At 48.4% G+C, this 144,179-nt stretch overlaps 1 protein-coding gene and 1 long non-coding RNA gene across 2 annotated transcripts; one reads left to right on the top strand and one right to left on the bottom strand.

Annotated features, from left to right (window-relative positions):
* The first annotated feature begins 33,034 nt into the window (after positions 1 to 33,034).
* On the top strand, positions 33,035 to 123,111 carry PARD6G (par-6 family cell polarity regulator gamma). Its single transcript, XM_019423574.2, has 3 exons — positions 33,035 to 33,313; positions 58,903 to 59,125; positions 121,981 to 123,111. The coding sequence occupies exons 1-3, from the start codon at positions 33,242 to 33,244 to the stop codon at positions 122,775 to 122,777; spliced, it is 1,092 nt and encodes a 363-aa protein (XP_019279119.1). The 5' UTR covers positions 33,035 to 33,241; the 3' UTR covers positions 122,778 to 123,111.
* Positions 100,847 to 142,140, bottom strand: LOC128777102 (uncharacterized). Its single transcript, XR_008422327.1, has 2 exons — positions 141,366 to 142,140; positions 100,847 to 102,684 (listed from the first exon to the last, which is right to left on the bottom strand). It is a non-coding gene; the product is annotated as an uncharacterized LOC128777102 (long non-coding RNA).
* Positions 142,141 to 144,179: the final 2,039 nt, after the last annotated feature.

Genomic DNA, 144,179 nt, shown 5'->3' with positions numbered 1-144,179 from the left:
CTGAGAGCTCAGAGCCTAGAGCCTGCCTCAGATTTGGTGTCTCCCACTCTCTCCCTCCTCCCCAGCTTGGGCTCTCTCAAAAAAGAAAAAAAGAAACATTAAAAATGAAAAATCGTTCCTCATTTAGAATCTGTGAAATTCCATTTATACCAGATTCTCTAACATGGCCATCTTGATGTTGAGAGCTTATCTGAAAAGTCACTAATAATATCTTTGATGACATATATGTGACAAGGTCAGAATGCAACTTACAGGGAGCTACACATCTGTTGTGAATTTACAGTATGTATCCTTGGCTAATATTTCCAACGAAATGTGCTTTGTGGATATGGATGGATGAAATAATGTCCATCAGTCATATAGGTCAATTTCCTATTGGACCATTATGCCTTCAATTAGTAATTGCCATCTCTTCAGAATTAAAAGAAAGCTGGAACAAGAAAATGTCTTTGAATTTGATGTAAGAGAAGACTATGGTGTTTTAAAGGGTTCACCTACCTTCTGGAATCCTCAGATTGGTTGTGGACAGGAGGATAGCAACCCACGATTTGGATGCACACCACTAGTCCCAGAGGGAGGATATGGACCTTATTGTCAAATATTTTTCTATCAATATCACTAGTCCACCTCTGCCAGGTCCAGACTGCAGGACCTGGGGGCAACACAATGCCTGATGCCTGGGTTCAGAACTTGAGGAAGGCCAGCTGGTGGGGGGAGGGGGCAAATCCAACAGGGCCTGGGTCAGTGAGGGAGATGGCCCCGGGACACCTCCCCACAGGGCAGGCTCTGGAGTTTACCTGCCAAAGAGCAACACACTCTCCCTCAAGACATCCCTCTGCATGACAGAACATGAGGCTGAGCCTCACAATTCTAGAAGAAATAAGGGATACCCATCTTTTCAATTGCAATGGCCTCTGCAGGGCTTGGACCCAGGGATGTTGGAGTCTTGGGGTCATGGAACTCCGATGCCCATGATACAAGCCCTTTCTGCCCCAGCACTCAGAGCCACTTCATACATCCCCTCTCCCCTGGCCCATCTAACCCTGTCCACATACCTGGACCAGGTCTCTACTTTCCTCCTTGTACTTCCTCTTTGTCTCTGTTTCTCTCTAACCACATCTCTCTCTGTTTCTTCCTTTCACTCTCTAGGGAGTGGTGTAACATACGGTGCTAAGCTTTATTCTTATACATGTGAATATCCAATTTTCCCAGCACCAGTTATTCAAGAGACTACTCTTCTCCACTGTGTATTCTTGACTCCCTTGTCAAATACTAGTTGACTGTGCATGCATTGGTTTCGTTTGGGCTCTCAATTTCTGTTCTATTGTCTTGTGTGTGTGCTTATGCCAGTGACATAACTGATTTCTTTGTGTTAGAATGAAGCTTGAAATCAAGAAGTGTGATGCCTCCTGTTTTGTTCTTTCTTGCGTTGGCTACTTGGGTTCTTTTTGTGGTTCCAAATACATTTTAGGATATGATTTTCTAATTGGATAAAAATTGCATCGGAGTCTTGATAGAGATTGCACTGAATCTCTAAATGGCTTTGGGTATTATGGACATTGTATCTATATTAATTCCTCCGAAAGATGGACATGGGATGGCTTTTCACTGACTTGTGTGTTCTCCTGTTTCTTTCTCCAAATTAAATTTCTTCCATTCCTGCACACAGGTTTCATAGTTTTCTGTAGGGAGATTTTTCACTTCCTTGGCGTTATTCCTATATATTTTATTGTTTTTGATGCTATTGTAAATGGGATTGTTTTCTTTACTTCTTCTTGGATAATTTGGTTAGTGTATAGGAAGGCTACAGAATTTGATATGGTGACTTTCTATTTTGGAACTTTACTGCATTTCTTGATTAGATATTAACAGTTTCTTTTACATTAAACTTTTTATTTCAGTCCTTTACCTTATTTTAAAAAAAAACATGTTATTTGGGAATAGCTGACACACTATGTTACATTAGTTTCAGATGAACAACATAGTGATTAGACAAGTGTATACATTCTGCTACGATAACACAGGTGTAGCTAATCATCTGTCACCATGCATCACTATTCCAGTACCACTCTCTATGTTCCCTATGCTATATCTTCTATCTGTGATTTATTCATTGCATAACCAGAAGCCTGCTTCACCCAATCCCCTTCACATATCTAGGGCATCCTTGTCTTGTGCCTGATTTTAGTGGAAAATCTTTCACAATTTCACTATTGAGTATGATATTAGCTGTGGGCTTCACATACATGGCCTTTCTTATGGTGAGATATATTCCTTCTACACTGAATTTTAAAGAATTTTTTAGCACAAATGGATACCAAATTTTCTCAAAACTTTTTTTCTGTGTCTATTGACATCGTCACATGAGCTTTCTTTTTATTTTTTAAAATGTATTTATTAGTTTAGTTTAAATTTATTTATGAATTTTTTAGTATTTATTTTTTCAACTTTCTTATAAATACCAGTTGGTTAACATACAGTGTAATGTTAGTTTCAGGTATAGAATGTAGTCACCCATCACTTACATACAACACCAAGTGATCCTCACTACTAGCGCCCTCCTTAGCCCATCACCCATTTAACCCATCCCCCTACCCACCTCCCTTCTAGTAACCCTCTGTTTGCTATTTATAGTTAAGAGTCTTGTTTCTGGTTGATTTTTCTTTCATTCAATTATGTGAGGGGTCACATTGATTGATTTGCATTTCTGAAACATCCTTCCTTTGCAGGGAAAAAACCCTTCATCACAGTCAATGATCCTTTTAATGTGCTGCTGAATTTGGTTTGCCTGTACATTATTGGGAATTATTCAACTACATTCATAATGGGGATACTGGCCTATAGATTTCTGTTCAGGTAGTATCCTTTCCCGGCTTCCTACCAGGATAATTCCAGTCTCATGAAATGAGTTTTGTGGTGTTCATTCCTTTTGAATCAGTGAGATGACTGCTATTAGTTCTACAAACTTTTGGTCAAATTCACCAGTGAATCCACCTGGTCCTGAGCTTTTCTTCCCTGGGAGAACTTCAATTACTGATGCAAATGACTTGCATTGGTTATCTTCTTGTATTGATACAGTCTTCCTTTAATGGGTCTGTGAAAACCTTCTACTTCTTCCTGATACAGTCTTGGTAGGTTGTGTGTTTCTAAGAACCTCTCCATTTCTTCTAGGTAGGCGGTTTGCTGGCATCTAATTTGGCCATAGTCACCACTTTGTCTCCTTTATGTTTCTTTGATATAAGGTGTAATGTCTTCTCTTTTATTTATAATTCTTTTGAGTTGGGTCCTCTCTCTGTCTTAGCGTAGTCTATGTATAGTCTTGACAATTTTGTTTCACTCTTCTGAAAACCCCTGTTGGTCTTCTTCATATTTTCTATTGACTTCATGGTCTCAGTTTCATTGGTTTGCACTCTCATATGGATTACTTTCTCCTTTTTGAGAACATTGGACATGGATTGTTGTTTTTTTTCTAGTTCTTTGAAGTTAAAGGTAGGTTGTTCATTTGAGTCCAAAATCTATCCTCCACGCATGCAAATCCAGTGGCTCATTAGAGAACCTTCAATAGGTCTTTTCTGTCCTATTTCTCATTCTCAGAACTCTGAGAAATAGAACCAGAAAATTTATTTGAAGACACGATAGATGAAAACTTCCCTAATGCGGGGAAGGAAACAGATCCAGAAGCAGGAGGCACAAAGAACCCCCAATATATTCAACAGAAGCAGATCCACACCAAGTCATATAGTAATTAAAACGCAAAATGTCGTGGGGCACCTGGGTGGCTCAGTCGGTTAAGCGGCTAACTTCGGCTCAGGTCATGATCTCGCGGTCCGTGAGTTCGAGCCCCGCATCGGGCTCTGTGCTGACAGCTCAGAGCCTGGAGCCTGTTGGATTCTGTGTCTCCCTCTCTCTGACCCTCCCCCATTCATGCTCTGTCTCTCTCTGTCCCCAAAATAAATAAACGTTAAAAAAAAATTTAAAAAAAAACAAAAAAACAAAAAAAAAAACGCAAAATGTCGTGATAAAGAAAAATTTTCACAGTAGGAAAACAAAAGATGACATTTACCTACAAGGGAAACCCCATAAGGTTATCACTGGATGTTTTTCAGAAGAAACTTTGAAACCGTAAGTGACCAGCATGGTATGGTAAAGGTGCTGAATGGAAAACATCTGCAGCCAAAGAGAGTCTATCCAACAAACTATCATTCAGATGGGAGGAGAGATCAAGAGGTTCCCAAATAAATACTCAGCGAGTTCACAACCAACAAACAATCCCTGCAAGAAATGTTAAAGGGGACTCTTTAAGTGGAAAAGAAACACCTAAAGTGACAATATTAAAGTGTGAAACGCAAAAGCAATAAAAATGAGTGTATCTGTAAAACATCAGTCCAGGTATTCACGATATGAAAGGTTTTGAAATAGGAACACTACATAGCTACAACACGGGGAGAAGAGGAGTAAAGAACTGGTTCAAACTTAAACAACTATCAACTTAATATAGACTTCTATATGCAGAAGTGGTTAGGTACAAACCTCATAATAACCACAAACCAAACACCACAAATACATATGCAGAGTATAAAGACAAGCAATTTCAACTGTGAAATTGTGATGAAACCCATCAAACCAAAAAAAGAGAAAGAGAAGAAAGGATCAGAAAAATTCAGAAACAACCAACCTCAAGTAATAATAGGACAAGTACATGTCTATCCATTACTTTGAATGGTAACATAATAAATGCTCAAATCAAAGGCACTGGGTGACAGATAGGGGCAACTGGATGGCTCAATCGCTTGAGATTTCAACTCTTGATTTCAGCTCGGGCTATGATCCCAGGATCATGGGATTTAGCCCCAGCTGGGCTCTGCACTGAGCATGGAACTTGTGAGGATTCATTCTCATTTTCATTCTCTCTCTCCCTCTCTCTCTCTTTGTCTCTCTCTTCCCCCATTCTCCCCACCCCGCCCTCCCATTCCTGTGCTCTCTCTCTTCATAATAAAAGGCACTGGGTGATAGAATGAATACAATATAGGACCCATCTATTTCCTACCTACAAAAGACTAGTTATAGAACTAAAGTATCAAAAGAAAACTGCAGTAGCCATACCTATATCAGACAAAATAGATTTAAAAATAAAACTGTAACAGGAGACAAAGAAGGACACTATACTAATAAAAGGTACAATCGAACAAAAAGATAGAACAATTGTAAACATATATACGCTCAACCTGAGAGCATCCTAATACACAAAACAGTCCAAAACTAAAGTAAAGAATTGATAGTCATACAATCATAGTAGGGCACTTTAACACCCCAATGACATCAATGGAGAGATCATTCCATCAGAAAATCAACAAGGAAGTAGTGACTTTGAATGATAGAGTAGATCAGATGGACTCAACCGATATATTTTAGACATTCCATCATAAAACAGAACAATACACATTCTTTTCACGTGCACATGGAACATTCCCCCACACTTGATAAAATATTAGGTCATAAAACAAGCCAAAACAAAATCAAACCGATTGACGTCATACCATGTGTCTTTTCAGACCACACTGCTATGAAAGTAGAACACTACAACAAGAAAAAAAATCTGGAAAAGGCACAAAAACATGGAAGGTAAATAACATGCTACTAAACAATCATGGCTCAACCAAGAAATCAAAGACAAAATCCAAAATGACATGGAAACAAATGAAAATGAAAACACAACAATCCAAACTTCTGTAAAGCAGGAAAACTGGTTTTAACAGTGAAGCTTATAGCAATACAGGTCTGCCTCAGGGGAAAAAATAAAACCCTGAAGTAAACTCCATAACCTTATAACTATAAAAGCCAAACAATGGACAACAAACAAAACCTCCAAACAGCATAATGAAGAAAATAAATAAAATCAGAGGAGAAATAAATTATATAAAGATTAACACCATGCATCCAATGGACCAAAAATGGATAAGGCTGTACGTGAAATCCTACCACACCGAAAGAAGCAGGGTGAGGGTATGAAACACTCTAGAGTCAAGCTGGAATGGGGCGGGGCGAAAACACCCCCCAGAGCAGAGAGACAGGAGCAATAAAATGAACGCAATCCTTCCGATATAGATGGCGGTGTCCACGCATGAATCTCCTCCTGCTCCAAGTGGAAGTGCAAACATGACCTACTTCGTACCCTAGCCCTAACCCTAACACTAAGCCGAATCCCAACACTTAAACTTAACAGCTAATGCTAACCATAACCCTGACACTAAACCCTGCCCCTATCCCTACATCTAAACCCAACCCTAACCCTACCGAACCATAATAGTAAACATAACCCGAACTAACACTACCTTGACCCTAACCCTCTAACCCTAACCCTATAACTTTATCCCTAAAACCCGAACCCTAATACTCTAACTCTACCCGCTAACCCTAAAATTATAAACCTAAAACTAACTCTACCCATAACCATAAAACTCTCACACTAACCCTAACGCTAACCGCTAATCCAATCCATTAACCCATAATACTACCAAAGTACTATACCTAGACCTCACCTTATGCCTAAACCTAATGCAAACCCTAACACTAACGCTAACAACTAACCCTAACCCTACCATCTAACCATAACCCTAACTCTCAAACCCAAACCATAACCCTAAACCTAAGCCTAACCCAAGCCCAAACCTGACGTCTAAACCTAACTCTAACTCCAGACCCTAACCCCTAACCATAACCCTAAACACTAACCATAACCCTAAACCCAACCCTAATGCATAAACCTAACTCTAACCCCTAACACTAACCCCTAACACCAACCCTAACCATAAACCTAACCACCAACACCAAACCCAATTCCAAACCCTAACCCAACGCACACAACACACAGGAACGGTGTCACCTCGGCACTGGTGAAGTCCCTGGGCAGAGCATTAACCCTAGTTAAGGATCTCTCTGGATGGGGACGCAATTCCTATCTCTGAGAACACCACAAACAACGGGCCCAAAGCAATGCAGGATTACTCGGCATAGAACACGGAACATCATTATGACATTTCCAATGCCCGCATGGAGCTGCACAAGGGGGTTGATGAGGCCCAGCTGAAGATGGCACACACACAAGGTTGGCCCTGGCTCACAAAGATTAAGCCTGAACATCCTGCTCCAATGAGGCCTACACTCAATCCTCTGAGGAGACCACTACCCTGCAAGATTTTCAGTGCTTGGAGGTTCCTGGGACCTAATCCCTCACCTTAACTGCAACACTCACATACCACTCAAACTAAACCTCACCCCAACTCTAAACCTAACCCTACACATGACCCACACCCATGCATGGACCCTCATACAGCCCTCCCAGGTGATCACGGCAAAGGTGTCGCTTCAGCCCAGGCAACGTCCCTGGACTGAAACTTAACCTTGGCTAAAGCTTTCTCCTAATGGGGACCAAAATCCTAAGTATGAGGACATGTATGTGTCAGTTGCCCATACACTTGTCTTCCCATGGAACCAAAAGACTAATCCTAATTGGCACCGTCCTTATGCGCTCAACTCAGCCCTTCCAGGAGACCACTGCCCTGCTGTGGGTTCAACGCCAGGAGCCTCCTTGGACGTAACCCTAACCCTAACACTCAAACTAACCCTAAACCTAAACCTAAACCTAACCTTAACCTTGACCCCTAACCCTAACCCCAACCCCTAAATCTGACCCTGACCCTGACCCTGACCCTGACCCTAACCCTAACCTCTAACCCTAACCCCAACCCTTACCCCAATCGTAACCCTAACCATAAAGTTCCACTGAATCCTAAACCTATCTCTAACTCTAAACTAACACTTGACTAGCACTCTCACATGGGCCCTCACTTCGGGCCTCGAGGTAGATCGTGAGACTAGAGTTGCTTTGGCCCTGGTGATGGCACTGGACAGAACCCCAACCATAGCTAAAGCTGTCTCCACATGGAAACCCAATACTAAAATCTGACAGCTCCAAGGACATGGGGTCCAGAAGCAATGCAGAATCACTAAGCATAGAACCTGGAACATCACTATGTCATTTCCAACTCCAGCTGCAAATGAACGAGAGGATTCCTGAGGCCTACACGAAAAGTGGCCCATACACTTCTCTTGCCTTGGAACCCAAAGACTAATCCAGACCAGCACACTCCCTTGTGCATGTCACTCAGCCCCTCGGGGATACAACTGCACTGCTGTGGGATCAGCTCCTGGAGCCTCCTGGGACCCATCCCTAACCCTAACCCTAACCCCTAACCCTAACCCTAACCCTAACCCTAACCCTTACCCTAACACACGAGGACATGTTCTGAGAGAAGGTGCACTGATTAGCTGTCATTACCTGTGGAAGTGGGTTTTGGCAACAGCAGGTGTGAGCTTGTTGCTTTTAATTTTACTGTGTATGCTTTGTATCATCTGAATGCTTTTTCAAATGAAGAATATCGCTTTTTCTCTGATGTCCGAAGCCTAGGTATTTAGATTGCTTGTCCTCCTGAGGACAGCTAGAAAGGATGAGAAAACATAAAAGGTAGGCTCGGGCAGCACAAACAAACAGGTTGGGGAGCATCTGGATGGAGCTAGGCCTCTAGAAAACTGCCTGCAGCGCTGGGCTCAGCTTTTCCACTAGGCTCTGTGGCCCCCGGAGGCAACATATCCCAGGTGGGCAAATATGGATGGGGAGCGGCATAGCCCAAATTTTGGATGGGACCCTCCTGGCCTGTCTGGTGCCCCTCTACACCTGTAGCCCAGCTCCCAGTACATCTCAGAGCCCCACAGATCATCCCGATCCCTGGAACTGAAATTACACCCGTAGTAGTAGTAGATACATCCTCTCTGCAGGAAACTGGTGTCATTCTCTTTGAGTTTGTTGGAAATAGAGTTTCCAAATGAACAATTCAGGCCACAGGCTCAGTAGGCATCAGGGGGAGGGAGGGAAAGTCCCCAAAGGAATGGGCAGGGGCTGTAGCACCAGGTGAGGCTGTGTGCCCACTGGACTCACAGGAGAACACTCTCCACGCTGGGCTGTGGAGTGTGGGGGGTCATGTAGGGTGGTTAGCTGGCCCAGGGCTTCCCAATGACTGGAAAACCTCCTTCCCAACTCCTAGTCAATCACGTGCCCCTTGCTTTCATCTGTACAGGTGACCAGAGGAAACCACTTTAGTCCACTAATGCATTAGCATCTTCAGGATGAGAAAAGTCAAGGGTTACAGTGAGAACAATAGCTGTGTTCCTACAAATCCTCAAGACAGTGTATTGATGAGCAAACACCTCACATGTGAGTGTGGTCAGTTCCTGCTGACCACACTGACTGTGAGCTGTCTCTAGAGCTGTGGGACAGGACTGAGGCTGTGCCCAGTGTCAGCCAGGCTCACAGTACCTAGGACACATTACTATATTAACTACTGGGAAGAAGAGGTGGGGGACCCTCCTTGCCAATGCAGGAGCAGGTGCCACAGCCTGCCCTTCCTGCTTCCTTCTCCCTCCAACGACCCCTGCCCTTCCTGCTTCCTTCTCCCTCCATCCCAGTCCCATCTCTCAGTCCCTCTCTGTAACACCTGTACTGGCTCTTGCCCTGGCATGCACAGAATGTATGGCCAGTCAAGTCTGTGCCTCATGTCAGAGGCAGTCAGTATTGTTAAGGAGACAATGCAGGGTGCAGGGTACACCCCTAAGTGGGCAGGGTCCTCCACTGTTTTTGCTTCCTGGCAATTTCTAACCCCTTGAGCAGTACCAGGCTCACAGTGAAGGCTTAAAGAATTTTGTCGAATAGGTGAATGAATTATTAGATCAATTTACCTGGGTCATCAGCTCAGATGACATAAATTTACTAATTTCCATTTATATTTACTAATTAAACATATTTGTTAATTAAAAATTACTACCCAAACCTTATTATCTCTTCACGTTGGTGTTTTAAACCCTCATGACATACTCCCAGTATTCAAAATAGTAACATCTGATTTGTGGACTTGAAATAGACTAGGAAATTCGATCCAATCTTTCTGCTGAAGACAAGTGGAAAAGCAGGGCCAATTATTTTTAAAGGTTGTCTGAAGGTATCAGAGAAGTGAGCAATTATGAGACAGATTCAAGAGGAAACAGACTGGCAGGTACGTGAGCTTGGATTGGGGCACTTGTGGCCCATACATGCTAAGTGGGTTAGCAGTGCCTTTGACGTCCTGGGGGATATGGGAGGAGAATGTGGGGTGCCATCACCCAGGGGCACCCATGGTGATCTCCTGCATTTGGATTGGAACCCTGGGAGTAACATGAATTAGAGGTAAATGGGGGGGAAAAGCAAAGACAACCGAGCAGACTGCAGCTGGTGCTGAGACATCTGGGGGCTTAGAGATTCACAGTTTCTGAAGATAGAATTAGGTAATTTCCATTGTTAGTCAGCAAGGAGCTTCAAATTATTTCTAGAGGTAATTTTTAAGGCAATGTGTAGCCTGACATTCAGATCTAGCCTGACATGGGAGGAGACCAGATAACATTAACAAGAACCAGTAGAAAGAACCAACAATAGAAATGGGCTCACAGGGGATCATAGATTAGAATTAGAATATGCAGGGATGCCTGGGTGGCTCAGTCAGTTAAATATGTGATTCTCGATTTTGGTTCAGGGCATGATCTAATGCTTGAGAGATCAAGACCCACAATTTTTACACAGTGAGTACACCATTGAATACACAATTTTTACACATTCAGTAACACACCCTAGCAGTGAGTGGTTGTGATAACCAGAAATTGTGCAGTGGGAATGAGCTGCCCGGTGTTTTTAGATGCAACATGAAGACATCTGTGATTCCTGTCAGGGGCAGGCCACAGGTCCTACTAATGTCACTGGGTTCTGTTGCCTGCACTGACACTTGAAGGAAATGCTTAATTTCAGTTAGAGGTTAGTGGGGGAGGGAGGGTAATATATAGCTCTTTCTCCCCCATCCATTATATCTGGATAGACACTCCAAAATCTCTCCAAATTAAGAATTACTATTTTAGGGATGCCTTGGTGGCTCAGTCAGTTAAGCATCTGAATCCTGATTTTGCCTCAAGATTGGCTCTTTATCATGGGATCAAGCCCCACATCAAGCTCTGTGCTGAGCATGGAACCTGCTTGGATTCTTTCCCTCCCTCTGAACCTCTCTCTGGCTCACACTCTCTCTTTCTCAAAATAAATAAATACACATTTTTAAAAAAGGAATTACCATTTTAAAGGGTATCTCCAGCCCTTATATACCCACTTAGCACAATGCTTATACAAAATCACTCCCAAACATGTTTGCTTTATTATTATTGAAGAAGATGGGACTCTTAGTTGCAGGTGACAGAAGTTCAGCTCACAATCTTGGATCACTTACATCTCAAGGTGCTGCAGGTACAGCTAGATCCAGGGGCGAGATGCCATTGTCAGGCTTCTTCCTCCCCTCTCTCTCTGATTGCCTCTGGTTCTGCTGGGGTGTTGGTCTCCCACTCCTGCCACAATCCACAATAATGACAAAAACTCTCTCTCACCATGCTGAGAGTCTCATGGAAGGACCACGGTTGGGTCTCATGCCCAACCCTTGAAATTATAACCCTGAACAAGATGGGGAGCCACAAACAGTCAGAACTGGGCCACCTAACTAAGCCTGTGGCAAGGTGTAGGAGCAGCACCCTGGCGAACAGATGGTTCCAGGCTGACAGAACCAGTACAGGTCCCACTGTGTTAAAGCCAGAGGATGAATGTTTAATCACAGTGCATTCCTTTAATGACATGGTAATAAAGAGACCTGAAATACAGTGGCTTAATGAAGCTGGACGTCTATTTATTTCTAATACAACGTTGCCAGAGGTGGACAGGCAGACCGTTGGAAGCATGGCATCTGCAGGGAATAAAGGCATGCTCACAGATTCAGTGGGACAGGAAGTGGCACGCATCAGCTCTGCCACATACCATTGACCAGAAGTTAGTCATGGGGCCACTTGCAGCTGCCAGGGAAGCTGGGACATTCAGTCATTAGCTGAGTGACCGGGAGCCCAGCTACAAGTAACGACACTAAGGAAGGGGAAATAGATCCGAGTGCACAATTAGGAACTGCCCCATACACACTTTAGTGTAATTAGTGCTGTAATAAACGTACATGGAAAACTATCGCCCACTAGAATTCTAGAGTTGACAATACCCCATGCTGGCGAGGATGTGGAGCAGCTGGTGGGGGCGTGAAACGGCACGGCTGCTTTGGAAATCATTTCAGCAGCACCATTCGAGGCAGACAGGCCCATGCCCTCTAACCTGGAAGTCCCTCTTCCAGGTGTTTACCCACAAAACTGAGGGCACATGTTCACCAAAAGGCGTGTGCAAGAATGCTCGTAGCAGCTTTATTGTAACCTCAAATTAAGAACCATCCAAGTGGACAACAGTAGAAAGACAAAGGAATCCCAGTGCATTCACATGGTGGAATACTACTCAGCAGCAGAAAAATGAAGGGCCCTGCAGATTGTGGAGGCTTCCTGCAAGCAGGAGAGGATCTGGCCAGGCAGCTGTGTCCTGGGACAGGGGTGGGGCTTTGACACAGCCAACCTCTTCTTGGGTCCCCCACAGCTCCCCAGATGGACTCTATGGTCCATGGGACTCCTAAGGCTCCCATGGAGGAGGCCATGCAGCTGTGCCCACTTCTCTTGGGACACCTGCTCAGGTAGTGTCCATGTGACAAGCTGGATTCTGAAGGCACCCAGCAGAGGGACCACACAGGGAGATGGAGATAGAGACAGAGACTGAGACTGAGAGAGAGAAACAGAGATAGGGCCTGACCTGAGTGCAGCAGGTTATTCAGAGGCCACGTTCCAGTCTCTGCAGCCTGGTCTTGGCCTATGGGCTGAGGGGCCTTGAGCTGAATCCCCGCAGAGTAGGGTGGCTGCCCCTGTTGACCAGGGACATTGTGTTGTGTCTCGGGGGTCTGTTGGGGTGGCTGCACAGAGAATCATCTCAGATTGCTGGGGGTCCAGGGGCTGGTGCAGCAAAGAGAGCAGACCCATTGCCCAGCCCTCCACCCTCAGTCTGACTTCCCAGCATCTAGAAGCTTCTCTAGGGAGGGCAGGGCTGGCAAGAGAGCCAGAGGGATGGATGCTGCCAAGGGCAGCTGAGCTCAACCACTGAACTGGACTCGGCTGGAATCACCCACCGCTGCATCCAAACCACCAAAATGCCCAGACGAAAGCAACAGGCATGTATTGTTTTGCATGATTTTATATGTGGTAAGTGGGATCTGCTTATTTCCCTGGGCCCCAGCAGGCCTGAGTGGGGATGTCAGGGGCTCAGAACATGTCAGGATGTCCCCAGGCTCTCCCTGCAAGGGGTCTTGAATTCCAAGCTTCTCCACCCACTGGGGTCTCAGGCAGGTTCCCCTGGGAGCCCATCTGAGGAGGTCAGTGTAGAGACCAGCACAAATGATGAACCTGCTGAGGCAGAATCTGCAACACATCTGGTTCACATCTTGTTTACCACAGGCAGATCCCCTGGATGGATGCGATGGGGGTACCCCTTCCTTCCCATCACCCACAGCTTAGCAGACAGAGGCTCACAGGTGGCTTCAGTCCTAGGAGGTGACAGTCCTGCCCCTTCTGTTGACCAACATCTACCTGGCTTGAAGTCCCTGGAGGGCAGGCAATAGCACATTCTGTACAGGACATCTTAAGTATAGAAGTGAGCACTGGAGACACATTCTCATGGGCCTGATGTTTGGACTTGGCACCTGTGCCCCTAAAATCTCCACAGAGATGGTTGTTTTATTTTACTTGTTTTTAATTTTTTTAATGTTTACTTATTTTTGAGAGAGAGAGAGAGAGAGAGAGAGAGAATGCAAGCAGAAGAGGGGCAGAGAGAGAGGAAGACACAGAATCTGAAGCAGGCTCCAGGCTCTGAGCTGTCAGCACAGAGCCCCATGCAGGGCTCAAAACCACAAACTAAGAGATCATGACCTGAGCCAAAGTCAGACGTTTAACTGACTGAGCCACCCAGGCACCCCTGTCTTATTTTACTTTTAAAACCTAAAACATTTTAGTTAGAAATGCATTTATTTAGGGTGCTGGCACAGTGATGTGAGGCACACATACCAGTGACGTGATGGCTGGAGTCAAGCTCCAGACCTACCTTCTCTCTACTTGGCTACCTTTTGTGTGGGGTGACAGCACCTGAGGTCACGCACACTCAGGATATGGCTGTCAGCTGGTTACCATACCAGGTGCCAGGTGTTTGGGCTTCCTCCTACATCACTGTCACCGTGTACCCTGAGATCCACATGTCCCCACCCCACACCATTCTGTGCTTGGCTTCTGCCTGTTCTTCAGATTCCACACTTACGTGACACCACATGGCCTTTTCTTTGTGTGTCTGGCTTATTTCACTCAGCATAACATCCTCCAGATCTGCCCGTTCTTTTTTACAGCTGAGCAATATTCCTTTGTATATGCATCACTCATTGGATGGACACTTAACCTGCTTCGATGACTGGCCATTGTGAACAATGCTGCCATGAACATGGATGTGCAGAGATCTCTTCCAGACAGTGATTTCCTTTCCTTTAGGTAAATCCCCAGGAGTGGGATTACTGGACCATAGGGTGGTTCTACTTTTAACTTTTTTGAGGAAACTCCATACTGTTTTCGACAGTGGCTGCACCAGTTTGCATTTCCGCCAAGAGCGCAGCGGGGTTCCTTTTTCTCCACATTCTCACCAATACTTGCTATTTTAAAACAGTGGAGATTTAAACAGTGCCCTCATTGCCAGCAAAGAGTCAGGATGCACCCAGGGAGCTGGGTAGTGTTTAGGCCTGGGGGGGGGGGGGGGGGAGCCAGAATGTCCTGAAATTCATTGAGTGTGGCAAGCCTCTCTTGGCCACCTGCTTTCCCCAGAACTGAAGAGCTGGCTTGTAGGAATACTCAGCAGGAAGTTAGGGACAGGGGATGGAAAGGCCAACGGAAAGGGAAGAGAGACACAGAGACAAGGAAGTTGCTGGAGACCAGGTGCTGTGCGGAGGGGGGGACAATCAGGCTGGAAATAGGTCCCTGCAAGCTAGGCTGCCCCCAGAAAGTGGGTCAGAGACATGCTATCACAGTGCATTGGGTAAGAGCAGCACCTTCCCAATCACTGTGAACCTTTATGGGCAGTGGGGCCATCTGACATGTTGGAGTGTCTCAGGAGGATCCGCTCCAGGCCCTGAAACTGCAGACACTGTGATTGTTAGTAATGATTCATGCCAACAGCCTTTTGGTGTCCATTGGCATTTCCTCTGGCCACATGCACAGTAGCAATCACGTGTCCATCAGGTCTGACAGTCCCGAGCACATAAGGGGATGCAGCCCTCTGCTTGTTTCATGGACACCAGGAGAAAGGAGGAGGGGATCAGATCAGGGACACCACTGAGGGCAGAGCAGCGCCTGCCTGGAGCCCCACAGCTGCCTACAGCCATGTGGAAGAATCATCTTGTCACCTATGCAGACCGTTCCTCCAGGGACATTAAGGGACAAGTCAGAAGTTCCACTCATGGGCTCTTCCCTGAGATAAACCTCCAGCAACGTTGGATCCGAATCCAGAAAGATCCCAAGGGAAACTCTCCTCTTCATGTTCAACTTGGATGAGAGCTTCCCTGGCTTCTGTCGTGCAATGCAACCTCTCCGGCACGTCAGGACCGCAGCCGCACCTGCTGCAGGCCTGGGTGCCCCTTCTTCCTCCCTGGGAGGGGGTGCCTGGGGTCCTTCCCTGAAAGAGCACTGTGTCTCCCCATGAGCACTAGGCTTGTCTCTTCCCTCCAACTGCAGCACCCTGTGACCGAGGACAAGGGGGTGCAAGACCACCCATCTCTAAGGGCCCCCAACAGACCGGGTGGGGCCACTCAATGATGACAGAATCCAAGGCAGAGAGAAGAGTGGAAGTGACACAAGAAAGTAATCCATTTCAGTGATGACAACACCAGGAAGATAGCAGACCAACATCTCAGAGACTATTTCCCAAGAGCTGAAAGCACATCCAGGTTGATGTAAGGAAAATATGAAACAGAGGCCCCAGGGTGCACGCAGGGGGTAGTGAAGGCAGGTGGGTATGTGCAAGGAAGCAGTGGGAACATGCAGAGGGACAAGTGAGTGCGTGCAGGGAAACCCATGGGTGTGTGCAGGAGGGCAGGGGGGTGTGTGCAGTGGGGCAGTTGGGTGCATGCAGGAGGACAGGGGGGTGCATGTAGGTGGAGTAAAGGCAGCAGAGTGCATGCAGGGAGTAAGGGGGGCATCAGGAAGACAGGGGGTGGGTGGGTCCATGCAAGGGGGCAGGGGGTGCATGCAAGAGGGCAGGTGAAGGCATGCAGGGTGGCAAGGGGGCTGGCTGGGGGATGCAGGCAGAGGGGTGAGTATGTACATGCAAAGGGACCGTGGAGCAAATGGATGCATGCAGGGGGACAAGTAGGTGCATGCAGAAAGTCAGGGGGCTGCGCGCAGGTGGCAGGTGGGTGTGTACATAGGGTCAGGGGAACAGGTGGGTGTGTGCAGGTGGGCAGGGGTCAAGTGGGTGCATTCAGGGGGCAGGTGGATGAAGGCAGAGGGGCAGGGGGCAAGTCAGTTCATGCAGGGGGCCAGTGGACATGTATAGGGAGGCAGGGGGCAGATGATTGTGTGCAGGGGTGCAGGGGCATGTGGCTGTGTGCAGGTGGAGTGAAGGCAGGTGAGTGCATGCAGGGGGAATGAGGGAAGGTGGGTTCCTACATGAAGAGTGAAGGTGGATGGGTGTGTGCTGGGAGACAGGTGGGTGTACGGTGGGGGGCAAGTGGGTGAATGCAGGGAGGCAGGGGGCCCGTGGGTGTGTGCAGAGGGGCATTTAGGTGCATGCAGGGGGGCAGGGGGCAGGGGTGTGCGTGCAGGTGGAGTGAAGGCAGGTGAGTGCATGCACAGGGTCAGGTGGGTATGTGCAGGGGGATAGGGAGGTGCATGCAGGGCATCAGTGGGTGCATGCACGGGAAGATGTGTGTGTGTGTACAGGGGGCACCAGGTGCGTGCAGGGGGCCAGTGAGGCTGGTGGGTGCATGTATTGGGGAGTGAAGCCTGGTGGGTGTGTGTAGGGGGGCACTGAGGTCAGGCCCATCATTGTCCTGGGGTCTGTCCCAGGTGGGGTCTTGCTGGCTCAGGGCAGTCCTTGCTGCTTGAGGGTGTAGTGTGGGTTCCAGCAGGGGATGCTTTGCCTGTGGGGTCTCTTGCCAGAGTTCAGAGGTGGCTGGGACAAACAATGAGTCAATTAGAGTACAGACCCCAGTCAGAGTGGAGGCAATAAAATCCTCTCTGTTCTTCTTGGCATCTTCACTGTTGACACTCTGCCCACCATGATGCCCCTTTGGGAAGGCAGTGTGGCAGTTTGTGTACCTGAATTGTGCGGGTGCAGGCCCGTGACTGAGCCTGTGTTGAATCATCCCTGAACATGCAAGGATCCTCACAGAATGTGCACAGCCACCGTGAGCCACGGAGAAATAAATAACAGTGGACATCTTCATGTGGTCCACAGGGACCAGTCCGCAGTGTGGCACCACCTCCCAGGGGCACACAAGCCTTTCAAGGAGAACAGTGCAAATGTGCCCAGACACAGGAAGACGCTGGCGTCAGTGATCCTGGCACATGACAACATTAAGGGGACTGAGCAGCTGGGAAAAAGGCACCTTTACTATCTCACAGTGTCCGTGGGTGGGAGTCCTGGTGAGGCTGAGCTGGGTACCCTGAGACAAAGACGTGAGCTGGGGCTGCTGTCCCATCTGAACCCCCCACCAAGAGGCAGAACCTGTCTCCTTATTTAGGATTTTTCCACCTCTTAGGTCTGAGGAAAGAATGGATTTGGGGCCCATGACCTGTGCAGAATAATTTATGAGGAACTCAGAAGTTCACCGTGATATTTTCAGGGCTGGGATGGTCCTGCAGAAGTGGATCCTGAGGACGAACCTAACCCTGGCCCACACAGTCATCTGACCCCTGAACCCAAACCCTAAGCATGACCTGTACCCTACCATGTGCCCACAACTCAGCTCTCCAGGGAGATCACTGCACTGCTGGTGGTTCTGTTCCTGCCACCGCCCGGGACTTACCCTTAACCCTAGCCATGATCCTGGCCCTAAGAGAGCCCACCTCCTAGATCTGAGGAAGGACCAGATTTGTGGTCCATGACTGGTACAGAAGTATTCAGCAAGCAACCCAGAAAATCGCCATGCATTTCCACAGCAGGGATGGAGATGCACAAGGGGATCCTGAGCCAAAACCTAATCCAGGCCCACACCATCAGCCGGCCCTTGAACCCAAAGCCTAAGCATGACCTGCACCCTAACAGGCGCCCTCAACACAACCCTTTGAGGAGATCACGGCACACTTGGCCATTGGCCCCTGCTGCCTTCCGGGACCTAACCCTAACCCCAGCCAAGGCTTGGCCCTAAGGGAGTTCCACCTCCTAGTTCTGGGGAAAGAATAGATTTGGGGACCATGACCTGCACAAAATTATTCAGTGAGGAACTCAGAAGTTTAACATATCATTTTAATGGCCAAAATGGAGGTGCAGAAGGGCATCCTGAGCCAAAACCAAACCCTGGTCCACAGAAGAGACCGGCCCCTGAACCCAATGCCTAAGCCCGACCCCCACCTTAACACCAAGTTCTAAACTTAATCCTCCAGGGAGATCATGGCACTACTGGTGGTTAGGCCCTTGCCACCTCCTGGGAACTAGCCCTAACCCTAGCCATGGCTCTTGTCCTACAGAGGCCCATCTTATAGATCTAAGAAGTGATTTGGGGCCAATTACAGGCACAGAATACTTCAGCAAGGAACGCAGGATTTAACCATGACACTTTGAAGGCCAGGATGGAGCTACAGTAGTGAATTCTGAGCCAAAACCCAACCCTAGCCCACAGGATTATCTGGCTCCTGAACCCAAACCATAAGCTTGACCTGCACACTGAAACCTACCTCAACTCAGCACTCCAAGGAGATCACTGCAGTACTGGTTGTTCCACCGCTGACACCTTCTAGAACCTAGCCCTAATCCTCACCTTGGCTCTGGCCCTAACGGGACCCACCTCCTAGGTCTGAGAAAAGAATGGATGTGGAGCCGGTGGCCAACCCTGCCTTATTCAGCAAGGAAGCCAGGAGGTTGACATGACATTTCCAGGTTTGGACTGGAGCTGCTGAAGGGGATCCTGAGTCAAAACCTCACCCTGGAACACACCATCACCCTGAACGCTAACCCTAACCCCTAACTCCTAACCCCTAAACCCTACCTAACCCCAACTCTATTCCTAACCCCAATCGAATCTTTAATCTTAACCCCTCACCTCTTAGTCTAACTCTAACCTTAAACCCTAATCCCTAGCCCTAACCCTTGCCCTAAACCTACATCACACTTCTTCAATCCTCAAGGCTCCCAAGTGTCTCTTATAAAAGGATCATAAGGCCAGTCAATCAAGCTGTATCCTGGCAAGGCTCTCCTCTGTCCTCCAACTCAGCCTTTAAGGGAAACATGTATATATTTGTGTTGGTTCAGGCTTGGAAATGGGTAGATTCCATGTATCCACAACAGCCTTCTCCTGAGACCAGTCTTCTCCTGAACTTTTCTCTGTACGGATTCCCTGGGTAAATCCAACTGTGTGGGGCGTGCGTGCACAGTACACACTGATCAGCCAGCCTTGTGCATCCAGGGCCCAACAAGCCAGTGGAGTTCAGGCTGTCCCCAACAAAGTGTATAAACATTTGAAAGGAGGGAGTTCACCCCCCAAAATCATTCCACAGTGGCAGATTTAAACTGACATCAGTCAGTCCATATCCAGACTGACTGCATGCTGGGGATTCTGACTTCCACAGCAATCAGTGCTCCCAGTGTTTTATCAGAAACCCCAGCAAGTCTGTGGAGCCTGACACTCACAAGGCAGTGTAGCTTCCTCCAGCTCTGCCTTCAGGGGGAATATGTGCATTTGAGTAGGATAAGTCTAGGAACTGGGCAGATAGCAGGTGCCCCAAATAGACTACTGGAACACAGCCTCTCCCTACAGCTGCCCTGTCCCAGGTCCCTAGCTCTTTGGATCTGCCCACCTTTCATATGCACACTATAAACTGTCTCAGCCCACTAAGGGCAGTCATAACCCTGTAGGTGTGTGGAACCAAGGCTAGTCTTGAACCACCTGCAGAGCCTCCTGGCTAAAGGTATACACCCCAGAATATTTTTCTCAGGCAGCAACTTTAGACAACAGTCAGACCCAATTTGGACTGGCTGCCTGATGGGGTTCCCAGCTGCTACAGCAATCAAGGACCCCAGGTGTCTCTTAGAAGAAAGCTAGGATTCCCTATCCCTAACCCTTAACCACATTTTGTTTATGCATTCACCATTGATGGGATTTTACACAGTTTCTACATTTTGGCTGTTATTAACATTGTTAAGTGCTCAAAGCTTGAGGCTTGGGTTCAAGGGTGGCATTGGGGGTTCTGGTTTCTGGTTCAAGGTTCAGGGCTAGGGGTTCAGATTGGGGTTTGGGTTCTGGATCCAGGGTTCAGGTTAGGGTCTAAATCTGAAATCTGTTTACTCTGTGTGCCATGAACTGGTTCAGAGTTAGGGTCCCAATAACTGCCCCCCTGACAGTGTTCTGATGCTAGAGTCAGTCAGCTGCACAGAGGCTACCCTTTGTCTCAAACACACCCTTTGCAGAGAGGGATGAACCAGTGGCAAATTCAGGATCATTGTGTGATTCATGAAGGTGTGAAACAAAAACCAGGACTCATGAAATATGAAACAAGAGACAATTCATGGACTCCATATTCTTCCACAGTAACAAAACTAAGTCTGTCTCCCAATAGAATCTGGTAATGTTCCCCAGGAAGGACTATGGAACTCACTACAGGTAGCAAAAGAGGGCCCCCTCCCCTGGTTTAAATGATCACTTTTATTTTGTTGTCAAGGATAAAATTTCATTGATAATTAATTGCATATGCCAATGTACAGTTTGTGGGGGAGTTGCCAACCTTCTTCATATGCAAATACTCATTAATATGCTGATAAAATGCAGGCAACATTGTAACACTTTGGAATACCTCTCATTGGAACACCAACTACAAGGAAGGCTAATAGAAGTAATAATAATATATCTACTATTAAACTCAACAAAGCACCCTTTATGGGCACTTTATGAGGATACCTATCCGTAAGACCTAACATCTCACCATAAGGAATCTACCCATTAAAATCTTCAGTGACAGGGCACCTGGGTGGCTCAGTTGGTTGAGGATCCCACTCTTGATCTCAGCTCAGGTCATGATCCCATAGTTGATGGGATCAAACCCCACATCTGGCTCTGTGCAGACAGCTTGAAGCCTGCTTAGGATTCTCTCTCCCTCTCTCTCTGCCCCTCCCCTGCTCATGCTCTCCCCTTTTCTCTCTCTTAAAATAAAGAAATAAACTTTAAAATTTTAAAATCATCAGTGACAACAGTCTGCTGGCCCCTGTAACCACCCTATCTCTTACCTAGAGGCTTGTAATACACATTCCAACCGCTAGAGACACACTTCCCAGAAACAGAAAGGGATTTGCCCACTCCCCAGGGCTGAACAGGGACCTATGTCTTACAATCAGGATCCTAGGAAATTAACAACCCTTAAAACAAAGTCACAGAAACCATGCCCATGCTTAATAAAACGGGCAGACATCTCATCAGTCAGATGCTGCAGATAACTACCACTCTCAAGAAGTAACTCAAACAGTGGACACTAGATCTGTCCTCTTCCCAAGGTTGCAAGGTACACCATAGTCCAATACTCCATCCTTAGAACAATTCCTTTTATTGTCCTAGTCAGTCCTGCCTGCAGGCTCAAAAAGTGAGCCCTGCAAAAGCCAGGCACCTTCCTGAGAGCACTCAGGCTGTCATGTCTATTGAGGTTCACAGATCCTTTCAGATGGACGGTGCCCTCTCCCTGACTTCTCTACCAGCAACAAAATACTTGGAACAAATCTGGCCATACTCCACTCAAGAGGCATATTCTTCATCTGTGAAATTATTTTTTATAATATATTTATTTATTTTTTTAAATTTACATCCAAGTTGGTTAGCATATAGTGCAATCATGATTTCAGGAGTAGAATCCAGGGATTCATCCCCTACATATAACACCCAGGGCTCATCCCAACAAGTGTCTTCCTTAATGCCCTATTTAGCTCATCCCTCCACCTACAAACCCTCCAGCAACCCTCAGCTTGTTCTCTATGTTTAAGAGTCTCTTATGTTGGTCCCCCTCCCTCTTTTTATATAATTTTCGCTTCCCTTCCTTCTGTTCATTTGTTTTGTATCTTAAATTCCTCATGAGTGAAGTCATATGGTATTTGTCCTTCTCTGACTAATTTCATTTAGCATAATATGTTCTATATGTTCTAGTTACAGCCATGCTGTTGCAAATGGCAAGACTTCATTCTTTTCGATTGCTGAGTAATACTCCAGTGTGTGTGTGTGTGTGTGTGTGTGTGTGTGTGTGTGTGTGTATCACATTTTATTTATCCATCATCCGTGAAATTGTTGACAGTGAAACACCACCGACCCCTCACACCTTCTGAATCTAGGTAAATTAGAGATCCAGGTTGGCCAGGGCTGTGAACCCCACCCCCTATTCTGCACAACCCTCTACCTGTGTGTTCCAGACGGGTTTCCACTTTTTCATTCTCAGCCATTATCTCTATAGAATAGTTAATACTAAGCCAGCACCTTGGACCTACTCAATACCACAAATTAATATGCATTTCATCAACTGTGATGTATCCCCAAGCCATTATCACCATGGCAATGGGAAATGCCATCCCCACCGGCAAAGGTTCCTCTGAACAAGAGCCCTGTGAAGGCGCGCTCTGTGCAGTGCAAAGGAAAAATGCTACTCCCAGATTCTCCTGACAGTTCTCAAGGAAAGGGTTTTTAGTGGTATTTCAACTCTGACTTGCCTTGTAATGGCACGTCCACATGTCTGCAACCCAATGGGAATTCACTTGCTTACACAGCGATGATGCTTAGAAATGGAGCCGTAAATGTGAATGTGTGAGTGTGAACATGTGTTTACTCTTTGTTAGCCACAGTATTCACATAGAATACAACACAATAGAACAACTTCTGTCTCACAGTAATGGCCACGTTATGTGGCTACATAATGAACATCAGAAGGAATCCACTTTCACAGAACAAACTTCATCTGGAAGAACTCCCAAATCCAAGACCCAGTGTCCAGGGCACTGAGGCTGAGGACACACAGAGAGACAGAGGCTCACCCTGCCCAGCAGGGTTTCCAAGTACACCTGCTATTCAGGAACAACAGATCCAGAATCCATTCATCCACCCATCATCCAGCCAGGCAGCCATGAAGGATATCTACCTGTACCAGAAAGAACAGAGAGACAACAAATGACAGCATGGTGTGGCATGTGTTACTACAGGGGACACTCAGGAGGACCAGGGTGTGCAGGGTCGGCCAGACCAGGGGTGGAGATTGGGAATGTTCCAGGAGGATGGGCAATGCATGGCTACATGTGGCACTGTGACTGCGCATTCACCAGAAGATGACCAGGCTGGGGTGGTGGGCTGAGGGGATGACCAGGCACCAGGAAAAAGCAGGTGCTGTCCCAGCCCAAGACATTCAGCCAGCACCTCAGGCTCACCCAGGCCTGTACTGGCCCTCTGTTCCCCCGTCCTACCATCTGCCGTGATGGCTCTGGGAAAACTGTCTCCTCATCTAACCCTCCTCCTCACCTCACCCACCTCAGACCTTGCTGGACCCAGAGCACCAGAGAAGCCCAGAGAAGTCTTTGCAGTCAGGAGACCAAAGGCTACAATCTGCTCCCAGAGCTGGCCAGCCCTCTGGGGCCCCCCAACACACCCCTGATGGTATTGACAGAGATGCAGCTGGTGTCTGAGCTGTAGAGTCTGTTCATCTCACCTTCACTGAGAAGGGCTCTACCCGCGATGCACACTTAGATTTATACTCTTTAAGAAACATTTTCCTAGAGACTTTTATCCCAAGGTGTCTTCAGTAAGTCAAAAGTTCAGTAATGAGACTTCTTTCAGCACAATTTCCTTTTACATGACTCCTTAGATGAGTCCTTAAAGCAGGTTGTGCATAAAACGAGGTGTGTAGTTTGCCATTTCTTTCAAGTTTGAGGCACCAAGGGCAGAGCACGCCTGATAGTTATTATTGTTGCTTTCACAGAATGCTGAGTTTTCCCGCCTTTATCTCCAGACCCAAGGAGCGAAAAAAGGCCGGATGAATCTGCACACTTTGAAATGTCTGCAGGAATCTGAAAACCCAGGTTCCCACAGAAGTGAGCTAAATAAAGTTTAGGGACCTGGGTGACCAAAATGGGGGGAAGATAGCAAGTAACCAAAACAAAGTGTCACGGTGTCTGCAACCTTCTCTACCTGTTCAGAGTGAGCCACAGCTGATAGGAGGAAGACACAGTGAGCCTGGCTCCTCTCTTTGGGCTGTGCTTAGGCATAGCAGAAGCAGTGCTGAGCCAGTACTGAGTCAAGGGGAGAGGGAGCAGCCAGCCATGGGCAACACCTGCCAAGTACCTGTGGGACCAACTCCCAGCCCTCACCTGTGGTTTAACAATAGTTACAATTATTTGTGTTTTTACTGTGACCAGTCGTGTGCTCAGTGCTTTGATTATATTCTCTCTTATTTGATTTTCTAAGCCACTTTATGGAGGTATGACTGACATACAAAAAGCGCTACGTAACAAATGTATGCAATAGACAAATACCATAAACATATCCATCACCTCCAAAAGTTTCCTCTTGCACTATTTATTTATCATCATCGTCTCCACCATCATCTTCATCATTTGTGTATGTGGTACGAACACTTAACATATGATCCATCCTCTGAGAAAATTTTAATTTTGCAACGCATCCTCGTTAACTACAGCAACCATGCGGTACAGATCTCCAGAACTCATTCATCTTGCACACCTGACAACTTTGACAGGCACCTCTCCCTTTCTGTGGGAGTCGGGGACTGGGGGTTGGGGGTGAGGCAGGGAATACTGTTTCAGGTCTTTACAGCTCCGATGTAGCAGAGGGTTGGTGTCTTCCTAGTCTGTACAGATCCTCTGCACCTGGCCACGCCCCCTTGATCACACACCCTAAATCTCAGCCTGTCCCCCAGGCCCACCCATGGGTTGCAGAAAACCTTATTTCATGGACCTAAGAATACCCTACATATTCTCTTCTCCCTTCTTCCAATGACCCTGCTTGCTTCCCCACTGAAAAAGAGCTGGTGGATCCATTTCTGGGTTCTCTATTCTGTTTCATTGATCTATGTGTCTGTTTTTGTGCCAATACTGTACTGGGCTCCCCTTTCTCCATATCCTTGTCAACATCTGTTGTTTCCTGAGTTGTTAATTTTAGCCACTCTGACCAGTGTGAGGTGGTATCTCAATGTGATTTTGATTTGTATTTCCCTGTTGATGAGTGATGTTGAGCATCTTTTCATGTGTCTGTTGGCCATCTGGATGTCTTCTTTTGAAAAGTGTCTCTTCATGTCTTTTGCCCGTTTCTTCACTGGATTTTTTTTTTCGGGTGTTAAGTTTGGCAAGTTCTTTACAGATTTTTTATACTAATGCTTTATCCAATGTCATTTGCAAATATCTTCTCCCATTCCGTCGGTTGCCTTTTAGTTTTGTTGATTATTTCCTTTGCTATACAGAAGCTTTTTATCTTGATGAGATCCCAATAGTTCATTTTTGCTTTTATTTCCCTTGCCTTTGGAGACATGTCAAGTAAGAAGTTGTTGCAGCTGAAGTCAAAGAGTTTGTTGCCTATGCTCTCCTCAAGGATTTTGATGGTTTCCTGTCTCATATTTAGGTCTTCCATCCATTTTGAATTTATTTTTGTGTATGGTGTAAGAAAATGGTCCAGTTTCATTCTTTTATATGTTGCTGTCCAGTTATCCCAGCACCATTTGCTAAAGAGACTGTCTTTTTTTCCACTGGATACTCTTTCCTGCTTTGTCAAAGATTAGTTGGCCATACATTTGTGGGTCCATTAACAACTCAGGGAATAACAGATGTTGGTGAGGATGTGGAGAAAGGGGAACCCTCTCGCACTGTTGGTGGGAAAGCAACTGGTGCAGCCACTCTGGAAAACAGTGTGGAGGTTCCTCAAAAAATTAAAAATAGCACCCTACTATCCAGCAATAGCACTACTAGGAATCTATCCAAAGGATACAGGAGTGACGATGTGTAGGGGCACATGTACCCCAATGTTTATAGCAGTGCTATCAACAATAGCCAAATTATGGAAACAGCCCAAATGTCCATCAACTGATTAATGGATCAAGAAGATGTGGTATATGTGTATGTGTACACACACACACACACACACACAACAGAATACTACTTGGTGATGAAAAAGAATGAAATGTTACGATTTGCAACAACGTGGATGGAACTGGAGGGTATTATGCTAAGTGAACTAAGTCAGTCAGAAGAAGACATATATCATATGTTTTCACTAGTATGTGGAATTTGAGGTACTTAACAGAAGACCATAGGGGAAGGGAAGGAAACATAAATTACAGAGAGGGAGGCAAACCGTAAGAGACTCCTAAATACAGAGAGCAAACTGAGGGTTGGTGGGATGGGGGCGGGGAGGTAGGGAAAATAGGAGATGGGCATTGAGGAGGGCACCTGTTGGGATGAGCACTGAGTGTTGTATGTCAGTGATGAATGACAGGAATCTACTCCTGAAGCCAAGACTACACTGTACACACGGTATGTTAGCTAACTTGACAATAAATTATTTAAAATTATTTAATTAATTAAATTTAGAAAGAAAGAAAGAGCTGGTGGAGAAAAGGTGAAGTCAGGCTATGCTAACAACGACACACATGTGGGGCCTCCTGCTTCAAGGAGGGCTGTTGAGAGTGCTTACTACTTCACACATTTATTTATTCCTCACAACAACCTCAGGTAAGCAAGGGTCGCTATTGCCTTCATTTCACACATGAGAGAGCCGAGGCAGAGTGCTGGACTAAAGTACCCAGCCCCACACACGATGAGTGGTCAGAGATGCAATACAACCCAGATGTTTTTAACCTGGGCCTCACCTAAAAGGAAGGTTCTGGTTCCAGCCCCCCATGAAATGTAGCCACATCCCACCTCAGGTTTTAGGAGACACTGCCGGATCCTCGTCTTAAATCCCCTCAAGATCAACAGGCTCTCAAATAATCTACGCTGCCAAGTTACTTCAACCTCAGGCTACAAATCTGAAACACTGAAGACAGATTGGGAGAGCCCAGGACACAGAAGAGGAGGAAGCAGCCACCCAGCTGGAGAAGGGGGAGGGCTTGGGGAAGTGGGACACATGTAGCCAGGAAGGAAGAGCTTCTGGACCCTCTCGCTGCCCTGCCTCCACTCAAGCACAGACTCTTACCAAGTCCAAGGCTGCATCAGGACTCTCCTCAACAAATGTCTGCGTAAGAAAAGCAACAAAATGCATAGTTCTGTTGTGAGTCACTGAGACTGAGCTATGAGAGGCAGACACAAGCATCACCTGCACTCTGTCCAGCACATGCACATGCCCAGAGGTAGGTTCTCCACAAGTCATTTCAGAGATTTGTGGACAGTATCTGCTCTTCCCCAAGCCGAGGAAACTGAGACTCACAGAACTCAAGTCTCTGGACCAGGATCACATGCAGTCTGCAGACAGAAGGTGGGAAACACCAGTGTTCTGGGAGGTCCCCATTAGTGATGGAGCCATGGCTGAACATGCTGGTCAAGAGCCAGACAGGATCCTTTTGCAAAGCTGCGAACCTGCACTGGGCTGCCACTCTATTAGGTGACTTATTACAGATATGCATACTCATGGCAGACGCTTCAAAAGTGCAAAAGAGAGAAAATAAAACTCCCCTGTGATTCCATCCCAAGATATACCCCACCATTAATCTACTGATGGGCCTCCTTCAGCCTCAGGCTGAGCTGCTCTGACCTGGAGTTTGGTCTGGAGTGGATGCCACACACCACACACTATTCCTGGATCTCTCGGTGCACAGCTGAACAACACGCTGAGAGCCTAAGGGTGGGTGCCTGTGGCTGGGAGAGCCTTCTGAGGGTGTTGACTGGGAAAGGTCCTGGGCTTGGAGCATGGGTGTGTGTGTCTTCATCAGACCTCTGCTACTCATCAGCCTCGCTGCTCAAGGATGGTCCACAGAGCAGCTGCTGCCTCACCGCTAATTGGCCTGATTTGTCTCTTTCTAGCCCAAACACCACAGCCCGCATTACCAGTGGGACTGACACCAAAGCTACCAACACTAAAGTCAACAGCCACCTGCCCCAGCTTTTTAGACCCTGCCCCAGGGCAGAGAAGGAAGGGGTGGGGTGGAGGTACTGGGGTGGTCACTCAGAGAGTTAGGGAACTAATGAGCCCTCTATTCCTGACTTCTAAGAATGGGCACCAGATCACTCATCATTGGTGGACAACAGAAGGTCCTCAAACTTGACCAAGCTAAAGGAGAGGATGGCCTGGGTTGGGGAATAGAAAAGGGATGGTCCAGGATCCTGACCTTCTCCTGGAGGCCAGCATTACCACACACCCATGTTTGTCACTTCAGCACCATTGACATTCTGGGAAGGATCACAGGATCACAGTGAGAGATTTGCAGTGGGGGCTGTTCTATGCGTTGTAGGGTGTTTAGCTGCATCCTGGCCTCTACCTGCCATCAGCACACCCTCCAGACATTGCCAAGTACCCTTGCAGAGAGAGAGGGTAGGAATTCTGTTTAGAAACCCCTGAACTTATCCTGCTGCACAAACGCAGGCTCTGGGCAGCTCTTACGCCAGCCATGCATGCAGGACTCCCCTCCTAGCCTGGCACTCCAGGAGGTAAAGCAGGGTGGGTGGCCCTGGCTGGTTCTCTACTGCTTCACAGACTCTTCTCCATCACACTTGGAATTGACAAGATGTGTGGACAGCTGATTCAGTGACTCACACAAGGTTGACATTTCTCTCTTTGTTATCAGGGCCTTAAAAATAATTTATCACTGTGTGTTCCACTATTAAATACTGATGATTTTTCTGATGATGGTACCTTTAGTCCTCAACTATTTAGAAGTTTGAGATTTGAGGGCCACCTGAGAGGCTCAGTTGTTTGAGCATCCAACTCTTGATTTCGGCTCAGGTCATGATCTCAGGGTTGTGAGATCGAGCCCCGCATCAGGCTCTGTGCTGAGTGTAGAGTCTACTTAAGATTCTCTCTCTCCTGGGGCACCTGGGTGGCTCAGTGGGTTAGGTGTCCAACTTCAGTTCAGGTCATGATCTCACAGCCCCTGAGTTTAAGCCCCACATCGAGGTCGCTGCTGTCAGTACAGAGCCCGCTTCGGATCTTCTGTCCCCCTCTCTCACTCTGCTCCTCCCCTGCTTGCACTCTCTCTCTCAAAAATAAATAAATCTTAAGAAAAAAAAAATTTTCTCTCCGCCCCCCCTTCTCCCTGGCTGGTGTCTCCCTCTCTCTCTCTAAAAAAAAAAAAGGAAGAAATTTGAGATTTTTTAACTTTATTACTCATTCCATTGTGGATGCTAATGCCTGCAAGGTCAGGCCTAGGGCTTTGGGGAACATATTTTCCTGGGTCTACAATGTTTCCTTTTTGATACTGGGGGACTTGGTCACCATTTTGGATGGATTGTCTGAAGCCAAACACATGAGGAGGATTAGGCCCCTAGCTCTCCCACTTTTCTTTCTCAGCCTCTGTCTGAAACCAGCTGCTCACCCTGTACAAATGGTAAGGGTGTATCTCTGTGATCCAGGCCTCTGCCTCGGCCATGAGCTTCTCTCAAGGCTGATACACTCACTCCTGGCACCGACTCTGCTCCAGGCCAGGCGGGAGACCCCTCGGAGCACTTCTATTGGCAGAGCACTTTTCGAGATTTCACAGTGGGACCCATCTGCCCCATTATGATACCAGGATACTGCCAGGAAGCTGCCAAGGCACCTGCTTCACATATAAAGAAACCTGAGGCCCAGGAAAGTGACATGCTCAAGTTCAGGTCCTTTGTGAGATGCCTGCACAACACACAGCGTAAAGACAAGGCCTACCGAAATTTCCAACACCTTTGCTGAGAGTCTCAATTAACTTCACCTAACTCTCTGAACACTTTACTGAGGCAGCTAGCTCCACGATCACAAACAGAACAGCAATTAGGAGTGTGCATCCGGCCTGTGACTGGGGCATAGCACGAACCGTTTGGAGCCCACCTGCCCCAGCTAGAGAGAGCCCAACAATAGGGCTGCCCGCTGCTCCTGGGCTCCTGTGGTTGTGTGTCAGGCCAGGACCTGTGGGGGAGATTTGCAATCATGCTGCTGGATTAAGAAGCTTTTCCATCTGAAGGTTCGGCCCAGCCACTTGGTTTTGACTATACCCGACCCACACACAGGCTTGAAGCCCAAAAGAATCACCTTCAAGTCCCCCCTGGAGACTCAGGCTCCGTCCACATACATGTCCTCCTGCTGACCATGCCCCTCAAGAACTGACAGAGCAATAGAAAACTACAAACAAGGACACACAAACCAGCAGGGGATCTTGTTCAAGTGCAGATTCTGCTTCAGTGGGGCTGAGGGGGGTATTGATGAGAAGCACCAGATGGGACAAATGTAGCTGGGCCACAGGCATGACAGAAATGATCTCACTTCCATCAAGGATGGAATTTTGTAGCTTCCAGCCCTCTCCCCATCTCCGAGCCCTGAGTAAGCCAGTTGGTGCCCTGCACCTGCCCACATCACCTAGAATGCTGCCCAACTCCTTCACCCCTTGTCCCCACTTCTTAAGAAATCTACAGGGTGCTCTCCCCCCAGCATGATCACTGTTTGCTGACAGTGATGACCATTCTCAACAATCAGCAATAGCCACAGACCCACATTGCCATTTAGGGGATTTCTCCTCTAAAGTCAGCACCTCTGCGCACAGTTTGCTCTCTCAGCTGGCAGAGTGTGTATCTCTTTGGAATTCAACTTGGAATTTATTAAAATTTGAATTGATAACAAACCATTGTATCAGGTCCTTTGTAGTTTTCACACCAGTGGACATCCTCAAACTTTTTTCTGGAATAGTCTTTTCCTCTTGTCATTTCTGCCTTGATTTGGAATCCTGTCTACATGACTGGACCCCTGGCCAGATTGGTGTCTTTTTTAAAAAGCAGGAACTATAACTCTATGCCTCTGCAATGCCCCTGGCATGTATGTAACAGGAGATCTTAGTGAAAGGAAGTAAAAATTAAATTCTAAGTGATACAGTTTGCCAATCTGTGTTAAAGGATTTAGATATATGTGTGCTCCGTGACATACTCATTCCATTTTTTTGTAGTCAATTCTAATGAAATAATTAGAAGTAAGTGAATTCAAGAAACACAGTATGTTATAAAAGCTAAACATTGAGAACATCTTGAATATCCAATAATGCAATGATTAAAAATTATGTCTATAGGGGCGCCTGGAAGGCTCAGTTGGTTAAGCATCTGAATCTTGATTTCGGCTCAGGTATTATCTCCCAGTTTATGGGATCGAGCCCCACTTCGGGCTCTGTGTTGGCAGCACTGAGCTTGCTTGGGATTCTCTCTCTCCCCCTCGCTCTGTCCCTCCCCTGCTCGAGCTCTCTCTCTCTCTCAAAAGAAATAAACATTTTTAAAAAATTATGTCTATATTTATACACGCAGCTCTTAAAAACCTTATTTAAGAACATTTAATGAATGTGTTTCTTACATAACATGAGGTGAAAAAAATAGGTTGCAAAACTGGTTAAACAGCATGATCACAATTTTATAAAATATATAAATATATATTCAGAAAAAAACCCATAAATAATATATACCAAAAGGTTAATAGAATTGATTGCTGACCAGTATAATTGTAGGTGACCGTATTTTTTTTTCTTTCAATTCTTTGTATTCTCCAGATTTCTTTTATAGTAATTTATAGTAATTTCATAATTGCATAACTTATAAATTACGATTATTTATGGTATACCATAATATAATAATATTTAACCTTACTTGTCCCGTCTTCTTAGCTCCATCACAAATTCCTGAAGGATGAGGATTTTGGTTTCCCGCTTCCAGAGGGAAGATTCCAGCTCCTCTTCCAGAGCCCTCTAGAAAATAAGTACACAGTGACGGTGCTAACAACCGATTCCGTCTTTCTCCTAAGATACCCTTTTTTCCACTGGCCTTACGGAAGACTTCCTTTCCATCGGATAGGCCTAGAGGTGCTTCTGACGCTCTCCTTGCTTCTACCTGTGCTAAGTACGCCTTAGGAGTTTGCCTCCTTGCAGAACTTTCGCCTGGACCCATCTACTACCTGGCAGCTAGTACCGACAGGTGTGGCCCGAGGGAGTCAGTCAAGCCTCCACTGGTTCGCGCATCACCCAAGAAAATGACAAAAACCAACCCAAATCAGCCCCTTTCCCTGGCCGCCCAGTGGAGGTAAACAGAATCATGGTGGAGGGGAGATGAGGGAGAAGTTGCGGGCGCCCAGGTGGGAGTGAGGCGCCCCGAGTTGGTCCAAGCTTCTTTTCCCTGCCTCCGGTCGCTGCCACCTCCCGCGGAGCAGCGGCTTTGGGGGCTGGCCGCGGGGGCAGGTTCTCGGGGCGCCGGGCGGGACCAGGTTCCTCCGGACTCGTGGGGCGGGTCCTCGGGGAATGGGGCGGGGATTGGGGGGCGGGCCCTCGGGGCTCGGGGCGGCACTAGGGTCCTTGAGAGTCGTGGGGCGGGTCTTCGGGGCGCGGGGTGGGCACGGGGGGGGCGGGTCCTCGCGGCGCGTGGCGGGACGTGGGTCCTCGGGACTCGCGGAACGGGCCCTCGGAGGCGGGTCCTCTGGGCGCGGGTGAGACTGGGGCCCCCGGAGCTTTGGGGGCGGGCCCTGGGTGGGCGTGGGGTGGGGGGGAGTTGGCGGCTCCACGGGAAGCGGGGCGGGCCCTCGGGGCTCGCGGGGCGGAGATTGGGGGCGGGTCCTCGGGGCGGCGCGCGCCGGCGTCCCCCCGCTCCTCCCGCGCGCGGCCCCTGGAGTCCCGAGGCGCGCGGCCAGCCCAGCTCCGGCCGCCGCACTGAGAGCGGCGGGGCGGCCGAGCGCGCGCGGGCCGGGGCCGGGGCCGGGGCCGGGGCCGGGGCCGGGGCGGGGGGCGCCGCCCCCAGCGTCCTCTGCAGCCCCGGGAGCGAGGAGCCGAGGCGAGGACGAGGCTGAGTGGGGCCGGAACCATGAACCGGAGCTTCCACAAGTCTCAGACCCTGCGCTTCTACGACTGCAGCGCCGTGGAAGTCAAGAGCAAGGTAAGCCGGGCCCCCCTGCGAATGAATGGGCGCCCCCGGGGGGGACTGGACGCTGCGGGAGCTACCGGGGCAGGCGACAACTTTGGAGTGCGGGGGTCCAGCCGCCTTTCCCGCCGCTGCAAGGACACAAAGCCCGGCCGCCCGGCGGGTGCAGCTGGAGCCCGGCGGTAGGAGGGCCGCGCGGGCTCCGGACCCCCGCGGGAGCGGCTCTTTTGTTCCACGAGCGGGAGGCGACCCGGCGCGCCACACGGTGGAGGGGCGGCGTTTCCGGGGCGACCCGGGGGCTGCTCGGAGTGGGGTCGTGGGGGGGGGGGAGGTGCTGGGGGGCCCGGGCCGGGGGAGGGCCTGGCCGCGCCGCCTCCTTCGCTGCGGAGGAGGCTCGGGTCTAGCGAGGGGAGAGCGGCAGCGGGCCGGGACCACCCCCCACCCCCCTCCCCTGGCCCAGGCTCTCTGGGCGCGCCCGGCCGGTGGCCCCTCCCGCTGTCCGCGCCCCGGCCCGAGCGTGCCCCAACTTGAGAGCTGCTGTGCGCGTTCGGGTAATTGGCTGATAGGATCTGGCGCTTCTGCCCTCTGCGGGGGCGGCTCATTCGCGGCTGACGCTTTTGTCTGCGAGGGTCCTGTTGCAGTTGCTCAGGGTCCCGGAGGAGGGGGCTCCTCGGGTCCTAAGCTGCCGCCGCCTGGGGGTTGGCCCTCTCGCCCTTCCTCCACGCCTCCCCCGTCCTGTAAAGCGAGGCGGAGCAGCTTGACCGGTGGGAGAGGGGCAGGGCCAGAGGGTGGGCTCGGACCCCCATCTCCACACGCACTTGGGCGCCGGGCGTTCGTGTCTAAGGAGCCGAGTCCAGTGCCCCCACTGTCCAGGCCGCCCCTGCCCGCCAAGGGCGGAGGGGGTCCTTTGGTAAAGGGTTTACAGGGCGTCCGCCGAGGATGGGGGGCGGCTTCTCCGCAGTGAGCCAATGGAGTTTCGGGATTTCGTTTTCATCTTGAGGAGACCGTCTTTTTATGAACCCCTCACTTCTGTTAAGGTCGCACCCTTCCCCCGAATGCTAACTCTGTGACCCTCGCCCGGAACTCATCCCCTCTTTAGCCCAGGAGTGCCCCCAGCCTCCCAAATCAAGTGTGCCCGCTGCGGGTTGTGTGAGGGAAGAACCCACAGGCATGAGTGGGAGCTCCAAACAGTTGTGGGTTTCTTTAACTGGGTGGAGACAGCTGATTGGAGCTCCTGGACCACTACCATAGGCATTGAGCACATGTAGTGGTTCCTTTTTTTTTTTTTAACTTTTTATTTTGAGATTATTTTGGATTCACAGGCAGTTGTGGGAGAGAATACAGACTCCCAAGAAGGTCACTTGTAGTGGCACAGTGTCTTATCCAGGACCTGGTCATGTACCTCTGCTGTGTGCACGTCCCTGGGATTACCAGCAAGCACAGACAAGCCACAGAACACTTCCATCAAGGGTCCCTCCGGCTGCCCTTTTAGGGTGTTTGATTTCAGGTGTAAACTGACTAACACTAAATGCTTTTCCTAAATCACACGAGCCACATTTCTCATGCTCAGTAGCCATGTGCGCCTCACAGCTGCCTGATGACAAGCACAGCTCCAGAGGACCGATCTAGAAGGACAGATCTGGAGGAGAGGCCCTCACCAGGCCTTATCACACAGTTCTGGACTGCTGGTACAGGGCAGGCTACTGGGGGCCTGCCTTTGCCTCTCCTCCAGGACAGGAGTGAGAGGCTGTGGGGGTTCTGGCTGCCCAGCCAGCTGTGTCAGACTGCCCTACCCCTTCTAGCTCCCCAGTTGCTGGCCCGTGCTCCAAGCTTGGGTTCAGGCTCAGATGCAGTGCATGTTCCCCTGGTGGTGAGTGGCAGAGCTGGAGTTTGGGTTGGATTTGGGAGCACCCCTGAAAGGGCCACACCAACCTGGGTGCAGGGAGTGCCTGCTGAGCTGGCTGTTGGACACACACACGTTCCATTTTGGATGACGGGGCTTGCCTTCTTGTCTGTCCAGAGAGTACACCTGGCTCTTCCTTCCGCATACACCCTCCCACTGCCCCCCTTAGTGGTTAATACTTGATACCATGGCGCCCATCTCCGCAGGGAGCCTTTACTCCAGCTGCTCTTGTCAAAATACAGGAAGCAAAACTTGATGACAATGATGTCCTTATTCAGGTTAAACGTAGCGCCATAGCATCTCGGTTTGCGTGTGGGGAAAATGGTGCCGGGGCCTGAGTCCAGCTAGGTCTGCTACGTACTTCTCTTTTGAACTTTCAGGAAAGTCATTTAAACTTTCAGAGCCTTGGTTATTTCATCTGTAAAATGGGCATTGTTCCTGTTCTGCTTACTTCCCAGGACAAAAATGAGGTAATCAATGTGAAAGCACTTTGAAGACTTGAGGAGTTCCTGCAGTTGTAAATGTCAGTTCCTGCAGTTCAGAATATTGGGTCTGAAATCGTGTGGCATTTCAGGATATTGGGTCTGAAATTCACCTCTCACCCTCTCAGAATTTTGGGCCATGTGCTACAGCTAGTCAATTCCCAAAGCCTTGACCTGGTGGCTCTCCCCCATCACAAACATTTCCACATACTTGTGATTGATCTGTTCCTCCCCAAACCAACAGAATGTACTTCTTACTCCCCAGCCCTGGGAGTGGGACTGCCTTTTTGCCACTTGCTTTGACTTTTGCCTCTCCTCCTATGAGACCTGCAGAGTGGAGGGAGGAACTGTGCACAGGTCTGGGGGAGCATGTTCAGGCCCAAGGGAGCACATCTTGGAGCCTCGTAGGGGTAGCAAGAAGGCCAGTGTCTAGGGGAGGTGTCTGCAAGGGGCAGAGGAGTTAGAGGATGTCTGAAGGAGCACAGTCACCCTCTGTCAGCAGTGTGCTCCCCCCGCACAAGCCCCTACCTTCTAGTTGAAGACCCTGGTGCTAAAGGAGGCCCGTCATTGTCCAGATACCCAGTCCCAGTCGGGCCTCATTCACATTCTCTTAACCTGGTGGCCTGTCTGCCATGGTTATGTAGCTTTCCCCCACCTGAAGTGCTCTCTGAGAATCCACCCTGTGCACCAGCCCTCTCCTACAAAGCCCATCCGATGCCTTCACCGGGCCAAGCCCCCTCCAACTCCTGACCCCTTCTCATCTTATGGCCCTTGTCACAGTGTGGCACAAGGCGGTTGTTCACAACAGAGACAAAGACTGTGTTTACAACTCAGGGGCATGTCATGTCCATTGTGTTTGGCGGAGATTCACTGCTAAGTGTTTTAATCCAGTGTTTGCTGCTTTGTTTAAATCATGTTGGAGATGGGGTGCCTGGGTGGCTCAGTCGGTTAAGCGTCCGACTTCAGCTCAGGTCACGATCTTGCGGTCTGTGAGTTCGAGCCCCGCATCGGGCTCTGGGCTGATGGCTCAGAGCCTGGAGCCTGCTTCCGATTCTGTGTCTCCCTCTCTCTCTGCCCCTCTCCCGTTCATGCTCTGTCTCTCTCTGTCTCAAAAATAAATAAACGTTAAAAAAAAATTTTTTTTAACAAATAAAAAATTAAAAAAAAAATCATGTTGGAGGCTTTTCTGGATTGTAAACAAATATGTTGTCATTATAGAAAATTTAAAAACTGTATCAGGCACAAAATGGGATCAGTCTCCCATCCAGAAATGACCACTGTTCAGTGTTGCCATGTGTCTTCTTGACCCTTTATAAGCATATGTAGCATCTTTATGCTACAGAATCAGGATCATATTTTACAGGCATGTTATTCTATAGCCTGCTTTCCCCCATCAGTTTAACAGTGTGTTTTCTCGTGTCATTAGAACTTCCTTAAAAACATTCTTAAAACATATTTTAAAATTACTACTTAGTATTTATTTTATGTGTAAACCATAATTAATTTAACCAGTATCCTATTTGGGTCATTTCCAGTTGTTTTCTGTAATAAACAATGCCGTGAATAACATTTATATTTAAAGTCTAAATAAACATTACCTACAGAGTATGTATAGATATGCTACATAAAAGGTATAAAGAACTGCTGATTTATTAAGTCTTATTGTTTCTTCAGGAAGATTCCTAGAGTGCAGCTGCTATGTTAAAAATATGCACATTTATAAGACTTTGAATATATATATATGTATATATTGCTAAATTTTCTTGCAGAAAGTCTCTTCTGCAGATTTATATACTGTTTCACATCTGCCCATCCATCTCTGTCACCCCTCCCTCCCTCTAGCACTGGTATTTCTTTCTTTCTTTCTTTCTTTCTTTCTTTCTTTCTTTCTTTCTTTCTTTCTTTTAGTTGATTTATTTATTTTGAGAGAGAGAGAGCACGAGTGGGAGAGGGAGACAGAGAGCTGAAATCCAGAGTTGGATACTTAACCGACTAAGCCACCCAGGTGCCCCTGCCCCTAGCACTGGGCATTATTCTTTCCCAGGTAGATAAGTGGAACCCCATCCCATTGTTTTAACTGGTATCTTTGAATTATTGGTGAATTGAACGGTTTTATATTTGTGGGCTATTTGCCTATTTTTAGCTGCCTCTTTCTTTCCTACATGCTTTTTTTTTTTTTTTCCCCTGTTAGTCCTTATTTTTTATTGAATTATGGGAGCTGCTTGACAACAGATTTTCCCACCTGTGCTGAGGTAACAGTGTTTCGGCCCACATGTTCCCTGGTCCCCAGACCTTATCTCTGGCTGAGGTTGTTGGCTGCCTGGTGCTGCAGGAACATGTCTTTCCATCTGGTGGGCTGGGGGCTGGGCCAGGCCCTCCCCATGGGGTGATTGGGCACTTGCCTGCAGCGAGCCAGTTAAGAACTGCCTGACACAGTTTGACTCACCTGTGTGTGTCAGCTACACCCTTTTAAGATTCCAGCTTTGTATGTGTGCACGTCTGTGTTCAAACAGGTTCGGTGACTTGATGTGGGAAGCTGCATCTGGAGGAGACTCTCACCAGGAACCCAGGTAGCAAATGTCAGTCTAGTGGGTGCCAGTGGTGTCCATGCCAACCTTTTGTGGGTCTCAGAGCCCTGTGAACTCTCCCAGAGGGTACTCCAACTAGTCAGGAGTTCGAGCCTTTTTCTAGGACCCATGGCATTTCAGATGGAGGGTTCTCCCAGTTTCAGGGAAGGAGTGTCAAGAATTGGAAGGTGCAGCTATTCAGGGTATCAGAAGCTCAAAGGTTTCTGGGTCATGTTTAAAATCAGTGAAAAAGGAGAGGCACCCCGACCCTTTCCCATGAAGGTGCCTCCCGGACCTTTAGAGGCAAGCAAGGAATGAGCTAGGAACGATGGCAGCAGAAGCCACCATGACAGTAGTCATTTAACAAGGGAGCATCAAGAGTTAGTGTAAGACTTGTTCAGCTGGCTAAGTACGTGTTTACTGGCTCACCACTTCCTCTTGGCAAATCTCTAGTCTTCTGTGAACCTGGGGAGTGATGGGAGATACTGTGAGCCTTTTTAGACCCTGCAGCTTTCCTCTGAAGCTACCCCTGGACACAGTAGGGCTATACAGATGGTCCAGGCTGGACACTCCCCTCTGTGTACAGGGTGCACTCAGAAGTATTTCTTCAAATTTGTTTAACTGCAGATACACACGCCAGACACTGTTCTAAATACACAGCAATTGCAAATAATAGTTCCTTAAGTCCCATCACAGCCCTGCAAGATGGGTTCCGTTATCACCACCAGTATATAAGAGAGAACACTGAGGCCCAGGGAGTTCCACGAAGCTGCCCAAGGTCAGAGACCCCCAGCAGTCTGGCTCCAGAGTGCATGCTCTTTGCCATGAACTGTCAGTGGCCACTGGGGGAAGAGGGCTCCTGATTTCTCTTCCTCTGACAAGCCCTGAAATCCAGGTCTGGGTATTGATGCAGGTGTTCTTAGCGTGCCCTGTGCAGAATGAGATAGACCCCCTTCGGCTGTCTGGATCTAGAGCTTGTAAGGGTAAGCTCTTGTGCTTTTGGGGCAAGAAGTTCTATTTTTCTTACATCACCATTACAGGTTCTTATGGGATGGTCTCAAGGGAAGTTTTCTACTCAGTAGTTGTTCTGGAAAGTCTGATTCCACAATGCGTTGATGTATTGTATTGTATTGTATTGTATTGTATTGTATTGTATTGTATTGTATTTACTGAGCAACCACTATGTGCCAAGCATAGGGCTCATGGTGGGCGTACAAAGATAGCTAAGACAAATGTTATCTCCTCCTTATAAAACTATGGTCCAGGGACGCCTGGGTGGCTCAGTAGGTTGAGCGTCCGACTTCGGCTCAGGTCATGATCTCACAGTTCGGGAGTTCGAGCCCTGCGTTGGGCTCTGTGCTGACAGCTCAGAGCCTGGAGCCTGCTTCAGATTCTGTCTCCCTCTCTCTCTGTTCCTCCCCCACTTGCACTCTGTCTCTCCCAAAAATAAAGATTAAAAAAGAAAGAAAGAAAGAAAACTATGGTCCAATGAAGGTTTGGTCTGGCACGTGGGAAGATTAGGGTGGGGGTGGGGGTGGGGTGGAGGTCCTTCATTCTGATATCCCAAGTGTCACCAAATCACCACTTCCCACTTCCTTGAGCTCAGAGGCTTCTGGCACATCCCAGCTGGCCTGTCAGCCCAGCAAGACCAGTCATGGTGGTCAGCCTCCAGGAACCACCCGCCTGCTTTCTAGCAGCAGCAGAGTCAAAGTCTGCTATGGTTGCTTTGAGATAAGTCAGACCACCTTCTCCCTTCATTGCTTCCAGAAGCAGCTGGGCTCTGGCCTCCACTTTTCCTCATCTGGGGGCTCTCCTCTGCACTAGACCAGGAGGCCAGCTCCGAAAACTAGCTACATTTCTCAGTGATCTGCTCCAAGGAGAAACTCGGCATCTAAAGTGTGAAAAGCAGTGTTTTGCACACAGGAGGTGCCCAAAAAATGTTGGCTGAGTTGAATTCAGATAAGGAACAGCTGGATTTTCCTGTTGGCTACTAGTCCAGAAGTTGTTAGGATACTTTAGAAAAGAACTACTTTTTGAGGAAGGTGACCAAAACTTGGCTCACTGATGGGATTATTCTCTGGGCACCTCTGAGAGGAGCCTTGTCCCCTCCCTGCCAGTGCTGCAGGGGACAGCATGGACAGAAGCGGGGAGAGGATGAGCTAAACAGAAAAGAGAAACTTTGAGAGTTGAAAGGAAATTGTTTTAAAAGTCCATGTTGATATTTCTGCTGTGTTGGTGTCTGCTAATTTCCTTAGTGTTTGATCACAGGCCGAGAGCACCAGGGGGTGCAGCCCGTGGGCCCCTTTTCAGAGCCAGCTCTGTGTGCGTCTCCAGGAGCCAAGCTCATAGCCCTTCCTTGCAAGCTCCATTGGCCCTACATGCTTCCTCCTCCGGAGCTGCCGCAGGCAGCCCCGAGTTACCTACAGGTAGGGGTAACAGGCCCAGGACACTCACTGTTACAGCTGTGACATCAGTTACCTTTGATGCCTTTTTTCCCTGTCCCCTCATTTCAGTTCTTCCCAGGTTCTCAGGGTCCAGGGATGTGTGTCCCACACCCCATCACCCATCGCTCTATCTCCTCCCAAGGCCGTGTTCCTCATTGGGGCTCTGAGCAGATGCTCGCCATATCCCCAACCAGAGCACCTGCTCTGTATTTTGGGGTATGTGTGTTGCATTTTACTTGGGGGTAGAAAAAAAGCTTTTGCTGCTCACAGAGTTTGAAAACCACCCAGAGCCTCATGCATGGCCCAGCCTTGTTAAATTCTTGGTTTGTCTCCTCCCCCTGCTCCACAGGCTGACCTTCTTACAACCCGATCCCTTCCCACTCTTGCCCAGGCTTGAGGCTGCAATAGCTGCCTTTTCAGTTGGCTGTTCCGGACCTACTTAATGCGGCAGGCTCTCTCCTTGTGACACTAAAGTACACTAATCTCGGGCGTGCAGCTTAATGAAAGCTTGCATGCTTACACACCCAGGTGACCACTATGCAGATCACAATGTGGAACATTCCAGTATCCAGGAAGCTTCCCTCATACCCTGTCTAGTCAGCACCCACCCCCAGTGTAACCACCATCAGGGGCGCGGTCACTAAAGATGAGTGTTCTGGTCCTCGGATGTGATGTAACGATACACTCCTGTGTCCATGCACACGTTGTGTGCATCAGTGGAGATTTTTTATGGGTGCCACGTGTTGTGCTTCTGCCTGTGTTGATGGTGCCCAGAGCCGCGTGCATGTCCTTTGGTGGCTGTGTGCATGAGTGCCTCTTCAGTGCACTCGTGCTCTCCACTGGCCTTCGTGATACTGCTGTGCTCGGTGCGGTGGGACACTGAGCTGCCCTGGTGGTCCTGCTGAGTCTAACCCACCACGCAGTGCGACTGTTCTCAGCTCTGGCCCTGGACTAGACTGGATTTAGGGGAGTGGCTGCTGTGGGACGTCTGAGCATTTGAGAGTCCCAAAGGCCTTGAACCACAACTTATTAAGTGTGTGTTGATTAATAAATTAAAATAAATCAGGAAGAGATTCTTTGTCGCAGAATTTATCTTTCCACCGCTGACGGGTGAAGGGACTCTGATACTTCTCCATGTGATTCTATGGTTCCTTTCCTTCAGTCCACACCAGCTTCCATGGGCCCCTCTGGTGGACCTGGCGTTGTGCAAGAAGCTGAGACCCTGGACGAACAAGGATGGGCCTGCGGGCTGCTCGACAGGTCACAGGGCATCTCATGCGTTGAGTGAGATGCGTTGTCTCCTTTTTGAATAGTGTCTGATCTTCATGTGTAGAATGAAAACCCCACAAGCAGCCTCAGCTTGGTGGGCTGTGGACACCTGTGCAGGTCAGAGCTTTCAGCCACCTTCACCCTGGGAGGTTTGCTGTGTTACCCGGAAGCTCTCCCTGATACACACCTGTGGATGTCGACAGATCACAGTGCAGCCACCGGTGGGGCTTTGTCTGCTCCTCCTTAAAGCCCAGTGAGCAGGTGTATCTGTTCTCCATGTTATCACATCGGTGTGCTTGCCGAAAGCTGGGTTAGGCATCAGTCTACCAGGCAGACCTCTCTTGGTATCTTTGCTTCTGAGACAAGGCGAGGACAGACAGGGCACCCCTTTTGGGGGACGTGTGCTTTGTGGAAGGACCCCAAGGTCCCTGGGTAAGGGCTGTGGAAGAGAGAATTGTGAGGGACAGCTGAGAAAGGTGCCATGCTGGAAGGATGTGGAGAATAAAGTAACATCCATATCCTGTTTTCCACGGCACGGGGGCCTGAGCCACTGGCTCCCCACCCACAAGTCCTGACCTGACTTCCCCTGTTGGCCTGAGATAATGATGGGGTGTTGCTATGGGACAAAACAAACTTCTGTGCCTGTAGGATGTTCCCTCACGTGGGGCCGCAGGTGGCCCCAGCCTCAGGCCCATCAGCAGCTGTCCAGACCCAGGGGCACAGGCCCAAACCTCATAGGAACATGCTCCTGTTGACGGCAGGTGAGGCAGGGGCTCTGCTTCTCTGGGCAGATGTTGGCAGCACTGTCAGGGAGACACTCCCGGGTGAAACAGCGTGTTGAGGAACACCCTTCGCTGTTCACGAGGTGCGGTGAGCTGCCCTGGGTTCCCCCTCACCATGCTTGGAGGCACCTGTCCCATCCCCCATCTCCCAGGGGCGTGGCCCCATTGCCAGTCTGTCAGTGGTGCCTCTTCCCAGCCAAGGTGGCCGAGGACTCTCGTCATGGCGTTGCCAGAGATGAGCACGTGGCCATGAGAGTGGCCAAGGCTGTGCCGTTGAGGGTGCCGTGCATGTCCCCTCAACTGGGTTTCTGGGAGGCACAGTCTCTGGGCCCCCTCCCTGCACCAGGAGCCTGGCCAGCCTGGTGGGAGCATCTGCTGCTCAGGTCACATCACCTGGAGAGTCTAGGTGGCTATGACCCTCTCTGTTCAGTTGTGGCTTCCTTTCTTGAAGCATCAGCTGTGTGCTGTGCTTTCTGCCAGGGCTCCCGCCAGGTCTTCGACATAGATGTTTTCCTCAAAGCTCGTGACACAGTGTGCATGAACTGTGGTGGGAAGCACCCTTGGGGCTTGACCAACCTATTAAGTCAACTAAGCAAGGCCCAGGTATAAGTGGCAAAACCAGATCCTAAACCCTCAGTTGCTTCCCATCTGTTTCACGTTGTTTCCTGATTCTGCCTGCTGGAAAATAGACAACAGCTACCTGCCTGGATGTGGTCTGCAGTCACATCCTCTATCTCTTCACCTCCTCCCCCCCCCCCCCCAGCACCTCCTGGACCCTGGCTCAGGGCTGTACTGCTTCCTGTGTGTCCCTCACGGGTCCTGTGAAACCCCCTTTCCCAACAGCCCCATGAGCTCCAGCCTGTGCATCGTCTGTTTGGTGCAGGGATGAACCTGATCCCACTTCCTCCTCTGGTACCCCATGGGATCTTCGCAGCTGTGGTCAGAGTAGTTGGTGACCACCCCTGTCCCTGGCGCACTTGAAGTGCCACAAAGCGGATGCCCCTTGAATTGCATGGCTAAGGGTGCACAGTGCCCACTGGGCTCTGAGCCTCCACCTGGAGCTGCGGGGTTCGGGTCATGCTCATGAGCACAGCTTTTCTCATACAGAATTATAAGGAGGGTGTTTCATCTGAAACATGGACCTGAGAGATAAGTGCCAGCCAGGGATGGAAGGGACGGGGCTGAGGAAGGTGGCTCCTCAGGAACCGGGAAGGTGGCTCAGCTGAGGAAGGATGTATTGCTTTCAGTGGCCCACAGCATGTTTGGGTCTCTGAGAAGGGCTCCCAGGATCAGCTGTGCGGGAACGCTGTGCACCTTCTCCAGGCAACCTGGCCAATAGCGGCCGTTGGCTGGGATCACACTCTCAGGACAGCCCATGTATTTGTATTTGAGTCTCACGAAAACCCTATGAAGAAGATATTTTTGTCCCTTTTTTACAAAGGAGGAAATATGCTCAGGGAAGTTTAAATTATCCAGAGTCACACAGCCAGGAAAGGTGAGTTGGGAATTTGAACCTGCAGAGCCTTGAAGTTAATGACTCTGCCATCCTGTCTGTTGTTGGACACCATGGCCCAGATCTGGTGCCATCGCAACCCATCCCCGTCCCTGGAAACTGCCCCTTTTTTGTACATCGTGAGTTCATGTTGGGCTATGACTCTGCTTCCCTAGGGGGCCAGGGACCCAGGTCTCTGCCTGGGTGGCTCTCTGCTTCTGGTCCCAGAAAGGCAGGGTCAGATGGCCTCCACATCCTGCATGCTGTGGCCTAGGCAGACCTTCCAGTCGGCGGGCTCCCCCTCCCATAGCAGCCGGGGCAGCCCGGCTCTCTATCGTGCTGCTCCGCCTGCAAGAGCCCCGCCTCATCCACACACTCAGTGGTTCAGGCATCCCTTCCCACTTGGGGGTCTGCTCCCAGTGCCCGAGCTTCCACATGGGGTTCTCACCATGCCACTGGAGCTCTCTGGCTCTTTTCTGCATTCCCTCTGGTATCAGCCTCAGTTTCTCCATTTACTGGGCTCATGACTAAGGGCAGGGATTGAGTCCTTCCAGGTCTCAGTGTCCTGGCCTTTAAAATGGGACTAGTGACACCTCTGGATTTCTGTTAGGGTTAAAAAGAGCTTGCACACAAAGCGTGGCACTGATCATACCTCGTCTACCGTACTGGAAATCCCTGCCAGACAGAAACCATAGACCACGTTCCTAAATTTCTGTGTTCTCCACTCCCAGGCCCACCCTACACCTACATTTACCAGTGCCGGATCCCTGGATGCAGATGGCACGTGTGACCTGGAGAGTATGTATGTGAGCAGAGGAGTGCACGCAACACCTGCAGCGCGCACACACACACACACACACACACACACACACACACACTCACTCACTGAGGTGACCCAGGTACACTGGGCTCTTGGTCCCCAGCAGCCTCACACAGGATGTGGTGCCTGTCTGAGCAGTTCTGCAGCTACTGGTGGCTGGGACGTCATTGCTCTGGATCAAGATGGGTGCATGGGGCACAGGAAGGGGCCTTGCTCCGCTGCCGGCTCCACCCCGTCTGACTCACAGGTCTGTGGCCTGATTTTAAACTGCCCTAACATGCCAGCCCAGGAAGTCATCCCATGGTGGGGTCCCACATTCTGACAGATGCCACATGAGGATAATGACCCGTGCTTCCTGATCATTTCCAAAAGGGGGGTCTTCCCACAGATTTCCATATGGCCTGCACGTGCGTTCGTGCTCCTTGGCCCTGTCCCCAAATGGTCCAAGGTGTTGGCATTACCTTATGAAAGTATGCTGCTGAGATCTTTCACACCTGGGCTGCCTGGCGCCTTCAGTCTGTGCTGCAGGTGACCTGTTCCCATCCTCTCTTTACCTGAATATTTCCTTTCCTCAAACACAGAGTTTAAATCAGGGCCTGTGTCCTACAGTTTCTTTGTTTGCATTTCCCAGTTTGTAATTACACATTTGCATGTGTGATTACTGTCCAACATCAGGCTTTCAAACAGCCATCAACCCAATGAAGACGCTCAACACCAGCACGGGGCGCCACCCACGTCCGGCATTCAGCAAAATTTTGTTCAGTGAACGAATATGTAAACAGATACCAAAACCCAGCACATAGCAGTGACCAGCAAGATGGTTACTGGGATGTTTACAACCGTGCTTTTCACACTCGTGTGCACAGGAGTCACTGGGGGTCTAGTTAGAATTCAGGTTGTGACTCCCTAAGCCTGGGGCCTGAGTTGAAGGTCCCAGGTGACAGTGATGCTGCTCCTTCAAGGAACACACTTTGAGGAGTTTCTGAGCTGCGGATCCCTGGGCCCAGCCGCAGAGGTGCTGGCTTCCTGGCCTCAGGTGTGCCAGACGTGCACAGCTCCCTAGGCTCTTCTGTTCACAGCCCTGGGCTGGGCCTTGCTGCCTTGTTTGTGCTGCGCCCCAAGGATCACGCTGGATTCGGCTTTGCATCGTTTTCTGTCACTGCCCACGTGGTAAAGGCTTCCTTGAGTCATTAAACCCACTAATACAGCGTGTATCTGTTGGCTTCATTATATTTCATCCTGGGGATGTACTTTGTTTGGTGAACTTTTACAGTTAACATTTTATACTACTGTAAATATTTTTAAATGTTTATTTATTTTTGAGAGACAGAGTGCGAACAGGGAGAGAGAGAGGGAGAGACAGAGACAGAATCTGAAGTAGGTTCCATGCTCAGAGCTGTCAGCACAGAGCCCCAGTGGGGCTCGAACCCACGAGCCGTGAGATCATGACCTGAGCCCAAGTCGGATGCCCAACCGACTGAGCCACCCAGGTGCCCCAAAACTACTGTATTTTGATGAACGTTTTCCTTGAAAATCTCTGTTTCTGATGACTTCCCGCGATTGCTCTCACCTGAGAGGCCTGGAGGCGGGGTCTCACTGGGAGGTGTTCAGGGGGTGCGGTCTCAGAGCCTGGGTGGGCGGGACCCGAGCTGGAGGCGGGGCCTCGGCGGAGCCCTGCAGTGAAGCCTCGGAGGGAGCGGGCCTGGGACGCTGGGCCGGGTGGTGCCCAGCGGGGTGGGGGAGGCTCCGGGAGCTGCAGCGATAACCAGGGTAAAGTGAGTGTGGCATTTTAGGTCTGGGTTTGTCGTGCGTGAAAGGACAGAGTAGCCCCCCTGGATGCCCCTCGGGAGTATCTTTTATCCAAGATAAGTAACATCTTACGCTAGGAGTCCCGGGTGGGTCGGCCCCACGCCCCGGTCCGTGCGTGTCCGAATGAGATTTAGTGGCTAGGACCCTCCTTGGCCCCTCAAGATTAGGGCAGCTTCGAGATAACTGAGGAGTCTAGCCCTGAAGAATTTTTTTTAAGTAAAATACTGCTCTGTGGTAGTTGTATTAATACAGTGACCAGGAGTAGAAGCGGCAGCGGCAGGAGGGAACCTGCTCTGTGCTGGAGCCTTCACCCGCACCCTTTCATAATACCTGCAGGTGGGGCTGGAGCTCAGAGAGGTTGGGGGGCTTGTCCCAAGTCCTCTAGTCCAGGGCAGGAGGGGCAGGGGCCAACCCATCCTGGACTTGGGGAAGAGACCCAGGTGGCCCTTGTGCCCTGATGGTCTGCACTCCTACATAACTCCCAGCAAATTGGAGAGCACATGTGGCCTCCTTGACATGTTCTGGCCTTTTGCCTGTGGCACTTACCAACTTCTAACATATTCTATGACTTAGGCGCTCGTTATTTTTAGTTTGCTACCTGTCTTCCCTGCTGGAATTTAAGTTTCATAAGGACAGGCATTTTTTCTGTTTGGTTCACTCCCTTCCCCAGTGTGTAGAAGTGCCTGTTGCGTAGAACCACTCCACACATTTTCACTGGATGATAAAAGCAGGGGCCATACATTACACTAGTTATTCAGTAAATGTATTTTGTACGACTACTGTATGCCAGGATGGGGGGTGGGGCAGGGGATGAAATGGAGACCATATTTTTCTTTTACAACTGTAAAGACCAGCACAGGAAAATATTTGCTTGGTGAATAAGTTCCTATTTGGTATTTTGGAGGAGTGAGTTCAAATAAAAGACACATGTCCCTTAGTATGACACTTTTGGAGAAGTATCCTGGTGATTTGGTGGTTCTTGGGGTCGCTGTCTGGTGACAGGAAGCAGTGAAAGCTAATGATGCTTCTCAGACGTACTTCTCTTTTAGAGTCAGTTCTGCCCAAGGAAGGGATATGAGCTGGGAAGCAGGTGGGACATGGCCGCAGAGGCTCTTGGGAGAGTGCGTCTGCCTGCAGCAAGTGTGTGGTGGGTGATGCATGGTCACTAGCGGAAGGCACAGCCTGGTGTCCGTGAACCAAGGGCTCCCACCCAGGTTTATCCAGAGCAGAGGGCATGTGGTCAGAGAAACTGACTACCCTTCCTTCCTGGGAAAGTAATTTGGAAACCAGGCCTTTCTTTAAGAAACAGCTTCAGGCAGCCCTTGGGTGTGATTGAGACCCCATGACCTTTCCTGCCTTTAAAACTGGCCGTTATCATTGAGCCATCTGAAGCAGGGTCACAACCTGATTACCACAGAGAGTGTGTTTTACGTGGCTAAAGACCCCTCGGTTTGCCTGTTTACTCACCTGTTTGCAAATAGTCACTGGGACATTGTCTCCTCGGTTTTGACGGTGAAAACCTCACCCTTGTGTTGGGGGGGTGGAGGGGACTGGCATTTATCTTCAAATCTAACATACATGGGACAGGGCTGATGTGTGACATGGGACATGGTTTGTGACTTCATGCTTATATCTCCTACTGCGTTCCTGTTTTGAGACTGTCAGTCAATGTCCACTTAATTAAAATTCTAGAATTTTATTTTAAAACCAGTTGACAGAAGTTTAATTCATTAATTCAACGAAAATTTGTGTGTCTACTGTATATTAGGGACTCTACTAGTCTAGAACAAGCAGACCCCATGCTCCTGGGCTCGCACTCTAGTGAGAGCTATGGCAGTTTGCTGCCCTAACTCATATGGTAATTGCAAATTTGTAAAATAAATAAAGAACCAAATTTGTGGCTCCCTGAGGTTTGGGAGGTGCCTTAAAAGCGACCCAGTTACTAAGCAAATTTTAACTGGTAAAAACTCTACCTTAACACCTGGCTCCTGTGACCTTCCCTGGTGAGTCTGACGATACCCTGTCACGTCCCTGTCTATGGGTACCTTACAAACCAGGAGCCAAGTGACTTAACCTTTCTCAGTTCAGGGGCATCTGAGAGTTAGAGATTCCTCCCTTACAAGACCATGAGCATCCAGAAAAAGAATGTTTTCAAAATATAGAAGATAAGTGGGAAAAAAAAAAAAGCCCTCCAGAGTTGACCAGTGTGGATAGCATGCTACCATTTATTTAGAAAAGAAGGAATATAGATACAGTTCACATGTGCCTTCACATGCAGAAAACACCTTTTGAAGGGTGCATACAACTGAAATCACCAGCTCCAGTGGGGAAGGGGCAGGTTTTTACTGAATACCTTTTGACTTTTCAGCTGTGTGATTCTACCCCTATTCAAACCATAAAGAAAAACACACCAAACAGTGTGTAGTTCCAGTTTTGTTTTGTTTTGTTTTTTAAGCATACATGTTGGAGAGGCCTCCACGAACATCCTGTCACACACTGCACAGATGTCTCAGTGCAATGTCCCTGCATGTGACCCTCGTGAGCCAGCCCAGGTACTGAACTGACCCCAGAACTCTGGGCTCCACATGGCACCTCAACTGTCATACCAGATACTAGACCTCGATTTTCCTCTTTTCTAGGCTTGAGATTAAAAATGGTGTATGTGCATCTCCTGCCCCCACAAAACTGTTAGAAATACAAACGTGTGAGCTTTTAATCCTCAAGTGATAGAAACAGTGATTAATTGCCTCCCCGACAATCTTCGCAGCATGTGGGGACATCACGTGGGGTTCAAGCCCTGAGTTCCCTCTCTAGCTAGAAAGACACTGTGTGAAGCGGCCTAGATGAGAAGAAAGTGCTAGGTTTGATTTCCTTCTCTTCTCTTTGACTTTAGCCCTCACAGAGGGGATGACCTTGTGCCGCCTTGTGCCAGAGCTGCTTCTTAATCATCAGAAATGTGCCATCTTAGGGGCACCTGGGGGGCTCAGTCGGTTAAGTGTCAGACTCTTGGGTTTCAGCTCAGGTCATGTTCTCACGCCTTTGTGAGTTCAAGTGCACTGAGAGTGCAGAGCCTACTTAGGGTTCTCTCTCTTTCCCTCTGTCTCTGCCTCTCCCCTGCTCACAGTCTCCTCTCTCTTCCTCTCTCTCTCTGAAAATAAATAAATAAACTTAAAAAACATTTTTTTAATGTGACATTTTAGAGTTTTTAAGTAAATGTTACCTGAGTGAGTGTAAGAGGAAATCTGGGAACCATGTTTTCAGTGGTAGGAAGAATGGTTTTTTCGGTTAGCTTGGAGTGGCAGCAGCTTAGCGCTGCCCATGTAGAAAAGGATCAGAGTCAAGAAATGGAGTCTTATTTCCAACGTGGAATCAAGGATTTGTGTGGCCTTGGGCAAATCTCTCACCTTCTCTGAGACCCTCAGTGTGAACTCTTGGAAGGGCACTTCCCATGGGGAAGCTTAGGACTTAATTGTGTGCATGAAGACAGCTAACCCAAACAAGCCTTTTGTGCCCTGCAGTGTCCTACACAAAATAGATTTTTTTTTTAAACATATGGGTAAGTGTAGAAAGACCTCATTATGTATCAAGAAAAAATTTTTTACATTTTTAATATTTTTAACCTGGAAAATAAGAAATAATCATGTTAGTGGTAGCAGATTATCCTTGGAGTCACATGACATTGATTGATGAAAATAGATTTGTATTGCCAGAGCCTTGGGACTCCAGAAATATCATTCATATAAAGTTTTAGTTTCTGAATTGGACAAGAGGGACTGAGAGCCTTTTGCAGTTTGGGGCCAGGGTGGAGATGGGTGTGAGGGAAGGCAAGTTCTACCCTGCTCAGAGTGCCTGCCCTCTGTCCTTACCAGTTCAACACTGTGGACCAACTTGAACTGGAAAAGCTTGCCCTACCAGCTTGGACTAAGTCTCACGACCCAGCAGTAATGACAGGCACGGGGGCGGGGGGGGGGGGGTCCCTGGGGGGTTCCCTGAGTTCTTAAGTCTTTATCTTATAAATTGATGTGTGCTGACAACAGATGCTTGGACACTTGGTCCTTCAGCATTTCCCGTATGCCTAGAGCAAAAGCAGAGCCTCCATTGTATTTGGCCAGTGTCACTCTCTGGGGTTTCCAAGTTTCTGAATACAGCTTCCAATCAGTCTTCAGTCGGCTATTTTAGAAAATTATTCTTTGAGGTGAAACCTTTTTAAAAAATAACAGCTCTGTAAGCTATAATTCATGTGAAATAAAATTCACAACTTTAAAGTACACATTCAGTGGTTTTTAGTATATTCACAGACTTGTGCAATCATTACCACTACCTAATTTTAAAGTATTTTCTTCACCCCAAAAATAAACCTCCTACCTCTTAGCAGCCGTTCTCAATTCCTTCCTGTCCCCAGTCCCTGGTAACCACTAGTCTGTTTTCTCTGTGAATCTGCCTATTCCATACATTTCATACAAATACATCATACAGTACGTGGTCTTGTGTATCTGGCATCCTTCACTTAGCATGTTTTCAAGGTTCATCTTTGTTGTAGCATGTATCAATACTTCATTCTGGGGGACAACACAGGCCCGTTCCACTCACAAGAGCTTGGCACTATCCAGGGAAAGCCAGAGGCCCCACACACAGTGTTGCCACTTTGGACCTTAGTCTGGCTATGGGGTCAGTGTGCCTGATGGAGACCAAGTACACGCTGCCAGCAACTACAAATGTTGGAAGCAGGAAAATAAGCTGCCTCTGTAGTTGTCTCTTAATCAGAAGAAACAAATTACAAACAGGCAAAAGTATACTTTTCTGCCATTTACATATACCTCTGTAGTTACATTTAACAGTACTATTTATTCCAGTTAATATATAGTGGTCTTTTATTTCAGCCTCAAGGATAGCTTTAATATTTCTTGTAAGGCAGGCCTGCTGGTAACAGTTCTCCCAGTTTTTGTTTATTTTGGACTGTCTTGTTTCTCCATTTTTTGAAGGATAGTTGTGCTGGATATAGAATTTTCAGTTGACATTGTGCCCCCAAACATGTTACCCCACAGCATTTTAGCCTCCGTGATTTCAGATAAGAAGTCAGTTATTCATATCATTGCAGATCTTTTATATAGGATGAATTGTTTTTCTTCTTTTAAGATTCTCTCTTTGGCTTTGGGTTTTACAGTTTGACTAGGATGCATCTAGTTGTGTATCTCATTGAGTTTATGTTAATTGTAGTTTGTTGAACTTTTGGATATGTAGTTAAATTCATTACATTTGGGAAGTTTATACACATTGTTTCTCCAAATATTCTTTCTGCTTTTTTCTCTCTCCTGCTCTGGGACTTCCAGCTGTGTTTCTTTGGATGCATGGTAATACGCCACAGGTCTCTGAGGCTCTGCTCATTTTTCTTCATTCTTTTTTCTTTCTGCTGCTTAGACTATACAGTCTCAATTGACCTATCCTCGTATTTTCCGATTCTTTCTTTGACCACCTCTGATTTTCTGTTGAGTCCCTCTAGGACATTTTTACTGTAGTTATTATATTCTTCAACTCTAGAATCTCAATCTGATTCTTTTTTTAAAAATGATTTCCAGGGCGCCTGGGTGGCTCAGTCAGTTGAGTGTCCGACTTCAGCTCAGGTCACGATCTCACGGTTCCTGGGTTCGAGCCCCACATCAGGCTCTGTGCTAACAGCTCGGAGCCTAAAACCTGCTTCGGATTCTGTGTCTCCCTCTCTCTCTGCCCCTCCCCCACTCACGCTCTATCTCCCTCTCTCTCTCAAAAATAAGTAAACATTAAAAAAATTTTTTTTAATTTCCATCTCTTTGTTTTTATTCTGTGTTTGGTTAGACATTGCTTTCATGATTTCCTTCAGATCTTTAGACTTGGTTTCCTTCACTTATTTGAACATAATTATAATAGCTGATCTAAAATCTTTGTCTCGTAAGTGCAGCATCTGGGCCCTTCATTGGCTGCTTATTTTCCTCTGCATGGAGGCCATTTTTTTTCTGTTTCTTGATATATCTCATAAATTTGCTGAAAACTAGACTTTTTTTTTTTTTAATGTTTATTTCTTTGCTGCTTTTTGTTTGTTTAGTGACTTTCCTGGACAAATTCTGTAAAGTGTATTATTTGTTATGTGTGACCACTGTTAACTTCATGGTCATCTGGTAATTGCACAGAGATTTCCTTTCGTGAGCTCAACCAGTAGGTCCCCCAGCCTCTGCTCGAGGCTCTATGTGTGTGTCAGTTCCAGCTGCTTAGGCTCCACTTTAGCCTTCACTTCCTGACTCACAGAATCCCAGGTCAACCAGATAGAGATTATATAGCCTTCTTGGGTCTCTCCTAATCACGCACACAGCACTGCATGTGTGTGTGGCCTGTGTTTGTAGGAATTTCAGAGCTTTTCCCAGCCTCCTGTGGGTATCTTATTCCCCTCCATTTCTTTCACTGTGGTAAAATACACATGACGTAAAATTTGCCACTTAACCATTTTACGCGTGCTGTTCAGTGTCACTAAGTACATTCACACGGTTGTGCAGCTGCCGCCCCCCCCCCCATATCCAGAACTCTTTTCGTCTTGTAAAACCAAAAGTCTGTCAGTTAAGCAATAACTTCCCAGTTCCTTGCAACTACCGCCTGCTTTCTGTCTCCATGATCTGATGGCTCCCAGGACCTCCTACACGTGGAACCACACAGCGTTCACCCTTCTGCTGCTGCCTCGTTTCACACAGCACGGTGCTCCAGCTTCGTGCATGTTGCAGCAGGTGAAAGAACACCCTTCCGTTTTAAGGCTGAATGACACTCCATTGTATGGATATATACCAGTTGTACTTAGGAGTTCTCTGTATATTCTGAGTATTATCCCTTTTTGCAGGCTGTTGTACTCTGTGGATAGTGTCTTCTGATGCACAAAAGGTAGTTTTCATTAAGTCCGATGTCTGTTTTTTCTTTTGTTACCTGTGCCTTTGGTGTCATATCCAGTAAATCACTACCAAACCCAGTGTCCTGAAGCTTTTGCACTATGTTTTTATTTAAGAATTCTGTAGTTTCAGGTTTTACATTTAGGTCATTTATCCATTTTGAGTGACTTTTGGTAATGGTGTTGTTACGTAAGAATCCAACTTCAGTATGATAAAAGCATTTTATTTAAATATATATATTAGCATGGGGTACTGACTTTATATTTTTACTTCCCTTTATATCAGATTAAACAAGTTTCCTCTAAATGCAGACACGATTCGTTGGCATATAATTCTTGGTGTACTTACCAGAAATTGAAAAAGTGGTTCCAAGGATTGGGCAGTAAATCTTGCAAGTCCAGTGGTTTCCAAGACTTTGCTTTCAACAGCATTGAAAGTTGTCCTAATTGTCAGCTAATAGATTATTAAAAATATTGTTAATGATAGACCACTCTATGATTATTTATTTTTGGCACATTACTTGGTAAGAGTCACAGAGCTGAGGTCTGGCATGCCTTCTGAGCCCTCAGTCCCATCAATTTACATTCACAGGGAGGAGAAGGAGCAAAAGAGCCAATGTTACTCTGACCTCATTTAGCAAAAACACTCCTCGTGAAAGATTTTTTAGGTGTTTACTTTGGATGGTTAATAATTATTTATGAAAATGTGTAACTCTGTTTCAATCATGATTTAATCATTGTAATGACTTAGGCTACAAACTTTTTACTGTAAAAAATCTATTTATTTTATGTTACTGTATAGTTTTGGTCACCCCAGACATTAAGTTCACCATCATAGCCAGTTTCTGAGCACACAGTTCACAGTATACAGTTTACATTCACCGTTGTGCATACCGTCCAGTACTCTTTCCATCTTGCAAAATTAAAACTCCATACCACTGACACAAATACAGAAATATTCTCCACAAATAGAGCCTTGTGGCCATGTGAAAAAGAATGTTTAATTCAATTTATCTGATTTTCTTGCATAGAAGAGTGGTAGGGTACTCCAGCATAAATTATTATGATAAAATACTAGGCTTCAGTCCTCTTGGAGCAGTGTGATAGAAACAAGGGACCAAACAGAAAAAAAGCCCATGTGGAATTTCTGATTGTTACAAAAGAGTTGGTTATTCTATTTTAAAATGCATGATGGTAACATCATATCACTATGGCATTTAGCTTTCATTGACTGTATTTAAAAGATCATCTGATAAAATATTTATTTTTAAAAGAAATACAGTATGCTGGAAATTATATCCCTTGCAACCATTTATTTTTGTTATGAAAAATTTAGATGCTAACTTAAAAATATGTTATCCTTTTTATAGTGGTAGTTTTTCAGAATTCCTTAGGAGGTATGTGACATTTGAAGACCACTGCATTAGTACATAGGGATCCCTATGCAAATGCCTGAACCAACTTTAAAGTTTTCTGGAGACCACCCTGAAATGCCGAGCCTCGCTATAGGAGTTTGTTCCCGCGGCAAGGCTCATGACAAGGTAGTGACGGCTGAGCGTCAGACACTCGCCTGCTGTCCCACATTCAAACCTGCAGAACTCCACAAAGGGAGGTGTCTGTTTGGGAGGCTGTCTCCTCAGTCCAGAACAGGTACAACTTCAAAGCTAAGTGCTCACTAAGGAAAGTTTTAAGAAAAACTGACATTATGGCACCTGCCCTAGGTTGGCAGGCAAGTTAGACAGCGGCCTCAATCTACCTTTTCCTCCTGTGCCCTGCTCACAGCCGTAACATTTCCCCTTAGAAGGACCCAGATCCACAGAGTAAAGCAACCCACAGAATGAGAGTGTTTCAAATTATATATTTGATCGGGGAATGAGCCAGTTACGGAAAGACAAAAACGGATGATTCCACTCATATGAAGTACTTAGAGGAGTCATATTCATACAGACCGGCAGGTAGGTGGTGTCACCAGGGTCTGGGGGAGGGGCTGGGAGTCCGTGTTTAATGGGGACGGACTCAGTTGCACAAGATACGAAGACACATGGATGGGGACAGCTGCTCAGCAGTGTGAATGTATTACTGCCACTGAACTCTGCACTTAAGTAATGGTGAAGATGGTAAACTTTAGGGGCACCTGGGTGGCTGAGTCCGTCAAGCATCTGACTTCGACTCAGGTCACGATCTCACGGTTTGTGAGGTGGAGCCCCACATCCAGCTCTGTGCTGGCGGCTCAGAGCCTGGAGTCTGCTTCGGATTCTGTGTCTCTCTTGTTGTCTGCCCTTCCCCTGCTTGCACTCTGTCTCTCTCTCTCTCAAAAATAAAAAAAATTAAAAAAAAATTTTTTAATGGTAAACTTTATGTTATGTGTATTTTGCATAATAAAAAAAATTAGGAAAAATGCTAATATCCCATTTCATACCTCTTTTTGCCAAACTTTGGGACTCATTCAACGTAAGAAGCATTGTTCACCATACTGCTGGATGGATTAACAAAGTCAGCCTCATTATCAAATACAAATCAGACTTGCTTTCTGTCAGGAAGCAGTCTGCATTCATTTTCATTTCCAATCCACACGTTAAGACGTATTTTGAAGAAGGGGCACCTGGGTGGCTCAGGTCATGATCCCAGGGTCCTGTTCGTGAGCCCCGTGTCGGGCTCCATGTGGAGCCTGCTTAAGATTCTCTCTCAGTCTCCCTCTGCCCTCTCCTCTGCTCACTCACTCTTTCTCTCTCTCTAAAAAAAAGTTTAAAAAAAATTATAAAGACGTATTTTGAAGAAAACCACTAAAAGATTGGAGAAACAAATTAGATTAACCTTAGATTGACTGCCAAATGCAGGAGGGACTTGGCCCAGCATGGGCTGTTTCTCACTGCTCACCTAGGATGTGGCCTAATCCAGGGGGAGTGAGTCAGGAGAGGCAGCCGGTGTCCCTTAAATCAGAGTGAGTGCATGGTGTCCGGTTTGGGGGAAGAATCAAGAACCGCACATGAAACTCAGAGGCATACGCTGATTTCATTGGACACCATTGAACTCTCCTTATGTGCTTAATGAAAAGAGGGTGCATACTGATAAGAACTAATTGCTCTGGAAGTTAGCTTGTATTAGATCTGAGATGGGAGAGATGACGGCTATTGTTGAAATAAATATTCATGATGTGACGACATAACCGAATCTGAAAAAAGATCACATTAAACTAATGTAGGCTTGAACTCTTGTGTCTTCAAAAGTTTTGTGGCCCCAGGATGTGTGTGAGAGATTGTGTGCTGCTCACCCTGGGCCAGCCAATGGTGCATGCTGGGATAAATATGGAGAAGAGGAGGAATGCTGACCTTTCAGCAATGCGGGAAGGATTTCTCGGTTTGCTGTGCTGTGTTCACAGGCCCCATCTCAAGGTGGGCACCTCTGACAGCGGCAGAGCGGCGGGGGAGAGCCTTGCCGCGTGGCCCTCTGTGCTGAGCCCGGAGCCCCTCCTCCCCTGACCCAGTACGTGGGAGGAGGCCTTAGGGGTTGTGCTTGCCCATCGAAGGTGGCTTTTCTTGAACCAGTATTTCGGAAAGTCCCACTGTCCTGCCTGCTGAAGTATTTTATTCCTGGGGCAATGCGGGATGGGTGAGAGGTTTGTTTTGTTTTTTAAAAAGGGAAATGGAACAGCAGACTCTGGTTCTCAGAGATCTGTGGCCACGGAGATTTGGAGACTGATTCCCTTAAAACCAGTGGTTTTATGGTGTGGTCCCCAGCCCAAGGGCATCAGCTTCTCCTGGGAACTTGTTAAAAATGCAAATTATGGGGCCCGCTCTCCAGATCAGCCCAGTCCAGACCTCTAGGGGCCTCCAGGTGATTCTGATGCCTGCCCACTTTGAGAACCACACAAACCCATATGGTTTGAGTTGATTTGCCCTTGACTAGTTGACATAATGTCTAGATGATGTAATGACTCGTATTGTGTAAACATTAGACATTTCATTTTTGTGTATTTTGGAACCACTATAATTAGTTTTCAGTTGTGTTGAAGAGCACTGAATCTGTGCTGCCTGATGAATAAAGGTCTGTATTGCCAAGCGAGGGACAACAGCATGTCCTAATCCAGAAACCCTCAGGCCAAACAGAGGTGGTGTCCTTGGATCCCAGGATGGTTCAGCCCGTGGGAGGTGACCTAGGGTCCTTTCCTGGCAGAGAACTGTGTGGGCACCTGAGCCAGGGCCAGGGACTGTCAGGAAAGTTGGGCCCTGGGTATCTCCCAGAGCAGGCGGAGTGAGTACCGTCTGTTGAGAGAGGAACCTGCTCTGTGTTTTGGGCGGGACCAGGGCCCACGTTCGTGTCTCCCTGAGATTTGTGAAGCCTTCTTTTTACCACAGTCCTTCCTTCTTTCACTTTTGCTTCCACTTTTGATCCTTCGGTCTTTTAAAAATACAAATCAGAGGCCCCTAGGTGGCTCAGTCCGTTAAGCATCTGACTCTTGATATTTGCTCAGGTCATGATCTCGCGTGGGGCTCTGCACTGACAGCACAGAGCCTGCCTGGGATTCCCTCTCTCTTGCGCTCTCTCTGTCTGCCCCCCTGTCGCTCCTACGTTTGCTTTCTCTCATTCCCTCTGTCTCTCAGTAAATACATAAAATTTTTTTAAAAATCAAATGCAAATCATATCAAATCAGTTCCTTGCTTAAAATTGAAATTGTTCCAGGACCACCCATTGCCCTCAGGAAAAATACAGAGCGTTCAGCTGGCCTTGCTTCCCTCCTGCCCATGAGTGTTTGCCCCTATCTCGGGGCTGTGCGGACACCGCAAGCTGAGCCTGGACAGCCACCCCAGGTGAAGGCCCTCACTAAGCACAGGCTCCTGTTTCAATCTCGTCCACCATACTCCTAATACTTTTTGACCTTGCTTTTTCTTCAGTAGCCTCAGCTCCAGCACCTGTCCTGTCCAGGACACAGGTCAGCGTTGAGTGAACTGATCCCCCACACTCCTGTCTCCCCTTTCCTTGTGTGTTTGCAGAAGCTCTATGAGGACAGGGACACAGTTCGCCGCTGTGTCCGGGCCTCACGGAGGCTCAGGACGCGCTTGGCATGACGTGAACAAGCCTTATTTCCCGTCCTTTCCCTGCTACTTATGTCCCCCCTGTCTCTTGCATTGTAGTTTGGGGCTGAGTTCCGGAGATTTTCCTTAGACCGTCAAAAGCCAGGGAAGTTTGAAGACTTCTACAACCTGGTGGTTCACACGCACCACATCTCCAACACAGACGTCACCATTGGCTATGCAGATGTGCACGGCGACCTGCTGCCCATCAACAACGATGACAACTTCTGCAAGGCGGTCTCGAGCGCCAACCCCCTGCTCAGGGTCTTCATCCAGAAACGAGGTACCGGGGGCCACTGCACCCATTTCAAACATGCAGTTTTCGGTTTTGTCTGTTGCTACAGAGCCATGCGTTCTCTTTTCTAGCCTGTGGTAGAAAAGAAGGTAACGTGTGTTTGGTCAACACCAGTTTATTAGAAAGTCTTCAAAATTTTAAATGCATTTTCAATCTTAAAGAGTGTTGATTTCTGATTTTTAAAGACTGAGGAAGAAATACTATTGATGCTTTCATATTTTAACTGGATGCGAGTTCGCTAACAAAACGGCATTAGCCAGTAACCCAGGAATGAAACTTGTGGTTGCTAGTGTGTGTTTTCCACTGTCTTTTTAGGATTGGAAACTTATGCTAGCTTTAAATTATAACTTTGGCTAACTTTTAGCTCTGAGGGTCTAGCTTTGCTGTAACAGTATCATTTTATGGGAAAACCGGCTGCTAACGTAGGTTAATGGTTGGGAGGGCGTGTGCCCCGCTGTTGAGTCGAAGCTGGGCCTCGTGCTGGTCTCATCTCTACACTTGGGAGAAACTTCCCATTTCCAAATAAAATACTGAAGGAAAGAGCCGCCTGCAGGGAGGCGTTTCCCGGCTGACTTGGTCGTGACTGGAACTTCTGTGCCCACAGCGAGCGCACAGACCGCCCGCAGGGGACACTTGCAGGGTGACCGCCGTGGCTCGCCGTGTTGGCTGCAGTGGCCTCAGTGGGGGCAGGAGAGCTGAGCAGAGACCGGGAGCAGCAGCCACAGTGTTCGGAACAGAAGGAGGCCGGGACGCTGGAGGCCGAGGCGTATAGCCGGGCGCCTGGTTCTGAGGGCAGGCGGTGCCTCAGTCCCTGCTGCGGCATCACGTTGTCCCAAGGGGAGAAGGCGCACGTGCGGAGAGCTCAGGGCGTGCTGGCCGCGGCTCCGCGAACATTCTCTCTTCTTGTTTGTGCTGCTGGAAGGGAACAGCGGGAGACCCGCTGACCTCACCTTCTGCCTGGTTCTCTGGCACGAGATCAGACAGCTCTGCGTCTTCAGTCCCTGCTGAGCCTGGCCGTCCCGCTGATGGCACCGTCACTGCCGCGCAGTGGCTTTTGCTTCGTCCCCAGCCCTGCAGCGTTGCTCCGCTGCCTCCACGTGACCCCGGGCTCTGCCGTGTCCTCCTGCCGGCTGCTCTGGCCGCACCTGCGCCCGGCTGCCCCCCGCCTGGAGCCGCCCTCTCTCAGACCGGGCTACCCAGTCACTTCGTGTCCCCTCGGCCCGTTCTCTGTCCTGTCACTCTGCTTCTCTGTGCCTTACTTAGCGGCCGTTCTCAGGGCTCCTTGCTGGCCATCGGGGCCACGTCCCGCCGCTCCGCCCTGGCCATCCCGGGTCACAGTGCTTGCTCTCAGGGTGCGGGAGGGTGAGCAGTGGGTGCGGAGCACCGTGTAAACCGGAGATCTGCACGCGGGCTTTGTCATCCATCGGTCACAGAGGGAACGAGTGGTGTCTGTGCGGAGCTGAACTGGAGGTGCCACCGAGGGCGTGCCTTTCCCTCAAAGTGCTGCTGACACCTGGCACCCCGTGCTGTGGACCCTCTGAAGCTGAGGTGACACAGGAAGCTCCGAGGTCCGTGTGCTCACGAGTGTGTCCACTTCCCAGGGGCGACTCTGGCGGCTCTGCCTCTTTTCAGCTTGCTGGCTGAGGCCCTGTGTCCTGTCTTCATTGTTTACTTTCCCTCTGGCACTGCCCTGAGAGAAATAGCTCAAAGTTTAATTGGCCGGCTCAGGGTTTCTTCCCCCGCCCCGTAGTGTGTCACCTGCAACCCGTGCCTTTCTCTGTCACATGGCAGAGACCTCTGTCAGGGACCCCAGTTCAGACCCTGCCTCTAGCACCTTCTCGCTGACTCTGACCAGCTGATCCCTAATGTTCTGGTCTATAAAATGGGAGAGCAGCGCCTACCTCAGATAGTTGTCATACTTGGGGCACCCGGGTGGCTCCGTCGGTTAAGCATTTGACTTCAGCTCGGATCGACATCTCACAGTTCATGGGTTCGAGCCCTGCGTCCGGCTCTGTGCTGACAGCTCGGAGCCTGGAGCCTGCTTCGGATCCTGTGTCTCCCTCTCTCTCTGCCCCTCCCCAACTCACACTCTGTCTGTCTGTCTCTCTCTCTTTCAAAAATAAATAAACATAAAAAATTAAAAAAAAACAAACAATAGTTGCCATACTTAAATAGGAAAGGGCTCCTGGGGTGCCTGGGTGGCTCAGTCAGCTAAGCATCCAACTCTATTTCAGCTCAGGTCATGATCTCACAGTTTGTGAGTTCGAGCCCCACGGTGGGCTCTGTGCTGACAGCTCAGAGCCTGCCTGGGACTCATTCTCTCTCCCTCTCTCTCTGTCCCTGCTGTGTGCTCTCTCTCTCTCTCTGAAAATAAGTAAAAGAAAAAAGGTACTCGTAATATTCACAAAGCTCAGCGCCTCGATTCCATCTCCGGGGAAACGGGCTCTGCTCTTGCCATGCTCAGTGGACTCTTGCTGTAAATACTGTGTCCAGGTGGGAGAGGCGGGACAACTGTGTTGCTGTGGATGGTAGGAAGCAGGAGCCGTCCTGACACCCTCCATGTTCAGGACAGACTTGCTAACTGTGAGAAAGGCAGTGCCCATCTGCAGGCAGGCCATCGCTGAGGCTACCCTGGGAGGTGACACTCAGGTCCCACGTTCTTTTCCTACAGCAGGTGTTCCGAGATGTCGGTCACAGTAATACTGTTTTCATGATTTTACTGCAGCCACCCTCACTCAGTCACTTACCTAATAACTTTCTATACCGTGGTGTATATTTTAGGAGAAAACTGTACTCCTATCACAAGTGAAGAGCCATCAGCCTTCTAACAGATGTTGAAGTAAACCCACAGTTATGTTTAGGAAACATACTTTGTCTGCCACTCATTAATCTCTTACCCCAAACCACACATGCACATCACAATGAAACTTCAGGCCAACCTCCCTTGTGAATACAGATGTGGAAACCCTTCGACAAAATACCAGGATGTGGGAATCCTATTCCCACACAGGAACTTATGCGTGACTGTTGACTGCCGCGGTGTCCATGATGGCCAAAAGGTGGAAACGCCCCAGTGTGCGCAGACCGGCGAGTGCACACAAGACGTGCGGTGGGACAGGGCTCAGTCGTAGACGGGACTGAGGGGACGCAGCTCGCGGGAACCCTGGAAGGGAGGGGCAGGGGAGAGTAGCCGGGTGTGCGGGCCGCTGTCGGAGGGGTGCGTTCAGTCTGTGCTCTGAGGTGCAGAGTCTGTGTCTGCGGAGTCGCTAAAACTTATTCGTTGCCCCAAAGCAATGCTCAACGCTCGGCGGCCACTTGCAGACGCGCGGGGCAGTGGAGGGTCGGCCGCCAGTGCAGCGGGGTCCGCCTTCTCGCATCAGGTCTTCCGGCACACACGTTTCCTTGCCACAGTCTATTTACTGCCATGTTTCCCACTTTTTTGTGCTTATTCTTTTTTAATAATTGTGGCAAAATACATACAACGAAGCTTGCCACCGCTGTATACCCATCCGTCTCCACGATGCTTCTCATCCTGAAAAACCGAGTCATTCTGTCTCTTAAACCCTATCTCCCCGTTCTGCCCTCCCTCCAGCCCCTGGTGCCCACCACCCTACTTTCTACCTGTGTGATTGTGACCCCTCTAGGAGCCTCCTGGAAGTGGATTCCTGCAGTATTTGTGACTGGTTCGTTTCACTGAGCATTATGTCCTCAAGGTTCTTCTCAGGGGAGAGACTGCCAGCATTTCCTTCCTTTTCCAGGTTGAATGATATTCCATTTGAATAGGCCACATTTTGTTCATCATTCACCCACCAGTGGACATCTGGGTTTCTTCCATGTTTTAGCTGCTGTGAACATGAGACAAACATCTCTTTGAGACCCTGTTTTCAATTCTTTTGGGTATAGACTCTGTAGTGTAAATATTGCTGCTTCACATGGTAGTTCTACTCTTAAGTGTTTGAGAAACCGTCATACTGTTTTCCACAGCAGCCGCACCATTTTGCATTCCCACCAACAGCGCACAGGGTCCCAGTTTTTCCACACCCTCACCAGCACCTGTTTTCTGGTTCTTTAAAAGTAGCCATCACAATGGGTGTGAGGTGGGATCTCCTACTCTTGATTTGCAAGTCCCTAATCCTTAGGGATGTTGGTGTTTGCAGTGCTTCATGGGCACTTGTACGTCTTCTTTGGAGAGACATCTGTTCAGGTCCTTTGCCCATTTTTGCACAAGGTTGCCTTTGGTTGTTGAGTTTCAGGGGCTCTTTTTGTTGTGGATGTTAATCCCTTGTCAGATATGGACTCGCAAATATTTTCTCTCGTTCTGTAGGTTGCCTTTATACTCTGCACATTGTCTTTTGATGTACAAAATTTCTAATTTGGAACAAAGTCAAATTTGTCTATTTTTTCTTTTGTGAACTGTGCCTTTTATAACTGGCCGTGTGCTGGCCTGCCCCGAGACCTTAGTTCTCGCACGGCCTCTAGTGACTGTCTCCTGTCCTGTCCTTGCGTCTGCCCTACTCCCGGGAACAAGCAGTTCTTGCAGAAAAGGTCGGTGGTCCCCACCTCCCACAGCGTTTGTCTGTCTGGGAACGTCTTGATCTCCCTCTCGCTTTGCAGCACAGTCTTGCCGGATATAGGAGTCACACGTGACAGGCCTGTCTTCGTACACTGTTTTGAATGTGTTGTGCACTTTCTCTGAAACCCAAAGTTCCTGGTGAAAAATCTGCAGATAAGCTTACTGGGGGCCCCTTGGGTGTGATGATTCCCCTCTCTCTTGGTGCTTTCAAGATTCTTGGTCTTCTGGAAGTTTGGTTACAACTTGTCTCAGAGTGGGTCTGTCTGAGTTCATCTTATTTGGAATTTGCTGAGCATCTTGGATTTTATATTCATGTCTTTCTTAAAGTTAGGAAGATTTATAACCATTGTTTCTTCAGATATTCTCTCTGCCCCTCTCTTTTCCTTTTGAGACTCCCACAGTGTGTGTGTCGGTCCTCTTGACGATGTCCTATGGGTCCCTCAGTCTCCGTTTTCTTCATTTACTTTCTATTCCACAGTGTTGATGATTTCCACTGTCGTGTCTTCAGGTTCACTGGTATTTCTCTGTTTGTTCAAATCTGTTTTGAATCCCTCTAGTCAATTTTTCATTTCAGTTATTGTACTTTTCAGCTCCAGAATTTCTTTGGGGTTTCTTTGCTGGTTTTCTCCTTCTTTACTGATATTTCCATTTTGTTCATACTTTTTTTTCATGATTTTATCCACATTTTCTAGTTCTTTCAGCATCTTTAAGACAGTTGCTTTAAAGTCTCTCCAGTAGATCTGACACCGGGTCCTTTTTAGGGACAGATTCTGTTGAATTATCTTTTTCCTTTCAATGGGCCGAAGTCCCCTGTTTCTTTGTGTGCCTTGTGATTTGCTGAGCGCTGGACATTCAAATCTCATGATGCGGTTACTCTAGAAATCAGATTCTCCCCCTTCCCCAGGGTTTGCTGTTTTGTTGTCATCGTTCTTTTCATGGTTGCAGGCTCTGTGCCGGGGGTCAACCTGAGGTGTCCATTTAATGTCTTCCTCGGCCTTTTCTGAGCCTTTCCTTGGACATGTGCCATCACTTCCTAATTTCCCCCAAATAGGCAGCTGTTTTTCAATGTCCTAGTCTTTAACGTGTGGCTCCCGAAAGGGGAAAAGTGGAAAACAAAAGGGGGATAAGAGGGCACTTATCCCCTTGAAGTCACTCGAGCTGGAGGGGTGACAGCAATGGCCGCCAGCCTCTGAATCCACACCTGTGTGGTCAGAGCGTGGCCTCCTGCCGTTTGGGGGACAGGGTCCTTTTCGTCCACCTGGCTTCTGCGGGCTGCTCCAGAAACACGTGCCCGGCTGCCTGCCACATGGCTGGGGCGCGGGACGGGTAGGTGCTGCTGTGCTGCGAGCTGGAGTGGACCAAAATCGACTACTTCTCCCGGACACGTGGCAGGCCTCGGGCAGAGTCCACAGTTCCAAAGCAGTCCCATCACACAGGTTCCGCCCCTGCTGTTGTCATCTGTGGGGGAGAGATTCCCGGGGCCCCTGCTCTGCCGTCTTCCCAGAATCCTCCTGTGCTTTTCTTGTGATTTCACTGTTGAAAATGACTCCATGCCTAGTGCAGGAGTGCTACTGAGTTTTCCTAAGTGCAAGAGGGATGTGATGTGCTGTACATAGAAAGTGCTCTTAGCTATGAGTTCAACATTAAGAATCAATAATATATACTAAATACATGTTTTTTTTTAATGTTTATTTATTTTTGAGAGAGAGGGTGGGGCGGGGGGGACAGAGAGAGAGGGAGTCGGGATCTGAAGTGGGCCCTCTACTGACAGTCTCTGTGGGACTGAGTCATGAGCCATGAGATCATGACCTGAGCCAAAGTCAGATGCTTAACTGACTGAGCCCCTCAAGCACCCCACTAAATATATATCTTTAAATAGAAACACATATAGCAGAAGGTTTTATGTTGCTCAGTGGATGAAAACGTTGGTCAGAGGCTCACAGGAACCTAACCGTGTATTTTCCAAATAGCCATGTTTCAGTATTCAATAATTCAATGTTCACGGAGACTTTATAGAATATAACTACCATGTATAATGAGAGTCAACTGTGTATGAGAAGTCCAAAGAGACAGAAACAGATTTGTGGTTGCTAGGGAGAGGGAGTATTGGGAGGTTAGGGTTTCTTAACTGGGCACTGAAATATTCTGTAATTCAATAGTGGTGTTGATTGCAGGCCTTTGTAAATATACTCATAACCATTGAATTATACTCCTTAAATGGGTGAGCATTATGGTATGTAAGTTATTTTTCAATAAAGTATATCTCAGTATCTCTCTTACAAAATTAAAAAGTATGAGATTCAAACCAGAGTCTCCTGAGTCTGAGCCTTGACCTTGGGTGACGTCATCTGGGCTCATCTTTAGGCTTTATTTCCAAAATTCAGCCATTTTCAATATGTGTAAAAACTTGGAGTTTTTAATTAATTTATTTAGCGTCAAAACTCCAGGCAGTGCTCAGGAACCTGCAGCTGGCCTCTATTTGGGGTCCATTGGTAAACTTATGAGGTATGTAACTGGTCCTGCACAGCAGGGGTAGCAGGGCCTGCAACTTTGTTACAATAGAAATCATGGATATTCTCATATTGTATGTTCATGTGCTTATTGTGGCCAGATATTTTGAATGCTATTTACTGTAAGCACTATTTTATTATTTTTTTTTTAAGTTTATTCACTCATTTTGAGAGAGAGAGGGAGGGAGTAGCAGAGAGAGAGAGAGAGAGAGAGAGAGAATCCCAAGCAGGCTCTGGGCTGTCACCACAGAGTCCAAGGCAGGGCTCGATCCCACAAACCTCGAGATCATGATCTGAGCCAAAACCAAGAGTTGGGCACTCAACTGACTGAGCTACCCAGGTGCCCTTGTAATCGTTATTTGAAAACACTGGTATGGATTGTTATTCATTGTGTTAGTAAGAAAGCACATACAGTGTTATATCACATATTGGCTGTAGTATTTTGATCACTGTCTTCAAAGTAACTGATTTCCTTTATAAATACACGTATTTTACTTGATGCCTTTAAGAACATTATTCTGAGCAGCCATTTCCCAACACCATCTCGCCGAGGGCCCTGGGAGCGTGCAGGGTTAGGAAGCCAGTTATGGAGAGTCTGCATTTGAGAGCTCAGATGACAGGCCAGGAATGACTTGGATTTTGTCCTCCTGGGACCCAGCCAGGGACATCTTCCTTAGGATGTTAGATGGCATTTCTGCCCAGGGGGACAAAGGACCACGCCTTTGGCCTTCACACATACAGGCTTCTCTCCTTCCACATTTAGTAGACTTCTGTAGTCCTCTGTCCAGCGCCGGACCCCTGCTAAACACTGCGGGGCCTCCCCACGTATGCACAACAGACATCATCATGCCTTTCACTTGAATGCTGTGCCCACTTAAGTAAGTTGCTGGAATCGAATTGTCCCAGGATTTGCGTACGTGGGCCACACACCCAGCCAGTGCTGGGGAGCCAATCTTCCCTGTCTCCTGCTCACTCCCCTGGTCATCCCCAAGGATGCAGGAACATTTCAGAAAGCTGGCCCAAACCAGAGAGAATGCAGGACAAGACCAGCAAAGATACTCAAAGTATCTCTTTCTATTTTTAGCAGAATAAACAGGAAATGCAAACACTAACTTTTCACCACATATCCTTCAATAAATCCCTCCAACACCAGCTTCCCAGCCCTCTTGTTATTTAAGAGATGGGCCTTTTTGCCTCCCAGGCCCCAGCCCAGAACTGGAGGTGGAATCCTGATTGAGTATCCGTGGCTCTTCTGTCCCCAGGGTGGGTGGCCTCAGGGTGTCACAGGGGGCTTGAGAAGACTTAATTATACCACAAGATTTTCAGCACAATTAGAATGCTCTGAAGTGTTTACTTGTAAAAGAAACATAAATACTGTGCGCTTCCCCGTATCTTTTCGCTGTTCTTGGTGTCGTGGTGTCCTTCTCAGTGCCTCGAATGAACAAGAGACATATGTCTGATTTATCACAAGTTGCATGATTGGGGAGGGGGAGGGAGGGAGTTACCAGAAAAAGTAATTACGGGATGTTCTTCAAAGTAAAACATATAGAATCGCTGACAATTTGGTTACATGCACTGGAAGAATCTTAAAGTGTCAGGCTGTGTAAATCCTGCTTATAATTGCTTTTCTCAGATACTTCATTAAGTCCCAGAAGTTGTGTTCGGTTTTTAGGTTGGGGGTTCACTGCTTAGCAGGAAGCACTCAGGGTCTCTGACGTTTTAGGGTGCTACAATTCTCTTTCCTGAGACACTGCCCCGGGTTGGAGGCTGTGTGTGTTGAGGGCAGGGAAAAGCCTAGTTGTGCTGAAGTAACCTTGTCTGTGTCCCTGTGCTTGTAGGAACAGATGTAACACCCTCTGCTGTGGGAGCTTTTTCATGAGACATATTTGCTTCTTTAACTGCCACTGATTCCTGGAAGTTTGCATATTTGGAGAATTTCCTTTTTTTTTTTTTTTTTTTTTTTTTAATTGAAAGAAAAGGCAAACACTCTCCCGTGGCTCCACCGTGGGAACATTCAGAAAACAAAATGCCTGAAGCCCGCATTCACCCCTGGAGTGGGAGTGGAAGGGGGGAGAGAATGTGCTGATGTAGCTCATTAAAAAGAAAACAAAGCCAGAGCCACCCACCATCCAGAAGAATCCAGGGGCTGGTCCTGGGCAAACTAGCCATCTGTGCAGGCAGTCAGAAACCACGAGGTCATCGGCATCTCCTGGACACAGCTTGGTGCACCTGTGCCCCGGGGCTGCCCCTGCCCCCCAGCTGAGCCTGTGGGAGGGCGGGAAAGTGCCCCAGCCCAGTAGCACCTTGTACATGGTGGTGACATGGAGGTGGGTTTGACCCTTTTCTTGTTTGTTTCCTGGTCACATGTTTTTTTACATATTCAAGCCCAGGGTGTGTTTATAATTTGGACTCGTGCTGTTTAAAGTCCTAATATATCATAAATATATCCTGTCATTAAACTCTTTGCAAGACTTTTTGTTTTTATTTATTTTTTTAATTTATTTTTTCCCTTTTCTTTTTATTTACTTTGAGAGAGACAGGGAAAGGGAGAATCCCGAGCAGGCTCTGTGCTGACTGTGCGGAGCCCGATGTGGGGTTCAATCTCACGAAACCGTGAGATCATGACCTGAACCATAATCAAGAGTCGGACTGAGCCGCCCGGGCACCCGTGTAAGACTGTTTTTAAAAGTCTTTTCTGCTTATAACATATTTGTAAAAGAAAATTCAAACAATGTGGAAATAAACAACTCCACCACCCCCAAGGTAACCACCATTAGCATTTTGGTGACCCCTCCCAGATCACGTGGTATAGGTAAATAAGTTGGACATAGTTTTACATAAATAGGATCATAATGAACATACACTTTTAAATTAGTTTTAACTCACAGACATTGTTTTAAGCTAGTATTGTATTTTTTTACTTTTTGTAGATGTATGTAGACGCAAACTATCTTTTAATGGAGATATATAAATGTATATATAAATGTTATATCAATGTAACAAAATGTAACCAACCACTTATTTTATATTTAAAACTTTTCCAAATTTTCATTCTTACAAACTGTTATGCGTTTTTACTTATGTGTCCATCTGTCTCTTCTGGGTAAATTAGCCGAAATGTCTTGCTAGGTTAAAAAGCATGTGTATTTTGAGCTAAGACACTGCCAGTGGAATTCTTTTTAGGAGGGCATTAGAATGACATTTGGAATCTTCTTAAACACATCTTTGAAGACTGTCCTTGTGTGGCAGGAAGACTCATGAGCCTTGAATTTGCCCTCCTGAATGCTGCAGTGAAGGCCGGTGAGGGTTTCCCCAGAAGTGGGCTGTGGGCTGCTCTCCTGTTAGGACAGCAGCCAGCTTTGGACCCTGCAAGTCTGGGACCTCAGCTGCCGCCTTATGGGCGTCTTATCCTGCTCTAAACAGCTGATATCTTACGTCCTGTGTGTAGGGAGCTCCTCTCAGCCTGGCCTTGCTGGGTGCAAGCTGCAGACCCCAGGGCTAAAGTTTAGAGTAGAGGCCGTGGTTTTTGCATGGGGACATGGTTCCTGCCGAAGCTTCCACAGAGGCCACAGAGTACTGTTTGTCTGGAGGTGACCATCTCACTGATCCTTTTCTGTCAGGGCAGAGTGGCTGGTCATATGATGAGTAACATGTTTATTTAAGCCAGTTCTCAAAGAGGACGAGGTCAAGGATTCCAGTTTGATGGGAAATAAGGCCAAGCATGGAGGCACAGCGTGGGGCTTTCTTTCAACATTGAAGCCGACAGTCCTGAGCCAAGTGATTGGTTGTCAGGCTGCCTGTGTTAGCAGGATTTCTCTTTGAAACAAATCTTTTTAAACAAAAAGCAGCATACTCCTCAGATAATGTAACAGGGCTGTGTTTCTGTTTCCAGGGTGGGTTAGGTTGTGTACCTTCGCCTATTTTTAGAAGAAAGGGATTCGTCGGCCCTTTGGATGGCCTGCCTGGTAAGCCCCACACCCTACAGCCTGAGCCTCCTGCGAGTGCCTGACTGTTTAAAAGCTGCTCAGAGCTGGGCGATCAGGTACTTCCCGTGGGAGGTGGAGCCCTGGTGCCCACCTGACCACACAGGCCTGCAGACTGGTCATTCCTCCCTGGATTCTCTGAACCCCACGCCTTCCTCAAGCACTGCGGCGAGCAAACTGGACACCGTTCCTGCCATTTGAGTCCGGTGTCTCCTGGGGGCGTGTGGGGGTACGTAGCAGAGCCCCAGAGACGGGCCTGGCCCCGCAGGGCCGTGCAGGTGGAGTTGGGTGATGGAGAGCCACGGGCAGGGTTAGCAGGGTCTCTGTGGGACCTGACGGAAGTGTCGCTGCAGGGGTCAGTTCATGGGAAGCCCGCCGCGCTGCCTTCCCTGAAGCCTGGCTGGAACCACGCACTCCTGCGTGTCCTGGACCACGTGCTCTGGGAGGCAGGGCCCCACCTGTTCATCTTTGGAAGCGTCTCCCACAGTCAGGACCCAGGTTCAGTCAGGACCTGGTTGTCTGGAGTGGATGCTACTGTTTTGTTCAACATTGCCAAAGGCAGGCAGAATGAGAAATGCCAGCCCCCTTTGGGGTTGAGCTTTCTGGCCCTTGTTGGGGATGGGCAGACACAGGTGTCAGCATGGGGATTTTAGAGGGATGATCTAGCTTCTAGTACCTTCTGAAAGTCAGGTCCTTGCCAGTCCCTTTTGACCCTATTGATGGTACCTGGGGAGGTCAGCCAGCCCTAACTTGGCACCATAAATTATGGAGCCCTCCCCTGAGGATTCGCTCATAATGGCTACAGAATTACCAGCTCTTTGCTAGTTTCCTCGTTCAGCTAAGACGATGTCTCAATAGGCCTCATCCCAGTTTGTGGTTGTGCTTCTGCTCCTCCATTTAGCACCCCGTTACTGAGCACCCACAGGTTGGACAGTTACAGGCTCACCTCACATACGGGCTCCTGCCCTCGAGGGACCGGGGAAAACAGTGACCACCCAGGTGAGCGTGCTGTGGGAGCCAGAACGGAAGGTCCCGGAGGTTTTTCATGAGGAGATGGCACCAGGCTAAGCACAATGGGCAGACTGAAAAGCGTGTGTGAGTTCATGGGAGAAGCAACAGGTTGTGGGGCTCAGTCTCGAAGCACCAGGCTGAAGTGAGCCTGGGAAGAGATGGTAGGAGACGACCGGGGCCCAGCGAGCACCAAGACGGTCTGGTGATTGTTCCCTTGCCTGCCAACAGTGGGTGTGCACCGATGAGCTGGGACTAGAGTAGGAAGCCCCTGGCAGAGGACGCCGTCGGCTGAGAGACCCCACAGGACCGGCAGACAGGAGAAGACACGTGGGGAAAACGCCTAGAGTGATGTACAAGCTCTGTGACCAGTTGCACGTCTCGTGGGAATCTGTTCTCAGATGACCTCAAGTTGAGATGGGTCTTAGCATGTGGCTGATTAAAACATCTGCCGTAGGTAAGGGGTAGAATCTTAAATTGTGCTCTCTTAAGCATCTCGCGTTCAAACCATCTTTGCTGGAAAAGGGCACCAGGATCTGAACACATTGAAATTCTTCCTCTTAGCCACAGGCTAGCCCACTGAGTCTACACCTAAGTTGTGGTCTTAGTGTAACAAAGCTGGGGGCGCTATTTATGCCCATGTTGAACCCATCGAATGTCATTCCATCTGGAGGAAAATCTTTTTAGGAAGGAGTGAAGTTACTTAAGAGAGCCTACAGTTACCTTCGACCCTGGAGGGCCCCAAGAGGCAAGGACGCCCCTGGGACAGGCTCTACCCGCTCTGTGTAGCCATGTCTGTTTAAAAGGTTTTCTTGTTCCAGAGGGCAGGTGTGGGAGGCCAGGAGCCGGTGGAAGTCCAGGTGGGCTCTCAAAAGCCCACGCTCCAGCTGAATCTGGCCTCAGCAGAATTCACAGGGAACAGAAGGGAGTCATCCCACATGGGCAGCTGGACAGGAAAGGGGATGGTCTGTTTTAGAAAAATGGTTTCCAAAGCCCTGTGTGAAATTACTGTGGTGCCCCTCCGTCCCAGGCCCTTGGACCCACAGCTCTGGAGATGTTTGCCTGTTCATTTGTTCCTTTTTTACTTTTCTTTCTCCATCACTTCCCAAACTTCCAGCACTGTTATGCCAGCCTCACCCCCTTCTCTGTGTCTGTGTGACTCCACTGGGTGGCCGTGCTGGAGAGAACACAGATGATTTACCTGCACTAGCTTGGAGTCCAGAGATATAAAAATTTCCACTGTGAACTTTTCTCTCCCAGAAGCGTAAGCAAGATTTGGATTTCCTCCTGCACAGTGGTCTGTCTTCCTGTTTTTGCCGGTATCTCTATTTTCCACCCTGTCCTGTGGGAAAATGATTCAGCACGGAGGCCACCGGCCACAGCACATCCCCTGGCACCCCAGGTCTTCTCCCGAGCCGTTTCGTAGCAGCCAACACATGCAGACAGAACTGGGACGAGGCTGACAGCTGGCCTGGGGAACGCAGGCAGGATGCGGCCCCTGGCCTGCCAGCCCCACCCCTGCCCACCACTAGGCTGGGAGACTGTGCAGGGGAGCGTCACTACAGTGTGTATTAACCACTGATAGTGGAAAAACCTCCGTAACATAAAACTTACCATTTTGACAATTTTAAGTGTACAGTTCGGTAGGGTCAAGTGCATTCCCACTGGTGCACAGCCACCAGCCATCTCCTGAACTTTCACATCCTCCACACTGAAATTGTACCCATTAAAGCCTGCCGTGCTGGGTGAGTTCAGGTCAAGCTCTGGTTGGGTACTTTCCCAGAACATATCTACGTATATCTGATGTACGTCTGTCATCTTGTTAGAAATTTCAAATCAGAGGGTAAGGAATTATACTTTTTCCAAAAGCACATTGTCACTTGCTGATGGGAGTCACCACATCCCTGCAGAGAACCAGGCCTTCCCTGGGGCTGTGTCTGTGGCCCAACCCTTCTCCCTCTGGCTGCTGGTGACCGCACTGGGACCCGGGGCTGGCAGGGACGGCCGTGCATGTCGTAAGTCTCAAGTTAAATTACCCCAGGAGGAAGCGCCTTCCAGACACTCTGGACATAGCAGGGCATGAGCCATGACTCAGAAGAGTCGGTCACCCCATCCCTGTCTTCCGCTTGCTGGGGACCCTCTGACCTATGGGGAGTCCAGGTTGGGAAGTCATCCCGCGATGGCAGCCTCTGTGCTGCCTTTATGTGCTGGGACAGGAGACCACCGATGGCCTGGGGCTTCTCTGTCAGTCCAGCAACAAAGAGCTGCGGATGTGCTTTCTCCTGGACATCTCTCATTCCGTGTCCCAGACACTGGGGGGGGGGGGGGGGGGGGCATCGTGACAGCCCAGCTACACAGCTCCCTCCCTCCCTGTGGCTGATAAGCCTGGAGGCTCCACTGACAGACCTAAGAGCAGGAAGATGGTGAGGTTTGGGGCAGAGCTGCTGCTTTTCCAGACCCAAGTGCTGCTGCTCTAACCATCCTGCCTCCGCCCTGCCTTCCCCGGCGTCACCAGACCGCCTGTGGCACCCCCTCCCTGGGTGTCGCTGGACCACGTGCGGGGCCCCTGGCGTCACTGGACCGCATGCGGCACCCCCTCCCTGGGTGTCGCTGGACTGTGTGCAGGGCCCCCAGGTGTCGCCAGGCTGCGTGCGGGGCCCCCTCCCCGGGTGTCGCTGGACCTCGTGCGGGGCCCCCGGTGTCGCCGGAACGCATGCAGGCCCCCGGGTGTTGCCAGACTGCGTGCGGCACCCCCCCCCCCCCCCACCGTCGCTGGACCGCATGCAGGGCCCCTGGCACAGCCTACCCTTCAGGGCATCCCAACAGCCGGCCCTCAGAGCAGTCTCCCCTCAGCCTTGGCCTGCCCTGGGCTGCAGTTGGGGTGGACATTTGGTTGAGGCCTCTCGGCGGGGGGGGGGGGCGTCCCTGCCCATCCCCATGTGACTTCAGTGGAGAGGTCGGCCTCAGTGACCCCAAGAGAATAATTATCGATGCCGCTTATCTGCAGGAGCACGTGCCCTGCCACAGGGTACTTTGTGTGTCGGGGTCTCCTGTAGAGTGCCCTCTCACCTTTGACCTGAGCACCACCCAGGGTTTTCCAGCTTCCCTCGGTGGTTGCACAGAGGTTCTTTGTGTGGTTAACACGGAGAATATAAAGCACACATTTTCGATGTTCAGGATCGCCAGTGGGCGGAGTCAGAAGATTCGGGGTCTGGGAGACAAGTTGTCGCGTGAAGAGGGGAACCCCCACATGGGGAAAGTGTAACCTGGACTGTGTCTCTAAGGAACGAGTCTTCGGGGCGCCCCCCCCCCCATTGCCCAGTGCGCAGGCACGAAGGGTAGCAAACGCTAACAGAGCCTCCTGCTCCGTCGGGATCACAGGAATTTGAGGTTGCTGTAACGCTAAGGGGTTGTGTAGTCCAGCCCCATGACCTACAGGTGAGGACACAGGCCCTGCACGTGGTGCTGCAGATCTAAGGGGCTGCCGATTCCACAGGAGGCGTTGCTGGGGTTCCTGCTGACTGCCAGGCGCCTCTGAAGTTAAATCTGCCCTAAACCCTCACTGCTTTTCAGTCTTCATGCCCGGTGCTGAGACCCAGCTAATGCTCCCGTGCCCCCCTGCTGCCAGGGTTGTTCTCCAGATGCTTTGCCTGGCCTGGCCAGTGACTGCTGAGCATTCCTAGGACGGGTGTGGGTGGGGCGGAGGGGAGTGACAGGCTGCACACATGGTGTGTGTTTCACAGGCGTTTCTGAGTCTGTGTTACAGACAGGCACTCGTGAGCCCTATTTTCTGCACGCAGGCAGTGATTTTCTTGTGTGGGCTGCAGGGGCCAGTGAGGGTCCAGGGGCTGTGCGGCTGTCACGGACGAATCGGGGCACCCTCGCCCACAGACCCCACAGCACCCTTCCCCCTGCCCACCACTCCCCCAGCCCATAACGTGGGGCTGGGCTGTCTCTTTCACAAAGGAGAACCTGAGCCCCAGAGAGCTGCCAGGGTCCAACCTGTGCCTGGATCTGCCTGTCCAAAGCCTGTGCTCTGGTGTCTCCTCCCACGGCTGTAGTTGCGAAGAAAGCATGCCCTGGGCACACGTACTGCCTGGCACATGGGTTAGAGTCTCCGTTTGCCTGAGGGGGAACGTCAGGAAATGGCCTAGGATGGCAAATTCCTTGGACGACAGCATCTGGAGGGTGAGCCAGCGTGCATTGTGGCTCTCTGTCTGCCCACCAGGCGTGACCCCAGCCAGGACTTTCCTGGCCCAGATGGTTGTTGCCGCACTGGGCAGCTTCTTAGAAATGCCAGGAAGATGACGCATTCCAGGGGCTTCAAGACATATTAAGTGGACAACACAGAGTTCAAAACTGTGTGTGCTACATTGCCCTCCGTAATGGAAGGCGACGGTAAGAATCTCTGTTCATATTTGCTTACATTTGCATAAATAGACTGCAGATAAATAAGCTAAATAAACTGGCAAAAAATCACAACGTTGGGTGGGGGTGAAGAGTGGCTCTGGGTTTGGGGGTTCTGTTTGGGTGATGAAATGTTCCGGAATCAGTTACATGGCTCTGTGAAGCACCAGAAACTTGATTTGCACACATTCAGCAGTGAACCCTGGTAGATAAATCACATACCGTGTGATGTCTCGGTCCAGCTGCTTAAAACATCTTCCTGAAGCAGCACCGCGTTTGGCTCGGAGCCTCCATCCACTAGCTGAATTCTTGGCGTTTCGCCCCTTCGCTCCAGAAGGAGATGGAGTGGGGAGGGGCTCCCGTGAACCCTCGTGGCCCCAGGAAGGACTGGGGGCAGGGGCTGCACCCTGAGCATGGTGAGGAGGCACCTCACGTGTGCTGCCACAGCTCTCGCTGGTGTCCGTGCTCAGGAGATGTTAGTGCAGGAGCAGAAGACGGCAGAAGTTGGCGGTCTCCTTGGTGGGCTCAGAGGAACAGAGCCGTTGGCCCAGTGGCCCTCCCCTTAGGACGGGCTGCTCCTGCGGGACTGGGCCTTGGTGGAGTCAGGAACGGCCTCTCTGGGGCTTCTGCCATCCCCTCGGAGAGGAAGGAGGGTGGTCAGTCCAGCGCACCGGCCAGGCCTGGGCTGTTAACGCCGGCATGAGAACCACTGAAGGAGGTCTGCTCTAAGTACAGGCTTTCCTGCCAGCGGTTATTTTCGGCTGTTTCGATTACAGTTGTCCTCTCCGGTAACTGCCATGATGTCCCATAAACACAGGCTGAAGCACAACGTGGCTGCAGGGCCAGGGCTGGGCGGGCAGACACGTGGATGGTCCTGCTCCTCCTGGAGGTGACAGCGACCCTGTGAGGCTTCAAGTAGAGACTCAGAGATTGAGCCGGTGAGTGGCAGCCATGGCCTCTGACTCGGTGGATGCTGTCACCGATGCACCCTCTGTGGGCACCTAAAACTGCTCTGTGAGCTGGGGACGCGCAGCTGCAGCCGATCACCCAGCCCAGGCTCTCCGGGCCCCACCAGGCTCGACCGTAGGTTAGGCAAGCTGGCTTTCCCGAAATACCCACTGTCCATTGTGCCCTGGCAACTGCAGCACAGAGCAACTGGCATGGATGCCGTCCTGCTTCTGAGACAGGCTCCCGAGAAGCTACAGGAAGTCAGTCGACGATTTTGTTGGGAATTGGGAGGGGTTCTCGTTTCTGCTTTTCCATCTCCTTTCTCCTACGCCACGAACAAGGCTTCAGTGTCCGGTGTGGAAGACAGAGGGCGCTTCTCCTTGGGAAGGGGAGGGGAGGGGACAGGACCCGAGTCACTTTGGCCACCAGCAAGGTTGGGTGGGCCTGCTGAGGCGAGACCTGCTCCTGGTTGTTAGTCACCCCTGGGGATGCCAAGTGCAGACCGCGGGCCAGCAAGACAGGCCAGTGTTCTTTGTCCCTGGTTGGAACGGAGGGTGCACAGACCATCACTTCTGGGTCTCAGAAGGTGGCCCCAGAGGCCTGGGGGACACCAGCTCCATGTCCTGGTGCCCCCTCACTGTGCCGGTAATAGCTGGGCCCCTGGAGCCATGGGAGCACTCGTGCCCACTTCCCAGTGGTTCCTCAGTCCAGTTCGGGGACACAGGACGAAGTGGCGTCTGACTGCTCTACAGCAAAGACTTGGGAGGAGCAGGAACCCTCTAGAGTGCAAAGGGTTGACTGAGTCCACTTCTGGCTTGTGAAGTCTATTGTCTGAGATCAGCTCTGTGTTTCTGTTAGTCTCACTCCCTTGGAACCACCCCTGTCCTCCACTTCCTGGGTTAGCCTTTGCCCTTCAAGGGAACCACAAGGAGAGTGAGCCCCAGCTTCTCAGCTCACCGGCCACGCCACCCTGGGCAGTCCCCTTCATCTCTCTTGTAACCCAGCGTCCTTCCTGTCAGACTCAGAAATGTTCCTGGCATATCAGCTCCAGCTGCTGCCACCCTCCTTCCCCTTCCTGTGGCCCCTGGAGCAGGTGCGCGGAGCTCTGGGTGCAGGAGGTGGGGCACAGGTGCCCCAGGACCTCCCTGAGAATGAGCTGCACCCCTCATCAAAGCTGGTCTTTGGGCCCCCAGTGTGCATGGTCCTCACACTGCCCATCACATGTGTTCTGTCTGCAGGACAACGTTCCTTCCACTCCGGAGCGAAACTTAAGAACCAGGCTTCACTGTTCTTAAGTTTCGCTCCGGAATGGAAGGAACGTTGTCCTGCAGACAGAACGGTTCCATATTGAGCTCTCAGTGGGAGACACCTGCTGTGCAGAGCTGTGGGGACTGCCCTACGTCCATGGGGGATACCATGAGAACTCTTTTTTTATTATTATTTAAATTCAAGTTAGCTAACATACAGTGCAATATTGGTTTCAGGAGTAGAATTTAGTGATTAATCACTTGCATACAGCACCCAGTGCTCATCACAAGTACCCTCCTTAATACCCGTCACCTATCTAGCCCATCCCCCACCCACCTCCCTCCATCAGCCCTCAGTTTGTTCTCTATCATTAGCAGTCTCTTGTAATTTGTTTCTCTCTCCTCTTGTTTCCTCCCTTCCCATATGTTCATCTCTTTTCTTTCTTAAATTCCACACATGAGTGAAATCATATGGTATTGGTCTTTCTCTGATTGACTTATTTCACATAGTATAATACATTCTAACTCCATCCATGCCATTGCAAATAGCAAGATTTCATTCTTTTTTATGGCTGAGTAGTATTCCAGTGTGTGTGTCTGTGTGTGTGTGTACACACCACATCTTCATTATCCGTTCATCAGTCAATGGACATTTGGGCTCTCCCCGTAGTTTGGCTATTGTTGATAATGCTGCTATACGCATTGGGGTGCATATATCCCTTTAAGTCTGTATTTTTGTATCCTTTGGGTAAATACCTATAGTGCAATTGCAGGATCATAGGGTAGTCCTATTTTTAGTTTCTTGAGGAACCTCCATGCTGTTCTCCAGAGGGGCTGCCCCAGTTTGCATTCCTACCAACAGTGAAGAAGTTTCCCCTTTCTCCTCATCCCCACCAACATCTGTTGTTCCTTGTGTCGTTAATTTTAGCCATTCTGACAGGTGTGAGGTGGTATCTCAATGTGGTTTTGATTTGTATTTCCCAGATGATGAGTGATGTTGAGCATCTTTTCATGTGTCTGTTAGCCATCTGGATGTCTTCTTTGGAAAAAAAGTCTATTTGTGTCTTCTGCCCATTTCTTAAATGGGTTACTTGCTCTTTGGGTGTTGAGTATAATAAGTTTTTATAGGTTTTGGATACTAACCCTTTGTCAGATATGTCATTTGCAAATATCTTCTCCCATTCTTAGGCTGCCTATTAGTTGCGTTAATGTCTCCATCATGGAGATAAAAGGCTCCTGTGCAGAAGTTTTTTATCTTGGTGAGGTCCCAATAGTTCATTTTTGCTTTGGTTTCTCCTGCCTCTGTCGATGTGTGTAGTAAGAAGTTGCTCAGGCTGAGGTCAAACAGGTTTTTGCCTGTGTTCTCCTCTAGGATTTTGATGGTTTCCTGTCCCACTTTTAAGACAAAATTCATCCATTTTGAATTTATTTTTGTGTATGGTGTAAGAAAGTGGTCCGGTGTCATTCTTCTGCACGTCACTATCCAGTCTTCCCAACACCATTTATTGAAGAGACTTTTTTCCATTGAATATTCTTTCTTGCTTTGTCAAAAATTAGTTGACCATCCAGTTGTGGGTCCATTTCTGGGTTTTCTATTCTGTTCCATTGATCTATGTGTCTGTTTTTGTGCAGGTACCATACTGTCTTGATGACTACAGCTTGTAATATAGCTTGAAATCCGGAATCATGATGCCTCCAGTGTTGTTTTTCTTTTGAAGATTGCTCTGGCTATTCAAGGTTTTTTGTGGTTCTATACAAAGTTTAAGATTGTTCTAGCTCTGCAAAAAATGCTGGTGCTATTTTGATAGGGATTGCATTAAATGTGTGTATTGCTTTGGGTAGTATTGAATGTACAGAATTTATAGTATTGAAGTATAGAATGCTTTCCCATGTCTTTGTGTCTTCTTCAATTTCTTGTATAAGTGTTCTATAGTTTTCAGAGTATAGATCTTTTACCTCTTTAGTTAGGCTTATTTATTCCTAGGTATCTTACTGGTTTTGGTGCAACTGCAAATAGGATTGATTCCTTAATATCTTTTTCTGCTGCTTCGTTATTAGTGTATAGAAACGCAAGATTTTTGCAGGTTGATTTTATATCCTGCAACTTTGCTGAATTCATGTATTAGGTCTAGCAATTTTTTGGTGGTGTCTTTCAGGTTTTCTACATAGAGCATCATGTCACCTGCAAATGGTGAAAGATTGACTTCTTCCTAGCCAGTTTGGATGCCTTTTACTTCTTTTTGTTGTCTGATTGCTAAAGCTAAGCCTTCCAGTACTGTGTTAAATAGTAATGGTAAGAATGGACATCCTTGTCTTATTCCTGACCATAAGGGAAAGGCTCTTAGTTTTTCCCCATCAAGGATGATACTAGCTGTTGATCTTTCAGATATGACCTTTATGATGTTGAGGTATGTCCCATCTATCCCTGCTTTGTTGAGGGTTTTTATCAAGAAACGATGCTGTATTTTGCCAAATGCTTTTTCTGCATCTATTGACAGGATCAGATGGGTCTTATCCTTTCTTGTATTAATGTGGTGTATCACATTGATTGATTTGTGAATAGTGAACCAGCCCTGCAGCCCAGGAATAAATCCCACTGAATCATGGAGAATTATTATTTTAACGTGCTGTTCAATTCGATTTGCTCCAATCTCATTGAGAAATTTTGCATCCACGTCCAGGGGTATTGGCCTATAGTTCTCCTTTTGAGTGGGGTATTTGTCTGGTTTTGGAATCACGGTAATGCTGGCCTCATAGAATGAGTTTGGAAGTTTTCCTTCCATTTCTTTTTTTGGGACAGTTTGAGAAGAATAGGTATTAACTCTTCTTTAAATGTTTGGTAGAATTCCCCTGGGAAGCGGTCTGGCCCAGGACTCCCGTTTTTTGGGAGATTTTTGATAACTGATTCCATTTCTTTGCTGCTTATGGGCCTGTTCAAATTTTCTATTTCTTCCTGTTTCAGTTTTGGTAGTTTATATGTTTCTAGGAATTTGTCCATTTCTTCCTGATTGCCAAATTTGTTGACACATAATTTTACATAGTATATTCTTGTAATTGTATTTCTGTAGTTATAATCTCTCTTCTTTCATTCATGATTTTATCTATTTGAGTCCTTTCTCTTTTCTTTTTGATAAGTCTGGCCAGGCGTTTATTAATTTTGTTAATTCTTTCAAAGAACCAGCTCGCAGTTTCATTGATCTGTTCTACTGGGTTTTGTTTGTTTGTGTGTTTTGTTTCTATATCATTTATTTCTGCTCTAATCTTTATTATTTCCCTTCTTCTGCTGGCTTTAGGCATTATTTGCTGCTCCTTCTCTAGCTCCTTTAGGTTTAGAGCACAACTCTTAATTGGATTCCTGCTCAATTTCTTACGTTGGTTCTAAGACCAGAAAAGATGAGAAGACATTGACCATGAGGTAGATTTTAGGGACTGGGGGTGAAATGCTTGTTAGCACTCAATTACAGATGAGACTGAGCAGCTACCTGGGGTTAGAGGGTGAGTGTGCATGAGTGTGTGTGTCCTACTATAACCCAGAGTCTTTGGTTATGTGCCTGGAGTGATTTTGCTTCGGGATGGCATGACGTTCAGGTAACTTTGGCTCCAAATTTAGGGAGATAGGAAAGACAAAGTTAATTTACTTTCATTAATGTTAGTTTTTAATCCCTTCTTCCTAATGTGTTAAAAGTTAAAACACCTTCTGAGGACATAATTGGCCATTCAAAATGGATTTGTAAGTAGATACCCAGTGGCTTAGGCAACTGTGTGCACCAGGGAATTCATTGCTCATAGCAGCCAAGTGAATCAGCACTCACTAGACTTTTACTAGTTGAGGTAAATTACTGGCAAATATCCAGGCTGCCCACCTAAAGTGTACAGGACCTTCCAGATCATCATAGACTACGATTTTCTTTTCTTTCATTTAAAAAAAAATTTTTTTTAATGTTTATTTATTTTTGAGAGAGAGAGAGAGCACGCGCAAGCGGGGGAGGAGCAGAGAGAGGAGGAGATACAGAATCTGAAGCAGGCTCCAGGCTTGGAGCTGTCAGCACAGAGCCTGACATGGGGCTTGAACTCACGAACCGTGAGATCATGACCTGAGCCGAAGTCGGACGCTCAACCAACTGAGCCCCCCCAGGCGCCCCTACGATTTTCTAATAGTACTCCAGAAAGAACAGTTTCCTTGAGTCCAGAGCAGGACCTGGGAGGATAAGAGGGCCTGATGTAGATGCATGCTCAGCCCTGTGTTGGATCCTGAGTGTCGCAGGGCACTGGGAGGCACCGGATCCAAGCACAGATGATGAGGGGAAGCCCCAGAAAACAAGCCCAGACACCTGCTCCAGGTTTATCTCCGGGCTTAGCCTCTCTCCTCACCGTGCTGGAGATGGCTTGTCTGCTGAGGTCTTGGTTGTGCCCTTGCCAACTCAGAGGACTGGACGGGGGTCTTCCCCACCCAGGGGAGCGAGGCCCCCTGTCCACAGGTCGCAGGGAGGGAGGGTCTCGTCAGCCGAGTGAGGAAGGCGCAGGCTCTCAGGGCTGCCCGAGGTGGTGGCCGTCACTAAAGTGGTGGCTTGAGGGTGAAGGAGGCGCTTTCCTCGTTCCAGACTGGTGTCATCTGTCACCGTGGCACCTGAATCTCTGCCTCCATCCTGCCTCTCAGTTGCTTATCTGGTAAAGGTGCCGTTACAGCTAATGAAACAATGTTGGTGAAGTGCTGAGGCTCCTTGGTTCGTGTGAAGCATCACTGAAGCCACGCGAACACGGGCTTTGTTTCACCACTCTCCTCCCTTCCACGGACTGAAACCAACGGCAGATGTTTGTCACCACCCTGGGAATGCTGCTGCCTCTTCTGCAAAGCCCGAGACTTCACTGCTGTCGCCTCCGAGAACTTCACAAAAGCTGGGATAGAACTGTCTGGAGTGGCCAAAAGTTCCAAGTTTGTACAAAGTAGGAGGAAAAGAGCCTTCCGCACAGTGGATGGCCGCCGTGGTCAGAGATGCACTACAAACCAGCACGGCTGTGATCACGGCACCTCAGAGGAGTGGGGGTGGGTGGGGGAGGTCTGCAGTCGGCCAGGGCTTCCCAGGTGTGGCAGCCCCTGTCCCCCACCATGAGACCCGCAGCCTGGGGACAGGCGTGGAAATGGAGATGCGAACATATCCAAGAAAGCGAGGCAAGTTTAATTCCCTAGCAGTGATTTTAGCCCAGTTGGGAAGGAGAATAGATTAAAAGTCAGGAGACGGTTAGGATCTCTCACAACGCTTACCCTTAGGAGGCGTTCTGAGACTGCAGCACCAGGGAAGCGTGTGCTGTTGGCCGGTGAGACTGAGTACTTCTTGTTTCCTCCAAACCTGGAAGGAACCATTTTATTTTGTAATAAAGTTTTTTGAACAAAGACTTTATTGAGATACAATTTATATATCACATAATTCACCCATTTCGAATGTGCAGTTCAGTGGTTTTTAGGGTGTTCACAAAATTGTGCCACCATGAACAAAATCAGCTTTGGAGTCTTTTCGTCACCCCAAAAAGAAAGTCTGCACCTGTTAAGTTCTTTCTCCCCCAGCCACTGGGCTGGTCTCCATCTCTGTGGATCTGCCTGTCCTGGACATTTCACGTAAGTGAACTCGTGCAGTACGTGGTGGTCCGTGACTGGCGTCTTTCACTCCACACCGTGTTCCTCAAGGGTAACCGTGAATGACACTCCATCGTGTGGATGGGCCACGGTCTGTTCCATTCCTTCACTGATGGACACTTGAGTTGTTTCCCCTTTTGGCTGCTGTGAACATTTGTGTACAAGTCTCTGCACACGGGGTTCCATTCAGTCTGGGGGTTCCTCGAAAGCGTAAACAGGGAGTCACCGCGTGACCCAGCAGCTCGCCTTGGGGGTCACTGTTACTTCGTCGTCTCCCACCTGGGCACCTCCCACATCCTTTTCTCAGCTAACTGCCCTGACTAGAACCTCCAGTGCAGCATCCCGTCCAGGAGCGGACGTCCTCGCCCTGCTCCTGACCTTCCTGATGGAGGCTTCACCTTTCACCATCCCCATGACTTTTGCCGTGGGCTCTTCATGAATGCTTTCTATTGGGTTGAAGGTCTAATGTTTGTTTCTTACATCAGGGGTTAAATGCATCTGGGGGAGGGTTCTTAATTTCATCTTGTTTGAGAAATAAAACGGACCAAGGAAAACAGAGCTACTGAGCACTAACGTATTTACAAAAAAAAAAAAAAAAATCTATAAAATCAGGGTTTGAAGCTCTTTCTGTAGCGTCAGCCTTCACTGAACATGCATCCCTGGGGTTAGAGTTTAGGTCTGTGTCTGTACATGTGGCTTCTTTAACTGCTCGGCGCAGACGAGGATGTGTGAGTGGATCTCCTGACTTGGAGAATTTTAACTTCATGCCACAGCCTTGTGTACAAGATACTCTTTTCTCCCCACCCCACTTTTTTTTTTTTTTCCCTTCTTTCTTAAAAGAAGTGTAAGAAGTCATTGAGGCTGGTTTTGATATGGAAAGATCGTGCTGACTGGTTTACTAAATTCAGCTTTTGTGGCCTGGGGGCTGGTGGGGAGCTAAAGCCAAAGGAATGTCTGTAGAAGGAAGGAGGTTTTTCCCCGTTATTCATAGCACAGGGATGGAAACAAAGGATGAAACCATTCAAGGCCACACTGGAGGCCCTGCGGGAGCCAGGCCTGCAGCGTATGCCCTCGGGACCAGTGAGAATTGTCTCAAGGGTGCTGGCAGTCTGTCAGTTGGTTGTTTTAGTTTTTACAAGAACCATTGGGAAGACCAGCATATTTTCCCCCCTGTGCTGTTTGTGTCTTTGCCCAGTGCTCAGTCATGGCTAGTTTCACGGAAGCTCCTCGGGTCTGGAGGTTCTCATTTCTTCGATGCCTCCTTCCGACGGTGAACTTGCGGGAGGATGCGGGCAAGTGGGCCGGTCTCCAGGGAGGACCTCTGAGCCTCCCCTCTGCGCTGATGGCCGCTGGCTGGCCCCCAGGCTCGGGGGATCTCTGACCCGTGGCTGGCGTGCTGCTCCAGCTTTCTGGCATGTGGTGCCCTCGACTACTGCACAATAGACTAAGGCTGTTTATCACCTCCCAGGTGATTTCAGGGTAATTGAGAAAAGTGTTGGATTAGCGCCCGTTTTTCCAGTGAAAGCTGTCTTTATGCAGTTTGTGTTCGTTCTGAGAACACATTGGCCAAAAACATTAATACCTTAGAGTGGGAATTAACTTTTAGTATGTATTTTCAGGTATTATTAGAAATAAGTTTAGAGTTGAGGTATCAAAATGTGTCAAGATTGATCCCTCGGCCATTAACAAATAAACGTGTTTATTGTCAGTAGAGGCTGAGTTCTCTAAGATGGTTCCAGAGCCCAGAGCCACACGCAGCACCTGTCCTGGCTCCTTCAGCCCTTCCTTGAGTGCGACTGGGAACGGAAAGCAGGGCTGCTACTTGTCTGAGCCACCCAGCAGAGTGGCCAGGCGTTTTGGGAGAGGGACTCAGCGGTTCAGGGTCAAAGGCAATGTCACACTGTGGATGCAGGAGGACCTCGAGTACTTTGGGTGACATGGCCAGCAGATGGCAGGACACCCAGCCTCAGTTTCCCTCCTAGCACAGGCGAGGAGCAGAGAGGCAGATACAGGTGTGCGAGAGCTCTGGCTCACGGGGGCTTCCCACCGGCGATACGCACGTGGTCCCAGGATCTTGTTAGGGTGCAGGTTCCATCGAGCCAGGCCAGCTCTGATTTTGCTCGTCTCGCTCCCTGGGCAGCTTCACAGACCAGCCTGCACAGCGAGACCCTGCAGCGGCTCACACAGGGCTGGCTTGGTTCCACCGGGAGGGGCGACACCAGACCCCGTCGGGCCAGGAGTAGAAGACGGGTCCCAGTAGGGGCCACACTGTCATGAGAATGGCCCAGCCCTCCCCTGCCGGCCTCCCGTCCCAGCCTGCCATAGGCCCGGACCCAGACTACACGCCTTGTGTGGACGCTGGGGTAAGAGAAGGGTCACTTCTGCAGGCAGCTGTGTGGGTGCTCCGTGTCCCGAGTCAGAACCCAGGATGGCTGGGGGTGAGTTCCTACGGAGGCCCAGACTCAGGTGTTCTGAAGGCTGCTTCCTACACCACCCCATGTGTTCCCATGTACACACTGCGGCTCCCGGAGACCCGGCTGGGGCAAGGACAGCCACATGCCCGTCACCTGCCCTCCCGGGGCTCCTCCATTGTGGGGATGTCATGCCTGCTCCCGCCCCAGGACCTGGTTTCTCCTGCTGACCATAGCCTGGTCTTCTGGCCCATTCCCTGTGTGTGGCCCACAATCCCTTCCAAGCCTGAGAAAGGCTCCCAAGTGCCAGGCTCTCGGGCAGTGGACAGACAAGCCCTCCTGAGGCTGCAGCCAGGAGACAGGAGCACAGGTGGCTGCAGGGAGTAAGGGACGGGGGCTGTCCAGATGTGGTTTAGGTCAGGGGCCCACCTGCACTGCACCCTCACAGTGGCCCAACCACACACAGACACCACAGGGCCACACTGGTTCTGTCGTTCGACCCATGTTTTCACACAGTGACTGTTACTCAGTTTCAGGCCTCTGGGCAGCCAGACTCTGCAGGGGGCCACCTGCCACGTGCTGGACATGTGTGCACATCGGGGGTTGTACCTCGGCACTGCCGACACCCCAGCCGCCTAACTCTGCTGTGGGGGCATCCTGCGTGTGTGGGGTGCTGATAAGCCCCCTCCCACGTGATGCCAGTAGCACCCCCAGTTATGACACCACGTGTCCCTTGGGGTCAGGAACCTCTGGGGTAAGTCATGACTGTTCCCTGGGTGTCCTTTTCGGTGCTGTGATGAGGAAGGGGCTGGGCTTACAGGCTGAGGGTCTTGCTTCCCCGGGAAAGGCCAGCCCCCCGCCCCCGCCCCCCCTGGCTCTCAGGCATGTGGAGCATGTGCTGACGTAATAGGCTGGAGCTAGACCAGTCTTGCTTCTTACAGAGATCAAGAGTTCCCACCATGCTGACTACCCCATCACTCTGGCATCATAGAGACAAATAGTTGTTGTTTTTCTTAATGTTTGCTTATTTTTGAGAGAGAGAGAGAGAGACAGAGATAGAGATAGCATGAGTGGGGGAATGGGGAGGGGCAGAGAGAGAGGGGGACACAGAATCGGAAACAGGCTCCAGGCTCCGAGCTGTCAGCGCAGAGCCCGACGCGGGGCTCGAACTCATGAGCTGTGAGATCATGACCTGAGCCAAAGTCAGACACTTAACCGACTGAGCCACCCAGGCGCCCCAAGACAAGGAGTTTTAAAAATGAGCCGGTCCTTCCGGAAACTTCCAGGGGCCATTTGCATGCCCCAGCCCCTGGGGTGGTTTCCAGCTCTGCTGCAGGTTAGCATCACAGGGGAACTTTAGGAGATAAGGACACCAAGTCCTGGGCCCAACCAGGGGCTGGCTGATGCCCACGATCGTGTTCATGATCAGTCAGGAGGGCCCAGCGTCCCTGCCTACTGTCCTGTCCCACACCCTACCGGGAACCTCCCTGCACAGGAGCAGGTCAGCAGGTCTGCCCAGGACTGTACCTCCCAGAGCAGAGCAGGCTCAGAGCCTTGACTCTGGGGCCACCAAACTTGACTCTCCCTTGTCTTGAACACGACTTTGGACCCTGCCAGAGTCACAGCGCGCAGTCTGGTCAGACTTCTGCCTCCGTCCACAGGGAGGGGGCCCGGTGGGCGCAGCTCTGCCAGCCAGGCCCCCACCTACTGCTGCTGTCTCATCAGTCTCTCCCAGAGTCCTTAGCTGGCTGCCAGGAAACCCGCCTGCACATCGGAGGCTTTGGCACAGCCTCACAGGTCGCAGACCATGGGAGCATCCGTGTTAGAGCCTCACCCCTAACCGACGCGTGCGGTCAGTAGGATCGTTTGGGATCTGTGTTGCCCCAATCATTTGCTCTCATGGGACGGCACTCCCCATGGTAGCGATGACCACCAGGCTTCAGGGGTAGCCGTGGACTATTCGGGGTAAGCCCTAGCATTGTTCTCTGCCCCGGCACTCACTTATCCAATGAGAAGGTGCAGCCTTGGGGGTGAAGCGGCTGTGCCAAGCCCCAAGCCCTGGGGGCACCCGTGCCCGTCCGCTGGCTGTCCCACTGCCGGCACAGGCCCCACTCCCAGCTGCTGGCTGGCCTTTCCCCCTTGGATCTGGGGACGCCAGAAGCGCGGCCAGCCCAGCAGCTGAGACTGCATGCAGGGAGGCTCAGGGGCAGGAGGAGGCTCCAGGGCAGGGGAGGGGAAGCGTGGCTTCGTTGGGGGACTCCACTCCCATCCGCCCGCTGCAGTGGTGTTGGGGGGGCCAGGAGACAGCCCTGGCGGGGGAAGGAATTTCCCTGCACCGGCTGAGTGGGCAGGGGCGTGTTGCTGCAGTTCGAGGCATGTGGCCTCATTGTGAGGGATGATGTCATCTTGCCCTGGCCTAGCTGTGTGTCTGAGGCTGCCCCTCTGAGACACACCTGAGTGATTTCAGCTCCCAGCGATTACCCAGTAAAAATGTTCCCCTCTAGTTACACAAATATGGCCGCGGTCATGCTTCCAGGCCCTCCCTTTAGAGGCTCGTGGGCTTGGTGCCGGGAGGTTTGGCGAGGAGTCCTCCTCCGGCTCCTGTGGGCTTGAGGCAGGAACGGCAAGTCCCAACTGGGGCTTTGTAATCAGCGCCCCCCCTCGCCCCCCCCCCCCCCCGCCGTCTCTGTGGCTTCCGCAAAAATGTAGGAAATCGGGTGGTTGATTCTTTCCCTTGACTCTGCACGTTCTTGATGAGTGGTCGGCCCAGATTGGATTTTCCTTCTCCCTTCTCGTTCTTCCCCTCCTTCCCAGCAGGAGGGGTAAGTGGCATAAACCCTTAAGGCTGTTTGGGAGTTAGGCAGGGTCAGGGCCAAGGTCAAGGGGAGAATTCGCTGCCCAGTGACCGGCCAGGCTCAGGGAAAGACACCTAAGGAAATCACGTTGAGTGCCCAGAGGCCCGGACACAGTGCCCTCCTCACCCCCTCACCCCCTCACCCCTTTTGTCATAGATCCACATCCTGTTTGAGCAGCACAGAAAAGTTAGCCCCCGGCATCGTCCCACAGACCCTTGTCCGTGACTGACCTTTGCTCTCTGCCATGCGTGTTCTGCAGATGCAGACTCCCTTTGGTTTTCCAGGTGGTCATGACCAGAGCTGTGCTGAAGGCGTTGCTCCTTCAGACTCTGAATGCCCTCCCCCCACACCTCCCACCCCCACAGATCTGCTGCCCACCCCCCCTCCCTGGGGCGGCCCCAGAGCAGAGACAGCCCAGGAGTCTGTGTGCCTGTCGTGGGCAGGGTGAGGGCTGGCCACTAGGACACATGAGGAATCAGGCTGTTGGCTTGTCAGTTTCCCAGAAGACAGAGGCTCTGGAGAAGTCTTCCTGCCTTGAGTGCAGCCCTCAGGCCACAGCCGCGGTGACCACAGAGCTCACAGAAGACCAGAGTGGCTTGAGAGGCGGGAGTGCTGGTCCTTAGCCCTGGGCTGGCCCGGCATGCTCTGCTGGGTGGGGTTTTGTTGAGATGGCCGCAGTTGCTGGAGATCACGCAGAGATCCTGTGTACGCGGCCCGCATTCCCCAATGGCGACACTTTACACTGTGTGGCAAAATGTCACACGTTGACATGATCCGCCCATCCTGTTCAGGTCTCCCCAGCTTCCCACACGCAGTCACTTGTGTGCACTCATGCAGTTTTTAAGGGCAAATCTCAGCACTGCAATATCTGGTAAAATCAAACACACAAGGAAAAGTCTGTATTTACTGTCTGTGGCAATATGTGCTGTTTCATGGGACTGATTTCTCCTGTGCTTGTTTCCTGTGTTTTTTAGGGCTCAGTGAAGGGCTCCTTACTCAAACAGTGGCTCACCTGCGGCCTGTGTCTGACACCTGTCAATACTTGCCCTTGCCTTGTGGCCAGGCCCTTAGGGCTGGGCAGTGTATGAGATCTGCATTCCCAAGGCAAGTGGGCCCCAGGGGAAGCCTGCAAGGCTGACTTGTGTTTTTATTTGTTCCCGTTTTTACGTCTGTCTCCACTCCCTTCTCCCGCTGTAACAGGCCCTTCCCTGAGTCCCAGAGCAGCCGCTTCCTCTATGGTCTGGGGCTTTGGGGGGTTTTGTTTTCGGTTTTGATGCGAGTAGGAAACATACTTTAAAAGTAAGACAACTGGTTCTAAAAAACACATTTTCTAAATCCAGACTTAGGGTTAGCATGTGTCCAGGAGTCTCTTCTCACTGTGCTGGACTTTTCCAGGTGGAGACATCAGGAAAAATGTCTCCTCCTTGCACACACACTTGAAGTCTGGTCGAGCACCTGCTCTGATGTACTGTCTTTCCCGTCCCTGCAGCACTGCTCCCTCCTGTTGGCCGTACTTCTGTTACTGATGCTTTCCAGGTAAAACATGAGTTCCACCAGCTTTAAGAAGGTGTCCCTTGGGGCCCACACATCCCTCCTGACCTGTCCCAACCTCTGTCTTCATCGTGACTCTTCTCCATTTTCTGGGCCACTCCTCCCCACCACCCTCAGAGTAAAACCATAAGCCTGCCCTTCCAAAGCATCTCCTCCAGGAAGCCTGTCAGGATTTACTGTTCTCTAGTCAGAGGACACAGTAGGTTGCTGGGGCTGCTGGGCAGTGGGGCCACGGGATTCAGAGATGCTGCCTGTGGAGCCTTCGTAGAAACAGGCTGACGAGCTCGTCGTGTGTGTTGGCTCAAAGCTCAGCACCCTCACTTCCAGGTACACGTGGGTGTTCACTGGAGAGCGGTTTTGGGGGATCAGATGTTAAAATAGGGGCACATCCTTCCTGAGAGCCCTCGAACTTAGAGACAGCAGATTGCAGGAACGGGCTGTGAGCCGAGTGCACGTGCTGTGGACCGCATCGTTGACTGCAGATCTGCACAGTGAAGCCTCAACCCCAGTGTGAGGCAATTAGGGTTAAATGAGGTCATGGGCGGGGCCTGGTCATCACAGAAGAGGAGGAGCACGGTCTTCCCCACCAGAGCTCCTCTGCTGGGCAGCAGGTCCACAAGGAATGGCATAAACCACCCAGCACGCCATGTTTTGTTACCGCAGCTGGAGCTTACTAACAATGTGTTTCCAATTCTGCAACAAAACAGTTATTAAGGTGTTACTTTATGTATTATCTGTATGCCATACTGTGATGGTTGATTTTATGTGTCAGCTTGAGCCTGAGGGATGCCAGGGTAGCCGGTAAAACATCACTTCTGGTGCATCTGTGAGGGCATCTCCAGAGCAGACCAGCCGACTCTCTCTCTCCTTGAGCTGGAGCGACTTCTCCTGCCTTCAGCCGGCCGAGCTCCTGGCTCTCTGGCTGGCCCTCCATAACGTCCTGAGCCAGTTCCTGTAGCAAAGCTCTTCTTCCACACGTGCTGTGCACGCCCCATCGGTTCTGAGAGCCCTGACTAGTGCACACATGTTTCCTTGCACGAAATGGTCTGGGGAAGCGTGTGCCAGACCGTGATCGGGAGGGGCAGGATTCCCCGGGCGTTTTCCTTCTGTTGTGTGTATTTAATCCACTCGAGGCAGTCTGCCCCCAACACATGGAGTTGAATGTGCTGTCTGCATATTGTTTAGAGGAATGAATGCGTGAGAAACAAGTGAGCAGAGGGTAACGGGGGCTTTGCAGTGACACCTTCACTTCAGCAGAGGAGCAGTGCCCCCGGGTCTTCCTCTGCGTCCCACGTGGTGCAGCCACGGGAGCACCTGGGTGGCCCCATTACTTGGCGCTGTTGAAGGAAGCTGTCATTGGCCCCGAGGGCCAGAGGACCAAGGAGGAGACGGGTGGGAAGCTCTTGTCTGGGCCCCGCTTCCAGGAAGGGGTATTCTCAGCCAACTTGGCTTCTCGGGGCCTCAGGAAAGTCCCCTGGGAGTGGCTGTCTGGCCCACTGCGTCTGCCCCTAGTCTATGGACCTCAGGGATGCCGGGCTTGAGGGCTGGGCCCCATAGCACGGCTGCACAGCCGCAGCAGGTCGGAGGACGGGTCAGGTGGTGAACTTCCAGCAGGCCTCTTTGTGTTTCGTGCTCAGGATCCCTGGGAGATGTGGGCACCGGCTCAGGAATGGCAGATAACTCACCCTGGGCCGACAGGGCTGGACCGGGAGCCGGGCTTCTTCCTGTGTCCTGAAACCACAAAACTAAGAAGATCAGGTTCAGGGACACACTTATCACTGACCTCAGTGTTCACATCAGTAACTGGGACCCTGAAATCAGCAGAGTGTTGGGAGCTGCCCAGGACTGAGGACACAGGAGCCCCAGCATCCTTCATGGTGTGCTTTGAAAGTCCAAAAGCCGTGGCAAGGTATTTCAGAACTAACTTTATTTGTACTTTGAGGTGCTCTCCAGAAAGATCTGTTGTTTGAGGAAACTTCTAACGGAAAAGAACGAACGTTGGTTTGTGCTCTCTCCCCCTTTTGCAGGCGGGTCAGGGACCAGTTCTTGTTGTCTTGGCCTGCGTCTCGCATTCTCCTCCACGATAGGCTTTTCCAGCAACCCAGAACGACGCGTTTCCTAGCACACATCACACTCATGTGAATTTGGGGAAACTCGTAGCTGTACTCGTCGGTACTTAATCCCTTAACTCAGAACTTTCCACACTGCATAGTGGGTTTGTTCGTTTTTACATCATGCTGGTTCCAGACGACTTCTGTACACGCCTGGCATTTGGGGTCGGACGTCCTTTCCAGGACAGACAGACAGAGCTCACAGACCAGACCCCAAGCGCAGGGCGTTATGTGTGTTCCTGTTTTTTTGAACCTGGGCCACAGCAGCCTTACTTAGAAATGACCTTGGGGGGGGGCGCCTGGGTGGCTCGGTCGGTTAAGCGTCCGACTTGGGCTCAGGTCATGATCTCACGGTCCGTGAGTTTGAGCCCCGCGTCGGGCTCTGTGCTGACAGCTCAGAGCCTGGAGCCTGTTTCAGATTCTGTGTCTCCCTCTCTCTCTGCTCCTCCCCTGTTCATGCTCTGTCTCTCTCTCAAAAATAAATAAACGTTAAAAAAATTTTTTTTTAATTAAAAAAAAAAAAGAAATGACCTTGGGGTCAAACAGGGACATGACTTTGGATGAGGTGATGGTTTCCTAAATATGACACCAAAAACAACAAAAGAAAAGACAGATAAACTGGACTTCATCAGAATTTTAAGCTTTTGTGTCAAAAGATACTATCAAGAAAATGAAAAGAACCAACAGAATAGAAGGAAGGTATTTTCAAGTCATTTTTCAGAGACTTCTATCTAGAATATCGAAAGAACACTCACATCAGTATAAAAAGACAGCACAGGGCACCTGGATGGCCCAGTCGGTTGAGTGTCTGACTTCGGCTCAGGTCATGATCTCGAGGTTCATGAGTTCGAGCCCCGTGTCTGTGCTGACAGCTCGGAGCCTGGAGCCACTTCGGATTCTGTGTCTCCCTCTCTCTCTCTCTCTGCCTTCCCCCTCTCGCTCTCTGTCTGTCTCTCTCTCTCTCAAAAATAAGTAAACGTTTTAAAAAAAGTAAAAATAAAAAATAATGATAATAAAAAGACAGCCCAGATGAAAGTGGGCAAAGCATCTGGACGCACTTGTCTCCAGAGACGACACACAAGTGGCCAGTGAGCACAGGAAAAGGTGAAAGATGGATAAAAACAGATGTGGCAAAATCTTTAGACGGTGCTGGTTGGTGGGAATATAAAATGGTGCAGCCATTGTGGAGAATGTGGAGAACAGTTTGGGGGTTTTCAGAAAGCTGGACATAGAGCTACCGTCTGGCCCAGCGATTCCACTCCTAGGGATACACCAAGAGAAATGAACACGTCCACGCGGAAACTTGGACACCCGTGTCCACAGCAGCATTATTCACAACAGCCAAGAAGTAGGAACAACCCAAGTGTCTGCCAGGGATACAAGGATAAACCAAATGTGGTCCGTCCGTACCACAGGATAGATGATCAACCATGAAAAGAAGTGAAACACTGGCACCCACTGCAATGTGGATGAACCTTGGGAACACCACGCAGAGTCAACGAAGTCAGACACAAAAGGCCACGTGTTGCGTGAGTCCACTTGCGTGGACACTCAGAACACTCGACCGACACAGAAAGGAGAATAGTACTTGTTAAGGATAGAGGGAGGAGGGCCCCGGATGTGCGTTTCTTTGGGGTATGATGGACATGCTTTGGAATTAGATAGTTATGATGGTCCCACAACATTGTTAATATTCTAAAAACCACTGGATTGAACACTTTAAAGTAGTGTAAATGGTGAATTTTATGTTGTATGAATTGTATCTCGATAAAATGAAACTTCAAGGCAAATGCACAGGAATGCTGCACACGGGCCGGTGACACCAAGTAAACAGCTGGACAGGTGCCTGTGTCCTGGAGCACTTGGTGCCCCATGCTGACCTCCCCCGCCCCCATGACTGGGGCAAGGGGTGTGGCAGGTCTTCCCCAGGGGATTCCAGGTGTGAGAAGAAAACATAGTAAAGTACTGACAGTGAAGACCCAGTAGAGGGGGTACAGCTCTATAGATTTTTAAATTTATATTTGCTTCCATCTTTTCCCATAGTGAATATGGGTCATTTGAGTTAATTCTTTTAGTAGAGGGAAGTAACAGCCCTAACTCAAACAAGAGGCTTCTTAAATGCTCTCCAAGGAAGTTTAAACCCTCTTCTGCTACTCCCTTCCCTGTATCTCCTTGCCTTGGGCTTGGAGGGTGGGGGGAACATTCCAGAAACAGGACCCCAAAGTAAGTGAGGAATTTTATGCCCTAGGCTTCCTTTCTTCCTGTAGTGGTAGAAATAAAATGTTCTTTAAATGTTACCGAAAATACTACCTAGGTGAAAACTAGCATTGTGTTTTTCGTCAAAAGAAAAGCTTGTTGTCAGTTTCTAGCCTCTCTGAAATCTCACGTGAGGAGAGTTTATTTTGGAAAAAATGTGTTCTAAAGTGAGCGGAAGGAGGGCTCAGGACTGGCCATCTCGGTGGTGGGTTTGGGTCTTGTGACAGCAGGATCAAACTGCCTCCCTCCCCCTCAGCCCTGAGTGCCTGAAGGGCACACCTGCATCCCCACCTGTCGTCAGGTTCTTTCAGCTTCTCGGGGCAGACAGGTGTGTCTCAGCCCACCTGCCAGGGCCACTCCTGACCTGGGCATCCTCCTACCCTGCCGCGCACTAGCGGATGGAGGATGCAGGGCTCCGCCCACCGCGAGGTGGGTCTCGAGCACATTGTCACTGCTAATAATAAAGAACTGAAGATTTCTAATGACACAGTTTACACAGAAGAGCGGATCCACAGATACGATTATCATAAGCACTCGCTTGCTCTCTGCCGACTTCTGGGGAGGGGGTCAGCTGCCCTGAGGCTGCTGGGTTGGGGGACGGCGAGGCTCCCAATCTGGTCAGTCGCCTGCCCTGCCTGCCCAGCACCACCCCCTCCTAGGCTGAGGGGTGTGCCCTGGTGCTAGAGAAGGTGATTGCTCAGGACCAAGCCCCGCCGAGCACCCAGTGCTCCTTTGTCGACCCAGAACCAGTCCCTGGGGCGAGATGTGCTGACAGGACCACAGAGAGCCTATCTGGAAGGTGCCAGGGAGGCAGGACAGGCAGTCCAGCAGGCCTAGGGGGAGGGAGGCAAGAAGGAAGGAAGGGAGGGACGGAGGAGAGAGAGAGAGAGAAAGAGGAAAAAAAAAAAAAAAGAAAAGTGACAACCACCAAGTTTAGAAGATACCACTGTGCTACTTAGAAACAGATCCTGTAACTTGAGAAGTGAGAGTCCCCAAAAGCCAACTCTAGATCAGGGACCACTGTTCAGGGACAGAGGCACCCTCCCTGCCATGGGACATTGCAGCTCACCGAGAGGGGGGCCCCGCCTCCAGGGAGCTCTGTGGGTGACCTCAGGCCCCGGCCTCTTCCCGGCCTCTCCCTCAGAGCCTCCTGACAGCATCTGCCGGGGCCCTGCCAGGGCCAGCACCGTCCGCCCTGTCCTCAGTGTGGGTCCGCCTGCCCTCGTCCCACAGGTGGTCCTCGGTGACCTGGAACTTCCAGGTCTTTCCCTGATAGGGTCATTAGTAGATGAACTTTGACGGGTGCTGAGTGTCCGCACAGAACCCTGTGAGTGTGCAGCCAAGAACCGCAGGCGCCTCGGGGTGGGAGCCCTTTGTGTTGGTAGTGTGATATCGTGCCTGTAAAGGACCGAAACGCGCGTTTGCCTTCAGAGATCATCTCAGTTGCTCTGGAAAGGGGTCCTGGGACCACAGCTACAGGAGGGGCCCTGATCGGCCTAAGCCATGGGACGCCCAAGCCCTTGACTGAGGAGTGGGTTGAGAGGTCTGCAGGGAGCCCCCAGCAAGGAGGAGGAAGACAGGCTGACCTGTGACCACCCAGCCCTGCAGTTTACAGCTGCCGAAGCCACACGTCCCCTGCGTCCTCTGAGCTGCTTGACAGCAGAGTCCAGTAGACTCTGCCAGTCTTCTTACTGTGCATTCGCCTGGAGTCCTTTTGTAAAAACGCTTATTAAACTTGCTTTGAACGTGGGACCAGCCCCGACAGAAGCAACCGCAACGCCAGGACAGATGTTGGAGCACATAAATGCATGCTCCCAGGTGCCCTCCCGCCTGCACCTCTGGTGCTCCCAGCAAGTGGGGAGGAGGAAGGAGAGTGTGGGGAGGGAGTCAGCTGGTGGGCCAGGCGGAGCCTCTGACAGCGAGACCTGTGGTCCCGGGAGCACCCCCCTCTGTCCCGAGCTGCGGTGCGGGGCGGCACGAAGGTGGGCTCGGGGACCACCTGATGCCTCCGAAGCCGTGGACGCCTTTGTAACACGTGGCACAGTTGGTTTTGCAACCTAGGTGGCAGACGTTTAAAATGTTGACATTTCCGGTATCTTTAAGAGTAAACTCTTGTTCTGACCTGTTTCCGATCCAGTAGTGTGGTTCCTCCAGAGTGTTCTGTGTGTCTGTCCAATTATGGAAGCGAGAGCTTCTCGGTCTTAACGACCCTTGGACAAGCTGGGACTGGAGGAGGCATTTTTACGCGGTGAAACTACTCTGTCCCCTCCCCTGCTGTCCCCTTCACTCTCCCCTGCTCTCCCCTCAGTCTCCCTCCTGTCCCCTCCCCCTCCCCTCCTTCCCTCTCTTCTTCCCCTTCCCCCTCTTTCCCCTCCCCCTCCACGCTCCCTCCTTTCTCTTTTTCATTTCTAGATTTCCTTCACCCTGAAGCCAGCAGCCACTTCCTTGCAGCACTTCCTGTAGGGTTTTGTCCCCAGGTGACTCTCCTAGATGACCGAGGTGGGACAGACTCAGTGGCTCATCTTGTGATCCTGATATCAAATTGGGCTGATTGGTGGCTCTTCTCTTCATGATGCCTTAAAGTTGAGGGAGAGAAAGAGACGCTCAACTCCTGGGATGAGAAGCGCAGTCTGCGGCAGTGAGGCAGGTGGGCGAAGCTCGTCTTCTGGTTCTGAAGGAGAAGCCATGGTTTCTGCATCTGCCTGAGCGTATGCGTGGAGCACCCCATGGACACCCCGCAGCCCTCACCCTGGCCAGCCCCTGCGTGTCCACAGCATCTGTCAGGCATCACCGCGGCTGCCTCTTTGCAGAGTAGAGCAAGCATGTGCACAAGGCCACTACCATCGTTGCAAATCAAACGTAGCGTAGGTGGTGTTTTCTCACATTTGTGCATTTGTGCTGTCACTGGGAGAGCCTGGTTGCCTGGGGATGTACAGGGCAGGGCACGCTTTCCAGTTGGAGGGACAGCCTGGACCTCCTGTTACACTCGCACCGAGAGCCCTTAGATGTGCTCACTGTCTGACCTGGCAAATCTGGTTCTGGGAATTCGCCTTAACGAAAAGATCAGAGGGGCACCTGGGCGGCTCAGTGGGTTAAGAGTGCGACTTGGGCTCGGGTCATGATGTCGTGTTTCGTGAGTCCGAGCCCCGCGTTGGGCTGACAGCTCAGAGCCTGGAGCTGCTTCAGATTCTGTGCCTCCCTCCCTCTGTCTCTGCCCCTCCCCCGCTTGCGCACATGCTCTCTGTCTCTCTCAAATATAAACAAACATTAAAAACAAAAACGATCAGCAATGTGCACAGCCACCTGACTCTTGTTTGTAAGACCTCAAAGGTTGGGTTAAATAAATTCAAGCAAATTTATACAGCGGAATCTTTCGGAGTTTTTAAAAGTGTCTCGAAGCAGAATATTTACCGACCAAATGTTTCCAAACCATGGCATTAATGGGAAAAGCATCACACTATACAGCAGTATAGTGTGTATTAGAAAATACAGCAGTGAGCGTGTATTATTTCTGAAATGAGAAGAAAAGGCATTGATTAAAGCACAGCCACCAGCAAAAGAGCAGCCGTACGGGACACAGGTGCCCTTTGCGACAAGAATGCTTCGCACTCTGGGGCTGGAGCCCCGGGTGTGACCTGTGCGGCTGCCCCGAGGAGGTGTCTTCTACATGGGGGAGGGGGCTGTGATGGGTAGTTCACACTCCAGCTGCACGGGGTCAGCGGGCTGTGGGGGCGGCGCACAGACAGGCATGTGAGTCCCACCCCAGAGCACCTGCTGCATCGACCGCTCCCAGGCCCTCGGACGCCAGCCCTGCAAAGGGAGCACAGCCACGCGGAGGCCAGTCTTGGTGCTGACGCACCGGCCCCGCCTTTGGGCTCTTGGGGGCCACGTGTCCCTCCTGTGGGGTGGCCCAGGCACCTTCCACCATCTCGGGGGCACGAAGCCCTCTCTCCTAAAGTGAAGGGGAGCCCGGCTCCGAGGCCACCAAACAAAACCCCTCTTCCCTGTTCTGTCCTTGATACAGATTGTCGGTGTTCCTGGTTCCAGAATAACCGAGGCTGCCTGGGACACACGTGCTGGTTGGGTAGAGCTTTGTTTTATTTTTGCCAGATAAGCAGCAAGACTGACAACATTCACTTTCCCCCTTACCCGCTGCCCCGTCCCGATGACCGACAGGAGACCGTGTGCCACGGGTGTGCGTGTTCCCAGGTAGGAACGCACCAGGAGCCGTGGCCGCTGCTCTGCCATCTCCTGGAGCTGGTGGGCAAGTAGACAGGCCCTGACGTCCCGGCGAGTGGGGGGGAAGCTGAAGCTAGGAAGCTGTCCGGCTGGCCCCTGGGCCGGTCTGCCCTCCTGGTCTGCTTCCCCAGGGGCTGTCCCCCGTCGCACCGCTGCTGTGGCCTGTCGTCGAATGGGGGGAAGCTGAAGCTAGGAAGCTGTCCGGCTGGCCCCTGGGCCGGTCTGCCCTCCTGGTCTGCTTCCCCAGGGGCTGTCCCCCGTCGCACCGCTGCTGTGGCCTGTCTGTCCCTGTAGACACTTCTAGTCCTGGAGTTGACTGGGCCGGGAACTGCGTGTGGGACCGTGAGCTCCTGAGAGCAGGTACCACTTAGCCAGTGTGCCTCCTGCAGACTCCAAAGTAGCTGTGAGCTGAGCAGATGGGTGGCCGGGAGTCAATGGCAACTATTTTACAGTTAAAAGCTCATGCATTTGATCACATTAATTCAATAAGCGGTTACTCTGTTTTGTAAATGTCAAGCTTTGACTTTCCTGTTAGCTCCTGTCTTTGCAAATTATGCCATAAATATTGAAGCATGCCCAAAGGTGCTTCAGGACTGATGCTGGTGAGGAAGGGTGTACGGGTTCTGTGCTTGCAGAAGTATTTACTGAGGGCCTCTGGCAGACAGCTGCACCATGTGGGGGGGCTCGAGGCAGCTCCTTCCTTGGCCCCAAGGTAGCTGCTCAGTGTGACGGGTGAGGGGAGCAAGGCGCTTTCCTTGGGCGTCACCCCCCGGCCATCAGGTAGAAGAGGCGTGCGGTGTGTCCCAAGTGCTGGGCAGCAGGAAACAGGGAGTGGCAGGGGGCAGCTGGGAACTTTCCAGGGCACCAGGGACGGAGGCCCCGCAGAAGAGACTGTGTTTGCAGCTTCTCCCCTTCGTGGGGGAGGGTCTGGGCTCCGGGAGCCTAGTGCTGGCCGGCTTGCCAATGTCCCAGCCAGGTCCGTCCCAGGTCAGGGAAACCACAGGCATGGGGTGAGAAGAGGGTCTTGCCTCTTTTTCAGGCCGACAAACTGCGTCTTGTGCTTTGTCCCTTTGGCTCCTCATCCAGGTGAGACGCACAGGTGGCAGGCATCCGTGCTCCTTGGGGCTATAGGGACATGGGGCCCTGGTGGCCTCTGGGGGCCCAGACTGGCTCTAAAAGGGGAGCCAGCTCCAAAAGTGGTTCCGTTGCAGGACAGGAGACAGGCAGAACATGTGGTGACTTCTAGATCTGTCCGTCCCCTCCCCTCCTGTATCCTGGAGGGCTGCTGTGCCTTGTTTTAGAAGGAAGGGGCGCCTGGGTGACCCATTCGGTTGAGCGCCCGACTCTTGATCTCGGCTCAAGTCATGATCTCATGGTTCATGAGTTTGAGCCTCGCATGAGGCTCTCTGCTGACTGCAAAGCCTGCTTGGGATCCTCTCTCCCTCTCTCTGCCCCTTCCCCACTCGCTCGCTCTTATCCTCTCTCTCAAAACAAACAAACATTTTTTAAAACAGGAAGACAGGTCTTAAACTTCGCCCCAGTTTACAGAAGAAGTGTTTTCGGTTTCTCAGTGCTGCGTCGGCTGTGGACTCTCCCTCGTCACACCAGGGCCGCTCCTGGTGAGTGGAAAGTCTGGACCCTTTCCCACCCCTGGTCGTACATTGATTGACAGTTGCTGCCGACTGCTGGCTTCTCTGGCCTCGATGCAGGCTGTGGGCTCTGTGAGGCAGACAGAGGCTGTGGGCACAGAGCGGGCAGGTGCTAGTGCGGGAGTGACCACCCCCTGGCTCCAGAGCAAACCAGGGTGTCCTGACGGATGCCCGAGGCTGAGAGCCCCGACACAGCCCTGCTGCTTCCCGGCTCTTGTGTTGGGGTGCCCACCAGCCCAGCTGGCCAGGGATAACTGTCTAGGGGCTGCGAGAGTGACACCCACACCTTGTAGAGACTTCCAGGCACTTCCTGTAGCTGGTCTGCAGCATTTAATTATTAATGCATAGTTTATTTTAAAGAAAACGGTTGGTTACACCAAGGGAATGGTTTGCTTTGTGTCTGAGTCCTAGAATGATTTTTAGCCTTTTATGTTTTCAGATGTTTTAAAAATTGATAGACTTCATTTTTTCAGAGCAGTTTTAGGTTCACAGGAAACTTGAGCAGAAAATAGCGCAAATTCCCATATACCCCCACCCCCCACACACTGTTTTTCCTACCAGAACATCTCGTATTAATGTGGTGCATTTGTTAGGGTTGATGAGCTGAAACCATCTTTAACCAAAGCCCCTAATTTCCAGTAGGGTTCGCTCTCAGTGCTGTTCTGTGGGGTTTCCCAAACGCACAATGTCACGTATCCAACGTAACCCTACAGCCAGAGGAGTCTTGCTGCCCTGGAACCCTGTGCTCTGCCTGTTCGTCCCTCCCTCCCCCAGCCGCTCAGCCCCTGGTCGTCGTCTCCTGTCTCCACGGTTCTGCCTTTTCCAGAGTGTCCGATGGCCGGAATCATCCAGACTGGCTTCTTCCACTTAGTGATGTGCATTCAAGGCTCATCCGCGTCTGTTCATGGCTTGCTACTGTGTTTCCTTTCGGTGCTGAACAATATTGTCTACATGAACCACAGCTTATTAATCCATCCCCCTCTGCAGGACATCATGGTTGCTTCCAAGTTTTGGCAGTTCAGATGAAGCTGCTATACATATCCTTGTGCAGGATTTTGTGTGGAAACAAGTTTTCAGTTATTTAGATAAAACCAAAGGGTGTGTTTGCTGGATTGTGTGGTGAGAATGTTTCGTTTCTTTAGAAACAGGCACACCGTCTTCCACAGCTGGTTGTACCGTTCTGCATTCCTTGGCCTTTCTCTTCTGCTCTCATTGCTCTAAGGGACTCCACCCCTGCCCCTCACTTCCCCCTCCTCCCCACGAGGGTCCGTCCCTCACCTAGCACCACGTCAGAACACTCTGTGGTCGAGTGGGAGAGGACCCCCACCTGTAACACGCTGGTCTGAGGACACCACCTCGTCAGGTGCTGCCCACTAGGCCTGGCCCTAATCCCACCTGCGTCCCCCTTGTCACGGCCCCAGGGGTCCGCAGAAGTGAAGGAGCCATGGTGTAGTGCTACCTTAGTAACAGCTATTTTTGTCATGATCTTTCTGTAATAGCAACAGCAAATTAAGAAATAGTCTGCTAGTCTGCCAGTTAAAACAAGAATATTTCTAATTGTTTCATCAGAATTCTTCGACAACTGTATGCAGAGGGTGAAGCTCCTGCCCAGAGGTCGGCCATTAGCCCAGCGGCTCCAGCTTGTGTCCCAGTGGTGCCATTAGGTCACAGGGGTCCTGTCGGCCTTGCATGTTTCTGGGATTGTGCTTGACTCTCTTGGCCTGGCCTGGAGGGCTCGCCTGCTGGGTGTGCCTTCCGGGAGTCGGTCCCCGGTAGGAAGCCCCCCCCCCCCCCCCGTGCCCATCACCCACCTTCATCTGCATTGGGCCCTAAAAAGCTGTGACATCGTACATTTTCAAACTAGAGAGGATTCTAAGAAGCATTTTCTCACAGAGTTGTCCCCACGGTCATATATGTGTCTGACATGGGCTAAAACAGTTCCTGACTCTGATCCGGCCTTCTCACCCGGAGGGAGGCTGGGGAGGCTGGTAAAAACCTGCCCCTTGCCAAGTTTTTAGTGCCGTCTTCCCGACAGAACCCATCTAACTGGACCTGGGCAGAGGGAGAGAGACGGCGGTGGGGAGGCAAGACGCCTGCGCCCACTTTTGTGCTCTGGCATCCTCAGGGAAGCGAGGCCAGCACCTCCTTCCCCTCCTGTTGGAGATATCTGAAAATAGAAGCAGAGAAAAAACATATAACTTAATTTGAGTAAAAATGTGTAATAGGAGGGGGGAGGTGGACTTTTGCCCGAATCTGTGTCCCACCCCCCCTTAGTTGTTCACTTTGGAGAAAATATGAGATTTAACATAGTACTCGATACAAAGAAGCTGTGACAATTTTTGTCTTGTAAAAGTTATTTTAGGAACCAGACTTGGAATCTTAGGAATGGGATATTCTTTGTAACAAATTTTGTCTTTAAGATAGTTGAGAGTTTTTGACTAATAAAGTGCATATGCGATGGTTTATCCGTACAAGCGACAGGGAACATCCGAGTGCTGTGCGGAGCTGGATGCAGAGGTGGGGGCGCCCGGGGACACGTCCTTCCCGGACACGGAGGGAGCTGTGTGCTTTGCTGCCTATGCCGTGGCTCGTCGGAAAGTGGAAGAAAGGTTTCTAGCCGTACCTGCCCTGGGCCCGTGGCTGCTGGGATAGGGGTTTGGAGCAAAGCCGTGGCCGGCCCACTCCCCAGGAATCCCACGCTCGCTCTCCCTCTTCCTCACGAGGCCATCTGCACTTTTCCACGTTCGAACCACCCACTCTTTGACCAATGCCCAGAGACTCCTTCATCTCTGGTATTCCTTAGCTCATCAGTTTCCTTGTTATTCGGAATCAGCCAATGATCCAAGGGCATCAGCCTCCCAAGGGCTGTGGGGCTGCACCCCAAACCTCAGGGTGAGACTTGCACAAGTCCGGGGTCACTGGAAAACACTTCGTCCGCCCATTTACAAAGCAGTTCCTCGAAAATGCCCTGAACACCCTCATCCTGGGCCACGTTCTGGTCGTCCTCACCTCCAGCTACAAGTCCCAGCCGCACCCTGAGGAAGAAGGCAGGAGCCTCTGAGCCCAGGGAGCCTTGTGATGACAGACACTATGTCTGACTATGTGTCAGCCCGACTGGCCACAGATACCGGCAGCTCGTAAAACATCTTTCTGGGTGTGTTTGCCAGGGCGTTTCTGGAAGACGGAGTACAGCAGACCACCCTCTCCAGTGTCGATGGCCCTCATCCAGTCCCCAGTCCGTTGGGGACCTGACTAGAACAGGAAGGTGGAAGAAGGCAGATTCTCTTTTTGCACCTTCTCCTGCCCTGGGACAGCAGTGCTCTGGTTCTCGGGCTTTGGGGCTTGGTCCACCATTGGCTCTCCAGGGCCCCCAGCTTACGGATGCAGACCGTGGGATTTCTGTGTGAGCCGGTGTATAATAAACCTCTCTCTATACACCCATACCCCCCACGCACACACACACATCCTGTCAGTCTGTTCCTGGGCTGAGCGGCGTGTGCAAGGGTGGGAGGCCGCACCTGCCAGATTCTCTGGGTACCATCGTGGCTGCTGCCCATTGTAGAAGCCCCTCTTGGGATCCTGTCCCACCTCCCCGAGGAGCACCTGTCAGGTCTCTGAGCCTATGCTCGCTGCCCACATGTTATGCCTACACGTGAGTTTCCCAGTGGATGAGGCGTTCCTGGGATGGAACCACAGAGGAAAACCCAGAACGGGGGAGGTCCTCTGCTCCCTGACACCCCATGAGGCCTCAGAGGCCCCTAGTGGTAGCAGTTTACTTCCTTTGTTTCAACTGCCCAGCTTCTGCTGAAAAGCAATAAGCATCCAGTGTGTCGACACTTCAGGCCACCTTTAGATTTGCTAAAACTTGCTTGAAGGTGCTGCTAAATAAACAAGGGTAGCTGAACATTCAGGGTTAGGGTCAGTGTTGGATGTTGAGTCTTGCCAGCATGATGGGGGCCAGATGTTAGAGGCCCTGGTGTTGTGGGGTCCCTAAAGAAAGGACTGGTGTCGAGAAAGGACCCAAGTCAGCCCCTCTGGATCTGTGATGAAGAGAGCAAATCCCGAGGACCCACTCTGGCCACAGACTGGTCAGGTCCTTCTGGCTGTGGATTTTCAAGCCTTGTGCCCATGGTCCGGGCCTGCACAGCCCTGCTCCTCCAGAGGTCACTGAGGACAGAGATGCATTTTGTAAATCGGCACATGTGTGGTGGCTGTAAGAAGCAAGAATTGGCTGAAAAGGGCCACTTGTGTAATCTCTACTGAAGACATTTAACAAAAAACCGAAAACATTATTTTGTTGTCAAATAAGAAACTGCCCCTGAGAAGTTGTGTTTCCTTATCTGGCAACTAATTAAAACCCTCATGATGGAAGGGTGGTTCCAGGGTCGCGCCCCGGACAGGGAGGTTGTGAGTAATTGTTTACCATAGAAACTTGTTGGTCTTTAGATTCAAATGGGGGAGAGGTATGTGTAAGTACATGCATTCAATTTGATAATTAATACCAGTGTTCAGTTTCAAATACTTATCTGGTACAGATAGAATATCCTATCATTTAAAACAGATTAACAATCTTCATGTTGAAACACAACAATGTACTATATGTTGTTCAAGGAAAAGTGTGAAGACCAAAATTGTGCACAAAAAAAGTCAGGTGATTAAGGAACTCAGAAACCACCACCTTCACACTGATACGCTTTTTGCAGGAACGGATAGTGTTTCGAACGAAAAATTTGCATTATTTGGAAGTATGGGCTGGCTTTTATTAGAACAACTTTCTGACTTGTAGTCATGTAGATTTTTTGTTGTTGTTGTTTTACACATTTTTATTTACTTTTGAGAGAGAGACAGAGCGTGAGCAGGGGAGGGGCAGAGAGAGAGGGAGACACAGAATCAAAAGCGGGCTCCAGGCTCTGAGCTGTCAGCACAGAGCCTGACGCGGGGCTCGAACTCACGGAGGGCGTGTGAGATCACGACCTGAGCCGAAGTCGGACTCTCAACCGACAGAGCCAGCCAGGCACCCCGAGTCATGTAAATTTGAAAAATAGCTGGTATTTCGGTACATGAATTGGTAGAAAGAACAACTCTAGTGAATTGACTGAGAACACCAGCACAGATCAAAACCTTAAACACACTAATAATTCACCTGTGCTGAGACCACACTGCTCCCTAGCCTTCCTGCCAGTTTCTGCCCATCTCAAAAAAAACTAAGTCCATGGGCACATGGGTGGCTCAGTCGGTTGGGTGTCCAACTTCAGCCCAGGTCATGATCTCAGGGTTCAGGGGTTCGAGCCCCGTGTCGGGCTCTGTGCTGACAGCTCAGAGCCTGGAGCTGCTTCGGATTCTGTGTCTCCCTCTCTCTCTCACCCTCCCCTGTTCATTCTCTATCTCTCTCCGGCTCTCAAAAATAAATAAATGTTAAAAAAAATTTTTTTTTAAACAAACCTAAGTCCAGACCTTTCCACCAAGAGTCTTCCCGCTGCCCCGCAGGCTGTGGAGGGGGGTCGGGTCGGCGGCACCCGACACACACCACTCCCCCCAGACCGCACCACCTCATTGGCAGGATGAAGCGGGGTTTCCCAGCCGGCACTGCCGGGCGCGTGTTGTTTGGGGTGGGTGCAGCTGATAGCGGGAACACGGTAGTTAATGACCAGTGCCAGCCCGACCGTATGGCTGCGGGGGCCGGGTGGTGCGGTATGGGGAGCACTGTTGGCAGGACCGGCTTCGTTTCCGAGGAGGAGCACACGGGAAGAGTCGGCGTTTGTTTACGAGTCCAGATGGTGACAAAGTGGTAGCTTTGTCACTCAGGAAATAAGTGGAAGTGATAGATGATAATGCTTTCTGGCCGCTTCACAGAGGTTGGCGATTCAACACCATTAGAAAAAGCATATTCGTTAAGATGAGAAGTTGGCCGGTACTGTACTTCACATTGTTGTCAGCTGGGTAAATGAGGCTCCTCTGTTAGCATCTAGCACCCCAGGACCCAGTGGGTTCATGCCCTCACTGTGGACCCGTGCTCAGGCAGGATGCTCGTGGAGAACAATATGGACCCTACAAAAAGCACTTAAACATGAAAGCTACAAGCCAAGTAGCCCTTTAGACAAGAAGAGAGAATATCACGGAGGGGATGCCCCTTGAAGTTTGACAGATTTCAAGTCCAAGGAAGAGAGAACATGTGTTGACCGTCACTTAGACTTGGCATGGGGGCGTGGAGATGGCCCGGTGAGCACGTAAGGCAGATGGGGAGGAGAGGCCCCAGCAAAGCGGGAAGACATGCTTAGCAGGCTGGGCCACGGAGAACCGGAGATGATCCGCAGAGCCCCGACAGGCCCGGAGCACAGATGGGGACACGTGAGGTGCCAGGGGCCCGGGACCCGGGAGAGAAGAGCCACGGACCAAGACTCAGTGGAGAAGGGCCAGGCGCCGCTGGGGGTGGGCCCAGGACCTGGTGGGGGAGGGCCACAGGATGACTGAGTCCCCAGCAGGCTGTGACAGGAAGACCATGCTCTTAATTTCATTGATTTTTCTCTGTTGTTCCAGCTTCATGGACTCCCTTCCTGTCTGGATTATTTCCTTCTTTCTGTCTGTCCTGGGCTGCAAGGCATGGGGCCCAGAGGACTGACCGAGGCGCACCCGGCACCCCATCCCACCCCACCCCAAGTGCTGTCCTGGACTGTGCTTTATTTTCACCCTGGTCGGGGTTGGTTTTGTCCCTTGGAGATTATTTAGAAGGGTGTTACCTCCGAGTGTTTGGAGGTTTTCCTGGGTTCTCTGTACCAATCTCTACTTTGACCTCAGGCACCAGAAACACCATCAGAAGACACACGGCAGGATTTCAGGCTGTGAGCACACGTTGAGGCCTGCGGTGGCAGAAGGTGGTCTGTCCCACGTGCGTCCCGTGGGCACTTGAACAGAGCGTGTGCTCTGCTGTGGGTGGCTGTTCTGGAAATGCCACCTGGGCCCTGCCGGTCACGGTGCCATGGGGTCTCATGTTCTGCGGACCGTGTGTGGATCCCACCCGGTTGGTTCCACGCGCAGAGGTTGGCTCACACGCGCTGCTGCTCCGTGGTGCTGCGTATGCGCGAGAGTGTCTCAGGGGTCACCATTTTGTCATTGGGCGGCCGTTCTACCCCGCGGCCCGATTCTTCTTTATCTCACGCACGTGGTCGCGCTCCGCGTTCGTGTGCACTCTGACTTTTAGCCTGCCTGCCACGCACATCGGTACCCACGTGCAGCTCCTTACTACTGGCTGGAGGGCGTGGGCTCCACTGACCCCAGGGGACTGTCCACCTTAGCACTCGGGCACAGGCCAGATATCCAGGCCCCTCGTATTGTGGCTGCGTTTGTCTGTTGTGTTTGGATGGGGTGGGGCGGTCAGGGTCCAAAAGCTTCTCTTTCAAGCTGCCCCTTTCTGGCTCATGTTGGTTCTCATCTGGGACGGTTGGGATATCTGAAAGGAACAGCACAGAACAGCTGGGGCTCAAGCCTCCCTGCGCCCCGCCCCGTCTGCCTTCTTGTCCCTCAGTGTCTCCTCACATGGCTATCGAGTGCCGAGCCCAGGGTTTCGGTTGGACTCAGCAGGAGGGTGGGAGACGCACCCCCATCTTCCAGGAGCAGAAGTCTATACACCTGCTTCTGCTGCTGTCTGGAGGCCTCGTCTGCCTTCGTGGCCCCGTTTCATCCTCCTCCTCTGTCCCCAAATGTCTGGGCTTACCCTGGAGCCTCAGTCTGGTCAGTCGTGCACACGCCCAGAGTGCCTGCTCACCCGTGGGCCCGGCCCTGGTGACACAGAGGCTGAGCCACGTCCAGGCCTGCGAGAGGGAATGTGCCATTAGAGTCGGGTAAACTGAGGCTTGAAGACAAGCCAGCTTGGGGGGAAGGGGGGGGGTCTGCTGCAGCTCTAGGTCTGTGGGCCAGTGGTGTGAACAGAGAGGAACTCGGGCCACGTCTGTCCTCCCACTCGGCCCCCACCTTCCCACCCCACCCCCCATGTTTGTGCGTAAGTCCTTCACACAGGGAGACGCATGTGTGGCCCAGAACTGGCCTGGTTCCCACCTCCCCCCACATCAGGCTGGCCAGTGTCCAGTTGAGGGCTTGGCCTCCGGAGCACCCAGCCCTGTCCCACCCCTCCCTGAATAAACAGCCTCGGGCGGGGCCCACCTTCAGGAAGGGGTGTGGGCCATGGCCACCTGCAGCCAGGACCTGCCACGGGGGTTTGTCGGGAACGATGCCCTCAGGACAGTGTTCGGATCTGTTACCCATGGAGACACTCCAAGGCCCCGGTCCAGGGAACTGCCGTTTCCGGTGTGGGCTCCACCTGGAGTCGGCCTACCCTGAGGGGGAGCTGCTCATAGGAGCAGATGCCTTTGTTGGGGTTCAGCTTTTCGTCTGGGGGGCCCACTCCGTCCCCGACGCTGGGCCGCATCCCAGCGGCAGCTTCGCACCCCGTGGGCCCGCAGACACGGCTCCCTCCCAGCGGCAGACTCACCGTCCCACCCTGCTACGCCAGAGGATGCCCGGCCGGTGCTCTGCCCAAGGCGTCTCCCAAACAGTTTTATCCCAAGTGCCGTCTGTGTCTCTCTCCTACCAGTCCCTGGTTTCCTCAGGGCAGGGGCTCCTGACCCTGGAAGGACTTCAGGGAGCACTTGCTGGCACGGGAGGTTCCGAGCGTCCAGCAGCAGCGGGAAGCAGGAACCCTTCCGCACGATAAGGGAACAAAAGCAGCCGCGGGTGAGAATCGCAAGATCCATTTCGATGAAATCGCAAAAGCACAGACAAGCGGTGGTCACGTCTGCAGAGGAGTGCGGGACGTATTCAGGTGTCACAAACACAATTTTAAAAGTTGCCTTTTCTCAAAAATCCTGGGATCCTTGCGATATCCTGCGGATAAGAAATGACAAGAACTCGCTGAGGTGTGATCGAGTGACTGATAGGCTCACACCTGGGCAGGGGCTCCTGGAGCTAAGAGAAGAATTGCACGTTTTGGAGTTACGAAATGGAGAGAGAGTGGCGATGGGCACTCACAGGTGCTCTGCCAGCGGCTCCCACGACGGCTGTGGACCACTGTCCTCCTGTCTCCCCCCAGCGCTCCCACTCGCGCTTCCTGGCGCTCATCTCCGTCTAATCAATCAGTCTTCGGTCCCGCGAATGAGGAAGGGCCAGTGTTGACACGCAGACTGTCTCGTGGGTGCCCGTGAGTGTTCTCACTGCCACCGCTGCAGGGGCCTCGGGCAGGTGTGAAGATGTCCGAGATGCAGCCGACTCCCTGGGATCAGGCGCGGGAAACATGGACACACGCGTGGGGCCAACTGCTCCGCCAACCCCTTTCATCTGGTCCCAGAAGCACTTTCCTTGGGGAGCCGCAGAGGCTGGATGTGTGCGTGCAAGTGTGTGTTTATCGAAAAGAGAGGAAAGAACAACAAAACGATGTCATTCTGATGAGAGGAGACGCTTCCTTCAGGGCTCCCAAAGGCCACCTGCCTGTTTCCTTCCTCTGCTTTCAACTTTTGAAAATGTTACTTTAAGTCAAGCTCCTGACAGGGTCTCCCTGGTTGATGAACGAATGTGTTTGGCCTCAGTCACGTGCCACCACGGCCCATGTAGGGTAGAGCATCCCACGCACCCGGGCCACGTCGCGGGCCCGAGCGTCCTGACTTCACCTGAGGCCCCTGGGACACCAGGAAGGAGTGTGGAGGGTGCACGGCCGTGCCCGAGGCTTCCTCCACCTCCGCAAACACCTGCAGGACTGTCCGAAGGAACAGCCTCTTCCTACTTAAGGCGCTGCCTCCCGCACTCCCTGCTTGTCTCGTCCTGTCATCTACTAACCAAAAATAAGGCAGAATGACTCCGTTTCTCTACCGAGTACTAAACACATCTTCAGTTACACTGCTGGTTGGCAAACACTTCATTCCTGGGTGCTCATTTCTGATTAAGCTAGGAAAGGAACGGAGTCCCTGATTTAGAAGTGCAAGAGAGGGGTGACTGGGGGGCTCAGGCAGGTAAGCGTCCGACTTCGGCTGGGGTCATGATCTCACAGCTCTTGAGTTCGAGCCCCATGTCGGGCTCTGTGCTGACAGCTCGGAGCCTGGATCCTGGATCCTGCTTCAATTCTGTGTCTCCCTCTCTCTCTGACCCTACCCAGCTCCAGCTGTCTCTCATAAATGAATAAATGTTAAAAAAAATTTTTTTTAATTTACAAGTGCAAAAGAGGAAATACATAGAACATTTTTAGGAACTCAACAGGAGTTCAAGGAGTCCTTGTGGCCAGCTTCCTGTCCCCAGGAAAGTTCCTGGCACCTGGAGCACCCCCCACCCCAGGTTGGCGGTGGGAACACAAAGGCATGACCTTGGCCGGTGGGGGAAGCCCTGCACTACAGAGGGGCGCTCCCGTGAGGGTGCTCCTGGAGCCAGGGCAGCCAGAGCACACATCTCACTCACTAGCAGGCCCAGGGCTTCCCCTTCCCAGCACGGATTGTTTTCGTGTTTTCGTATAATACAGCGCACGTCTGTCCCTGGCCATGTGCAACCATGAACATCCATACCGCGGACGATGAAAGGGAGTGATGGTCACTGGCTGCTCCCACCCTCAGCCTACCCAGGTGACACCTGGTGACCAGGCTGGAATGCTGCCTTTGAAGGCAAAGAAGGGAACGTGCAAATGCTGCCACCTAGAATAAATTTTTGGATTTTGTTCCCGTTTTTTATTGTGGTAAAATGCTCATAAAATTTGCCATCTTAACGATTTTTTGGTGTAGGACTCGGTGTCCCCGTCACTACCGTGCGTCTGCTCTGTCAGCTCGCAAAACTGAAGCGCAATCCGCATTCAACACCAACTCCCCCTGCTCCAGTGCCACCACCCTGCTTTCTGTGTGACTGTGACTCTGCTAAGGACTTCACGTGAGTGGGACGACGCAGGATTTGTCTTCTTGTGGCTGGCTCACACCCCCGAGCATCATGTTCTCCGTGTGGCTCATGTCCCACAGGCGTCGGGACTGCCTTCCTTTTAAATGCTGAATGATATTCCCCTGTGTGGATAAACCACATTTTGGGTTGCTTCTGCTTTGGGGCTATTAAATAAGGGTGCTATGAACATTTCTCTATTAGTGACGTTCAACATCTTTCTGTGTTCTGTGAACGTTTGTGTGTCTTCTTTGGAGAGTATGTGTCCGAGTCCTTTGCCTGTTGTTGTTGTTGTTGTTGCCATTACCACAACTGGATTTTGGAAAGTGAGGCAGAGTCAGCATTTCACATTGTAGCCGTTCAGGTGTGCAGCTGGTGTATAGAGTGATATGCTAGGTATGCAGAGGTTGTTTGATATTTGCATATATTGTGAACTCTTCCCATTTCTGAATTGGGACCTTGTTACTGAGTTTTAGTTTTCTATATTCTGAATATTAATCCCGATAAGATACACAATTTGCAAACACTGTCTCCCATTCTGTGGGTTACCTTTTTTTCACTGTTGTCCACACTTGTGATGCACAAAGTTTTTAAAATTGGCATGAAGTCCAGTTTGACTTTTTTCTTCTGTTGCCTCTGCCTTTGGTGTCAAATCCAATAAATCATCAGGTATTACGAAGCTTTTCTCCTGTGTTTTCTCCTAAATTTTATAGTGCGAGGCCTTACATTGAGGTCTTTGATCCTTATTTTAGTTAATTTTTGTGTATGGCATTAAGTAGGCGTCCAACTGCATTCTTTTGCGTGTGGCTATCCAGTTTTCCCAGCCCCGTTTGTTGAGAAGACACTTCTTTCTCCACTGACCGTATCTGGGGGGCTTACTTACGGTCTCTCTATTCTATTCCATTGGTCTGTCTTTATCCCAGTGCTACACTTTTTTGATTACTATAGCTCTGTGGTTAGTTTTAAAATCAGGAAGTGTAACTCTTCCAGTCTTGTTCTTCATTTTCAGGATTATTTTGGCTGTTTGGGATTTCTTGAGATTCAATATGAATTTTAGAATGGGTTTTAATGTTTCTGAAAAAAAAAAAAAAGCCATTCGGTTTTAATAAGAATTCCAATGCATCTATAGAGCACTTAGGGTAATATTGACATTTAACAATAAGTCTCCCAGTCCATGATTATGGGATGTGTTTCCATTTATTTAGGTCTTTTTAAAAATATTTTTGAGGAGGGGAGAGGGGCAGAGGGAGAGAAAGAGAATCTTAAGCAGGCTCCATGCTCAGCAGAGAGCCTGACATGGGACTTGATCCCGTGATCCTGAGATAATGACCTGAGCTGAAATCAAGAGTCAGACGCCCAACCGACTGAGCCACCCAGGCGCCCCCTTGCCCGTTTATTTATGTCTTAATTTCTTTCAGCAGTGTTCTGTAGTTTTCATTGTACAAGGCTTCACCTCCTTGGCTAAGCTAATTCCTAAGTATTTTATTCTTTTTGAGGCTGTCAAATGGGATTGTGTTTGTAATCTCCTTTTCAGATCATTCACTGCTCGTTTATGGAAGATGCTCTTTTGTGTCTTGATTTGTATCCTGCTACTTTGCAGAATTAGCTTATTGGAGCTAACAGCTTTTTCATGGAGTCTTTAGCATTTTCCACATTTAAGATCAGATCATCTGCAAAGAGAGATGGTTTTACTTCTTCCTTTCCAATTTGAATGTGTTTTATTTCTTTTTCTTGCCTAACTGCTCTGGCTAGTGTTGAACAGCTACTGTGTTGAACAGAAGTCATGGAAGCAGCAGTCTATGCCTTCTTCCTGCTCTTAGAGGACAAGCTTTTTTTTCCACCATTGAGTATTATGTTTGCTATGATTTTTTCATATGTAGATTTTCTTACGTGGAGGCGGTTTGCTTTTAGTCCTATTTTGCTGAGTGTTTTTATAATGAAAGGGTGTTGTATTTTGTCAAATGCTTTTTCTGCATCAAGATGATCATGTGTCTTTCCCTTCGTTTTGTTGATATGGCACGTCACATTGATTTTTGTATGTTGACTCACCCTTGCATTCCAGGGGAGAATCCCACTTGTCATGGTGTATAATCCTCTTAATATACTGCTACACTTTGTTTGCAAGTATTTTGTTGAGTATTTTTGCATCAGTGAGCATAAGGAATATTGGTCTGTGGGCTTTTTTCCATTGTGCTTTGTCTGGCTTTGGTATCAGGGTAATGCTAGCCTTAGAATTAGTTTGGAACTATTCTCTCTTCTTCAAATTTTTGGAAAAGTTGGAGAAAGATTGGTATTATTTCCTCTTTAATGTTTGGCAGAATTCATCAGTAAAGCCATCAGGTCCAGGACTGTTCTTTGTTGAGAGAGCATTGATCACTGATTCAATCTCCTTACTATTTATAGATCTATTCCGATTTTGTATTTCTTCATGATTCAGCCTTGGTAGGTTTTATGATTCTAGAAGTTTGTCCATCTAGGTGACCCAACTTGTTGGCATGCAATTCCTCCTAGTACTTTCTTAAAATCTATTTCATTTCTGTAGAAATGGTAGCGGTGTCCCCACTTTAATTTCTGATTTTAGTAATTAGTCTTTTTTTAAGTTTATTTTTGAGAGAGAGAGAGAGAGAGAGAGAGAGAGAGCACACGTGCGTGTGCAAGTGGGAGAGGGGCAGAGAGTGAGGGAGACACAGAACCTAACGCAGCCTCCAGGCTCCAAGCTGTCAGCACAGAGCCCTTATGCAGAGCTCAAACCTTTGGCAAGGTCATGATCTGAGCTAAAGTTGGATGCTTAACTGACTGAGCCACCCAGGCGCCCCAAGTCTTCTCTTTTTCTTAGTCCATTTAACGTTTTGTCAATATTATTGGTCTTTTTGAAGAACTAACCTTTTCTGTCATTGATTTTCTCTATTGTTTTTATATCCTGTACTGCATAATATCTCTAATCATTATTATTTCCTTCCTTCTGCTTTGAGCGTAATTTGTTCTTATTTTTCTAGTGCTTTAAGTTGTAAAGTTAGGTTGTTGATTTGAGATCTTTCCTGATATTAACATAAGCATTTATAGGTATAAATTTCTTTCTCAGGATTGCCTTTGCTACATTCCTTGAGTTTTGGTTGTGTTTTTGTTTTCATTCATCCCTAAGTATTTTCTCATTTCCCTGTGATTTGTTCTTTGAGCCATTGGTTGTTACAAAGTGTTGTTTAGTTTTTACTTTGTAGTGAATTTTCTAGTTTTCTTTATGTTACTGATTTCTGCCTCCTCATGCTGTGGTCAGGGAAGATACTTTGTATGATATCTATCTTTTAAAATCTATTGAAACTTAATTTGTGGCTTAACATTTGGTCTATTTTGGAAAATGTCCCAGGTGCACTTGAGGAAATCAAGTATCGTCTTCTTGTTGGGTGGAATGTTCTGTATGTATCTCTCAGGTCTAGTTGGCTTATTGTGTTATGTCCTCTGCCCACTTATCTTGTCTGGTTTTTGTGTCCCTTATTATGAGAGGGGTATTGGAGTCACCAGCTGTTATCTTAGAACTGTTTCCACCTTCAGTTGTGTCAGGCTTTGCTGCCTATCTTTTGATGGTCTGTTACTAGGTGTGTAAATGTTTGTAATTGTTATATCTTCTTGCTCTATTGATCCCTTTATTAATATGTAATATCCTTTGTCTTGTGTAACTTTTTTTTTTTAATGTTTATTTATTTTTGAGACAGAGAGAGACAGAGCATGAACGGGGGAGGGTCAGAGAGAGAGGGAGACACAGAATCTGAAACAGGCTTCAGGCTCTGCGCGGTCAGCACAGAGCCGGACGCGGGGCTCGAACTCACGGACCTGAGCCGAAGTCGGACGCTTAACCGACTGAGCCACCCAGGCGCCCCTTGTGTAACCTTTTTTATTTAAAGTCTGTTTTGTCTGATATTAGTAGAACCACGCCTGCTTTTTCATGGAAACTTTTTCCTTTCACTTTCCTGTTTGTGTCACTGGGTCACAAGAGAGTCTCTTGTCAAGACAGCATATTGTTGGATCATGTGTTTTTATTCATTCTGCCAGCCTGCGTTTTCATTTGAGGGCCTAATTCATTTGCATATAAAGGAACTGCTGATAAGAAGGGACTTACTTCTGTCCCTGTGCTCTTGGTTTTCTATATGCCCCTTAGCTTTTTTTGTCCCTCATGGCTTGCATTCCTCTCTTCTTTTGTGTTAATTTTTTTGTAGTGAAATGTTTAAATCCCTTCTTAATGTCCTTTGTGTCAATTCTATAGTAATTTTCTTGGTGGTTACAGCTAACTTCCGAAGGATCTAATGTAACTGATAGAAGCAGACGTTCGGTAACAGCACGGCAGCTCCAAACACAATGCTCTGTTGTTGGTGTCACGAAATTACATTACACATGCGTGCCCAAAAACACAAACTGATAATCCTTGTAAACACGTAAGTCGTCTATGTTGTGTAGACGACAAAATTTGACGTTACAAACCAAAGTTACAATAATACCAGCTTTTAGGCAAATATTTCTTATCCTTTAAATATATTAGTTTCTTAAATCATGTAGAAACAAAAAGAGCACCTACAGACTATTGTGATAATAGTCTATTATACAAGTTATATATTGTTGTAATGCTAGCTTTTATAATAGTCCTTGTATTTACCTTCATTCAGATCTTTATTTCTCACACAGCTTCAAGTTACTGTCTAGTTGTCCTTCACTTCACCTGAAAGACTCCCTTGAACATGTCTTGCCAGGCAGGTCTAGTGATACAAACTTTCTCAGCTTTCATATATCTGGGAGTGTGAATTTCTCCCTCACTTTGCAAAGACAGTTTGCTGGATATAGGATTCTTGATTGACAGTTATTTTCTTCTAGTACTTTGAATGTATCAGCCCCCTGCCTCCTGGCCTCCAGTTCCTGATGAGAAATGTTAATGATAGACTGATAATCTGATAAGGGTCCCTGGTGACTCATTTCTTGCTGCTTTCAAGAGTCTCTCTGTCTTTATAAAGTGGATTATAATGTGTCTACATGTGGGTCTGTTTGAGTTCATCTTAGAGTTCATTGCGTTTATTAGATGTTTATATTCATGCATTTCATCAAATGTGGAAGTTTTCAGGCATTATTTCTTCAGCTGTTCCCTGGGCCACGTTCTCTTCTTCCAAGACTCCCATGATGCATGTGTTGGTTCCCTAAATGGTGTCCCAAAGTTTCTTTAGGCTCTATTCACTATTCTTCAAGCATTTTTTCTTTCTGTTCCTTAGACATGCTAACTTTCATTGTCTTATATTCAAGTTCACTGATTCCTTCTGCCTATTCATAGCTGACAATGATTTTTTTTTCATTTTGATTATTATACCCTTCAGCTGCAGAATTTCTATTTGGCAACATTTTAGGTTTTCTGCCTCTCTATCAATATTTCCATTTTGTTGATATATCATCTTCTTACTTCCTCCAAATCTTCCTTTAGTTTCTTGAGCATTTTTAAGGCTGGTTTTTTTTTCTAATTTTAGTAAGTTGCATTGTAATATTTTCAGGTGTATGGTAGTGGTTCAACAATTATATACATTATTAAATGGTCACTACAGTAAGTGTAATTACCATCTGTTACCAAAAAAGTTACCAGTATTATTGACTATATTCCCTATGCTGTACTTTTCATCACTGACTTGTTTATTTTACAACTGGAGGTTTGTACCTCTTATCCGCTTCACCTGTTTCATTCTGTCCCCTAACCCTCCTCCCTCTGGCAGCCACCAGTTTTTTCTCTGTATTTAGGAGTCTGTTTCTGGTTTTGCTGTTGTTATTTTTATTTGTTTATTTTGTTTTTTTAGATTCTGCATGCAAGTGAAATCATCCAATATTTGTGTCTCTCTGACACAATTTCACTTAGCATAATGCAGTCAAGGTCCATCCACATTGTTACAAATGGCAAGACTTCACTCTTTATGGTTGAATAATGTACATATATGTACATATATATGTACATATATTGTACATGTATGTACCACATCTTCTTTATCCAACAGTGGACACTTGGGTTGCTTCCATATCTTGGCTATTGTAATCAATGCTGCAATAAACATATGAGTGCCTATATCTTTTCAAATTACTGTTTTTGCTAATTTTTGTATATGGTATAAGATAATAGTCTAGTTTCATTCTTTTCCATATGGTTGTCCAGTTTTCATGGCCTATTTATTCAAGAGTGTCCTTCCCCCAGTGTATATTCTTGTCTCTTTTGTCATAAGTTAATTGACCATATATGTGTGAGTTTATTTCTAGGCTGTCTATGCTGTTCTATTGGCCTGTCATCTATTCTTTTTAATTTTTTTTAATTTTTTAATGTTTATTTCTTTTTGAGAGACGGGGGCAGAGAGAGAGAGAGAGGGAGACACAGAATCCGAAGCAGGATCCAGGCTCTGAGCTGTCAGCACAGAGCCCGAGGTGGGGCTCAAACCCACGAACCATGAGATCATGACCTGAGCCGAAGTCAGATGCCTATCCAACTGAGCCACCCAGGCACCCCACTTTTTAATTTTTTTAATGTTTACTTATTTGAGAGAGAAAGTGTGAGCAGAGGAGGGACAGAGGGGAGAGAGAGAGAGAGAGAGAGAGAGAGAGAGAGAGAGAGAGAAAATAAATATCCCAAGCAGGCTCTGCTCTGTCAGAGAAGAACCCAATGTGGGGCTCAATCTCACGAACCATGAGATCAGGACCCGAGCTGAAATCAAGAGTTGGACGCTGGACCGACTGAGCCACCCAGGTGCCCCGGTCTATTGTCTGTTCTTATGTCAATACCATACAGTTTTGTTTACTACAGCTTTGTAATCTAGTTTGAAATCAGGGAGCATGATACCTCCAGCTTTGTTGTTTCTCAAGATTGCTTTGGCTGTTTGGGGTCTTTTGTGGTTCCATACAAATTTTAGGGTTGTTTGTTCTATTTCTGTGAAAAATGCCATTGGCATTTTGATAGGGATTTCAGTGAATCTGTAGATTGCTTTAGGTAATATGGACATTTTAACAATATTAATTCTTCCAGTCAGTGAGCATGGAATATCTTTCCATTTACTTGTGTCTTCTTCAATTTCTTTTGTAAGTGTCTTAGAGTTTTCAGTTCATAGATCTTTCACTTCCTTGGTTAGGTTTATTCCTAGGTGTTTTATTATTTTTGTTGCAATTGTAAATGGGATTGTTTTCTTAATTTTCCTTTCTGCTAGTGTGTTATTAGTTATTATACACAATAGATTTCTGTATATTGATTTTGTATCTTACAACTTTACTGAATTCATTTATTCTAATAGTTTTTTGGTGGAGTCTTTAGGGTTTTCTATATGTAATCTTATCATCTGCAAGTAGTGACAGTTTTACTTCTTCCTTCCCAGTTTGGATGTCCCTTGTTTGTTTCTCTTGTCTGACTGTTCCACCTGCAACTTCTAATACCATTTTGAATAAAACTGGTGAGTAAACATCATTGACTTGTTTCTGATCTCAGGGGAAAAGATGCCAGCGTTTCACTATTGACTATGATGTAAGCTATAGGTTATCATACATGGCCTTTATTATGTTGAGGTATGTTTCCTCTACACCCACTTTGTTGAGAGTTTTTATCATAAGCAGATGTTGAATTTTGTCAAATGCTTTTTCTTCATCCATTAAGATGATCACATTTTGTTAATGTGGTCATCACACTGATTGATTTGCAGATATTGAACCTTCCATGCATCCCTGAAATATATCCCACCTGATCCTTCTAATGTAGCATTGAATTTGGTTTGCTAATATGTTGTTGAGGATTTTCACATCTATGTTCATCAGAGACATTGGCCTCATTTTCTTTTTTTGGAGTGTCCTTGGTTTTGGTGTCATGGTAATGCTGGCCTTGAAGAATGAATTCTAAAATTTTCCTTCCTCTTCTATTTTTTGAAATAGCTTGAGAAGCACAGGCATTAACTCTTCTTTAAATGTTTAGTGGAGGGGTGCCCAGGTGGCTCAATCGGTTGAGCTTCCACCTCTGGATCTTGTCTCACGTCATGGTCCCAGGGTCATGGGATCGAGCCCCACATTGGGCTCCATGCTCAGCTTGGAGCCTGGGATTTTCTCTCTCCCCTCTTCCTTGCTCATACTGTCTTTCTCTCTAACATAAAATAATAAGATAAAATATTAAATTAAATATAAAATATTTGGTAGAATTCACCTGTGCCAGAGTTTTCTGATTACCAATTCAATTTTGTTACTAGTAATCTGTTCAGATTTTCTATTTCTTCCTGATTCAGTCTTGGAAGATTGTATGTTTCTAGGAATTTATCTATTGCTTCTAGGTTGTCCAATTTGTTGGTGTATAATTTTTCATGGTAATTTCTTATAATCCTTTGGATTTCTGTGATGTCAGTTTTAAATTCTCTCATTTATAATTTTATTTACTTGAGTTCTTTTTTTCTTGATGAGTCTGGCTAAAGGTTTATCAGTTTTGCTTACCTTATCAAAGAACAGCTCTTCGTTTCATTGGTCGTTTATATTGTCTTTTGGTCTCTATTTATTTTTGCGCTGGTCTTTTTTATTTCCTTCCTTGTGCTAACTTTGGGCTTTATTCTTATTATAGTCTTTTTCAGGTGTAAGGTCAGATTGTTTGAGACTTTTTTTGTTTCTTGAGGTAGGCCTATATTGCTATAAACTTCCCTCTTAGAACTGTTTTTGCTGCATCCTAAAAAAACTATTGTGTTTCCATTTTCATTTGTCTCCAGGAAATTTTTTTTATTTCCTCGTTGATTTCTTTGTCGCTCTCCTGGAATTAGGCTTTACTGGTTTTCAAAGCTTCCAGGGTTAAGCCTTGCTGATTTTTAAGGCTAGATATTATGGGGACCCATCTTCCTGGTGCAGGTTCCCGGGACCACGGGTGCCCATTGGGCTTGATCCCCTTACTCCTCAGGGAGTGTGATATCCTCTCTGCCTCTGTGATTCCCTTCTCACGTGCCAGGGGTTTGTTTCCTGACTCAGTCTTTGCCCCTCCTGTCCTTCTTGGTGTGGCTTTTTCTTTCTGTCCTTGGCTGTGGAAGAGCCACTGTACTAGCTTCAGGTTGTTCTCAGATTGAGTTGCATTATATGTAGGGGATGCCTGGGTGTATTCAGTGTGTCTGTGGGAGGAGGTGAGCTCAGAATCCTCCTATTCCACCATCTTCCCCATGGTCTCAAGGCAATTGTGTTAAAGTCTCTCCAGTAGATCTGACACCGGGTCCTTTTTAGGGACAGATTCTGTTGAATTATCTTTTTCCTTTCAATGGGCCGAAGTCCCCTGTTTCTTTGTGTGCCTTGTGATTTGCTGAGCGCTGGACATTCGAATCTCATGATGGGATTACTCTGGAAATCAGATTCTCCCCCTTCCCCAGGGTTTGCTGTTTTGTTGTCATCGTTCTTTTCATGGTTGCAGGCTCTGTGCCGGGGGTCAGCCTGAGGTGTCCATTTAATGTCTTCCCCGGTCTTTTCTGAGCCTTTCCTTGGACATGTGCCATCACTTCCTAATTTCCCCCAAATAGGCAGCTGTTTTTCAATGTCCTAGTCTTTAACGTGTGGCTCCCAAAAGGGGAAAAGTGGAAAACAAAAGGGGGATAGGAGGGCACTTATCCCCTTGAAGTCACTCGAGCTGGAGCTGGAGGGGTGACAGCAATGGCCGCCAGCCTCTGAGTCCGCACCTGTGTGGTCAGAGCGTGGCCTCCTGCCGTTTGGGGGACAGGGTCCTTTTCGTCCACCTGGCTTCTGCGGGCTGCTCCAGAAACACGTGCCCGGCTGCCTGCCACATGGCTGGGGCGCGGGACGGGTAGGTGCTGCTGTGCTGCGAGCTGGAATGGACCAAAATCGACTACTTCTCCCGGACACGTGGCAGGCCTCGGGCAGAGTCCACAGTTCCAAAGCAGTCCCATCACACAGGTTCCGCCCCTGCTGTTGTCATCTGGGGGGGAGAGATTCCCGGGGCCCCTGCTCTGCCGTCTTCCCAGAATGTAATCAGGCACTTTTAAGCCTTCCATCCATTGTTAATTCTCTTTATTGTAGTCTCATTCCTGCCTCTTCACCTTGCAGTCATGTTGGTTGTGTGGGGGTGGTTTTGGAGAGTTCCAGAGAGCTAACTGTAGGGACGCGATTGGACTTAACTATATGGCCAGCCCAACTGATGCCAGATGGCTGTGGGCTCTGAAAGTTACTCCAGAGTATCATCCTAGAGGTTGAGACTTTCCAGAAAAGTGAAGTGCTACACATTTGGGCGAGACTTGTAGGGAATTAGCTGAAAGATGTGATGTGATGGTGGTGCCCACTGCCTCAGAGTTCTGTGGGGTCCCGGGGCACATCCGAGGAGCAGCCCACAGGTAAGCGGCAGAGAGCCAGACCCCACGGGCAGCCCCAGCCCTCAGGCGTCGCCGTGCTCTCCGGTGCCTCCCCCTCCGATGCCTCGCCCCCCTCCTGACCGCCTCCCCCTCCCGGTGCCCCCCTTCCCCCACCCCCGTCCTGACCGCCTCCCCCTCCCGGTGCCGCCCCCTGTCCTGACCAGTACCTCCCCCCATCCTGACCGCCACCCCCTCTGCTGTTTCAGAGGAGGCCGAGCACTGCAGCTTCGGGGCCGGTGGCTCTCTATCCCGCCGGAGGAAGGCGCTGGCACTGCGCGAGGACGGCCCCCGCCGGCGCGCACACCTGCACATCGGCCTGCCGCACGACTTCCGCCCCGTGTCCTCCATCATCGACGTGGACATCCTGCCCGAGACGCACCGCCGCGTGAGGCTGTACAGGCACGGCTGCCAGAAGCCGCTGGGCTTCTACATCCGCGACGGCACGAGCGTGCGCGTGGCCCCGCAGGGCCTGGAGAAGGTGCCGGGCATCTTCATCTCGCGCATGGTGCCCGGCGGCCTGGCCGAGAGCACCGGGCTGCTGGCCGTGGACGACGAGGTCCTGGAGGTGAACGGCATCGAGGTGGCCGGGAAGACGCTGGACCAGGTCACGGACATGATGATCGCCAACAGCCACAACCTCATCGTCACGGTCAAGCCGGCCAACCAGAGGAACAACGTGGTGCGCGGCAGCCGCGCGTCGGGCAGCTCGGGCCGCTCCTCGGACAGCGCGGCCAGCCGCCACAGCCTGCCCGCCGCGCCCGCGCTGCTGCACCTGCAGCCCGACGACGCGGACAGCGACGACGAGCCCGACGTGGTGCTCGAGGGCGTGCTGGAGCCGCGGCCCGCGCCCAGGCCGCCGCCCCCGGGCAGCCAGGCGCGGGTCAACGGCGCGGGCCCGGCGCACAGGCTGCTCAGCTCCCTGCGCGCGGACCCTCGCCACAGCCTGGCCCTGCCGCTGCCCCCTGGCGCCGTGGAGGAGCACGGCCCGGCCGTGACGCTGTAGGGCCGCCGCGCCCCCTGGAGGCGCTGGTAACCGCGGGTCCCGGGTGCGAGTGGGGACAGGCACTGTGCGCTTCGGGCCCCTTGTTTTTATTTATCCCACCCTCTTGGCCCACACCCCGCGTGTGTTCCAGCTGACGGATAGAAAATACAGATACTATTTTTATAGACTTCTCCACGGAACAGAAAATGCACACGCGTGCAGTCAGTGCTCAGCCGGGGGCAGGTCCCAGCACTTTCGTAAATAACGTGGCAGAGAGGGCCTGACCAGGTGCAGAAAATACTTCGTTTTGAAAATACTTTTATAAATGAAGCTTTAAAATTCCTTTTGAAACATAGATTCGTGTCTTTAATGTGACCTGTGCAAAAACAACCTGTGACGTCAGCACTGTTGTGAGTGCGCGCCCCGGCTGCCCTGCAGACTCCGCTCACCGGCAGGAATGAGGGAGGAAGGTGGCAGCCAGAGCCTGGCTTTGAAGAGTCAATGCGCCCAAGCCTGTAACAGGTATGACCAGTGACACTGAATTTCAGACAGCCAAGCGGGTGCCGGACCCCCACACATCCCAGGGAAAAGCTCACATGGATCACGGCACCTGCGGGGGCTCAGCCTCTGGGCGGGGCGAACTTAGCCCTGCGGGGTTGGAAGGTAAGTCTCGGCAATACTTCCATGACCAAAAGCCACCATTAACTCTGAGATAAAAACTAGTCTTTTCCTGGGGTTTGAGTCTGAGGTCAAGTTTTGAAATATTTTCAGTGGAAATGATGGATAAGCCCACCACACACCCCTGGCAGGCCTCTGAAAGCTCACAGCCATTTGGATGTGTAGTTTCTGTTATCTTTGTTTTAAATTCACAAGTCACGTGGAACTTACTGATTTTTAACACAGAGTAAATTCATTATCACTTCCCTTTGATCTTCCAGCAATATTTATATATTTAGTAATTTTATAGGTTTATTCATGTTTGATCCAATATTATATGAAGTGTATTTTGTTTGAATCCAATGTGGAGGAGAAAATGTTACACTTATACTCTGAGAACTAAACTTTGACCAAATAAAGCTTTCATATAAATACAAGTAAAAATATTTTTTTAGGATGCCTTTCTTGGGAGAGTATACAGCTGCTTCTCCTGTGGTCCAGCACCCCCTGCTGGTCAGCCACAGAACTGTCCTGACTTCATGGATGTCAGGCTGCTAACAGATTGAAAACAGTATCTCAACATCTTCATTTTTCTTCATTAAGTGTAAAAGCAAATAATTTTTCCTTTGGAAACTATTTATTAGGCAGAAATAGCTTTTATTGAGCAGTTGTGGTTTCCTGCAGCTATGTTTGATTTTGTTATTTGTGTGCCAGGATCACTGTTGGTTGTGTTCCTAAGCACAGGGAAGACCAGAGATGCTCTCCCGTTGAGGTAGAGGGTGAGAGTCCAAATACATCCAAATTTATGGGCTCCAGTGAGCTGTATGAGCATCTTTTCTGGCATCCAAGCAGTCAGAAGTGGGTTTTTTTTACTACGATAAGTATTATAGAACCAAAAGTCTAATGCTAGTTACTATCACAAATGAAATGTTCTTTTGCTGAGTTATTGCTGGTTTTTTAATATCTTGTTGAGTAACTGGTCTGTCACCAAGAAGGAAAGTTATATTTCTTAACATGTTTTAAATTAAGCAAATGTGAATAATTTTTTAGGGAAAGAAGAAAAAACCTACCACTCCGAGATTTGTATGCTGTTGTTTATAATATTAGGAGTTCTGAATTTCTTGGAACAGCTGCTTGAGTGTATTTTTGTACCCAGATCTTTACTTCTGCCATTTTCTTCTTAAACAAACAAAAAAAAAAAAACTATGTTGTATTACACATTAAAGTTTTGTTGGTTTTATATATCAAAGAATAAAAACTTTTTCTCTGCAATTAATGATACTTTTCACTTGTGTTCTAAATATTGGAGAAACGACCAGTTAATGCTGAGCAGAGAGATGCTTACCTCAGAATGGAGCACCTCCAGTATATACCCAGTGCATATCTTGTGCCATATTTTTTCACTTAATCTTCATACATGTTCCATGAATCTGTACATGTTCCATGTTCCATTAATCTTCATACATGTTCCATGAGGCGAGTAACATTATCCCTTTTACAGATGACAAAATGGGCTGAAGCTCAAGCAGGTTGTAGGTCATTGCAGATAACCAAGTTGTAGTTGATGGGAGACAGATGTGTTTTAGGTCTAGAAACTTCTTTTTAAGTCCTTTTGAAAAAAAGATTTTCCAAATGCTTACTATACAGCGTTTCTTAAATATACCCAGGTTTGCAAAATTGCCATTAATGCTCCTTCATTCTGACATTGCTAAGCATAGTGCATAGGAACGTGATCTACGCACTCAGCCATCACAGATATCATGGTGACAGCAGCGGGCACCGAGAATTCCCGGAAGAAATGTGCTTTCTACAAGCGTTCATCAACATAACCCTTTCAATGACACGGAGCTGTGGCAACCCTGTCCCAGTTCATAGTTGAGGAAACTCTGGACGGTCACCCCCACAGTCAGAAGAGACGGGGCTAAGCTGGTCACGGAGGTGGAGAGGCGGGTGCACACGCCTGGCTGTGCGGCTGGTGCACATCTGCCTGACCGATCATCCACACCAAGCCCAGGGCATATGGTGCTCAGAAGAGTCAGCCTTTCAGCAGGTATGAGACTGTCCAGTGAATCAGAGCTTATGTAGCATTTTGCAGTATTATACAAAGTGATCACACATGGGGAGTGGGTGTCATGGCAAGTTGAAAAATGCTGATAGTCAAAAAATCCAGGGGCGCCTGGGTGGCTCAGTCGCTTAAGCATCTGACTTGGGCTCAGGTCACAATCTCGCAGCTCCCGTGGGTTTGAGCCCAACGTTGGGCTCTGTGCTGACAGCTCAGAGCCTTGGAGCCTGCTTCAGATTCAGTGTCTCCTTCTGCCCCTCCCCTGCTTATGCGTGCTTGTTCTCTCAAAAATAAACATTAAAAATTTTTTTTAAATCCAGTTTAGCTAAAATCTGAGGTAAGTCTTCCAACAGAAGGCCATAAGTTATTCTCACGTCTCCGTCAAATGTTTTTAGAAGTTCTGATGCATCTCTCGGGCCCTCGTCTCCAAGATGACCAAGGAAAGGAGTAACAGTCATGGCAGAAAGGGCCACGGCTGCACGTAGCATATCCGCTGCTCCAGCTGTGCCCGTCGCAGGCCCGGGACAAAGCCATTAAGAAGTTAATTACTCAGGGGCGCCTGGGTGGCTCAGTCCTTAGGCGCCCGACTCTTGGTTTCAGTTCAGGTCATGATCTCACACTTTGAGATCAAGCCCCACATGGGGCTCCACCCTGACAGTGCAGAGCCTGCTTGGGATTCTCTCCCCGCACCCCCGCATCTCTCTGCCCCTCCCTGGCTCTGCGCATGCCCTCTCTCAAAATAAATAAACATTTAAAAAAAAAAAGTTCATTACTTGGAACACAGTAGAGGCCACCGCCACCAGGGACATTTTGGAAGTGAGTCTTCGACGCCTGCATGGTTCCGAGCGCATGTGAAACTACGTTACATTGTGAGCTTGCCATTCATGGCAAGGGACCTGGGAGCTCCTGAGGCACCGAGGACAGAACTCCCCCACCCTGATTCAGGCCCTCAGGTGCCGCCCCAGGACCCCCACCAAAGCCTGTGTCAGGAGCTAAGTCCTTAAGACTGAAGAAAAACTGTCTCTGGAAAAAAGTAAAATGGAGATTGTCCTTTAAAAATATATAAACGAATGAATGAACGAAAGCGCTGATGCAAGTATGAGCCAAATATGGTGGGAACATCCCTGGTAGTCCTCGCATGAAAAGAAATAGGCACGAGGATGGGTGGTACCAGGCTATTCTGCTGGAGAAAACGTACTCATAACAGGAATTCGTGTGCTGAGGTTTCGCAGCAACACTAAACATCAGTCACAGTGCTCTGAAAGTTCAACTTAAAAGTACATAATAAGGCTGAACTAGCAGCCAGTTCCTCAAAACACAAAAATATTTAATATGAATCCCTAAATTCTACACCTGAAACTAATATTACACTCTATCGTAACTGCAATTTAAATAAAAACTTGAAAAAAAATTAATATGTATTGTTCCTATTGCAAATATGAACCTGCTTAGCTGATTTCCAACTTGTAGGAAGATAAGGTACGTGGTGTAAACTTAAGGACTTCCCATCTGACGCAGGCTGGAAGGCTCTCCCACATCTCAGGCATCGATTGCAGTGGTGTGTCAGAATCAGCCAGAGTTGACTGCCCACCCCCCACCCCCCACCCCGGCCACAGAGGCCTGAATTCAGGAGATCTGTGGGTAGGGCTTGGAATTTTTCATTTCTAACAAGTTCCCAGGTAATGTGGAACCTGCCAGTCCAGGAGTCACACCTTGAGAACCACTGGCTAATACCCCAAAAAATTACTGCCCAGAGAGTGATAGGATGTGCCTCAAAGCAAATGACCTTAAGGACCAAGGCCCATCCAACAAGCATCAGGATCTTCCTCTGGTACATGCTGGCGCTGAGACCCTCATGTAACACCAGGTAACCTGCACACATACTTCCTGACGTGCAGAACCACTTCCTGTGCGTCACCGTCCATTCCCCACCACTCTCTGGTGCCATACCTGTGTGCCTGCTCTTCCTGCCTCTCATGTTGGATTCCTGGGTGCTCCTTATCCCTGAAGACACCCCCGTCAACATGCAAGTTCTTTTTCCTTTCCTCACCTTGTTTTCTTCTCCTTTATCTTCATAAAAAGAGCACTTTTGGGGATTGAGAACTTTTCATTACTGAACCAGGTTTCCAAGGAATGGAATAAACTCATTATGTTAATACAAAACAAAATGATTCAACGTTGGTCTCTCTAGCCCAGGAAACAAGTGCCATCTTCCAAACCCTTCCCCAGAGAGCTTTGAAAGTGAACACATTATTTCTTGACCTGAACCCTCTTGACCTCAAGCTAATCTGCCAGGGGAGGGAGGGACTGTGCAGCCAGCACTGCCGGAGGGAGCAAATGTCTGTCATCCCAGGATGGTGACCTTTGCTTTCAAGCTGCGGTTGTTTTTTCCTCTCTACAGATGCTTAATTTTTATTCATAATGCTGTGCACTGCCACAAGTCCCTAGTTGACCATGTGGCCCTACACGGACCCTCATAACACCTCCAAGGAAAGTGGGAAACATGCCCTCGTTCGTGCTAAGTCCAGGCACTCAGTCGCATGTGGCCAAGTTCATGCTCCTGCACTGCACCCGAGTGGCACGGACGTAGTGCCGTAGACACAGTCCCCCTGCACCTGACTTTCCCGGCACCTCTTTAGGCGTTCGGGCGGGAGCCCGGGAATGCCACGAGACCTCTGAAGCTCTTACGGAAGGTTCACACCAGCAATCTTCATATACCGAACCAAAGTCTCTACCCTCAGAGCCTCCTCTTGTGCCCCTGTCTTCAAGTGGACCGAGCAGAACCATCCCCAAAGCGCTCCAGAAAGTGTGAGTCACAGAAACACACCCGCTGTGGAAAGACAGCTGCGAGGACACCTACACGGGTCAGCGCAGAAACAGAATGTCCGGCGTGGACACACAAAAGCACACATACTATGAGCCAAAACCAGTTGTCTGGGAATGAGGTGGCACACGGTTCCTTTCTGACTTCTTGAGCTTTTCAGAAAAATGCAAGCAATCCATTCTGAAGTAAAAAAATATATAAATTCTCTCACTTAAAAAAATTAAAAGGTAAACGGAGCAAATGAGGGTAACAGAGATAAACCTGGGACCCCGCCCTGGGACTGCCACGTGCTCAAAGGACCCCGAGTGTCCTGACTCCTTTGAAGCCTCTGAAAGTTTCCCGAGAGACCGTGGGATTATGTGCTGGTTTTTTTAAACTTTTTGTTCTGATTATGAAAATTATATATGCTCATTCTGGAAATTCTGAAAAATAGCATGTGTATAAAGAAGAAAACTACCCACAGGAATCCCAGCAAACGGTGTTGATGTTTCAGTGCTTCCATGGCAGTCATCAGCTATAACTCAAGAGATGCTGGATAAATACTTGAGATACTGCCCAGCGATGTGCATCTTTCTCAGGTAACATAGCACAAGAATTTTCCTACGGCAATAAATTGTTCCAAAACAGTATTTTTACTTGCTGCAAAATAGGAAATCTATCTAAATTGGCCATTTTCCTGATAGATACCGGGTTATTTACAGTTCATATTACAAAAAAGTACGGGAGCTATATACATAAATCTTAGCTTAGGTTTCTGATTACTTCCCTAGGACAGATTGCTAGAAATGAAATCACTGTATCAAAGGGTATGAATACCCTCGGAGTTTCAAAAAAAACACCAAGAATCTCACAGAAAAGTTACAAGTACAGCAAAAAGAGCTGAGTGTGCTACCAAAGGCATGCCCCAGGACTGTCAGTGACAACGTCCTACAAACAAGGACATCTCCTGCCCCAGTACAGCCATCAAAACCCAGATTCTGACTCGGCCCTCCCATGGACACACCAGACCCACAGCTACATATGGACCAGGTTCCTCTCCTCTGACAACCAGCTGAGCAGCTGCTGCATATCCAGAAACAAGAAAAGAGCCACATCATGGTGGGTGGCAGAGGCTAAGACTTGGTTTCCCTGTAAATCCACCCCCGGCACAGCAACCCACAATCGGGAGGGAACTCACAAACCCAGACCTTCTCCCGGAGCAGCAAAGGGTTCTACCCCACATCAGACACCCCAACTTTTAAGACCTGCACCTGAGGAACAAGCCCTCAAAACATCCGGCTTTGAAAAGCAATGGAGCAGGTAACCGGGAGACCCAGAGGGCTGTAGCAGCCTGAGAAATACCTCTTAAAAGGCTTGCATAGACTCCCCACCCAGGGCCAGTGCAGAAGCAGCTGTTTGAAAAGTGACTTTATGTCAGAGGTCCATTGACTAATCTTAAAGCATCGGCCCCAGGAGCCCGGCCTGTTGGCATATTTCCCAAGGACAGAGGCCCTGCCCTGGCGGGCACCATTTTTATGCTCTCCCTCTTGCACTCTCCACAATAACAGTATCTCCCACAGAAAGCTTTTACAGGCATCTGGTGCCCCGGTTTTTGCAGCTGCAGCCAAGGAACACCCCTCAAAATTCTGGTTCTGGAGGCCAGGGGGCTTGTGTTCTTGGGTCCCACGGGACTGTAACAATCAGAGAGACACTTGTTGGCAGAATACTGTCCTGAGGTCGCCACACAGACAGCAGCCTGAAACATACGTCCATCTCTGAGAAAGTGGCAGACCAGCGTGGCACACACCTAGAGGCCATGGAGGTGCTCTCAGAGAGCACAGGCCAGGGGACACCACCCTTTTGCTCCCCCTCTACCTCTCTCCCTCACTGGGGTCTCCCGGGAATGAGCTTACACCTTTCTGGCACCCCAAGTTTTGCACTTGCTGCCAGGGACCACCTCTACATCACCTGGCTTTGTGCTAAGTAGTGGGGCTTTGTGCTCATGGGTCCCCTAGACCTGTAACCAGTGCAGAAAGAGTTCTCAAACAGCCACCACTCCCAGGCTAGAGCAAGAGACAACAGAGCCAGGAGTTCAGTTCTTTGGAGAAAGAGGGCTGTAAGCTGTCACCGATGCTGCAGCCCGAGGAGCAGGCTTCTGATTAAACACACATCTAAGGCTTGACTGGAAAGCCTTCCAGAGCCCTTGGAAGGTGGTTTTACCTTCATCCCTCTGCCATGCTCCAGGCTGCCAGCATCCCTCAGAGGGGAGCTCTTACACATGCCTGGTGCCCTAGTTCTCACATCGGGTGTCCTAGTCTTTGTGGCTGCCACCCCAGAACACCTCCTTGAATGACTCTGGTGGCCAGGAGGCTTGCGTTCCTGGGTCCCATGGGACTATAAAAGGCAGCTAGTTCTTGGTAGGCTGCCACCCCCATGGCACCGCAGACTGGAACACATCCCTAGTCTCCCTGTAAAAGAGGCCTATTTGCTTGTCCTGGAACTTCAGCCTCATGGGCAAGCTTCAGAGTTGGCACACATCTAGAAGCTACAGAGATGCTCTCAGGGAACACAGGCCTGGGGACCTCCAGATCACCTGTTCTGTGGCCAAAAGGGCTTATGCTCGTGGTCCCTCAGGACTGTATATATTTGCATACTTTAAAATCTGCTACCTGAGTGTATAGCTTCCAATCAGCCTGAATCTACATGCTGACTGAGACTCCACCCACTGGGACACTAACAGGCCTTGCACACTCAACAACTGGGAGCTATTAAAATGGGCTGCTTGGACGATCACAAAAGTTTGAGAGACAACCAAGAGCTACAGTAAGTTTAAGCAGTAAGGTTCATCTACACAAGACGATTCCTTCAAAACTGGAAAAGATGGCTGTTTTAGCTAATCCATAGAAACACAAAGAGAGAAACAAGCAAAATGAGGAAACAGAGGAATATATTCCAAACAAAAGAACAACATAAAACCTCAGAAAATAACCTCAGTGAAATGGAGATAAGTAGTTTACCTCATGAAGAATTCAAAGTAATGGTCACAAAGATGCTCTCCAAACTTGAGAGAAGCATGGATGAATACAGTGAGAAGTTCAATAAAGAGACAGAAAATATAAGTACCAAACAGAAGTCACTGGATGAAGAATACAATAACTGAACTTAAAAATACATTAGAGGTGGGGTATTTGGGTGGCTCAGTTGGTTAAGCATCTGACTCTTGATTTCAGCTCAGGTCATGATCTCACAATTCATGAGATCAAGCCCGCATCAGGCTCCACACTAATAGCACCAAGCTTGCTTGGGATTCTCTCTCTCCTTCTCTGTATGCCTCTCCCCTACTCATGCTCATTCTCTCTCTCTCTCCCTCTCTCTCTCTCCCTCTCTCTCTCAAAATAAATAAATAAACACAAAAAATACATTAGAGGGGTTCAACAATAGACTAAATGAAGCAAAGAAAGAATCGATGAACTCAAGTACAGGGCAGTGGAACTCACCCAATCAGAGCAGCAAAAAGAAAAAAGAATGAAAAAAAAAAAAAAAGGTAAAGATAGCTTAAAGGGTTATAGGACAACATCAAATGGACTAACACCCACATGATAGGACTCCCAGAAGGAGAAGAGAGAGAGAAAGGGGCAGAAAATTATTTGAAGAAATAGTGACTGAAAGCTTTCCTAACTGGGGAAAGAAGCACATCCAGATCCAAGAGAGCCTAGAGAGTTCCAAATAAGATGAACCCAAAGAGACCCACTGAGATGCATTATACTTAAAATGTCAAAAGTTAAAGAGAATCTTCAAAGCAACAAGTAAAACAACTTGTTCGGTACAAGGGAATGCCCACAAGACTCAGCAGATTTTGTAGCAGAAACTCTGTAGGTCAAAAGGGAGTAACACAAAACATTCAAAACGCTTCCAATCAAGAACTTCCAATCAAGATTACTCTACCCAGCAGAGTTATCATTCAGAATTGAGGGAAAGAGAGAGTTTTCCAGACAGCAAAAGCTAAAGGAGTTCATTACCACTAAACCAGACTTACATGAAATGTTAAAGGGATGTTTTTAAGCTGAAAAGAAAGGGTGCTAATTAGTAACAAAACACATGAAAGCATAAATCTCATTGGTAAAGGTAAATATATAGTAATGGTAATTAATTACTTATACCTGGTATGAAGGTTAAAAGACAAAAGTAGTAAAAATAACTATAACGACAGGGGCGGCTGGGTGGCTCAGTCTGTTAAGCATCTACTTCCAACTTTGGTTCAAGTCATGATCTCACAGTTCTTGAGTTCAATCCCTGGGTCGGGCTTTCTGCTATCAGCACAGAACCTGCTTCAGATCCTCTGTCCCCCTACCCCCTCCACTTGCACTCTACCTCTCAAAAATAAGTCAACATTAAAAAAATAACTATAATGACATAATTAGCTAAGGAATACACAAGATAAAAAGAAGTAAAATGTGACCTCAAAATGTGGTAGGGAGTAAAAATGTACAGCTTTAGAATGTGTGCATACTTAAATTACTTTCAACTTAAAATAAACTTATAAATATAGATTGTTATATGTAAGCCTCATAATAACCACAAAGCAAAAACCTGTAGTAGATACAAAAAAAGATAAAGAGAAAGAAATCTAAACACTCCACTACAGAAAAGTCATCAAACCACAAAGTAAGAGAGAAAGAGAAGAGGAAACAGAGGAACAACAAAACAGCCAAGAAACAATTAACAAAATAGCAGTAAATACACACCTATAGATAATTACATTAAATATTACATTAAATGTAAATGGACTAAATTCTCCAATCAAAAGACATAGAGTGTCTAAATTTAAAAAAAAAATTCACTTGACAGAAGTATGGGCCCAAGTGCAACACAAGTCATGTACAAGAATGTTTGTAGCAGTAATTGCTAATAGTCTGAAACCAAAAGCACAAAATGCCCAAATAAATAATGGACAAATAAATAATACGTATTCTTATGATTGAATATTTGCAGGAATAAAAACAAACCACAGCTATGTACTGCAACATAAATGAATGTCCAAGCATAATGTTGAACCAAAAAAGCTAAACACAAAGAAACATACTGAATTATTTCATTTATGGAAAGGTCATCAAGTACTAATTGACAGTAATTATCACTGAGGAGCAGGGCAGGGGGTTGTCTGAGAGGCAGCATGAGGACTTCTGGGGATCTGGTCACATTCTCTTTCTTGTGTTTGGCGTATTCATTTTGTAAAAATTCATTGCGCTGTGCATTTGTGGTTTGTGTGCTTTTTTGTATTTGTGTTATATTTCAATAAACAGATAAAAAATCATTTTAATGGTTAAAAAAAATCCAGGACCCATCTATATGCTGCCTACAAGAGATTCACATTAGATATAAGGACACACAGAGATTGAATATGACAGGATGGAATAATGCAAATGAAAACCAAAAGAAAGCTGTGGTAGCTATACCTTGATCAGAAAAAAATAGACTTTAAAGCACACCGTAATAAGAGACAAAGACGAGCATTACATAATGATAAAGGGGTCAAGCCAATAAAAAGGTATAACGTTTGTAAATACTTATGCACCCAACATAGAGGCTCCTAAACATATACCACAAACATTAACAGACTTAAAGGGAGAAATAGACAGCAATACAATAATAGTAGAAATATCTAATACCAAATTTTAATCAATGAATATATCATCCAGTTAGAAAATCAATAAGGAAACATCAGTCTTATATGGAACATTAGACCAGATATATACAAAGCATTCCATCTGAAGGCAGCAAAATACACATTCTTCTCAAGTGCTCAGGAAACATTCTCCAGGATAGACCACATGTTAGGCCACAAAACAAGTCTGAATAAATGTGAGAAGACTGAAATCATATCAAACATCTTTTCTGACCACACTGGTACAAAACTAGTAATCAATCATGAGAGGAAACTAGAAAATTCACAAATGCTACTGAAAAACCAGTCAATGAAGAAATCAACAACTTGAGATAAATGAAAATGGAAATACAACATACCAAAATTTATGGGATGCAGCAAAGCAGTTCCAAGAGGAAAGTTCATAGCAATACATGCCTACCTCAAAAAAAAAAAAAAAAAAAAAGGAAAATCTCAACAACCTAACTTTATACCTCAAGGAACTAGAAAAAGAACAAAGCCTGAAGTTAGTAGAATGAAGGAAATTATAAAGATCAGTGCAGATGTAAATGAAATATATTAAAAGGACAATAGAAAAGAGCAATGAAACAGAACCGGATATTTGAAAAAGTAAACAAAATTGGCAAACCTTTAGCTAGACTCCCCAAGATAAAGAGAGAGGGCTCAAGTAAATGAAATCAGAAATAACAAGAGATGTTAAAACTGATACCACAGAAATACAAAGGATCAAAGAGATGACTATGAAAAATTATATGCAAACAAATGGGACAACCTAGAAGAAATGAATAAGTTCCTAGAAATATACAATTTTCCAAGACTTAACCAAGAAGAAATGAAAAATCCAAATAGTCCAGTTACTAGTAAAGAGATTGAATTAGTAATCAAAAATGTCCCAACAAACAAAATTCCAGAACCAGATGGTTTCATTGGTGAATTATACCAAACATTGAAGAAACTCTTTCAAAAAACAGCAGAGGAGAGCAAACTTGCAAATTCTTTTCACAAGGCCACCATTACCTTGATACCAAAACCAGACAAGGACACCAGAAGAAAGTTACAGGCCAATATCACTGATGAAGATAGATGTAAAAATCCTCAGCAAAATATTAGCAAACTGAATTCAACAATACACTAAAAGGATCATACACCATGATCAAGTGGGATTTATTCCAAGGATGCAAGGGGAGTTCAACATCTTCGAATCAATGTGATACATCACATTAACAAAATGAAGGATAAAAATTATATGATTATATTAATGCAGAAAATGCACTCAACAAAATTTAACATCCATTTATGATTAAAAACCTAACAAAGTAGATAAGAAGGGAATGTGACTCAACATTTTTTTAAAAACCATACATGACAAGCCCACAACTAGCATCATACTCAACAATGAAAAGCTAAAAGCTTTTCCTCTAAGATCAGGAACAGGATGGATGCCCACCCTCACCACTTTTATTCAATGTAGTATCAGAAGTCCTACCCATAACGATAAGGCAAGAAAAATAAAAGGTATGCAAATTGGAAAGAACAAATGTAAAGCTGTCACTATTTGCAGATGACATTATATTATATATAGAAAACCCTAAAAGACTCCACACACAGAAAGAAACTGTTAGAACTAATAAATCAATTCAGTAAAGTTGTAGGATACAAAATCAATATGCAGAAATCTATTGTGTTTGTATACACTAATAACACACTAGCAAAAAGGAAAATTAATAAAACAACTCCATGTTTAACCAAGGAAGTGAAAAATCTATGAATTGAAAACTATAAGACATTGATGAAAGAAACTAAAGAACAAATAAATGGAAAGGTATTCCATGCTCACTGACCGGAAGAATTAATATTGTTAAAATGTCCATATTATCTAAAGCAATCTACAGATTCACTGAAATCTCTATCAAAATGCCAATGGCATTTTTCACAGAAATAGAACAACGAACCCTAAAATTTATGGGACCATAAAAGACCCCAAATAGCCAAAGCAATCTTGAGAAAGAACAAAGCTGGAGGTATCATGCTCCCTGATTTCAAACTAGATTACAAAGCTATAGTAAACAAAACTTAATGGTATTGGCATTAGAATAGACACATAGACCAATAGAATAGAATAGAGAGCCCAGAAATAAATCCACACATATACAGTCAATTATTTATGACAAAAGAGAAAGAATATATACTGGGAAAAGATACTCTTCAATAAATAAGCCATGAAAACTGTACAGCCATATGCAAAAGGATGAAACTAGACTGCTATCTTACACCATACACAAAAATTAACTCCACATGATAAGCTCTCTGACATCAGTCTTGGTTATGAGTTTTTGGATCTGACTCCAAAAGAAAAGGCAACAAAAACAAAAATAAACAAGCGGGACTACATCAAACTAAAAAGCTTCTGCACGGCAAAAAAAATCATCAACAAAACCAAAAGGCAACTTACTGAATGGAAGAATATATTTGTAAATCATATATCTGACAAGGGATTAATAACTGAGATAGATAACATACACAGCTTGATCAATGGCAAAAAAAATCTGATTATATTTAAAAATTTTTTTTAATTTTTTTTAATATTTATTTATTTCTGAGACAGAGAGAGACAGAGCATGAGTCGGGGAGGGGCAGAGAGAGAGGAGACACAGAATCTGAAGCAGGCTCCAGGCTCTGAGCTGTCAGCACAGAGCCCGACGCAGGGCCCAAACTCACAAACCTTGAGATCACGACCTGAGCCAAAGTCGGTCACTCAACCGACTGAGCCACTCAGGTGCCCCATATTAAAAAAAATTTTAAATAAAAAAAAAAATCTTACTTAAAACTGGGCAGAGGATCTACACTGACATTTTTCCAAAGAAGACACAGAGATGGCCAAGAGGTACATGAAAAGATGCTCAACATCACTCATCATCAGGAAAATGCAAATCAAAACCATAATTAAATATCAGTTCACACCTGTTAGAATAACTATTATCAAAAAGAAAATAAACAAGTGTCGGTGAGGATGTGAGGAAAAGGGAAACCTCATGCACTTTTGGAAGGAATGTAAATTGGTGCAGCCACTACGGAAACGGTATGGAGGGTCCTTAAAAAATTAAAAATATAACTACCATATGACCCAGTAATTCCACTTCTGGGTATTTATCCAAAGAAAATGAAAACACTAGTTCAAAAAGATATATGCATTCCCATGTTCATTGCAGCGTTATTTTCAATAGCCAAGATATGGAAACAATCTCAGTGCCCATTGATGAATAAATGGATAAAGAAAATATGGTATACCCTATCAAAATACTAACAGCATTTTACACAGAACTAGAGCAAATAATCCTAAAATTTGTGTGGAACCACAAAGAACCTGAATAGCCAAAGCAATCTTGAAAAAGAAGAATAAAACCAGAAGTATCACAATCCCAGATGTCAAGATATACTACAAAGCTGTAGTAATTAGAACAGTATGGTACTGGCACAAAGATAAACACATAGATCAACAGAACTGAATAGAAAGCCCAGAAATATACCCACATTTATATGGTCAATTAACCTTCAACAAAGAAGAATATGCAATGGGAAAAAGTCTCTTCAACAAATAGTATTGGGAAAACTAGATGGCTACATGCAAAAGAATGAAACTGGACCACTTTTTTTGCACCATACACAAAAATAAACTCAAAATGAATTGAAGACCTAAATGTGAGACCTGAAACCTTAAAAAGAGAGGAGGGAGGGAGGGAGACAGAGAGAGAGAGAGAGAGAGAAGAGAGCACAGGCAGTAATTTCTCTGACATTGGCCATAGCAACATTTTTCTAGATAGATCTCCTGAGGCAAGGGAAAGAAAAGCAAAAATAAACTATTGGGACTACATAAAAACAAAAAGCTTCTGCACAGCAAAGGAAACAACCAACAAAACTAAAAGCCTAGTGAACAGAAGACACTTGCAAATGACATATCCAATAAAGGGTTAGTATCCAAAATATAACTTATATAAAACTCAACACCCAAAAAATAATCCAATTTAAAAATAAGAAGATATGGGGGTACCTGGATGGCTCAGTTGGTTAAGCGTCCAACTCTTGATTTCGGTTCAGGTCATGATCTCACAGTTTCATGAGTTCAAGCCCTGCATGGGCTCTGTTCTGACAGCTTGGAGCCTGCTTGAGATTCTGCCTCTTTCTCTGCCCCTCCCCCACTCACATTCTCTCTCAAAATAAAAAAAAAAAAAAAAAAAAATTCAGCCATGAACAGACATTTCTCCAAAGAAGACATACAGATGGACAACAGACACATAAAAAGACGATCAACGTCACTCATCATCAGGGAAATGCAAATCAAAACCACAGTGAGATATTACCCCACACCTGTCAGAATGGCTAAAATCAAGAAGACAAGAAACAACAAATGTTGGCGAGGATGTGGAAAAATTGGAACCCTCATGCACTGTTGGTAGGAATGCAAACTGGTCCAGCCACTGTGGAATATAGAGGTTCCTCAAAATATTAAAAATGAATCACCATACAACCTAGTAATTCCACTACTGGGTATTTACCCAAAGAAAACAAAAACACTAATTAGAAAAGGCATTTGCACCCCTATGTTGATTGCAGCATTATTTACAACAGCCAAATTACAGAAGCAGCCCAAATGTCCATTGATAGAAGAAGATATGGTGCGTGTGTGTGTGTGTGTGTGTGTGCGCGCGCATGTGTGTAATGGAATATTACTCAGCCATAAAAAAGAATTAATCTTGCCATTTGCAACAACTTGGATGGATGTAGACAGTATAAACCTAAGTAAGTCAGAGAAAGACAAATACCATACGATTTCACATATGTGGAATTTAAGAAACCAAACAGAAAAGAGACAAACCAAAAAACAGACCATAGAGAGAATAGTATATATCTCTCTTTAATATAGAGAACAAACTGATGGTTACCAGAGGGGAAGAGGGTGGGTGAAATGGGTGAAGGGGATTAAGAGAACACTTACTGTCATGAGCACTGATATATGGAATTGTTGGATCACTAGATTGTACATCTGAAACTAATATACCACTATGTTAAGAGAAAGAGATGTTAACTGTGTGTTAAGAGAGAGATGAGATTAAAAAAAGAAAAGAATACATGGTATATACACACAATGTAATATCATTCAGCCATTTGAAACAACATGGATGGATCTTGAAGGCATTATATTAAGTGAAATAAGTCAGGGAAAGACAAATACTGTATGATCTCACTTATATGTGGAATTAAAAACAACAATAAAAACCAAGCTCTTTGATACAGAGAACAGACTGGTGGCTGCAGGGGTGAAGAACGGGAAAAATGGGTAAAGGGGGTTCAAAGGCAAAAAGTTCCAGTTATAAAAGAATTATAATTTGTTCTTAAAAAATCCCAGTTATAAAATAATTGTCATGGTGATATATACCAAGAGGACTATAGTTAATAATACCATATTTGTATATTTGAAAGTTGCTAAGAGAGTAGATCTTAAAAATTCTTATCACAAGAAGAAAAAATTGTGACTATGTGGGGTGAGAGATGTTAACTAGATTTATTTTTGTGACCATTTCACAATATATGCAAATATTGAATCATAATGTTGTGCACCTGAAACTAATGTTACATGTCCATTATGCCCTCAATTTTAAAAATAAATAAATAGAAAGTAAATGAGAATACAGATACCCTGGCTCCCTGGATTTTTCCATTAATTAATAAAATCTCCTATGAGAACCAAAAAAAAAAAAATCTGTATGTTGATACACTATCATCTAACCCTTGACCCCACTCCTGCTTTGTCAATTGCCTTGATAACGCCCCTTACAATAAAAGCACCACTTCAGGGGCACCTGGGTGGTTCAGTTGGTCAAGCGCCCGATTTCAGCTCAGGTCATGATCTTGCGGCTCATGAGTTTGAGCCCCACGTGGGTCTCTGTGCTGACAGCTCGGAGCCTGGAGCCTGCTTCGGATTCTGTGTCTCCCTCTCTCTCTGCCCCTCCCCACCTCAAAAATAAATAAACGCTAAAAAATTTTTTAAAAGCGCAAGTTCAGAATCCAGTCAGTTGTCTGCACTCTCCCTCACTGTGAAACGGTTCTCATTCCTTCCTTGATTTTCATGACCTTGACACCTCTGCAGGCTACAAGCCAGTTATTTTGTAATTTGGTTTTGTCTGAAAAAACCTCACAGCTAGTTTCAGGCAACGGCCCTTTGGCAGGAGTGATCACAGAAGCAATGCTGTGCTCACGGAACATTCCAGCAGGCAGCACCCCACTTGTCTGTCCACCACAGATGATGTCCATTCCCTCTGACCACTTCACCCCAGGGACATCTTCAGGGTTTCCCCACTGTGAAGCTTTCTTTCGTCCTTTGTAATTATTAAGTATTTTGTAAGGAGGTACTTTGAGACTATGGAACACTGCATTCCCCAACAAATTTCCAAGTAATCTGTTTGTTTATATTAGTACGGACGCCTATTTTATTCAATTCATTGTAAGTCTTTACTGTCATTATTTTGGTGTCAGAATGCCTCAGATTTGGCCTGTGGGAGTCTCTTCAAACTGGCTTCTGTGTCTTTTTTACATTTCCTCATTATTCTTGAAGCATATTCTTGCTTTCTGGTTCAACTAGATGTTTCATTTCATCTCCTATTTTTCCTGCCTCAGACCTGAAGCCAACCTCTCCCCACCCCCAGCCCCCAAGGCATTCTGATTTCTTCTGTGGAGAATGGTGTTTAAAAGCTAAGATCTGGGCTGTAGGTGTGCTTACTGCCCTGGGGTGCCACTATCAGGCCTCCCAGGACAGAACTGGGGGTTACTGCATGTGTGTGCAGTAATAACACACAAGGGTACACATGAGCAAAGAGAGCTTCCGGGCCCCCTCTACACACAGGCTTGACAGCCCATGCCAAGCCACTGTCACCATCCCCGTTCCCACACATTGCCACCCTCTGCTGATGTGGGCTTCACGCCCCTCCATGCCCTCTTACCCAGCTTGGGCTTTCCAGGTACTGACCTCCCATCACCCTGCCTGCACTGACAATGACCGTTCTCACGTCCTGCCCGCCCCCTTCATGCGTTCCTTTCTTGCCCTGCTCCAAGCATGCAGCCCCTGCTTCCCCCACCCATGTGGAGCTGGGCTGAGTCCTGCCACAGTTTAGGACTAAGAGGGAAGGAAAGGGGAAGAGGAAGGCTGTTTGAAGTCCTAGATACATGCATACATATATACTGCCATATTGCTGTTACCAAATTTATTTACTTACCAAAATTACAGAAAGAATCTCTCAGCTTGTCAGACTCTGACCCCACATCCTGAAGTCGATTCTCCACCACTGAGCTTCCCAGTGGGTCTCCCGCACAGCCATTCTTCCAAAGCCACTGCACGCCACTCCTCGCTTGAGGCAGACCCCTCATTACCTCCTCCTGTTTCCCTCCTCCTCTGGGAAGCCTTGTCTGCCATTCCCATTCCAGTCTTCCCTCTCCTTGCTCCTGCAATAGAGACAGACCACAGCGTTAGGGCTCAGAGTGGGGAGCTCCAGGAGGGCACAAACCCCATTTCATTCACTTTTCATCCCCACCAGCCATTAGGGACATGCACGTAATAGGACCCAGTGGGCATAGACGGAGAATAAATAAGCGATGGCTGCAACATTTCAGGAAAGAGGCAGGAGACATCATGAGTCACCATCCCATCTCTGCAGGCAGCTTAGCAAGCGGGACTGCAGCCAGCAGCCAGTTACATTCAAAGTTGCTAGATGTGGTGCTGAGAGGTTCCTTTATTCAAGAATTATTAAGTATGTGTCTAGACAGAAACTGTCTGTTTGCTGTCTTCTGGCCCCTTACCTGTCCCAGTGCAATCTCCACCTGGGGGCCAGTGGGGACAGGGACAGGCCATGGGGGTGTCTCCATCTCTCTGACCTCAAGTTACTGTGTGGGGTTTACACCTGCAGTTTTTTCTGCTCAATAAATGTAAGCAGTGAGGGAAAGAGATACGTTTCAAGAAGGCTTTCATGAGGCTGGTGGTGGCGGGATGTGTTGCTCTTCAACTCAAGTTTCATAGGTAGTAAAAACAGTGAAGTAATTGTTTATCCTAGAACTTCACTGTCGGGGGTTATCAGCAACCAACCAGATGACCTACTTTTTTGATTCTTGAACTTCAAGCTTTGAAACTTCTGCATCATCTAGGAGCACCTTACTTCAACACTGACAGCAACAACTCCATGTACAATGGTTTAATGGGGCAAAGGGACTCACTTTTTTTCAATTGGTAATGCTGTTAGATGGCACACCACTTATATTTTGAGAACTAGATAAATATACATTCTAGAAAATATATAAAATGAAAAAATACAAAGAAGCTAGGCTCACCACCCAGGTGTGGCTAGGGCTTTATTGCACATCATTCACTGATGACCCTTTTACTTCATAGTTGAGCCATACTGGACCTGTACATTCAGTGTTAATTAAAGCAATTAACTACAATATTTGTATACCCATGTTCATGGCAGCATGATGCACAAAAGCGAAATCATGGAAGTAGCCTAACTAATTTAATATCACTGAGCCTAGCCTTTAATATCACCTAGCCTAATTTAATATCACTGAGCTGTACAATTAAAAATTGTTAAGATGGCAGTTTTTATGTGTACTCTACCACAATAAAAATAATTGGGAGGAGAGAGGAGCTAAGACAGCAGAGTAGTAAGAGGATGCTAGGCTTGCCTCTTCCCTGAACACAGCTGGATAAATACCAAATCATTCTGAACAACCAAAAATTGATCTGGGGACTGACAGAACACATTGCACAACTAGAGGGAGAGAAGAAGCCACACCATAGAAAGCAGGAGGTACGGAGATGTGATTTGGGGGAGAAAAGGATCACAGGTGCTGCAGAAGGCCTTGGCCATGGAGAGGTGGGGGAGGGAAGGGAAGGGGCAGAGGCAGGGGGAGGGGGAGGAGGAGGAAGAGGGAGAGGGAGAGGGAAAACACTTCTCCAAAGCCATTGACCAGGAAACTGAAAGGGACTGTTTTTTTGTGAATTTTTACAACCAATGGGGCTCAAAGACTGGACTTTTAGAGGTCCATGTGATGCTCGGCGTGGAGCCCTGAGGGCATTACAGTGCTCCTGTGGAGAAAGAGGGCAGAAGCTCGGGAGCACAAGGTATGATCTAAGGATCCCTTGGGATGCACAAGAGAGATGGTTCCCCCTTCTTGGAGCACATCTGGGCAAGGTGGCATTGCCTCTCCAGGGACAAAAGAGCTGGCAGTCACCATTACCATCCCCTGCTCCTCAGCATAGGTGCAGAGACACCTGCTGAGAGTAGCTAACCTGAACACTGGCTCTTTGTTGCACATTACTCCAAAACCAGTGCTTCTGCACTTTGGTGCAACTGCCCTTCTGAGACAAACCTGCATCAGTCCTAACACAGTAAAACCCTCCCCCAGTGGACCATTGTGGATCTCTGCCATACCAGGTCCCTAAAGCTTGGAGTTTTAAAACTCAGCCAGCCTTCCTGGGATAGAACACAGGTGTGCTGAGCTTCCAGGTGGGCAGACAGCCCAGACACAGTCAGGGTGAAGGCAGGGATCTGAGGGATGCCCAGGACACAGGAGAAGAGATAGTCTGCTCTTCTGGGAGGGCTTCCCAGACAGCAGCAGGTGCAAACTTCCCTCTCCAGGATGAGGGAGAGGGATTGCACCATTTCTCTCCCCTGCCCCTCAGTGTAAACTAATTTCAGTAAGCAGCACAATGCCAACAGTGGCAGCCTAAATTGCTTACACCAAGTCCTGCCCCATGTTCTGCAGGTGCTGCTTTTTGGCTCACACTTGTCTAAGAACCAGAGCAGCAGGCCCTTCCCCAGAAGACCAGCACAGAACCACCGAACACACAAAGTCTACTGACCACAGAGTGCTGCAAAGTTTCAACTCTAGTGGAAATAGCATCAGGTCTCTTTTAACAAGCAGACCAAAGCACACCAAGTTAAAACTTGCCACACTCCAGAAAAGGTCCAAAAACTCCCCACTGCAGGCAAGGAGAAACTCTACATGGACTCACCTGAGGGAAGGAACAGCCAAAACATAGCAGCAGAGTGCATGCAGCACACATCAGAGACACACCCTGAAGCACAAGGCCATGGACAGTATATGACCTCTTATTTATAAAGTCACTACTCTCAGGAGCAGGAATTATAACAGGCTTTCCTAACACAAAGAAGAAGGCCAAGATGGAGG

This window comes from Panthera pardus, unplaced genomic scaffold (genome assembly GCF_024362965.1).
Source record: "Panthera pardus isolate Hobbes unplaced genomic scaffold, ASM2436296v1 HiC_scaffold_15, whole genome shotgun sequence".
NCBI lineage: Eukaryota > Metazoa > Chordata > Mammalia > Carnivora > Felidae > Panthera > Panthera pardus.
The sequence above is the reverse complement of the archived record's forward strand: the minus strand, read 5'-3'. Positions and strand labels throughout refer to the sequence as shown.

Coding starts and splice junctions, on each gene's coding strand:
- PARD6G (XM_019423574.2), top strand. CDS start 33,242: ATGAACCGGAGCTTCCACAAGTCTCAGACCCTGCGCTTCTACGACTGC. Junction 33,314..58,902: donor CCGTGGAAGTCAAGAGCAAG/GTAAGCCGGGCC, acceptor CTTGCATTGTAG/TTTGGGGCTGAGTTCCGGAG. Junction 59,126..121,980: donor GGTCTTCATCCAGAAACGAG/GTACCGGGGGCC, acceptor CTGCTGTTTCAG/AGGAGGCCGAGCACTGCAGC.